The sequence below is a fragment of the Mesoplodon bidens genome (assembly GCF_964165515.1).
Source record: "Mesoplodon bidens genome assembly, chromosome: 11".
Classification (NCBI taxonomy): Eukaryota; Metazoa; Chordata; class Mammalia; order Artiodactyla; family Ziphiidae; genus Mesoplodon; species Mesoplodon bidens.
This window is the reverse complement of record NC_138167.1, coordinates 89,132,844-89,277,022: the sequence shown is the minus strand read 5'-3', so window position 1 is coordinate 89,277,022 and position 144,179 is coordinate 89,132,844. Positions and strand designations below refer to the sequence as shown.

The 144,179-nt window shown below is 38.6% G+C and overlaps 1 protein-coding gene across 3 annotated transcripts; it reads right to left on the bottom strand.

Moving 5' to 3' along the window:
* Nucleotides 1-42,729: 42,729 nt before the first annotated feature.
* Nucleotides 42,730-133,923, bottom strand: KITLG (KIT ligand). Of its 3 annotated transcripts, none has more exons than XM_081249476.1 (10): nt 133,710-133,923; nt 94,305-94,418; nt 82,961-83,023; nt 67,479-67,649; nt 66,047-66,206; nt 65,526-65,609; nt 56,813-56,922; nt 56,062-56,129; nt 54,722-54,798; nt 42,730-46,948 (listed from the first exon to the last, which is right to left on the bottom strand). In XM_081249476.1, exons 1-9 carry the CDS (start codon nt 133,722-133,724, stop codon nt 54,759-54,761), a joined length of 825 nt encoding a protein of 274 aa, XP_081105602.1. In that variant the 5' UTR covers nt 133,725-133,923; the 3' UTR covers nt 42,730-46,948; nt 54,722-54,758. The 3 variants fall into 3 exon arrangements, with proteins under 3 accessions (XP_081105602.1, XP_081105603.1, XP_081105604.1); XM_081249477.1 differs by having other exon boundaries at nt 42,730-46,351; XM_081249478.1 differs by lacking the exon at nt 82,961-83,023.
* Between the last annotated feature and the right edge of the window lie 10,256 nt (nt 133,924-144,179).

The following is a 144,179-nucleotide window of genomic DNA, read 5'->3' as shown; positions in this document are numbered from 1 at the left end:
ACACACTGTATTAGATTCCTACAGTTGCTGAATTAACTTACAACAAATTGGGTAGCTTAAAATTACATAAGTTTATTCTTTCACAGTTTTGGGGGCCACAGTTCTGAAATCAAGACATCAGCAGGGTTGGTTCCTTCTGGAGGTTCTGAGAGAGAATCCATTCCATGCTTCTTTCATAGATTCTGGTGGCTCCGGCAATCCTTGTCGTTCCTTGGCCCAGAGGTACATCACTCCAATCTCTACCTCCATCTTCACTTGGATTTCCCCTGTGTCTCTTCTTTGTATCTAAGTAGCTCAAATCTCCCCCCCTTTTTCTTATAATGATTCTAGTCACTGGATTTAGGTCTCACCCTAAATCCAGAATGATCTCATCTCAAGATCCTTTATTTAATTACATATGCAAAGACCCTATTTCTAAATAGGGCCATGTTCACAGGTACCAGCTGTTAGGACTTGGACAAATCTTTGTGTGTGTGTGTTTGGGGAGGGTGGTGCTCACTATTCAAACCGCTATACACATTAAAGTATTTGGGGGCTGAGCATCAGGGTATTATGTTGGCAACTTATTCCCAAATGTTTAGGAAAAAAGAGTTCTTTGTATTGTACTTGCATTTTTAAAAATAAGTTGAGACTGTCACAACTAGCAAAATTAGAAATAAAGTAGAGGAATAAGCTCTGTTGAATTCGTTTAGTGGTAAATAAGACAGACTCGAGTGAGATCATCTGGGTTTGAGCTCCACCACTTAACTCACTGTGTGAATTTAGGCAGGTCACTTTAACTCATTTCAACTTCAGTTCCTTTGTCTACAAAATGGGGATAGTGGTCCTTCATAGACTTATGAGGATAGAGACAGAGGTTGTAAAGAGATTGGCAAAATACCTAGCTTTTAGTAAACAGTTAATAAAAGTTAATGTCATTATCCTTTTAACATCATCAACATCATTAAAGTGACTAACATTTACTTTTACCCATTAACTGAGGGTCAGAGATGTTCTTTCAGCCTGATTAAAAATTCCTGAACTTAGTAAGCCAGTAAGACTTGTCCTTCCTACAGAAGTTTACCAAAACCAAACATTCTTGCTTTCTTCTTGCAGTTACAATTAACTGTGCTATGTTTTCAAGCACTGAATGTGTGGGGTTTTGACATTTAAATGTCTTAATCTAGCCATTCAAAACTATGGAGATTCTCAGAAATCCAACATTGTTATCATGATTAGGTAAGTATTTCTGTCCATGTTGGTAGTTGTATCATAGAGGAGTGCATTCAGCTACAAGTAATATAAAGCAAAACTAGAGTGGATAAAACAGATAGAGATTCATTTGTCTCACATAACAAGAAGTCAAGAAGTAGGCAGCCCAAGGCTGGTGAGACAGTTCACTGATGTCAGCAAGGACCATGTTAGCTTCTATTCTTTATTGCCTCATAGTCACAAGATGGTCACAGTATGTTGAGGTGTGATATCTACTCTACAGGCACAAAGAGAGAAGCACAAACAGATTAAAGAGTCTACCAACAAAGTCTGTCCTTTAATTTTTTTAATAGAGAAAAATTTCCCAGAAGCTTCTATCCATCGGAGCTTCTTTACATCACCTTGGTCAGAACTGGGTCATATAATGCCCAGAGATAAATTATTACAGGTCAGAGGAGGAAGGAAAGGAATGGCATTGCTATAATTAATTCAGATCATTTATGATTCACTTTCCAGAACTGGAACAGGGATCAAATTTCCCAGTAGGGAATCTGCATGTGCTCTGTAAATGGAACAACAAAGTCTCATGACAGCACATCTGTTTACAACATGTTTTCTTGTTTGGAGCTACTGCTCAGATAAAAAGATTCCTTTCAAAATATTACTGCTCATTGACAATGCACTGAGTCACCCAAGAGCTCTGATGGAGACGTACAACAAGATTTATGTTGTTTTCATGGCTGCTAACACAATATCCATTCTGCAGCCCATCAATCAAGGAATAATTTTGACTTTCAAGTCTTATTATTTAAGAAATACATTTCATAAGATTATAGCTGCCATAGATAGTGATTCCTCTGATAGATCTGAACAAAGTAAATTGAAACCTTTTGGAAAGGATTCACCATTCTATGTGTCATTATCAACATTAACAGGAGTTTGGAAGATGTTGATTTCAACTCTCATGAATAACTTTGAGGTGTTCAAGACTTCAGTGGAGGAAGTAACTACAGATGTGATGGAAATAGCAGGAGAACTAGAATTAGAAGTGAAGTCTGAAGATGGAACTGAATTGCTGCTATCTCATGATAAAATTTTAATAGATGAGTAGTTGCTTCTTATGGATGAACAAAAAAAAACTAGTTTCTTGAGATAGAATCTACTCCTGGTAAAAATGCTGTGAAGATTGTTGAAATGACAACAAAGGGTTTAGAATATGACAAAACTTAGTTGATAATGCAGCAGCAGGGTTTAAGACAATTGACTTCAATTTTGAAAGTTCTACTATGGATAAAATGCTGTCAAACAGCATTGCATACTACAGAGAAATCGTTCATGAAAGGAAGAGTCAACCAATGCAGCAAACTTCATTGTTGTCTTATTTTAAGAAATTGTCACAGTCATCCCAACCTTCAGCAACCACCACCTGATCAGTCAGTAGCCACCTACATCGGCAACTAGCTGAAGGCTCAGATGATGGTTAGCATCTTTTAGCAATCAAGTATTTTTAAATTAATGTATGTACATTGATTCTTTAGATATAATGCTATTACACACTTAAAACACTACAGTATAATGTAAATATAACTTTTATATGCACTGGGAAACTAAAAATTTATGCAGTTCACTTTATGGCGATATTTGCTTTATTGCAGTGGTATGGAAATGAATCCACAGTATCTCTGAGGTACCCCCGTATCAATATATCACAAGACCCTTCTGAAAAAAATCAACCCAAGATACACTGGTAAAATATGGTTCCAATTTGTTTCTTATCTCATAAGAAATTATGAGATATACAGAGAGGTTTTTTGGTATAGCATTAACATATTTTTCAGATATGAATATAAAATAGGAACACATAGAATCCTTTTTTATTGGAGATGGCCTAAAAACTTAAGTTAATCTCAGCTTGACATTGAAAACTCGCAATGTTGGAAGGAAGGAAAAGTTTTCAATTGTGGAGAGAGATGAAATGCCATCTAAAGTCCTTAAGGAGTGAAGGAGATGGTATCTGGGCAAGCTGAAATAAGTAGAATACAAATCCAAAAACTATTCATCAACATGACCTAATAGAGATAGTCTAGTCATGCTCCCTCTTTGCACATATGAAAGTACTGAGGCCCAGAGAGAGAAGACTAGGCATACTGTCAGACATTGCACAATTGTTTGGGGAGGTGGAATTAGATCTCAGACCTCCTGACTCCAATCTACTGTTCTTTCATCTGTATCTCTCTGAGGCTAAGGCAGTCCAACAGTCTGCAAAAAGTGATATGTAGTGAGTTGTCTTGATTCCTGTTGAGAAGAGAAGACACAGGAAGCTAGAGAAATTCCTTGGAAAGTTTAATGTTCCAGCTAGGAAGAGGGGACCAGAGCTGAAGAGTTCTGATATCATAAGCAGACAGAGAAATAATATAGATGTGAATGTTTGGTTTTTCTTTTTTAATTTTTTTTTCTTTTTTGAACTTTTCGATTTTATTTTTTTATACTGCAGGTTCTTATTAGTCATCAATTTTATACACATCACTGTATACATGTCATTCCCAATCGGCCAATTCATCACACCACCACCACCCCGCCACTTTCCCCGATTGGTGTCCATATGTTTGTTCTCTACATCTGTGTCTCAATTTCTGCCCTGAAAACCAGTTCATCTGTACCATTTTTCTAGGTTCCACATATATGTGTTAATATACGATATTTGATTTTCTCTTTATTACTTACTTCACTCTGTATGACAGTCTCTAGATCCATCCATATCTCAACAAATGACCCAATTTCATTCCTTTTTATGGCTGAGTAATATTCCATTGTGTATATGTACCACCACTTCTTTATCCATTCATCTGTCCATGGGTATTTAGGTTGCTTCCATGACCTGGCTATTGTAAATAGTGCTGCAATGAACATTGGGGTGCATGTGTATTTTTGAATTATGGTTTTCTCTGGGTATACGCCCAGTAGTGGGATTGCTGGGTCGTATCGTAGTTCTAATTTCAGTTTTTTAAGGAACCTCCACACTGTTCTCCATAGTGGCTGTATCAATTTACATTCCCACCAACAGTGCAAGAGGGTTCCCTTTTCTCCACACCCTCTCCAACATTTGTTGTTTGTAGATTTTCTGATGATGCCCATTCTAACTGGTGTGAGGTGATACCTCATTGTAGTTTTGATTTGCATTTCTCTAATAATTAGTGATGTTGACTAGTTTTTCACGTACTTCTTGGCCATCTGTATGTTTTCTTTGGAGAAATGTCTATTTAAGTCTTCTGCCCATCTTTGCATTGGGTTGTTTGTTTCTTTAATATTGAGCTGCATGAGCTGTTTATATATTTTGGAGATTAATCCTTTGTCCATTGATTCGTTTGCAAATATTTTCTCCCAATCTAAGAGTTGTCTTTCCGTCTTGTTTATGGTTTCCTTTGCTGTGCAAAACTTTGAAGTTTCATTAGGTCCCATTTGTTTATTTTTGTTTTTATTTCCATTTCTCTATGAGGTGGATCAAAAAAGATCTTGCTGTGATTTATGTTAAAGAGTGTTCTTCCTATGTTTTCCTCTAAGAGTTTTATAGTGTCCAGTCTTACATTTAGGTCTATAATCCATTTTGAGTTTATTTTTGTGTATGGTGTTAGGGAGTGTTCTAATTTCATTCTTTTCCATGTAGCTGTCCAGTTTTCCCAGCACCACTTATTGAAGAGACTGTCTTTTCTCCATTGTATATCTTTGCCTCCTTTGTCATAGATTAGTTGACCATAGGTGCGTGGGTTTATCTCTGGGCTTTCTATCTTGTTCCATTGATCTGTGTTTCTGTTTTTGTGCCTGTACCGTATTGTCTTGATTACTGTAGCTTGGTAGTATAGTCAGAAGTCAGGGAGTCTGATTCCTCCAGCTCCGTTTTTTTCCCTCAAGACTGCTTTGGCTATTCGGGGTCTTTTGTGTCTCCATACAAATTTTAAGATGATTTGTTCTAGTTCCATAAAACATGCCATTGGTAGTTTGATATGGATTGCATTTAATCTGTAGATTGCTCTGCACAGTGTAGTCATTTTCACAATATTGATTCTTCCAATTCAAGAACATGGTATATCTCTCCATCTGTGGGTATAATCTTTAATTTCTTTCATCAGTGTCTTATACTTTTCTGCATAGAGGTCTTTTTTCTCCCTAGGTAGGTTAATTCCTAGGTATTTTATTCTTTTTGTTGCAGTGGTAAATGGGAGTGTTCCCTTAATTTCTCTTTCAGATTTTTCATCATTAGTGTATAGGAATGCAAGAGATTTCTGTGCATTAATTTTGTATCCTGCAACTTTAGCAAATTCATTGATTAGCTCTAGTAGTTTTCAGGTGGCATTTTTAGGATCCTCTATGTATAGTATCATGTCATCTGAAAACAGTGACAGTTTTACTTCTTCTTTTCCAATTTGTATTCCTTTTATTTCTTTTTCTTCTGTGATTGCCATGGCTAGGACTTCCAAAACTATGTTGAATAATAGTGGTGAGAGTGGACGTCCTTGTCTTGTTCCTGATCTTAGAGGAAATGCTTTCAGTTTTTCACCATTGAGAATGATGTTTGCTGTGGGTTTGTCGTATATGGCCTTTATTATGTTGAGGTAGATTCCCTCGATGCCCACTTTCTGGAGAGTTTTTATCATAAATGGGTGTTGAATTTTGTCAAAAGCTTTTTCTGAATCTGTTGAGATGATCATATGGTTTTTATACTTCAATTAGTTAATATGGTATATCACATTGATTGATTTACATATATTGAAGAATCCTTGCATCCCTGGGATAAATCCCACCTGATCATGGTGTATGATCCTTTTAATGTGTTGTTGGATTCTGTTTGCTCGTATTTTGTTGAGGATTTTTGCATCTATATTCATCAGTGATATTGGTCTGTAATTTTCTTTTTTTTGTAGTATCTTTGTCTGGTTTTGATATCAGGGTGATGGTGGCCTCATAGAATGAGTTTGGGAGTATTCCTTCCTCTACAATTTTTTTGGAATAGTTTGAGAGGGATGGGTTTTAGCCCTTCTCTAAATGTTTGATAGAATTCCCATGTGAAGCCATCTGGTCCTGGACTTTTGCTTGTTAGAAGATTTTTAATCACAGTTTCAATTTCATTACTTGTGATTTGTCTGTGCATATTTTCTGTTTCTTCCTGGTTTGGTCATGGAAGGTTATACCTTTCTAAGATTTTGTCCATTTCTTCCAGGTTTCCCAGTTTATTGGCATAGAGTTACTTGTAGTAGTTTCTTAGGATGCTTTGTATTTCTGCGGTTTCTGTTGTACCTTCTCCTTTTTCATATCTAATTTTATTGATTTGAGTCCTCTCCCTCTTTTTCTTGATGGGTCTGGCTAATGGTTTATCAATTTTGTTTATCTTCTCAAAGAACCAGCTTTTAGTTTTATTGATCTTTGCAATTGTTTTCTTTGTTTCTATTTCATTGATTTCTGCTCTGATCTTTATGATTTCTTTCCTTCTACTAACTTTGGATTTTGTTTGTTCTTCTTTCTCTAGATCCTTTAGGTGTAAGGTTAGATTGTTTATTTGAGATTTTTCTTGTTTCTTGAGGTACGCTTGTATAGCTATAAACTTCCTTCTTAGAACTGCTTTTGCTGCATCTCATAGGTTTTGGATCGTGTGTGTTCACTGTCATTTTTCTCTAGGTATTTTTTGATTTCCTCTTTGATTTCTTCAGTGAGCTCTTGATTACTTAGTAACGTATTGTTTAGCCTCCATGTGTTTGTGTTTTTTACATTTTTTCCCCTGTAATTCATTTCTAATCTCATAACGTTGTGGTCAGAAAAGTATCTCTGTAGTCAGAGGTGATTACATCAAGAGGGAGGTGATTAGATCATGAGGGTAGAGCCCTCAAGAATGGGATAAGTGCTCTCATAAAAAGAGACTCCACAATTTTCTTAAACTTACTGAGTTTTATTTGTGACCCAAGATGTGATCTGTCCTGGAGAATGTTCTGTGCACACTTGAGGAGAGAGTGTAATCTGCTGATTTTTGATGGAATGTCCTGTAAATATCAATTAAATCTATCTGGTCTATTGTGTCATTAAAACTTCTGTTTCCTTATTTGTTTTCATTTTGGATGATCTGTCCATTCGTGTAAGTGAGGCATTAAAGTCCCCCACTATTATCGTGTTACACTCGATTTCCTCTTTTATAGCTGTTAACAGTTGTCTTATGTATTGAGGTGCTCCTATGCTGAGCGCCTATATGTTTCTAATTGTTGTATCTTCTTCTTGGATTGATCCCCTGATCATTATGTGGTGTCCTTCCTTGTCTCCTGTAACATTATTTATTTTAAAGTCTATTTTATCTGATATGAGTATTACTACTCCAGCTTTCTTTTGGTTTCCATTTGCATGGAATATCTTTTTCCATCCCCTCACTTTCAGTCTGAATGTGTCCCTAGGTCTGAAGTGGATCTCTTGTAGACAGAATATAGATGGGTCTTGTTTTTGTATCCATTCAGCAAGCCTGTGTCTTTTGGTTGGAGCATTTAATCCATTCACGTTTAAGGTAATTAGCGATATGAATGTTCCTATGACCACTTTCTGAATTATTTTGGGTTTGTTTTTGTAGGTCCTTTTCTTCTCTTGTGCTTCTCACTTTGAGAAGTTCCCTTAGCATTTGTTGTAGAGCTGGTTTGATGGTGCTGAATTCTCTTAGCCTTTGCTTGTCTGTAAAGCTTTGGATTTCTCCATGGAATCTAAATGAGATCCTTGCCTGGTAGAGTAATCTTGGTTGTAGGTTCTTCCCTTTCATCACTTTAAGTGTATCATGCCACTCCCTTCTGGCTTGTAGAGTTTCTGCTGAGAAATCAGCTGTTAACCTTATGGGAGTTCCCTTGTACGTTATTTGTCATTTTTCCCTTGCTGCTTTAAAAGATTTTTCTTTGTCTTTAATTTTTGCCAATTTGATTACCATGTTTCTCAACATGTTTCTCCTTTGGTTTATCTGGTATGGGACTCTCTGCTCTTCCTGGACTTGGGTGGCTATTTCCTTTCCCATGTCAGGGAAGTTTTTGACTATAATTTCTTCAGATATTTTCTCTGGTCTTTCTTTCTGTCTTCTCCTTCTGGGGCCCCTATAATGTGAATGTTGTTGCATTTAATATTGTCCCAGAGGTCTCTTAGGCTGTCTTCATTTCTTTTCATTCTTTTTTCTTTGTTCTGTCCCACAGCAGTGAATTCCACCATTCTGCCTTCCAGGTCACTTATCCGTTCTTCTTCCTCAGTTATTCTGCTATTGAGTCCTTCTAGTGTAGTTTTCATTTCAGTTATTGTATTGTTCATCTCTGTTTGGTCTTTAATTCTTCTAGGTCTTTGTTAAAACTCGAACTCTAAACTTGTCTCCCATCCTTCCTTCCCTCTCTCTCTCTTCTTTTCTCTCTCTCTCAGCATATAATTATTGAGCATCTACTTTCTATCTGTACAGGAGTGCTACCTTCTGTACAACCTAGGTTTTAAAATCTGCTTCTGTATTGTACTATGGTCACAAAGAATCAAACTTTCAGTTCACAGTCTGCTGGGAATCAACTGTCTCACTGTAACTCCAATATTTCCTCCAAAGTTTGAATGATCTCTCAGATTAACAGTTAAACGAAAAGTTGGCTTTGGTTAGGGGGCTGTGATTGTTGACAAATGTGTGTCTTTACATGCCAGAATCACACTCATTGTGAGACACACATTTGGGCAGATAGAAATCAAGGCAGAGTCAGAGGATTAAACAGTAGCGTTCAATCGCCCATCTCAAATTCAATCTGAGGCCTGTGTTTATTGAGCAGAATGGTGAGCCGAATTGCTCACACTTTTGAAAATCACTATTTTTTAGTCTTTTTTTATTTAAAAAAAATTTAAGTAAAATGTACATAAGTTAAATGTGTATACATGTCACACTGCTAAATATAAAGCAGTGCGTACATGAATATATGAACATAGAATTACAACCCAATAGTTTGTGAGTTGTTAAAAATTAACGTCAGTTTAGATGTGAGAGTAGAGAGGGGCAATAAGACATTTGCAAATAAAGGATTGCTTAGAGGTCTATGGTGAAAAATAATAATTATTAAGAGATGAGAACTAGCAAGGAGTATCTTCTCTCTGCCAAATGTCTTATGTCTTCTTCTAAGCCTCATAATCGCATGAGGTAATTTTCATTACCCTTTAAGAAAAATGAAACCAATTCAGAAACTTCTCCAAGGTCATACATTTGGCAAGTGGTAGAGCCAAGGTTTGAACCCAGTTTTGTATGACTCTGAAATCTGTGTTCTTGAGATGATGGAATCCTGTTCCCCCAAAAGACAGCACAGCTTAAGACCCAATGCACAGAATTCCCTTCTTTATGTGGAGGCCTGGGAGAAATCTCCTTCCTGGTCTTCAGCCTGGAATAACCTATTAAGGGCCTCCTGAGCAACTGATAAGTTTTAGATTGAGGACACTCTGAGTGTATATTATTCTAGCATTTCTGTTCCAGTTTAGTGACCAATTTGTGGCCCATCTCTAACAAGGTCAAGAATCTATTCTATGTGTTTTCTGTTCAAACATTGCTCTTACCTTTATGTTAACTTTTCTTTTATTCTGTGCTTTGTCCCATTTTCACATGCAATTTTTTTTTAGTTTATTTTATTGCATTGTTATGAAGTAATTGCTTTAAGTCTTGCCTATAACAAGGCATGATATAACGAACAAACCAAATATAAGATCATTCACAATCAGAACATGACTTTAAGAATGAGGGATTATAGTTACTGGAGGGAAAAGGGAGAGAGGGATAAATTGGGAGATTGGGATTGAAACATACATACTACTATACTACTATATATAAAATAGATAACTAATAAGGACCTACTGTATAGCACAGGGAACTCCACTCAATACGCTGTAATGACCCATATGGAAAAATGATCTAAAAAATAGTGGATATATGTATATGTATAACTGATTCACTTTGCTGTACACCCGAAACTAACACAACATTGTAAATCAACTATACTCCAATAAAAATTTTTTAAAAATCAGTTCCAAGTAGAGAATTTTAAAAATCTAAAAATGAAAATTACAGGTATCTTAATGATTTTTAAAAAAGAATGAGGGATTATAATATTTTAAATCAACTATACTCCAATAAAAATTAAAAACAAACAAAAAACCAAAAAAAATGAGGGATTAACTTTAAAGTAATAAACTCATAAACTATAGAAATATGTGTAACAACATAATTATACCCACTATTTTCTTCGTTGTTGTTGATATTAACCAAAGCATTTGCCTGTTATGTGTAAGGAATGGGAGAACTAGAAAGGGAGGAAAGATTTGTCTGTTTAAAACAATGGATATTTATTTATTTTTTTCATGACTGGTTAAATATGCAGTATATCAGCCTGGAGGTAAAAATGAATATTCTCTACCCTTAGTTACAGGTAATTGCCATAAAGCGTGACTAGTGATATGATAGGCACTTGCATAAGACCTTCTGAGATTATCACAGTAAAATGACTGAAAGGTTACCCTTTAAATCAGACCTGGATTCAAGATAGTTCTTTACCGTACTACTTTCCTCGGGTTGCTACCACAGATTACCACAAACTGCGTGACTTAAGACCCAGAAATTTATTCTCTCACAATTCTGGAGGCCCCAAATCAGAAATCAAAGTGTCAGCTGAGTTGGTTCCTTTGGGATGTTCTGAGGGAGTATGTGTTCTCTGCAATCCTTGAAGTTCCTTGGCTTGGAGATGCATGACTCCAATCCCTGCTTCTGTTTTCACATGGCTTTTTCCCCTGTGTGTCTCCATTTCTTCACATGGCCTTCTTATATTGCTACCTGTCATTGGAATTAGGGCCTACCTTAAAATTACACCTGCAAAAATCCTATTTTTAAATAAGGTCATATTCTGAAATTCTGAGTGGACATGAATTATGGGGGAACACTATTTCAACCCAGTACATTGACTTACTAGTTATATGAGTTTAAACAAGAACTTAATTTCCCTATTCCTCATCTGTAAAATGTAATGATGACAGTAGCTATCTCCTAAATTGTTAGGATATTTAAATAAAACTTATATAAAATACTCAGCATATGCCTGGGCACAAGATAACTGCTGAATACCTGCTAGCTAGTAGTAGTTTTGAGAACTGTTGAGTCCAGTTCTTTCTTGTAATGATAATGCTTTGGTAACTAGTATTGAGATAGTGGACCAATTTTCCAAAGGTTGTGATATTCATCCAGCTAAATAGATTCTTCCTAAAATTTTGCAGTGGAAAACCTTGTAGTGCTGTATGTTATCAAGAATTCTCTGAGGAGTACTGGTGTGCCAGGTATTTTACAGTCATAAGGATTGGAAATGGGGAAGTCATGTATCAAAAACATGTGCATTTGGAAATAGGTCACTTAAATTGATCTCTAGAAAGTGTATAACTATTTTCAACTTCTCCAGTGAACTTTACTTAAGCAGTGACTCTTTTAGTCAGTGTGATAGTGTTATAACTAAGAGAGTCATTCTGGGGCTTCCCTGGTGGCGCAGTGGTTGAGAGTCTGCCTGCCGATGCAGGGGACACGGGTTCGTGCCCTGGTCCGGGAAGATCCCACATGCCACGGAGCGGCTGGGCCCGTGAGCCATGGCCGCTGAGCCTGCACGTCCGGAGCCTGTGCTCCGCAGCGAGAGAGGCCACAGCAGTGAGAGGCCTGCGTACAGCAAAAAAAAAAAAAAGAGAGTCATTCTGATCTCCAAGATACAGTTTCTTATTAAATCAAGAAAATTATTTCCTGAATAGTTTAGTTGCTTTATTGGTTTGTTTGTTTTTAATAGACCTTACTTTTTTAGAGCAGTTTTAGGTGCACAGCAATATTAAACAGAAGGTACATAGATTTCCCACATACTCCCTGCCCCCACACATGCATTATCCCTCATTATCAACATCCCCCACCAGACTGGCACATTTGTTACAATTGATGAACCTATATTGCTACACCACTATTATCCCAAGTCCATAGCTTACATTAGGGCTTCCTATTGGTGTTTTACATTCTCTAGGTTTAGACAAATTTTTAAGAACATGTACCCACTATTATCACACAAAGTACTTTCACTGCCATAAATATCCTCTGCACTCTGCCTATTCATCCCTCCTCCAAACTCTGGCAACCACTGATCATTTTACTGTTTCCATAGTTTTGCCTTTTCCAGAATGTCATAGAGTTGGAATCATAATAGTATGTAGCCTTTTCGGATTGGCTTAACTTACTAATAGATGTTTATCTTTCCTCCATGTCTTTTCACAGCTTCATAGCTTATTTCTTTTCAGTGCTGAATACTATTCCATTGTCTGGATGTATCACAATTGATTTATCCATGCACCTACTGAAGGACATCTTTTAGCATTATGAATAAGCTGCTATAAAAATCAGTGTGAAGGTTTTTGTGTGGACACAAGTTTTCAACTCCTTTAGGCAGATACTAAGGGAACAGTTTCTTGATTGTATGGTAAAGGTATGTTAAGTTTTATATGAAACTGCCAAACCATCTTCCAAACTGCCTATATTATTTCACATTCCCACCAGCAATGAATGAGAGTTCCTGTTGCTCCACATATTCAACAGCATTTGGTGTTGTCAGTGTTCTGGATTTTGGTCATTCTAATAGTGTATAGTGATATCTCATTGTTGTTTTAACTTGCATTTCCCTGATGACATATGATTGGAGCATCTTTTCATTTACTTATTTGCCATCTATATATCTTCTTAAGTGAGATGTCCTGTTTTTTTTTCTTTCGATACGCGAGCCTCTCACTGTTGCGGCCTCTCCCGTTGTGGAGCACAGGCTCCAGACGCACAGGCTCAACAGCCATGGCTCACGGGCCCAGCGGCTCTGCGGCATGTGAGATCTTCCCGGACCAGGGCACAAATCCGTGTCCCCTGCATCGGCAGGCAGACTCTCAACCACTGCACCACCAGGGAAGCCCAAGTTGTCCATTTTTAAATCAATTTGTTTGTTTTCTTATTGTTGAGTTTCAAGAATTCTTTGTCTATCTTGAGTGTGTCTGTTGCATATATTTTCTCCCAGTGTAAGGCTTGTCTTCTCATTCTTTTGACATTGTCTTTTTAATTTTATTGAAACCTAGCTTATTAATGACTTCTTTCATGGATTGTGCCTTTGGTACTGTATTTAAAAAATAATTACGATACCCAAGATTATCTAGGTTTTCTTCTATGTTATCTTCTAGGAGTTTTATAGTTTTGCATTTTTCACACACACATACACTGTATTTTATTTTTACAAGAGATAAATAAACTGACACCAAGCATTGTAAATGGATGACCACAACAAAAGCAACAATGATTGCAATTACCAAACACGAAACACACTCATACTATGTCATAATATTGACATTCAGTCCAGTAATCCTCCACTGTAACAGCTACTTTACTTTGCAGTGAAAATTGATTTGTATATTTTTTGCCTCTGAGTCGTTGTGGGATTTTTTTTTATTCAAACAGAAAGTCACAAAAATTATAATCATCCTCATCAGTTCACTCACTCCCATGTAATTAATTATTTTTTTCATCTTGATCTTTTGTTAGCACTTTTATGAATTCATCAGTTGCCATTAGAGTTCTGAAAATGCTTATTTATTCAGTTCAGCAGTATAGTCAGTTACCAGAAACCTATATTGTCAGAGTATTTTCCATGAATTCCCTGAAGATGAAACCTTTTATAGGAACATATTTGCAAAAGCATCAGAGTACACCCAGAACTGTCTGTAAATGACAAAAGACTTAAAAAATGACCATGGTTAAAGATTTGATGGAAGTTCATAATAATGCAATTCACAAGGGAATTTAGTTATTTCTGAGATATACATTTTAAAGTAATAATTGGAATTATGACTTATAACATTATACCAGAACATATAAGATTTTTAGAAAATTTATGCAATGTCTGAAACATTTATATTAACAGTTCCATACAAATAACCCAAAGAAAGTTTAGTATTAGTTGTTTCTTTTGTTTGTTTGTTTGTTTGTTTATACTGCAGGTTCTTAATAGTGATCAATTTTATACACATCAGTGTATACATGTCAATCCCAATGGCCCAATACAGCGCATCACCATCCCCACCCCACCGCAGTTTCCCCCCCTTGGTGTCCATACGTTTGTTCTCCACCTTTGTGTCTCAACTATTGCCCTGCAAACCAGTTCATCTGTACCATTTTTCTAGGTTCCACCTACATGTGTTAATATACAATATTTGTTTTTCTCTTTCTGACTTACTTCACTCTGTATGACAGTCTCTACATCCATCCACGTCTCAACAAATGACCCAATTTCGTTCCGTTTTATGGCTGAGTAATATTCCATTGTATATATGTACCACCACTTCTTTATCCATTCATGTGTCGATGAGCATTTAGGTTGCTTCCATGACCTGGCTATTGAAAATAGTGCTGCAATGAAAATTAGGGTGCATGTATCTTTTTGAATTACGTTTTTTTCTGGGTATATGCCCAGTAGTGGGATTTCTGGATAATATGGTAATTCTATTTTTACTTTTTCAAGGAACCTTCATACTGTTCTCCATAGTGGCTGTATCAATTTACATTCCCGCCAACAGTGCAAGAGGGTTCCCTTTTCTCCACACCCTCCCCATCATTTGTTGTTTGTAAATTTTCTGATGATGCCCATTCTAACTGGTGTGAGGTGATACCTCATTGTAGTTTTGATTTGCATTTCTCTAATAATTAGTGATGTTGACTAGTTTTTCACGTACTTCTTGGCCATCTGTATATTTTCTTTGGAGAAATGTCTATTTAAGTCTTCTGCCCATTTTTGCATTGGGTTGTTTGTTTCTTTAATATTGAGCTGCATGAGCTGTTTATATATTTTGGAGATTAATCCTTTGTCCATTGATTTGTTTGCAAATATTTTCTCCCAATCTAAGAGTTGTCTTTCCGTCTTGTTTATGGTTTCCTTTGCTGTGCAAAACTTTGAAGTTTCATTAGGTCCCATTTGTTTATTTTTGTTTTTATTTCCATTTCTCTATGAGGTGGATCAAAAAAGATCTTGCTGTGATTTATGTTAAAGAGTGTTCTTCCTATGTTTTCCTCTAAGAGTTTTATAGTGTCCAGTCTTACATTTAGGTCTATAATCCATTTTGAGTTTATTTTTGTGTATGGTGTTAGGGAGTGTTCTAATTTCATTCTTTTCCATGTAGCTGTCCAGTTTTCCCAGCACCACTTATTGAAGAGACTGTCTTTTCTCCATTGTATATCTTTGCCTCCTTTGTCATAGATTAGTTGACCATAGGTGCGTGGGTTTATCTCTGGGCTTTCTATCTTGTTCCATTGATCTGTGTTTCTGTTTTTGTGCCTGTACCGTATTGTCTTGATTACTGTAGCTTGGTAGTATAGTCAGAAGTCAGGGAGTCTGATTCCTCCAGCTCCGTTTTTTTCCCTCAAGACTGCTTTGGCTATTCGGGGTCTTTTGTGTCTCCATACAAATTTTAAGATGATTTGTTCTTGTTCCATAAAAAATGCCATTGGTAATTTGATAGGGATTGCGTTGAATCTGTAGATTGCTTTGGGTAGTATAGTCATTTTCACAATATTAATTCTTCCAATTCAAGAACATGGTATATCTCTCCATCTGTTGGTATCATCTTTAATTTTTTTCATCAGTGTCTTATAGTTTTCTGCATAGAGGTCTTTTGTCTCCCTAGGTAGGTTTATTCCTAGGCATTTTATTCTTTTTGTTGCAGTGGTAAATGGGAGTGTTCCCTTAATTTCTCTTTCAGATTTTTCATCATTAGTGTATAGGAATAAGAGATTTCTGTGCATTAATTTTGTATTCTGCAACTTTAGCAAATTCATTGATTAGCTCTAGTAGTTTTCTGGTGACATTTTTAGGATTCTCTATGTATAGTATCATGTCATCTGCAAACAGTGACAGTTTTACTTCTTCTTTTCCAATTATATTCCTTTTATTTCTTTTTCTTCTCTGATTGCCATGGCTAGGACTTCCCCAAAACTATGTTGAATAATAGTGGTGAGAGTGGGTGTCCTTGTCTCATTCCTGATCTTAGAGGAAATGCTTTCAGTTTTTCACCCTTGAGAATGATGTTTGCTGTGGGTTTGTCATATATGGCCTTTATTATGTTGAGGTAGATTCCCTCGATGCCCACTTTCTGGAGAGTTTTTATCATAAATGGGTGTTGAATTTTGTCAAAAGCTTTTTCTGCATCTATGAAATGATCATATGGTTTTATTCTTCAGTTTGTTAATATGGTTTATCACATTGATTGATATGCATATATTGAAGAATCCTTGCATCCCTGGGATAAATCCCACCTGATCTGTATGATCCTTTTAATATGTTTAATATGTTGTTGGATTCTGTTTGCTGTTTGCTAGTATTTTGTGGAGGATTTTTGCATCTATATTCATCAGTGATATTGGTCTGTAATTTTCTTTTTTTTGTAGTATCATTGTCTGGTTTTGGTATCAGGGTGATGGTGGCCTCATAGAATGAGTTTGGGAGTGTTCTTTCCTCTGCAATTTTTTGGAAGAGTTTGAGAAGGATGGGTGTTAGCTCTTCTCTAAATGTTTGATAGAATTCACCTGTGAAGTCATCTGGTCCTGGACTTTTGTTTTTTGGAAGATTTTTAATCACAGTTTGAATTTCATTACTTGTGATTTTTCTGTGCATATTTTCTGTTTCCTCCTGGTTCAGTCTTGCGAGGTTATACCTTTCTAATAATTTGTCCATTTCTTCCAGGTTGTCCACTTTATTGGCATAGAGTTGCTTGTAGTAGTCTCTTAGGATGCTTTGTTTTTCTGCGGAGTCTGTTGTAACTTCTCCTTTTTCATATCTAATTTTATTGATTTGAATCCTCTCCCTCTTTTTCTTGATGAGTCTGGCCAATGGTTTATTAATTTTGTTTATTTTCTCAAAGAACCAGCTTTTTGTTTTATTGATCTTTGTGATTGTTTTCTTTGTTTCTATTTCATTTATTTCTGCTCTGATCTTTATGATATCTTTCCTTCTGCTAACTTTGGGTTTTGTTTGTTCTTCTTTAGTTCCTTTAGGTGTAAGGTTAGATTTTATATTTCAGATTTTTCTTGTTTCTTGAGGTAGGCTTGTATAGCTATAAACTTCCCTCTTAGAACTGCTTTTGCCGCATCCCATAGGTTTTGGATAGTCTTGTTTTCATTGTCATTTGTCTGTAGGTATTCTTTTATTTCCTCATGATTTCTTCAGTGATCTCTTCATTATTTAGTAATGTATTGTTTAGCCTCTGTGTCTTTGTGGTTTTTTACATTTTTTTCCCTGGAATTTATTTCTAATCTCATAGCATTGTGGTCAGAATAGATGCTTGATATGATTTCAGTTTTCTTAAATTTACTGAGGCTTGATTTGTGACCCAATATGTGATCTATCCTGGAGAATGTTCTCTGCGCACTGGAGAAGAAAGTGTAATCTGCTGTTTTTGTATGCAATGTCCTATAAATATCAATTAAATCTACCTTGTCTCTTGTGTCATTTAAAGCTTCTCCTTCCTTATTTAATTTCATTTTGGATGATCTGTCCATTGGTGTAAGTGAGGTTTTAATGTCCCCCACAATCATTGTGTTGCTGTTGATTTCCTCTTTTATAGCTGTTAGCAGTTGCCTTATGCATTGAGGTGCTCCTATGTTGGGTGCATATATATTTCTAATTGTTATATCTTCTTCTTGGATTGATCCCTTGATCATTATGTAGTGTACTTCCTTGTCTCTTGTAACATTCTTTATTTTAAAGTCTATTTTATCTGATTTGAGTATTGCTACTCCAGCTTTCACTTGATTTCCATTTGCATGGAATATATTTTTCCATTCCTCACTCTCAGTCTGTATGTGTCGCTAGGTTTGAAATGTGTCTTTTGTAGACAGCATATATACGGGTCTTTTTTTTTGTATCCATTCAGCAAGCCTGTGTCTTTTGGTTGGAGCATTTAATCCATTCACGTTTAAGGTAATTAGCAATATGAATGTTCCTATGACCATTTTCTTAATTGCTTTTTTTGTTTGTTTGTTTGTTTTGTGTTACGCGGGCCTCTCACTGTTGTGGCATCTCCCGTTGTGGAGCACAGGCTCTGGACATGCAGGCTCAGTGGCCATGGCTCACGGGCCTAGCCGCTCTGCGGCATGTTGGATCTTCCTGGACCGGGACAAGAACCTGTGTCCCCTGCATCTTCAGGCGGACTCTCAACCACTGCGCCACCTTTGAAGCCCTTCTTAATTGTTTTGGGTTTGTTTCTGTAGGTCCTTTTCTTCTCTTGTGTTTCCCACTTAGAGAAGTTCCTTTTGCATTTGTTGTAGAGCTGGATTGGTGGTGCTGAATTCTCTTAGCTTTTGCTTTTCTGTATAGCTTTTGATTTCTCCATCGAATCTGAATGAGATCCTTGCGGGGTAGAGTAATCTTGGTTGTAGGTTCTTCCCTTTCATCACTTTAAGTATATCACGCCAATCCCTTCTGGCTTGTAGAGTTTCTGCTGAGAAATCAGCTGTTAACCTTATGGGAGTTCCCTTGTATGTTATTTGTCGTTTTTCCCTTGCTGCTTTCAATAATTTTTCTTTGGCTTTAATTTTTGCCAATTTGATTACTATGTTTCTCAGTGTGTTTCTCCTTGGGTTTATCCTGTATGGGATTTGCTGTGCTTTCTGGACTTGGGTGGCTATTTCCTTTCCTATGTTATGGACGTTTTCTACTATAATCTCTTCAAATATTTTCTCTGGTCCTTTATCTCTCTCTCTTCTCCTTCTGGGACCCCTATAATGCAAATATTGTTGCGTTTAATGTTGTCCCAGTGGTCTCTTAGGCTGTCTTCATTTCTTTTCATTCTTTTTTCTTTAGTCCGTTCTGCAGCAGTGAATTCCACCATTCTGTCTTCCAGGTCATTGTTCCATTCTTCTTCCTCTGTTATTCTGCTATTGATTCCTTCTAGTGTAGTTTTCATTTCAGTTATTGTATTGTTCATCTCGTTTGTTTGTTCTTTAATTCTTCAAGGTCTTTGTTAAACATTTCTTGCATCTTCTCAATCTTTGCCTCCATTGTTTTTCCAAGGTCCTGGATCATCTTCATTATAATTATTCTGAATTCTTTTTCTGGAAGGGTGCCTATCTCCACTTCATTTAGTTGTGTTTCTGGTGTTTTACCTTGTTCCTTCATCTGGTATATAGCCCTCTGCCTTTTCATCTTGTCTGTCTTTCTGTGAATGTGGTTTTTGTTCCACGGGCTGCAGGACTGTAGTTCTTGCTTCTGCTGTCTGCCCTCTGGTGGATGAGACTATCTAAGAGGGTTGATGGGAGGCACTGGTGGTGGGTGGAGCTGACTGTTGTTCTGGTGGGCAGAGCTCAGTAAAACTTTTATCCACTTGACTGTTGATGGGTGGGGCTGTGTTCCCTCCCTGTTGGTTGTTTGGCCTGAGGCAACCCGACAGTGGAGCCTACCTGGGTTCTTTCATGGGGCTAATGACAGACTCTGGGAGGGCTCATGCCAAGGAGTACTTCCCAGAACTTCTCCTGCCAGTGTTCTTGTCCCCACGGTGAAACAGAGCCACCCCTGCCTCTGCAGGGGACCCTCCAACACTAGCAGGTAGGTCTGGTTCAGTCTTCCCTGGGGTCACTGCTCCTTCCCCTGGGTTCCGATGAGCACACTACTTGTGTGTGCCCTCCAAGAGTGGAGTCTCTGTGTCCCCCAGTCCTGTCGAAGTCCTGCAATCAATTCCCACTAGGCTTTAAAATCTGATTCTCTAGGAATTCCTCCTCCCGTTGCTGGACCCCCAGGTTGGGAAGCCTGATGTGGGGCTCAGAACCTTCATTCCAGTGGGTGGACTTCTGTGGTATAAGTATTCTCCAGTCTGTGAGTCACCCACCCAGCACTTATGGGATTTGATTTTACTGTGATTGCGCCCCTCCTACAATCTCATTGTGGTTTCTCCTTTCTCTTTGGATGTGGGGTATCTTTCTGGTGAGTTCCAGTGTCTTCCTGTCGATGACTGTCCAGCAGCTAGTTGTGGTTCTGGTGTTCTTGCAAGAGGGAGTGAGAGCACGTCCGTCTACTCTGCCATCTTGGTTCCTCCTCCCTATAGTTTTGTATTATAATTTAGCTCTGTGATCAATTTTGAGTTAATTTTTTGTGAATAGTATAAGATTTGTGTCTAGATTCATTATTTTTGCATGTGGATGTCCAGTTTTTCCAGCAGCGTTTGTTATAAAAACTACCTTTGATCTTATGTATTGACTTTGTTTCTTTGTCAAAAATCACGTGACTCTTTTTATGTGGGTCTATTTCTGAGCTTCCTATTCTATTCCATTGATCTATTTGCCTTTCCTTTCACTGATATCACATTGCTTCTATTACTGTAGCTTTATAGCAAGTCTTTTTTTTTTAAACTTCTTTATTGGAGTATAATTGCTTTACAATGGTGTGTTAGTTTCTGCTTTATAACAAAGTGAATCAGTTATACATATGTTCGCATATCTCTTCCCTCTTGCGTCTCCCTCCCTCCCACCCCTCTAGGTGGTCACAAAGCACTGAGCTGATCTCCCTGTGCCATGCGGCTGCTTCCCACTACCTATTTTACGTTTGGTAGTGTATATATGTCCATGCCACTCTCTCACTTTGTCACAGCTTACCCTTCCCCCTCCCCATATCCTCAAGTCCATTCACTAGTAGGTCTGTGTCTTTATTCCTGTCTTACCCCCAGGTTCTTCATGGCATTTTTCCCCCTTAGATTCCATATATATGTGTTAGCATACAGTATTTGTTTTTCTCTTTCTGACTTACTTCACACTGTATGACAGACTCTAGGTCCATCCACCTCACTACAAATAACTCAATTTCATTTCTTTTTATGGCTGAATAATATTCCACTGTATGTATGTGCCACACCTTCTTTATCCATTCATCCGATGATGGACACTTAGGTTGTTTCCATCTCCTGGCTATTGTAAATAGAGCTGCAGTGAACATTTTGGTACATGACTCCTTTTGAATTATGTTTTCAGGGTATATGCCCAGTAGTGGGATAGCTGGGTCATATGGTAGTTCTATTTGTAGTTTTTTAAGGAACCTCCATATTGTTTTCCATAGTGGCTGTATCAATTTACATTACCACCAGCAGTGCAAGAGTCTTCCCTTTTCTCCACACCCTCTCCAGCATTTATTGTTTCTAGATTTTTTGATGATGGCCATTCTGACCAGTGTGAGATGATATCTCATTGCAGTTTTGATTTGCATTTCTCTAAGGATTAATGATGTTGAGCATCCTTTCATGTGTTTGTTGGCAATCTGTATATCTTCTTTGGAGAAATGTCTATTTAGGTCTTCTGCCCATTTTTGGATTGGGTTGTTTGTTTTTTTGTTATTGAGCTGCATGAGCTGCTTGTAAAATTTGGAGATTAATCCTTTGTCAGTTGCTTCGTTTGCAAATATTTTCTCCCATTCTGAGGGTTGTCTTTTTGTCTTGGTTATGGTTTCTTTGCTGTGCAAAAGCTTTTTATTTTATTTATTTATTTATTTTTTTGCAGTACGCGGGCCTCTCACTGTTGTGGCCTCTCCCGTTGAGGAGCACAGGCTCTGGATGCGCAGGCCCAGCGGCCATGGCTCATGGAGCTAGCCGCTCTGCGGCATGTGGGATCTTCCTGGACCGGGGCATGAACCCGTGTCCCCTGCATCGGCGGTGGACTCTCAACCACTGTGCCACCAGGGAAGCCCTTATGTAGATCTTATATTTTGTTCGGTGTATACCAAAGTATTTCATTTTGGGGGATGCTAATGTAAATGTTATTGTGTTTTTTATTGTCAGATTCTACTTGATCACTGTTGGTACATAGAAAGGTGACTGACTTTTGTGTATCAATCTTGTGCAATAGACTGAATGTTTGTGTCCCTCAAAATTCATTTGTTGAAATCAAACTCCCAGTGTAAGAGAATTAGGAGGTGGAGCTGTGGGGAGGCAATTAGGTCATGAGGGTATAGCCCTCGTGTGTGGGATTGGTGCCCTTATAAAAGAGACCCCAGAGAGCTCTTATGCCCCTTTTTAAAATGCAAGAAGACGGCAATGTACAAATCAGGAAACAGTCCTCACCAGACACCAAATCTGCTGGTGCTTTGATCTTGGACTTTCCAGCCTCCAGGACTGTGAGAAGTAAATTCCTGTTGCGTATGAACCACCCAGTTTATGGCATTTTGTTATGGCAGACTTAATGGACTAAGACACTTTATATCCTGTAATTTTGTTATTAGTGATCACTTATTAGTTCCAGGAGGTTAGTTTATTTTGGATATTGACCTGATCTACCTAGGCCAACTAAGAAAAAAATAGTAAGTTAGAACTAATGTTTACTGAGTGTCTACTACGTGCATGGTGTAATCTAGGCACTTGGGAATGGATTATTAAAACTAGACCAATTCTCTACCCTCATGGTGTTTACCTTCTACTGAAGAAGATAGATAATATATAAATAATCCTGTAGTATCTGATAGTGATAAATGTCATGAGAAGAAAAAAGCAGGAAAGGGGTTGAATGAGGAGGCAGGTATGCTCCTTTAGACAGGTTGATCATAGAAGATTTTATGTGAGAATATGACATTTCAAGAGTTACAAATGAAGTGAGGGAGCTAGCTATCCAAATATCTGGGAAAGAGCATTCCAGGAAAAGGGAAGAACAACATCCAAAAATTGGAGAGAAGAATGTTTTTGGAATGTTCTAGAAACAGCAAGGGGCTGGAACAGAGTGAGCTAGGGCAGAGATAGGGGTGGGGTGGGATGAAGTGGACTAGAGGAAATTACATTAGTGATAGTCAGGGTCAGATGAAGGGAGTCTTATAGTACATGATACTTCCACCGTCATGCTTAATATGATGGGAAATCACTGGATGATTGAGAGTGATTTTATGTTTTCCTTTTTGAATTTCTACTCAATTCATAATAACCATTGAATTTACACTGTCAAGGAAAAAACTATGACTATAGTATACTATTTATACTATGACACAGATACTACAATACGAAACAAAATGACTGAAAATACGGCCATAGGTTGAATGGGTTAGGTTTTAAAAAAAGGAAAATAGGAACAAAGTAAATTAGAAGACATTTTGAAAAATAGGAGGTTAAGGCAGAAAAGAAATAGAAATTGGAAACCCAAAGATATGTAGATCCACTTGGTTAGATTTTTGTTTTAAGCTACCATTTTATGTGCACTGACTATGTGCTTAATGGCCCACTCACATCCTGGACACACCTAGTGAGGAAAAATTATTGGTCTTATTTTATATACATAGTTTAATTTCTGTAATGAGAAAGTATTATTAGCTATTTTAAAGATGATGAAACAGGCTCAGAGAGGTAAGGAACTTGATCAAGGTTACACAATTAAGTGGCAGAGCCAACACTTTAATCAAGATTTGTCTGATTTCAAAATCCATGCTCTTTATTACTATGAATCATCTTAAAAATTATGTTTTACAAAGATGCTTCCCCTATGAAGAATCTGAATTATGTTCTCAAGATGCTACTTATCCTTGTTCCAGGCATCACACCCAAGGCTCTTTTGCCCCTCAGGCAGCTGCTATGTCCAGCACCTTTGTTGCACCCATTATAAAGGCTTTTCTACCTCCTTGATGGCCATCTCGCAGGCCAGGGAACTCAACGTTCTCCCCACTATCTCCTAAGCCTGTGGGTGAAACTTTTGATGATGAAACCAAACCTGTAGAAGGAAGATGTCTGTATAAAGGAGGCCTGGTTCTCACAATAATGATATGGGTCTCATATGAGCAGGGGCATCATTTCATTTCAAGAAGGCTGAGCCAAAGGTCAAGGAAAGGTCATCTTGAAAGTCAGAGTGAGAATAGACACAGTTACTACAAAACCAGAGTTCTTCCTAGTATAGTTGGTTTGTAGTAGTCTATACTCTCTCCAGTTTCAATCATTTCCCCCTTGACTGTCATCTCTCAATCTGTCCCTTTATCATTGACTAGCCTGTCAGAAACTGTTGTCACCAAAGATGTTAACACTTTTTTCACACTTCCTTCTCATAACTTTCCAACAACGATAAATAATTTCCATGTTTATGACTTATTTAATACTGTAGGTCCATTGCCCTGATCTGTTTTACCTTAATAACTTTACCTCTAAGCACTCACTTGGCTGTCTATACCTCTAATATCTTGAACCCTGAGATTTCTCTCTCCAGATGAACCCTCCACCTCTTCTACTTCCTCAATTTTAGTAAGTTTACTTTTGCTTTCATTATTAGCTTCCCTTTCCCCAATTTATTTATTATTATCTTTCAGTTTATTAGGGTCTAAGCTTCATTTCTGCTTATTAGAAGCACTTTCAATAAGCAGGTATACCTCTGTGCCTTGCTGCTATAAACATTCTCCAAGTTTGTTGGATCACACCATACTCCCATAGATATCCAAATTTGTCACTAATTTTGACATTTATGGCATTTTATTAGTCTCTGGGCTTGCAGCATTTAGGATCATAATTATTTTCCCTCTTGGATCATAGACTGGGTTTTCCCTTGGTCTGTGCTGCCAATAGGCATCTGGATAAATATCCTTCCTGAAATTGTTTAGTCCTGAATCCTATCCTTGCCACAGCCTTATAGGTGAAGCTGTTACTGATTTTACCCACTTCCATATATATGATCTAAATAGCTTCCTACCCAGGCGGAATCCCAGGGTTCATCATGTCAAGTGTATATCAGCCACTCATTCTCTTACTCCCTTGACTGTTAACTGGAGAGTATAGTCCATTAATCTCTAAATCTGGATCACTCTACTGATTTGCATTCTTTAATTCCATTCTAGAATTTCTAAATACTATTAAATAAAACTGCATAGTTATGTTGGTTTGGCTCCATTAAAATTTTATGTTTTTCAGCCTCAGTAAGATAAGCAATCCTTTTAATCATTTAGTCCCTTTACACATTCCTTTCAGTAACAGTTAAAAAAAAGAAAAAAGAAAAAAAAAAAACCTTTATGGTTCTTCTCAAGCCCCTAATTCACAAAAATGATAGTCTAGTTTTTATGTGACCTAGAATTTGTTCATCTTACAAGAACATCCTCAATTTTGCTATTTACTCTAACATTATTCTTTCAGCATCTTTCTATCTCCCTTCTGTTTCAGCTAATGTTCTTTGACTAGGGTGACACAAATGGACTCTCCTTAAGAAAAAATGAATTTATCAGAAAGATATTGTGAGATCATAGTATTAAAAAGAAGCCTGGAGATGGGAACTTGGAAATTTACAGGAACCAAGGAAACCACAGAGGGAATTATAAAACAGTCTCTTTGACAGCAAAAACAGCTTGGTATTCCAGCCTAACCTCTGGGATGAATCCAGTTGTTTCTAGTCTCTTTTCACTCTGCCCATTACTAAGCCTTCAGGAAGAAAGCATCCAAGTGACTTAGGCTTGGTTTACAGATGTTACTTCTTGTCTAAGTGGAAGCCCTCCACTTACACCCCATCAGACTGTAATCAACAGGGAAGCAATACTTCCCCCAAAGGGAATTAGGGTGTTATGAACAAGGGAAAATGAATGTTAGTGAAGCAATCAAAACACAACAAAAATCCACTATACTTTCTGTCACTCAGAAATAATTGGTTCTACTGTTCCCAGTTCTCCCACAGTGTTCTTGATTCAATCTTGTGTAGAATTTCTTCATAACTTTCCTCTCCAATATACTCCTAATCCTGGGTCCTCTTTTTTTTTTTTTTTCTGTCGAGAGTCATTATACATACCAGTCCTCCAAATTATAGACCTCAGAGTCAGCTCTCTTTCCTCTTATTTATCATCTATTTTTGTATTGTTATTTTGCGAAAAATATCTCTCCAATTAAGTTTCTCTCCCTTTGTCTCACTTCAACCTGTGGTGGACTATTACGATAGCATCTTAGACGACTTTTCTTTCTGTAAATTTTTCCAATCTAGTTTTTAATATTGCTTGCAGAATTATTTTTCTAAAGTAGTTAAAATACCAAAGAAATAAACAACACTCTTATCATGACACTGTCTTGCTTTAAAAAACTTCAGTGGCTTTTTAGCAGCTCCATGATAAAGTCTAATCTTTATATCCAGTTCTACAGGGCCCTGACTCATCTCACCTCAACTTAACCTTTCTAGAATCAACTCCCTCCATTCTTTTTTTTTCTTTGATTTATTTATTATTTACTTTATTAATTGTTATTTATTTTTGGCTGTGTCAGGTCTTAGCTGAGGCACGCAGGATCTTCACTGAGGCATACGGGATCTTTCATTGCGGTGCACAGGCTCTTCATTGCAGTGTGTGGCCTTCTCTCTAGTTGTGGCATGTAGGTTTTCTCTTCTCTAATTGTGGTGTGCAGGCTCCAGGGTGCGTGGGCTCTGTAGATGTGTCGCGGGTTCCAGAGCATGTGAACTCTGCGGTTCACAGCATGCAGATTCTCTAGTTGAGGTGTGTGGGCTCAGTAATTGTGGTGTGCGGGCTTAGTTGCTCTGCGGCATGTTGGATCTTAGTTCCCTGACGAGGGATCGAACCCACATCCCCTGCATTGTAAGGCAGATTCTTTACCACTGGACCACCAGGGAAGTTCCTCAAATCCCTCTATTCTTTAAGCGTTCTTCTAAGAACACATAGTGTTATCCCAATATATTATGTTCGTATCTATTTATTATGGAAATTATGATGGTTCTCCCAACAACCCTCTCAGCCATTGGATAGTAATCATGGACTTGGAAGGAAAATGACTCCACCTCCAGATCCAAGGGTGGCTGTGATTAATTTAATCCAAACATGGGAATCCATTTCCACTTATCTTTGTGATTGATTCATATAAATTAGGTGTAAATCACTTGGTCTGTGGCGTATCCGTAGCCAAAGTGGTTGATTTAAGAATAGGCTTGGCATAAAAAGAAGTGAAATTGAGTTATTTGTAGTGAGGTGGATGGACCTAGAGTCTGTCATACAGAGTGAAGTAAGTCAGAAAGAGAAAAACAAATGCCCTATGCTAATACATATATATGGAATCTAAAACAAAGATGTCATGAAGAACCTAGGGGCAGGATGGGAATAACTCAGACATACTAGAGAATAGACTTGAAGACACGGGGAGGGGGAAGGGTAAGCTGGGACAAAGTGAGAGAGTGGCATGGACATATATACACTACCAAATGTAAAATAGATAGCTAGTGGGAAGCAGCCACATAGCACAGCGAGATCAGCTCTGTGCTTTGTGACCACATAGAGGGGTGGAATAGGGAGGGTGGGAGGGAGAGAGACACAAGAGGGAGGAGATATGGGGATATATGTATATGTATAGCTGATTCACTTTCTTATAAAGCAGAAACTAACACACCATTGTAAAGCAATTGTACTCCAATAAAGATGTTAAAAAAAAAAGGCTTCGGATCTGAGAAAGAAGGGTACCTACTGTTCTGAGAGCTTTCTCCTTTCCTTTGGGTACTGTAATGTGAGGGTTTGAATCTTGGAACCATTATAGCTGCTTTGCTCTGATGAGGGAAGCCAGCCTAAGACAAAGCCACTCCTGAGATGAGGTATCATAGAGAAAGAGAGCCAGAGCCCCTGGATGAAGCCAATCATGATGCCTACCTGACTTCAGGACCTCCAGTTACATGAGTCAATGCATTTTGTCATTGACTAGTCCATTCTGAGTCAGGTTTTCTGTTACTAGCTATTCAAAGCATCCTGTTACACTGTTCGCCATGATTACAATGTCCCCCCCACTCCATTTCTATCATTGGAAAATATTAATATCTACTCTTCTTTTAAAGCCAGCCTAAATTGTTACAACCTCTGTGAAGCTTTGTTTATCCCATGAGCAGAAATCATTTAGGTTTTTATTCTCTGTTCCATTGTACCTTGTTCTTACTTCAAATAGACATTCATGTATTCAACATATGTATTTATTGAGCAATTTGTATGTACCAGGTTCTTTTAGAGGCACTGGAAACATAGAAATTAGCAAGTTGACAAAAATCTCAGCCTTCATAGAACCTATATTCTAGAGGGCAAGACAGAAACTAACCACCAACAAAATGGTAAGATGTAAAGGGATATAAAATATTATGAAGATAAAAGTATTTGGGGGGCTTCCCTGGTGGTGCAGTGGTTAAGAATCTGCCTGCCAATACAAGAGACATGGGTTCAAACCCTGGCCCGGGAAGATCCCACATGCCACGGAGCAACTAAGCCCGTGCACCACAACTATGGAGCCTGTGCTCAAGAGCCCACAAGCCACAACTACTGAGCCCACGTGCCACAACTACTGAAGCCCATGCGCCTAGAGCCTGTGCTCCGCAACAAGAGATGCCACGACAATGAGAAGCAGGCACACAACAACGAAGAGTAGCTCCCACTCACCTCAACTAGAGAAAGCCCGCGCACAGCAACGAAGACCCAACACAGCCAAAAATAAAAAACAAACAAAAAATAAATTTATTAAAAATTTTTTTTAATATTTTGGAGATAAATTATGGATAAATAAATCTTGGAAAAGGAGGTAGAGTGTGCTGGGGAGAGACTGCAATAGGGTGGTCAGGGAAGATCTCACTAAAAAGGTGAAATTTGGGCTTCCCTGGTGGCACAGTGGTCAAGAATCCTCCTGCCAATGCAGGGGACACGGGTTCGAGTCCTGGTCTGGGAAGATCCCACATGCTGCAGAGCAACTAAGCCCATGCGCCACAACTACTGAGCCTGAGCTCTCGAGCCACAAGTACTGAACCTGCGTGCCACAACTACTGAAGCCCACACACCTAGAGCCCATCTCTGCAACGAGAGAAACCACTACAATGAGAAGCCCACGCTCCACAACAAAGAGTAGCCCCTGCTCGCCACAACTAGAGAAAGCCTCACACAGCAACAAAGAACTAAAGCAGCCAAAAAAATAAATAAATAGATAGATAGATAGATAGATAGATAAATAAATTTATTAGGAAAAAAGCGGTGGAATTTGAACAAAGATAAGAAAGTAAGTGGATGTCTGGGGGAAAAGTAAGGCAAGAGTATATGTAACATGTTCGATGTCAGTGTGCCACTGAAAAGCAGGTATATCAGAGCAGTAGAACAGGAGTGAGAGAGGTAGAAGAGTGGGCCAAACTGAAAATGGGGGCCAGATCATGTAGGAGTTGTAAACTGTTGGTTCTGAATAGAGAGCTTGAGCAGAGAACGGGCAGGATCTGACTTCTCTTTTTAAGGGCTCATTCTGGTTGCTGGATTGAGAATAGACTTTGGGAAACACTGTATGATTATTAGCTGTTTACTAATCTCTGGCATCTCTTCCCCCTTTGATTGAAAAAGCTGCAGCTTGTTTATCTAAATATCCTTGTGACTTACAAGTGTTTGAGAGACAATGGGAAATCATATATTTGTTGAATTCGTTTTATTCTCTTCATCAGGCATAAGAAAAATGTTTTACCAGGTGCAATCTGAAAAGATTACAGTAAGCTTAATTTCAAAGAAGAGCAACACTTAATTGATGAAAGGCAGTAGAGTGTAGGAAAAAAAAAAAAAGTTAGGGCTTCCCTGGTGGCACAGTGGTTGAGAGTCCGCCTGCCGATGCAGGGGACGTGGGTTCGTGCCCCGGTCCGGGAAGATCCCACATGCTGTGGAGCGGCTGGGCCCATGAGCCATGGCCGCTGAGCCTGCGCGTCCGGAGCCTGTGCTCCACAGCGGGAGAGGCCACAACAGTGAGAAGCCCGCAGTTAAACTTGCACATAGGTAAATAAATATAGGTTACAGTTTTAAAATAAAGAATAGGTTGTCCCTGGATTTTTAAATGAATTAAGATCTAATTCTAGCTTAATCAAGTGTGTCACACATCTAAAATGACACTAACTATACTATAATGCTGTATGCCTCCATTAAAATGAAAGTATTGGTGAAACATTGTAAAGTTAGTCGTTTTCCAAATGACTGAATAACAGCAGCATAGACAAATCATCAGATAAGTATCCCATAGTTAAATAAACTTGTCTCCTGAATCTAAATCAAATTATATATTTGAGGCATGTGTGTGACTTCCAAATACAAACTTGCAGCTTCACTGAATTTTCAGACAATTCATAATTTTCGCCAAACTTATTCCTTTGCACCATCATTTGTCTGGTATTTGAAAAGCTGTATTCACAAGTTCAGCTAGAAGATATTTAGAAGCCCTTTGGTGCCAGGCATTGGCAAAGGTCCTCCCTGGACATATGCTGAAGGGAACAAGCCACACAACCGCTTCCCTCCCACATAATCCCTCTGGCTCATTGAAATTGGATGACCTTCCTGGGAACTCTTTACTGTGGCCTCTGTGCGTGCCAAAAGCCCAAGAAAGCTTGCTGGGCTGTTCTCATTCAAACACTGAGCTTGCTGGGTTCTCATTCAGGAATCTTTAGACACACTTCCTTCTTGCTCAGTGAAACTGCTAATTGGCACAGGAAACATCCCAGCTTTGTCCATTTTCTGTAGAAGCTAGAAATGCTTCTACCTGACTGTACCGGCAGAATTATGTTCTCAGTTGTGTGAATGCCCCAGACATTTCAATGATAACCTTAGGGATAAAATAATACACATAATGCAGTTAGTTAAACAGTCTCTTATGTCACGGAATAAGTGGTTACAAACAAAGATCTTCTGAAATTGGGGGCTTAAAAAAATGGGTGCTTGGGATATAGTTATTTAAATTTGATAAAAACGGTACATAGTGCCTTTCTGTTCTTATGTTCTTTACCCTAACTGGTCCATTTGTACTATTATACATTGAATCTGTTTGTTACTAGTTACAAGGAAGAGGGGCTGTTGTGGTTGGTTTCCAAGGAAAATTTTTCCTTCAGCTCAGAAAAGCCTGTTACATTGGCAAGAATGAGGGATATTGTCTCTGTATTTGTCGTTGACCAAGAGCCCATGTCTCCCATATGTATGAAGGAAAAAAACCCTCTCTAATCTGTATTTTTAGGTCTTGTCTGCTTCTAATGGACTTATGTAGAGTGACAGGCAAAAAAGAAATAAAATTACTCATGAGAGCAGTTGGGCTGGGTGTTGAAATTGTTGAAATCTTTTTTAGCCTGTCTTGACGTTTTGAATGTTTATTTACGTCAAATTACCAAAAACTACCTTACTTTTTTACATATGTATATGCAAATGTGCATAAGTATCTCTTTTGAATTCAAGTAGATGCATAAAGGTTTTGTTGAGTCTTTAGAGGGTAATTATGCTCTTTAGCTGTTAGTTTCATGCTTTAGCAGTGATGTTTCTTGTCAAGTATATTGATATGAGCAAAGTCCATTCAAAAATATCATAAAAATAAGAGATTATTAATACTTTGCTTTGTGTTTCTAACTGCATATTGTGAGGTTTTGGAGTATTCACTGAGAGCAAGATAGAATTCATGAGATCACTGTCTTTGTGTTAAAAATTTCATAACAGCATAACTAGGTTGCTGGTTGTGTACAGAAAAATCCAGTCATTACTCATCTTTACTGTACTTCATGTATAAGAAATTCATTCATGCTGCCCTGTTTCCAGTGTTAGAAGGTATTTGATTCATTGAAATTCTATGTGCCCACAATATATCCGGAACTGTGATAAATGGTTGAATGGATAAAAAAGAAGTCTCCTAGAGAACTTTTGTTTAGGTCCTCTTTGAATTGTGATTTCTAATACTTGCCAAGTCGTTTTGTTGGAATTAACTTTTAAAGGATAGTTTCAAAGGGTAATATTCTATGCCTCCCAAATTAAAAATCCATTAGTCTGTGACACAAAACTAAACACAATTTTCAAGATCGTAGTAAGTCAAAGAGGTTAGTGCTGAGAAGGAACAAAATGACAGCTAAAACAGAATCGACAGTTCTAGAAATAGAGCCAGAATACACATGGGAGATTTAGTGTGTGGCAAAGCTGTTATTTCAAAGCAGCGGGGAAAGATCAATTATTTAATAGGCAGTGTTGAGACAGCTGGCTAGCCATTTGGATGAAGATCAAGCTGGATCTCTATCCTAGAGTCTAATAAATTCTTGGTAAAATAGTGGTTGAAAATAATAATAATAATAGAAAAACAAACCCTAAAAAAAGAAAAAAAAAATTTTAGAAAAAAAATTGGACACAGTTTTATTTATTTTTCTTTATTTAGGATCATCTAATGGGCAAAATCTGTTTAAACATAAAATATCACCTATAGGCTATAAAGAAAAGGAACTGGCAGAATTGACTCCATAAAAAGTTAAGGTATCTATGAAGCAAGAAGTATCATAAAAATGTCAAAAGCAAAAAGACAAACTGGGAAAATATTTGCTGAACATATAATCAGAAGGCTAATTTCCTAGATATACAAAAAATATTCACAGACCAATAAAAAGATAAACCTGAAAGAAAATTTGGCAAAAATATAAATAGAGAGTTCATAGACAAACATAAATGACCAATAATTATTTATGCTACAAATGTGCACTGAAAACCTACATATGCCAGGACTATTCACAGTGCTTGAAACATATCAGAGAACAAAATGGACACAAATTCTAGCGCTTCAGCACATTCTGTCATGAGGAGTGGTAGTGGAAAAGACTATAAATAATCCACCTAATAAATAATTATATAATAGGTCAGCACCAAGGTTCCCAAACTGTATGCCAAAGCATCTCTGTAACCCAGCAAAATGACAGGGACAGTGGAGGTTATCTAAATTTTCAAGGGGAGCACAGCACCATCTATCAGACAAGGTGCACATTACTACAGCTTAAAATTCATGAGTTCATGCCAAATTTCTTTTAGTGGCATCACATCTTCTCAGAGCCAGCATTTTAGTGGTTGCTAAAATAGCAAACTAACACTTAGCGAAAATCAAGGTGCATCAGGAAATGAGGGTGGTGTTGTCCATTATGTTTCCAAGTGTTGACAAGCCATTCAAGGCCCAACAGGTACACACATCATATTAGTAAGTAAGAATAGTTAATTAAGAACAAAATATAAATATTATTTTCTTTTAACTTATGTCTATTACTTTTTCAAATGGCTATTAAGTTGTTTGGACTTAACTATTTAATAAATGGAATTGTTAGCTATTTCTTCTGGCTAGAGGGACTGTGAAAACAAATTATGAAGAGACTAAGGGCACCATGAACTGATAAAGTTTGGGGACCTCTTTGTTGGAGTTTGATGAAAAAAATGCAGAACACAATAATTGTCCTGAGCACTGGCGGTAGAAAGGGGGAAGATTGCTATTTGAAATAGGGCTGATAGTTTGACCTTCGCTGAAACATTTGGGAAAAGCCTAGAAGAGATGAGGGAGTGAGCCACTGGGATCCATACCTGAAGGGAGACTGTTCCAAGCCGAGGGCACAGCCAGTGCAAAAGTTTTTAAGTTTTAAGATGGGAATGTGCTAGGAACATCCGAGGAGTTTAATATAACTAGAGCAGAGTGGGTCAAATGCAAAGTGGTAGGAGGTAAGGTCAAGTAAAGATCAAGGAGGAAAGTTACAGGGGCCATTAAAGAACTTTGCTCTGAGAGAAATACAGAATCATTGCATTTTTTTTTTTTTAGAATCATTGCATTTTAAAATAAGCTTTAAATGTACTTATATTCCAAAAGGAATGAATAGTTTAGTGAAAAAACAGTTACATTTGACTCTTTTGATATTTTAATAAGCTCTATAGCTGTTAAAGTTGAGATATAGAAAGTTTGAACAACTATTGTATGTATTTCAATATTCATTTTTTTAAATTAATAAATGTATCTACTTAGCTTTGTACCTTTGAAGGGAATCATTTAATGACATCATTGTTTAAAATGTAAAGCTGTCCTTGAGAGTATTACAGGCTACAAATCCTTCTTTCCCCACCCCATTTTCTCCTACAAAAGAAATCCTTCCAGTAAGTAGTTAAGCACAGCAGTGCCCAATTTTCTATTTAAAAACAATTGTGCATAAAGAGTAGAAGAAGATAATTTATTTTACAGTAGTTTTCACCATCAAATACCTAAAGAGAGTGAATTATTTTTAAACAGCAGTCTTTCAGGTTACATTATGTTCTGAAAGCTTTTAGAGGGAGTGTTATGCTGACACACTTGAAAATATTTTAGATGACAAATATTTTACATTATATGAAGATTACATGACTATGTTTAATTATACACATGATTTCCTTTTGCCTGAGATTAAAATCCTAGAGAGTCTTTATGACCCAATGTAAGTACCACACTTGAGTGAGTTCATCTCAGAATGAGAATTATTAGGGTTACTTACGGACAAATAGGTACTAAAATCACTGTTCATATACAAAAAAGAGCGATATACCTTTAGATGTACTTAAATCACAGCCAGATTGTTATTAGTATAAAATTTATCCTGTTGGATAAATAATTTTTAACTGTAGCAAACAACACTAGTCATAGAATAATTTTCAATTAATAGAAGTATAAACCTAGGGTATAATTTTAATATTTCCAAGACTTTATTTGGATAATAGAAACAAAGAACTCCTTTTAAAAACATCAAGTTGGGGCTTCCCTGATGGCGCAGTGGTTGAGAGTCTGCCTGCTGATGCAGGGGACACGGGTTTGTGCCAAGGTCCGGGAAGATCCCACATGCCATGGAGTGGCTGGGCCCGTGAGCCATGGCCACTGAGCCTGTGCATCTGGAGCCTGTGCTCCACAACAGGAGAGGCCACAACAGTGAGGGGCCCGTGTACCACCAAAAAACAAACAAACAAACAAAACAAAAAAACCCATCAAGTTAAGCAGGGGTTTCTGTGTTTTTTCTCTTGTTTCTGTTTTTGTGGTAAGATCAGAAGTTCAGTTTTGGACCTTAACTTTGAAATTACACTCAGATATCCAAGAGATGGATCTGGGCTGGATACATTAATTCGGTGTATTTGCTATATCTGTGTTACTTAAAGAAAGTAGATTAAATGAGATAATCAAGAAATGAGTGTATTCTGACAGAAGAGGGCCAAGGACTGAGCCATGGAGCACTCCAACACTGACAAGACAGGAAGAAGATGACGAAGGAAGAGGAGAAGGAGTGAATAGGAAAGAAGACAAAATAAGACTGAAAATATGTACCAGGGAATGTACAGCAAATGAGGATTCTGAACTGACCAATGGAATTCATTGAATAGAAATCTTGATAAGAACAGTTTCACTGGAGTAATGGAGATGAAAATCTGATTGGGTTTAACAAAGAATGGAGGATTTCTACTCTAGTAATCCTATAGGTAAATTGGATCAACCCTCCAGATAAGGCAAACAAACTAGACAAAATAGTAAAAAAAAAAAAAAAAAAACAAACCAACTAACCAACCAAACAAAAAAAACCAAAAAAGTTTTCCAGGGGACTGGTGAACTAAAAAAGAAAACTCAGAGAGATATGCAAAGCATTCAGTGGAGCCTTTTTCTCAGAGCTATCTACTGATAATGGAACTGCCAGCTAAAAGATTAAGAAGCAAAGTAGAACTTACAACAAATTTTCAGGGCTGGTGGACAAACATTGGACTCAGGGTTTGCCAGGGAGTATGAGCCCTGGTTTTAAAAAAAAAATCCTGGACATCGAGTTGGGATCCTGAAGATGATGGAGTGAATAGGAATAGATGGACCCTCCCAGGGATCCAAATTTAGTTTCAGAAGATCTCAGTTTCTCATTAAATTAAGGCAGGGGAGGGGGCTGACTTTGCCCCTCAGAGAGTATTTGGCCATATCTGAGACATCTAGTGAGTAGAGATCACAGATGCTGCTAAACATCCTAAAATACAACACAAAAGTATACAGTTAATGGCAACAGTGCTGAGTCGAGAAACTGGATTAAGGTGATCTGGAGTTGCTAGTGCCCCTAGCTGCCTCTGGACACTAATAAAATGTTCTTGGGATGAAAATAATGCTATCCTGGGACTCAGGCTATATGTACAATTGGTTGTATACAATGTCTAGTGAGAAGTCAGAAATAATCCGGTACATGAGGAGGTAAGACAATGAGATCATAATTAAAAGGAACATGTATGAAGACACAAAATGAAATTATCTCATGAATTTTATATTTTTAACTTTTTCATTATGGAACATTTCAAACATACACAAAAATAGAAAAAGTAGACATGAAAGAAAAATGAACACATGTATTTATCATCCAGGAATGACAATAAACATTAATTCATAAATACTCATCTCATCCATCTCCAGCAACACTGAATTATTCTAAGAAATTTTCATAACATTTCAATTTTATGTATTTCAGCATGTATTTCTCAAAGATAAAGAGTATTTTTTTTTTAATATATGTTATGGACTAAATGTTTGTGTCCCTGCCCAAATTCATGTGTTGAAGCACCAACCTTCAACCGGATGGTATTTGAAGATCTGGCCTTTGGGAGGTGTTTAGGGTTGTATGAGGCCACGAGGGCAGGGATTCATGATGGGATTATTGCCCTGAGAAGAAGAGACATCAGAGAGCTTATTCCCACTCTTACTTTCCCCCCATGCGCTTGCACAAGCACACACACAAAGAGGTTATGTGAACATACAGCAAGATGGCAGCTGTCTTCAAGCCAGAAAAAGAGCCTTCTCCAGAATCCAACCATGCTGGCACCCTGATCTCAGACTTCCAGCCTCCAGAAATGTGAGAAAATAAACTTCTGTCACTTAAGACACACAGTCTATGGAATTTTGTTATGGCAACTGAAGCTGAAGAATCCAATATATAACAATAGTACCATTATCACACCTTAAGAGAAAAAAAACCTTTTAATATAATTCATTATCCAGCAAGAGTTTTAATTTCCTGAATTGCTTCATAAACTCTTTCTAGTTGGATTGTGAGAATTAGGACCCAAACGTTGTTCTCAAGACAAATCTACAACAAATATTTGGAGAAGTTTAGCTTCTTGCTTTTTCCTTCCAGAGGAGGTAGTTATCTCCTTCTCCCACAGGTAATTGTTTAATTTGTTTTATGATTTAACATTCTATATTTTAAATATAAGCAAAGATACAATTATATTCATAATACCTTCCCATTTCTAAGATAAATAATAGTATATTTATATTTTCTTTAACTGCTTTTGATGTGATACATTTTTTTGTTACAGTTTGCTTCTTAACCTCATAGTAATTTAAATTTATTTCCTCAATCATCTTTATTCATTTCACATCTATTTAAGTAGTTTTTCAATTGTTTAATAAATAAATACAAAAATGACAGAAAGGGATCCTTTGTATCTATTTTACATGTTTGAATCAGGAGTTTATAATTTCTCAATAGTTTTTATGAACCATTCCAAAATATCTTTCCAAGTTGGAGTTAAATGATGTGTCTGAATTTTATCAATTTTTTTCTTCTCATGTGTTTTGACTTTTTGTTTTGAATCTTTAAAAAATATATGTTAGAAGTCTTTAAAATGTCATTATGTCCCAACAGGCTTACACTGGGGAGGACATCTTGTTACACAAAAACACATTAGAAGGTCCAAGTTTTCATGTGTTTAAAATACTCTATCAACAAGAGGACCCTGAAAAGAAAAAATATTAATAGTTGCAAAATACCAAAGTAATCAGCAATTTTAGGTACTGTGTAACTGCTTTTACTCTGATGAGATTAAGGGAATGAATTGAATAGGATACATACTCTATGTTCTTACATGTGCTTTTAAAAAAATCCTTGCAGCTGCTCTGTAAAAGACACTGTTAAGTGAATGATAAGACAAGCCACAGACTGGTAGAAAATATGTGCAGCAACACATATTTGACTGAGGTCTTGCATCTAAAATATGCGAAGAAGTCTTAAAATTCAACAATTAAAAAATAACCCAATTTTAAAATAGACAAAAGATTTGAACAGACATCTCACCAAAGAAGATATACAGATGGCAAATAAGCATATGAAAAGATGCTCATTTGTCATCAGGGAACCGCAAATTAAAACAACAATAATATACAATTACCTACCGATTAGGATAGCTAAAAAAAACCAAAACTGACAGTAACAATGGCTGGCAAGGACCTCTTACTCACAGCTGCTGGGAATGCTAAATGGTACAGCCACTTGAGAAGACAGTTTGCACTTTCTCACAATCCTAAACAGTCTTACCATACAGTCCAGCAATTGCACTCCTTAATATTTACCCAACTGATTTGAAAAGTTATGTCCACAAAAAATTGAATGTTTATAGCTGCTTTATTCATAATCACCAAAAACTGGAAACAACTAAGATGTCCTTAATAGGTGAATGGATAAACAAACTATAATACATTCATACAATGGAATATTATTCAGTGACAAAAAGAAATGAGCTGTCAAGCCATGAAAGACATAGATGAATCTTCAATGCATATTGCCAATTAAAGGAAGCCAGTCTGAAAAGGCTACATATTGTAGGATTTCAATTATATGACATTCTGGAAAAAGTAAAAACTATAAAGACAATAAAAAATCAGTGGTTTCCAGAGGTACAGGGGAAGGGGAAGGAAGACTGAATATGTAAAGCACAAGGGCTTTTTTTTTTGGCGGTATGCGGGCCTCTCACTGTTGTGGCCTCTCCCGTTGAGGAGCACAGGCTCCGGACGCGCAGGCCCAGCGGCCATGGCTCACAGGCCCAGCCGCTCCGCGGCATGTGGGATCTTCCCAGACCGGGGCACGAACCCGTGTCCCCTGCATCGGCAGGCGGACTCCCAACCACTGCACCACCAGGGAAGCCCAGCACAAGGAATTTTTTTAGGACAATGAAACAATTCTGTATAACAATATAAGGAATTTTTTTCGGACAATGAAACAATTCTGTATAATAATATAATGTTGGATTTACAATGCTATGCATTTGTCAGTGTCCTCACATACAGATTTTCTGGTTCTATAAACATGGCAATTTTGTTAAATTCTATTGTGTTTCCTCACCATTAAGAGAAAAAGAAAGTACGGTTTGTTTATAGATGTATACTCTGCCTTACTGAGTATTTTCTGGTAAGGAAAGCTGTTTTGGTGAGGCATTAATAAATCCTGATTCTTTCATTTACAATTTACAGGTGACTGTGATGATTGTGAGAATTTTCCAAAAACTGGCTTCTGGTTCCATTCATTTTAAACCTTGTTTCTCCTCCTTCACCCACATACTTCTGGGGCCAGGTTCATAGGACACATTCGCCAGGGCATCATGACACAGCCTCTGACCACACATCTTTGGGTCATGATGCCCTAGTGAATTGGTGCAGTGGTCAGTGGGACAGTTGCTGGAAGCCATTTGCCACACAGAACATCTACTAATACCTAAAAGATAAATGGAATGACTGTAAATTTTACAAAAATATATTTCTATGTGAATATATTGCTAGGCCCCCTGCTATGACTTATAAAAGACCTATGTAAGTGAGGACCAAGCATTTAAGCTTCTCCAGCTTCACAGGAAATCAGCCTCCAGGTGCTAGGAGTCTTTGGAAGTTCCTTTAATATTTTTCACTTTTCAAGGTGAATAGCAATCGGGATTGCTAACAGTGAGAATGGGGAATGAGGTGGGTGGTTTGGGAGAGAAAATAATATATGAAATAGCTATGAGAATGGAAATAGACTAGGGAAATATAATTATTGAGCAGCATTAGGACCCACCTGAAGTTCATGGGAAGGAATTTATAGAGAAACCAGTAGGCATGATGGTATACTGTACTGCAGCCATGTTTAGCCACACAAGTATAGACAAAGAGTGGGTGGAGAACTGGAGTTGAGCAGGGGCATCATTTACCAAGCAAATATTAGGAAGTGAGGGGGATCAGGGGAGAAGAAGCTGTAAGCAAGAGAATGATTCTAACGCTGGATATGAATTTTAACCTGCATTAAGAGAGGAGAGGGGATATCAAAGGTTGACAGTTAGTGGATAATGGTAGAATCAATAGATTGACAGGCCTTGTGGATCAAAGGATCGTTGGAATTGAATCCATGAGAGAGTAAACTGGAAAGATACAAAGTGGTGGCAAGAAATGGGATACATGGAATTGAGATATGGATGAGTTGCTGTTATTGGAAGTGACAAAGCCTACAGGGTGCATCAGACTAAGTGGCTAGGGTGGTGTTGAGGACTGGCTCACTAAGAGAGACATTTCAAGGACCAGAAAGGACAGGGTGTTGAAAGGCTCATTTATATGTGTATCACAATCCCAAGAAATAAGACAAGAGTACAGATGAGTTGAGTGACAGTGACGTAGGTGCTCATACCATCAAGAAATGAAGGAGAAGAACCTGAGAGTTAGTACATGAAAGCCACAGTGAATAGCAGTGGGTGTGTAATCTGATAACATGAGATTCAAACCTGGGAGGGATTAGGGAGGGATGACCCAGAAGCAGCAATGAGGACCAGAGAACCCACTGCCAGACCCAGTGACAGTTATGGAGGAAACACAGCCACCAACTGAGAGGGCTGAAGAGGCAGATATATCCTCAAAAGAGAGCCTCATTTTCATTTTGAAGGAAGAGTTCTAAAAGTACATTGGATTTTGCTAAGTATGGACTGGAATTCCAAAAGGCACACATTATAGTACAATTTCAATGTCCATCTATAATTTCCTGGCTATGGTAGTGGATAAAGGTTTATCTGGGCTGATGCAGAGTGTTACACATTCTTCTAATAAATGGGAAAAGTAAGGTTAGAGAATAGTATTACATAAATATGTATGTACACATAGTTTTTCTGAGGGTTAACAAGAAATACCTGTTTTCCTCTGGAGGAACGAACTTAAATGTTGGAGGGAGAATTTTACCTTTATTTTATACTCTGCTGTAGTACAATATTGCAATGCACGATGATGTGAGACAAAATATGAATACTTATTGGGTCTTTGATATTAAGGAATTATTTTTAATTTTTCTTAGGTGTGACAAAGGTATTATGTTTTAAAATTTATAATTTAGAGATACGCATATAAATATTTATAGATCAAATATTTGTAGGTACTAGCCTAAAAATAATATGAAAGGGGTGGTGGGTAAGGGGTATAATAGGTGACTTAGATAAAATAAGATCATTCAGCAGTTAAGTAAGATTGAAGCTAGGTTATGGTTACATGGAAGTTCATTACACTACTCTACTTTTGCATATATTTCAAATTGCCTATGATAAAACGTTTTAGAAAATAACTTTTAACTTATTGAACATTGCAATAGGTAATATCTATTCAGATCAAATTTTGTTTCAATTCCATGCTTTATTATTGCATTAAATTTGGGGAATGCAATGATATAAGTCTTCACGGTCCTAGTCCCCATGTTGTTTATAACTTAAAGGGGAAAACAAACAATTAGCAACCCCCTGCCCCTCTCCCCCCAAAAAATTATGAGATGTGTCGAGGAGGGCCTTATAAACCATGTTGAGTTTGGGTTTGGTACTGAAAAATAATGAGAAGCCATTTCAGTGTTTTAATCAGAGAAAAGTATTATCAGTTGTCTCCATATTATTCACTCTAACATGAGGAACTGATTGAAAAAGGGCTAAATAGTGGAGGAGTGCGATCAGTTACAAGGCTTTTATCGTCTAGGCTTATATTGATGGAAGTTTGTAATATAAGGCGTGAGCAGAGGAGGAAAAATCAGCAAAGAAACGGAAAAGAAATGGTGGGTGAATAAGTGTGATGTCATAAAGCTAGAGGTTGTGGTCTCAGGAGTCCAATACCAACCAGGGGTTAGGTGGGATGATTATTTATTGCCTAAACCACAAAAGCCATAATGGTGTATGATCTTGCCATTCCATCCCTCTTCTCAGAAACACGCAATGGCTTCCCATGGCCCCTAAGAATAATCTGCCCTCCTTGTGGCATTCAAGGCTCTGGTCTCATCTCACTGTGTATCTCTTTACGCACTGTATGCTCAGGATTGGATTTGATGGGATAAGTTGAGAAATTTTAAAACTTCTTGCTTTGGAAAACACTGCTCAGGCTGGGCATAATTATCCTTCTTTATCAAAATTTCTCTTCCTTGTAAATCTTAGCCCAAACACCAACTCCCCCATGATCATCCCTAGTCTATCCATTTCTTCTTCCTGTGTGCCCCAAGCACATTAACTAGACCGCAGTTTTGCACTTAGATAATTACCTCACTGGCTTTATGCAGTTGACAGTGGTTTTCCTATCTTCTCCCCAACTAAGTGAGAAACCCCTTGAGATCCAACAGTGTATTAATTCAACTTTACCTTCTTTGATTACTTTACCTATCTTCCTTGATTACTTAACCAATACATATTTATTGGAATAAAATGATTTATCTCCTTTTGTGCATATGACAACAAAATCTAGATTAATGATGTTTTCCATAGAAAACTTTGAGTTTAGCTTAAATGCTCAACCATGTTATGAACATGTGTGATAACTTTAAGATAATGACAGGGCAAATTTGAGTGCATAAAATTCTTTATTTAGAACAATAAAGTATGTGTATATATAATGTAATTTCAAATTCAAACCTGTATAAAAAAGGGTCAGGACATAAACCTATTTTAAAAAGTACACATACAGTACATACACATACACATCACATTTTACAACCTTTTTTATTTAACTTCAGTCATAATAAAACTATAGAATAATGTAGACGTACATTTACATTACAATATGCAAACTCCAATCTATGACTGAACTAGCAATATATCTGTGCATCCATCTAAATGTCTGAATACTTTAAGTCCATTGATTTAAAAAATAGTGGCAAGTGGACACTATAATCACACATTAATCCTTAGAATATAGGAGAATAGGGTATTTTGATTGGAAATTTTTATTTAGTGAGTCATAGCTCAGCAATCAAGTAACTGAAAATACTGTGTTTTTTAGTTTAAACAATTTTATTTTAAAAAACAACATAAGATGTAATTGGAGACGGCGGTTATAAATACATGTACAATGCTTAGGAAACATTTTAGGATCAAGAATATCCATTTTAATATGGATTATTTCTAAAACAGTATCTTGTTAGGAAATGAAAGTACCATTATTTTATCTTTACAAACAAAGGCATTTCCAGCAACACCATAAACTGTGATCAAACACCACAAATGAACTGGTTGGAATTTCAATCTGAATGTTTATATTTTAGTGTCAATTTCAGAATAATACTGTTTCAAAACAAGCTGGCTTTCTTTAAAATTCTTATCCCACTTTCCAATTCTGAAATATAATTTATGGTTTACCCAGCTCCAAATGGATTCTAAAGTATCTTTTTGCACTTAAAAACTTTATGAGCATCTTACATCTGCTCTTAGCTTTTAAGAAAATGAGAGCATTTAAATGCTTAATTTGGTACACTTCCAAATGTTACACACATCTCATCTTTTCCTGGGTAAAATGTACTCTTGGTTTTCATTCCTCAGAAGTGATCCAAAAATGTTTACTTAAGCAAAGGAAAAAGCCATCTCTTGTGTAAGTGGTTATCGGACTCACCCTACAGGAGACTGATTTTCACTTTTACGAATGGACCCTATTTACATTACAAACAAGAACAGCCATAGCTTTTTATGTTCAAATTGCTTATTCACAGAGATCAGAGTTGGATATTTTATATGCGATAGTTTCAGCTCTATTTTATCATCTTTGTCAGTCACATATCAATAGGTTTCTCTCATACCTATGGTATGACCTGACTTCACCATATAGATAAATAAAAATTGAGAGCCAAAGGGCAGTGATTTACCAATACCTGTTAATGGCAGAGTGGAAGCTCCTGACAATTTTTCCTAACATCCATCCCACTATGTCAAACTGCCTTCTTGAAAAATATATTTCTTAGTTAAATTAGAATAGGTAGGGAATGGCTAAAAGCCCCATACTGGAATTACATTTTGAAACCAGAACCTAGCTTCAGAAAAACATCAAGACATATCCATGAATTCTGAGTGGATTTTTCTATTAATTTAAAACTTCATTTGAATTAGAATACCAAAATATGCCACAAAGTTTCTCCAAAGTACTTTCTTACTAAAAGCAGATATTTCATTGTGAACATACTTTATCATACACTGTCATTTTTCACATAGTTAATCCTTTTCAAAGAGAATAGGGTACTTGTTCTATTAAAGTATTGAAAAAAATAACTTGTTTCTGACTCATTAGAAAGTGGCTGTGTGGTAAGCACATCAGATTATAATACAAAATCAAGCAATGCTTTGATATCACAGGGCAGGCACCGTTTATCAGTGCCAGTTTCTCTATAGATTTGGGTTCTACCACAGAGGTACAAAGCTTAATTATACTTTACACTAAAGTATAATTTAGAATCGGCAGACTTCTGAAACCATTTTAAAAGACAATTTTGAAACATTACGAAAGAGAACTATCAGATACATGGCACCAATTTAAAAGGTGATTTCACAGTTTAAGATGTCAGTTGTGAGTTTTCCATGATTTATAAAGGATGTTCAGAACACATATTGGATAAAATAAAGCAAAGACTATTTTAATCTCCAAGTAGATATGATAGTTCATTCCCAAGCAACTACCAACCAAAGTAATGTTCAGCGTTTTTCTATTGTTCGTGTATTTTACTGAATTTTAGTGTTTTAAAAATTGGTAATCCACACAACTCTCAATGAACCAATACACTTAATTAGGCAGAATACAGCTCCCCTCACCTACCATGCCAGATTTCATAACTTGCTGAATTTATTTATTTAACCCTATCAGTTAGGATCATGTCCTTGTGTGTTAAAACCCAGCTACCAGCTTTGAGAACAGAAGTACATCTATTATACTCTAAAGCCCATTAAGCAGCATTTTTACATACTTACAAAAACTGAAACCATTGCTGAAACTATTAGATTGAGAAGTATCAATCTTCTCAATCGACACATGACCTACACACATACTCATGTTCATCTATGTCTATTTTCTTCAAAACAATCAATATCACACACTGAGACAGGTCCTTTCAGCCATTAAATTGATCTCTGGTTTTATTATATATAATCGGCTGTACCATGGGATGTTTGAGGGACTGAATAAATTAATGCAGCTTCCCAAAGCATCTGGGTTGTATCTTAGAGACATGACTAGTGTTTGAGGAACCACAGCACTTTAGAGGACGGATCGTAGAAATCATCTGAGCTCTTTGGTATAAGAAAGAGCAAAGGCCACTTACTAGAGTTGTATTTGAATTAGCCTTGAACACCAGCTAAAATCCAACTCTACTAGAAATTCTTGGACTTTTGAAAACAAAGGAAAGAGAGCAGTGTTTCATGCCCTTCTCTATCACTGCATTGAAAACAGTCATGTGACGGTGATAGACACGGCAATGATGTTATCACAAGGATCAAGTTAGAATGGAAAGCTTTGGATTCCTTTATGTATACGTTTGTGATATAGTAAAAGAATCTTCATCAAAATAAACCAAAAGAAATCATTCTTTGACCTTAGATGTTCCTTTGAAATAAAAAAAAAAAAATGGCAAGGGAAATTCACTTAATGTCTTACAAGTTCTGGTTTAAAAATGCAATGTCCATCTTGGGAATTCCTGCCAAGTTCACTCAATATGACAAAAACGCTGTCGCATATTTTAATAGCAAACTGACATGCGTAACTATATAAAGCTTTCTTTTTATTTTTAATTCATAAACCTTAATGAATACAGAGTGCCTGATTTTAAATAAATGGATCCTTTAAACAGATAATGGTGATTATACTATAAATAACTAAAGTTTCCTGATCCCCTGCATTCTTGTAAAAGCCAAGTCACCTAGTTTTCAACACCCATATTAGCATGTGAGTGTGGTATCTAACCATAGATACTAAATATCATAATTTATATTTACTCTCTCCCACAGCAGAAATTAAAAATGCGGCCTCCATACATTCAGTGATTTCACCTAAGTCCCTTTACATAACTCTGTAATAGTTTTAGAATATAAACATTTTGTAATATAATTTGCAAGCACAATTTGTACAGGTCATAGTGGTCAAGGGCAAAGGCTGACTTCACCAGGGGTGCCAGGTGCCCTCCTGGGCAGACTGTTCTGCTGGGCAGTGTCCACAGCTTCTTCGTGTGATGACTCTTTCGGAGTCTCTCCTCTGCAAAGGCATCGCTGTTGTAATTCAGTACTGGCTCCCCTGCATGACTAGAGTCAGACAACCATGTCCATTTGTCTAGTGGGATACGGGTGAGCACACTCTGTGTCAGAAAGAGACCAAGCTCAGACCCACATCATTCATTGATCAGTAGCTCTAAGGCTGACCTGCCCCTACCCCCACCCTCTTTTCCCACTGCTTTCTAAATGAACAGTGGCTGATGCTACTGAGTTTTTGTTTTTTGAATTTTTTCTAGATCCCTTTGATAAAAATGATGACCCCCCCCCCCCCACTATCCAGGCTGAAATCTACTTGCAGAGACCAAGATAACTATGAACTGCAGGTTGTAACTGTAAAATAAAGCTATGTGGTTTTTCAACAATTAGACGTTTCTGGAGGCATGCAAAATGGTACGTGCAGTCTGGGACACGTGCTTTCTCTCCCAACATCAGCTGCAAGTTCTAATTGAGACCACAGATCCCCCAGGTCCTTAAAATAGAGTCCTGCTCGGTGCAAGTTCTTCTTTACAGATGATTAATTCAGCGCCAGTTTCACAGTAAAACACTTTGTTCCAATTTCTGAATCATCCACATAGTCATGGGTAGCAAGAACAGATAAAGATGCGGTCTGTCACTCCAGACAGAATAGAAATTTTTTTAAAGCTGCTTCATTTATGAAGCAAACATGAACTGTTACCCGCCTAGAGAAGAGAAGAAAAAAGAGAGATGATATAGCATATCTGCTTTCTGCCTTCTTTTCATTCTCAGTAGCTGAATGCATATGACTACGGAATGAGTAATAGATTTACAATGTATGCTTCACTTACACAGCCTAAAATAACTTGACAAATGTTTCCTAGATGCAGTGATCAGGCACTTGCTGATCTCCCCAGTAACATTTTACATAATCTGAAATGATCTTACTGTTTACTGAGTGTCTCTTCCCATTAGAATGTAAGCCCCATGAGGAACATAGAGCTTTTGTTTATCTTTTTCACTGCTGTACTCCAACACCTAGAACAGTGCCTGGTACAAAATAGATACGGGTGTCCCCTGCTTTTCAAAGTTCCCTTTATACCACTTTGCTTTTACAAAAGACCTACTTCAGTACCTGTTTTCGACAAATGAAGGAAATCCAAAGAGGATTTTTGCTTTTATGAAAAAAGGCAAAAAGAGACCGTGGCATTCAGGGTTTGTTCTGCAGTGAGCCTACAGAGGCAGCGTGCACCGCCAGCAGTGAGAGTGGCACCGCCAAGTTCCTTCCCCGGAACTACACTTAGCCTCTCAGCATAAAGCCACCATAGCTCTGAATTGTGTCTGTGAGCATCTGTGCTTTACATCGATTTATTTTATGCGTCCCATTAGCAAGATGTATCCTAAGGTGATTGCTTCTTTGCTTTAAGCCATTTTGGTTTAAGACAGGTTTCATTGGAATGCTCTACTTTTGCATAGCGCTGGAGGAGGCCACTTGTACTCAGTAAGTATTTCTGGAACATAGAGTGATGAATGAATACCCTGTGGCTTTCACAGCCCCAAACACACCACAGATTATCTCCAATTCTGATAAGAGGGTTATCAATCTATGTAGCCTTGAATTTCTCTAACAAGGCTGCGAAGAGCTTGTAAACAGGTGGTGAGGGGAGAGGGTCTGAAGAACAGTGGCGGTGTTCAGAGTGGAGAAGTGGAGACTGATGGAGTGGCATGAAAGAGATATCTGGGACAGGTGGAGAGGCTGATCAGAGGCCACCCACAAATGACAGCCTCCTAGCCACAGATCAGTGCCAGTATCTTGACTGCCTAGCTAGGTTCTAGCAATCCCTTCTCCCAACTGAGGAAATAGCAGCAGTAAGATCTCCTTCAGTAGTGTCAGCCAAAAAAACAGAAAGACAGAAATCCTGGCACCACATCCTGACAAAGCCTCTGGGGAAGTTCATTTGGCCTCAGCACAGCTTACTGTACTTGCTGAAGCATGAAAGCCAGACTCTGTTTTAGCTTTTCAGTGCTGGTGTTAAACCACTGAGCTTTGGACTCAGCTTTCAGATTTTTCAACTTTCAAGTGAAGTATTTGTACTGCCTTGTCTTTTTTTTTTTTTTAATTATAGGCATCATTTGCATGCTATCTTCAATCACAACCCCTAAATAAATGTGTATTTTGCATTTAGTTTCTTCCCTACTCTTTTCCTATTTTGTCCTTATCTATCAATCCGAGAACCAGAGATCACTGGTTTTAAAATGTTTGGGATCATTACATAGGCTATATATAAAACTTTATAGTATGAGTGATAAGAAGCACAGTGTTTTCTTCCCAGTAATATGCTAAATGTATATTATATGCTAAATGTATCTTCGTATATATACAAAACGTATGCAATCGTTAAATGTAATATATTGAAAATGTAAATATATAAAATGCAATAATATACTAAAAACCGTATTACATGACAATTTACCAAACAGAGAACTCTAAAAAATAGAAAACCTGTATTTAGGAAAGCAGAATTAAATACTGAAGGAAAAATTAACAGGCATTAAGAGCAAATTTCAGAAATGCAAATTACCTAGCAGATATTTTAAAAATAAAACTTTGTTAGAAAAGCAGAAAGAAATCACAAAAAAGCAAATATATATATATATATATATATATATATATATATATATATATATATTTTTTTTTTTTTTTTGGAAAAAGCTACAAATAACTTGAAACTCTAAACGTAAGCACAGACAAGCAAGATGGGAAATCTATTCTGATTATGTCTTTGGATCATCTAGCAAAGAAAACAAACTTAAAAACCAACAAGTGGTTTCCCATAGAACGAAACTACCATTTTTATAATAATACCGTGGATTCTGGCAACAGCCTCATGAAATAAATAGGGTGAGTATTATTATCCTCCCCCATTACATTTGAAGAATCAGGGGTTAAAAGACAACTGACTCATCCAGGAACCTACATCTAGTTAAGGTGCAGATTAGACCCAAGTCTAATCCCTTCTAATCCTCTGCATCACAATGTATCTAGAGAGAGTGAGCTCCAAACCAAAACCTTCAAAGTTCTAGAAATTCTTAGGAAATATGTGGTAAAGAGTCAAAGATCTGGCCATTGGTAACCAACCATTATTGAGTCCTGTGCAATAAATATCCCAGCATAACTTGCCCTCATCCCTATTCCAATTCTAGGATCGACTTTCTTCTGTCTTAGATCTACTGTAAACTTCCAGGTTGTGTTTCTTTTATGAATCTCTCCACCAACCTAATTATAATAAGAGTTACTTTCTAGGGATTTCCCTGGTGGCCCAGGGGTTAAGAATCCGCCTGCCAATGCAGGGGACATGGTTTCGAGCCCTAGTCTGGGAAGACCCCACATGCCGTGGAGCAACTAAGCCCGTGTGCCACAACTACTGAGCCTGTGCTCTAGAGCCCACGAGCCACAACTACTGAGGCTGCATGCCACAACTACTGAAGCCCACATGCCTAGAGCCCGTGCTCTGCAACAAGAGAAGCCACTGCAATGAGAAGCCCGTGCACCACAACGAAGACCCAACACAGCCAAAAAAAAAAAAAAAAAATTACTTTCTACACTTACCATGCTGGCATAAGTCCCTAAACACAGCCATCTCAGTATCTACAAACTCATGCTATTTACCGTCAACCAAACTGGGCCTTCTCCGTGATTACACGGTCCTTCTCCCAAGGTCTCAGTTAAAATTCTTTGTGGGTGGCTTCCCAATCCCCAATCTATTATTTCCAGCCCTTACTGCACTCTGAATTTCCAGTGAAGCATATTTGGCCACTGGTTAATAATTACTAATGGCTCCTTCTCCCATTTTTTTCTATTGGCACTGCCATCTGGTTAGTCCCATAGGCTCCAAATCATCCCTGATTACTGTCTGTGATGTCAAGCCTCACATCCCATCAGGAACTAGGACTTATTCTTTTATTGCAGTGACTCCAAAATGGCCTATGCTTTCCTATTTCCATGGCTGTGACCCTAGTTCAGGTTGTCATTCTCTCACATCTGTTTTGAAGATTGGCCTCCTAAGTGGACTTCTTGACTCCAGGTCACCACTCCCGTCCATCTGGCCACGCCAACGTCTGATTACTTTCCTAAACTTCTGCTTTGATTGTATTACTCACGTCTTTTCTAAACCCTCCAACAACTCCTTATATTACTCAATAGAGTGTAAGCCCTGTACTTGGAATTCAGACCCTGTTTCAAACGGATGCCCATCCTTTCTCAGCATTTTAACCCTTTATGTGTACTTCTACTGGAGTCCAGCTGTACAAACTCTTGAATACAGGCTGTACTTTTGGCTCCCTGATTTAACTTATGCCATTTGCAGTATCTGGATTTACCCCTTCCCTATTGCCAGTAAAATTTTAGCAACCATCCAAGATCCAGTTCCATACAAATGTCACCTCCGTCACCCATACAATAAAGCCTTTCTCCGAGTGATTTCTCTCCCCTGTTAAATAAGACAATTGTATATGGGTGGTACAATTCTATGGGATGCCACCTGTACCATTCATTATCTAGAGCTATGTTCAGGGCACATCCTGTACAACCATATGCAGTGGCTTTGCCTTTGACTCCTTATTGCATTTCTTTGTCAGCTCCTTTTGTTGTTTTTTAACCAAAAGCTCCTTTAGTCTGTTTTAAAATAGGTTATTATGCATACGTCTTATCTCCTTTTGTAGGCCATAAGCAATTTGAGGACAGAACTGGGTTATATTAAGCTTTGCATCCAACAATGCACGTACTAGAGCTTGTTGGTGTCACATTTGTGGTTAGAATGAAGAGTAAAATTGGGCTATGATCTACTCTATTTCTTTCTCTTAAACTGTGCTACACGCAACCCAATAAATGAAAAATTCTCCTGGGATGCCACATACGTATACTTGTCATCAGCTAGTTGACTAAATACATTTTTAACTTTTTGCAGAGGTAATTTCACGTTTGATGTCAAATAAACACAGCTTTTGTATATTTTCTCTTAGAGGCAACTTCTTTTGTTTCTGGTTCATTATCTACATTCCTTCCTTGTATTTAAAATATCAAATCCTCCTCTTCGTTTTCCAATTATAGGTTGGAGAACTATTCCATATGTTTTCTATTCTAGTGTTCCAATATTTGTCCTGGTTTAATTTGTTTTAGTTCGTGAAACTTCTATTTCAGGGAGAAATCCTTGCCACAAACCTGAGTCATTCCTTATATTTTCCCCTTTTTTTTTTGTTAAGCAAGAAAATGACTATAATCCAAATTATATCCAATTTTTAAAATATATAATTACAACTCCACATTTCATTTCTATCTTGGTACTTTTTACTACTGTTCTTCTTATTTCTTGGCATATTTCCTCTCCTACCATGTCATAGTCTGTTCTCCCAAGCCTTTCCCTCCATCACATCTCTTTCCCCAAATTATACTCAAATTTCCTTGGCAGGTTTTGCCAAACCTCTGTTGGTACAAGGAACAGGCTTTCTCTATACAGTGGGTACTCAGTAAATGGTTACAAATGATACATATATATTTTGACTTCGGGGTTTGCAGATTCATGATAATGAACTGCTTCTCTTTTCCTCCTTTTATCTATCTTGCCCTCAGTATTTGAATTCTTATTTACTTCTACCTACACACGTCTATTTTTGTTTTTACTCCATAAATTTTATTCTCACGTTACTGCAATTCTCTGAGCTATTCATCCATCTCTCCATTCATTTATTCAACAGATACATTCATCACTTGCATGTGCAAAGTGTAAGCTATATAGTTTAATGGGATTCCAAAATGAAATTCAGAAACCAATCCTGTCCTCTAAGAGCTTATGGTTTAGAAGAGGACACAAAACGTCTATGTAAGTGGCTGTAAGTAATGTCTATGTAAGTAATGGTAACTAATACCATATTAATACTGTATGAAATGTAATACAAAATATAATTAGAGGGCCATAAAAGAGAGATTACTCTCATTTGGGAAGTTAGCTTTTTGGAGGTGGTGGTTCTGAGCTGAGCCTTGAGAGAGCCTTGCAGAGATGGTGAGAAGTAAGGTCACCTATTTTACGCCAGCTCCTCAATGATATGTGAAGAGTTTATTTCTAAAGAATTTGGGGCTTCTTTAACCTGTCTAATTTCATTTGTTTAATTATATGAGTAATATTTCAGATTTTAAGAAAAATAATTTAGCCATTTCCCATATGACTATATTCCCCCTTGCTGTACATACTTTGCTGTCCTACTGACCAAAATCAGCAAATTAAACACACACATACACGTACAAGATAAAAATAAACCTTACTGCACTTTTTAAAAGATTGTTTTAAAACATCTTATTTTATTGCAGTAAGAACACTTAACACAAGACCTACCCTCTGAACACAGTTTTAAATACACAATGTAGCTTTTTTTAACTCTAAGCATTATGTTGTATAGCAGGTGTCTATAACGTATTCGTCTTGCAAAACAAAAAGAACCTTAAAAAAAAAGGCCACTTCAGCAGAGCTATCTTCCTTACCACTTGGTAAGATTTTCATTTAGGGTTTACTTATTCACTCAGTCACTTCAACAGACATTTATTGAGCTCCTACAGTGCTTAGGCAACAAGTGAGGTACTTGTAGCAAGGACCAGACAGACTCACTTCCTGTCCTGGTATATTCCCTGACTAGTATGTGTAAGTTGCTTGACTATAGCTGCTTTAAAATGCCATCTTTCTTTCTCCTAGACAAGTGCCCTGGGCTTTTCCATCATAATCCATTTCCCAAATGTCGCAGGACAAATGCCACAATTAAACACCACATCACCTACGTGCCAAAACAGGATTCCAGTGATGCCATCCAAAAGCAAACCACAGAGAACATTATTTGAGCCTTTCAGGTTCAATTAACCATTTAATGTGTAGTTGGTGGATGTCTGGCTTAAGGGAAGTGAAGCAGCAGATGGGGAAAAAACAGTAGGTTTGTACTGGGATTGGAGTCAAAGAAATATGTTTCTTGGAATAACAATGATTTCAGCTTGGGGAATATTGCACCTGAAAATAAAAAGGGTCAAGTGAAGGGTTTATTCCTTTACAGTGTTTGACAGGAAACATCAGCCTAGAGAGAGGTAGGATGGGAGCAGAAGAAAGAGAGGGTGCTATTCGTGCTCCAGACATGGTGATCAAGGGCATGATTCAAGGCAAAAATGAAGTCTGGGTAATAGCAGGGTTAAAGTGTTAGAGGCATATGCGACATAATTACTATTATTATAGGATGTTATTTTGGGCTGTTGAAAAATGATGTTTGATAAAAGTGAGTTCCTGGAGGAGACAAGAGGCTCTGTGACCCAGTTTCCCTGGGGATGTTTCAATCTAGAGAGAAATCTCTGAATCTGGGACAGAAGGGAAAGCTGGAAGGACAGTGACCTGTAAGGAAGAGGTGAAGCTCACCAGAGACCATGTCTATAATAATCGGGCGAGTAAATGATCCTCTAACCACGAGGGAGTGCAGGGGAAGAACTGAAGATTTAGGAAAATGAAAGAACACGTACACACCACTGTAATAAATGGGGGTTCGTGAGCAGAAGAGAATTAACAGTGAGTTGGCGGAAGTACAAATGGGAAGAGCATGCATGACGTTGGATCAAGTGAGCGCCACGCAGGGTGCTCCCTGCACCGCGTCTGCAGCTTGGGCGTTGAGAAAGTAGACAGGAGAGGAGAGAGGAGGTATAAACACCAGCGCCCTCTGGTCATGTTGTCCTAGTCTCCCTTCTCCCCAGGCCCTTCACAGACCCACACAATCACAACAGGTTATCTGTCCCCGGTTTATAGTCAGTGTGTTCTGGGCTCTGGACTGTGATGAGGCACGAGTATTACCAGTCATGTGGCAGGTGGCACTTTACCTTGACAATGTCCCTCTCCTACTGTATGGGATTTTGACCTTTTCTACTTTTCCTTAAAATAGCAGGGCAATGTTTTTGATTTTCGCTTGTTTCAGCATTTAACAAATGAGATACTTTCCCTATCGTGTTACAGTAATCACACCTAATTGAAATTGGTTTTATTTATTCTTCCTCTATTAATAATATTTTATTTTAGTCCTACTTTGCCCCTTGTCTAATTTACTTTCTGGCCTCAAAAATAGGAAACACTCAGAAATTCCCTGGTGGCCCAGTGGTTAGGACTCCATGCTTTCATTGAAGGCATAGGTTCAACCCCTGGTTGGGGAACTAAGATCCCCCAAGTCCCAGTGGCACAGCCAAAAAAGAAAAAAAATAGGAAACACTCAACTGTTAATGCTTTGTATATCTCCCATACAAGATGAATCCACTAAACTGGAATAATATTGCTTGCCTTTCAAAACTTGAGAATGCACAATTCAATTATGTAACAGCTTCAGCTGACATACTGACCCCAGCTTGATAGAAGACTTAATAAATTTTGGTGTCTAGGATGCTGTATAGTTCTTGGTTATATCTTTTCGCTTGAATTCTTAAAACTTACCAATGTACGAAAGTAACAGTGTTGATACAAGCCACAATTACACTTCTTGAAACTCTCTCTCTTTTTCTTGCAACATACTGAAAAAGAATAAGAAACATGCTTATTTGCATTTAGACAGAGATTCTGAAGTAACCATGATCTGGGCATTGTAAAGGGCAGTTTTTATTTTTCTGTAAATACAGTAGCAAAAGATTGCAAAATTGAGTGGGAAGCTTACCTTCATACTATTACTATAGGGAAGAGGGAAGACTTCATCTGCTTCCACATAGTCTCCCCAAGTAGTTAAAAACTTCTCTACGCATATGCAGATACACATACGGAAAATGCTTATGTGCACTTAATTTGTGAATATGTACACATGCAGCATGATAGAAGAGAAAATAACATGCCAAATGAAAACTATAACTGAATGTAAAATCAAAGCATTGGTCCTGGAGCGGTATGGGATAGGGTAGAAAAGTGATCAGCGCCAGCCACCATAAGTGGCAAGGTCTCACAAAACAGTTTTTGTATTTGGCTTTGAAGAAAATACTGAGTCGGTTGAGAAAAATTAAGGGCTCTGAAAGCCAGAGTGAGGTCAAATATATGAATATGCAAGAGAAAAATCACTGGAAGTATCTTGACTTGGAAGTGATATTAAGAATGGGGTTTACAGGGCTTCCCTGGTGGCGCAGTGGTTGAGAGTCCGCCTGCTGATGCAGGGGACACGGGTTCGTGCCCTGGTCTGGGAGGATCCCACATGCCACGGAGAGGCTGGGCCCGTGAGCCATGGCCGCTGAGCCTGCGCGTCTGGAGCCTGTGCTCCGCAACGGGAGAGGCCACAACAGTGAGAGGCCCGCGTACTGCAAAAAAGAATGGGGTTTACAGAAGAATGAGACAAAGGTGGAGTTTAGAAAGGCCGAGGAAAAGAAAGATTCTGTGGTAGCAACTCAGTCAAGACATAATAAAGATATGGATGAAGATAATGACTATTGCCAAAGAAAGAGCTAAGCATGTCTTGGCTATAGTGTGGAAAAGAGGAGAATAAGCAAACGTGCGTCCCGAGCTCCATGACCAGGAACGTGAGCAAGATTCTGCTGTTTATAGAAGTAAAGAGAGCAGAGATGATACCGTAAGAAGGGTTATGAAGACAATTATATGAAGGTATTTCCCAAGTAAATGGAGATGTAGGATTGAAGAGACAATGAGAGATCAGAAATGTGGATAAAACTTGGAAGACATCAGTTGGCAGCTGCCATCATGAGAGTGAAACACTTCTTAAAGATGTTATGAGCACATGCACGGTAGGTGAAGTGGCAAGGCCAAGCTTACTTATGCACACATTTAGTAAAACAAAATACCTTATCTCATTATCCTCTTCATTAATCTGTATATTTTCAACTGCCCTTGTAAGATTTGGTTGTTTCTTCTGGGAAAAGAACAGTGATATATACATATATTGTAAAAATATCAATATATCATGTACTATTTAAGAGGTAAACAGTCTCCACCTCTATGTTTTCATCAGCATGCAGCATATAAAAATACTTTTGCAATAAGAAATTATGAAAAATGCACGGTTTTATCAACTCAGCATTTTTAGGATGTTGAAAGAATAATAAAGAAACTGAAAGATTTAAATAGTAATCAAAAAGACATTTCAAAAAGCTGAGTTGCAATCATTTCGCACATTTAAAAATTTTAGACAGGCTTCAAGACAAAGAGAAGAAAAGAGTAGAAATACAGAATAGCAGATCATACAAATGGCTGGTTTTAATCAAATCATCGTATGATTTTTCAGCATATTTCTTCCTTTTTGTATTTAGTTCAGGCTAATAAAACCAGTTTGCATTTTCTTATGTATGCATTCTCAGCTAGAGGGGTGGTCTTCAAAGCATAATGAGGAACGGGGGAACCTTTCTAAGATGCACGATCTGTGGAGGTTATGAATTAAATCATATCCCATCTTATTGTTTTCTTGGTAGGATCCTTTCTTAGAAAAGGGCAGTTTGTTAGCTAATCATTGATGTAATATAGTATGAACAAATAAATATATAAAGTTCAGAAATTTTGTGATCAAAGGGAAAAAAAAAAAAGAATAGCAACACTTACCTTCCAGTATAAGGCTCCAAAAGCAAACCCAATTACAAGAGAAAAGAATGCTGGCAATGCTATGGCTGCCCATTGTAGGCTGGAGTCTTCAATGGGATTTGAGGCCTTCCCTGTAATTTAAACAGTACAGTGGTGAACACAGTATATCCATGCCAGAGGTTTTGCTCTTATCCTGTGGTTGTTCCCAACTGTTTCCGAAATGTACTCTTGACCTATCTGTTTAAAATATTTAAAACGCTGATTTTCCTGCTTGCAATACAAGTCCATGTAGTCTCCAAAAGATACAAGTTGAAAAAAGAAAGAAACCCCACAGACAGAGGGCTATTTGACTTGGTTAATACAGACCCATATGGAACACAGATGACATATACCTGCAAATGATTTATATCATCAAGCAAATCCATCTTCCATGCCTTTATCTTCTAATATCTTCTCACTTTCTCACACTTCACATCTTGCCAAGAAATTTTAAAGAAGACATTTTGCAGCCTGGATCAAGGTCTGGATGCATGCATCAGGCTGTGTTTGGCCTGCCTCAAATATTAAGTTAATACCCGTACATTGTGGTTAGAGTACTTTTAGGGACCTCAAGTTTAGAATTATGGTGTCTCCTCATCACATCTTCAGCTGACATTTATTGGATGCCAGGTAGGGCCCAGAACTGTACCATGGAGTAAAGGTTTGAATTTTCAGACTTCCTGTGTTCGAAAGTCTGAGACTACTGAACATGAAAGAATGGCTGGAAGTACCAGTGTCCCCTTAAGCTGACTCTAAATATGTAATTTAGTGAGAGAGAAGACACACACATGAGTTTAACTTGGGACACCTCCCTTCACCCTGCTTTGCTCTTCCGTGAGAAGCAGAATGATTCAGGAATTAAACAACACATCTCCCCCAAGTGTCTCTTACTCCCAACACAAAACTTAACATTTTGACAGATTTTTCTGTCTATCTCCTTACAAGGAACAGCTTAGTTGTTTGAAAACATTGACACATATGTGTCAACTTATAAGAGCTAAACTTTCAGTTTTCTTTTGAAGATGTAATACAGTTAGAAATTGTACACTTTCAACAATCATATGATCAAAATGTAAGCCAATCCAAGGGAAAGTGACTGTTTTGGGCTATGATATTTTGTAATGATACTTGGGTACTGTGTCAGCCTATAGTCACCTATTTAACATATAAAGTACCTAAAGTACATAATATAAAAGAACCAAACCACTGTATGTGTATCAGCATTTAAGATGGAAAAATAAACTCACAGATTTAACCAAAGAGGCAAGAAACAAATGTTATCTATAGCTCTCAAAACAGTAAGTCTGTGTGTGTGTGCTGGGGTGGAGAATGTGGGGGGGATGTAGTGAGTCATGGGTGTCCCTTATACTAAGGGACATTGGGTAAAGTGGAATCTTCCATTCACGTAACCATGAACCACTTCCTTAAGACTAGAGTGACAGGGCTTCCCTGGTGGCGCAATGGTTGAGAGTCCGCCTGCCGATGCAGGGGATACGGGTTCGTGCCCCGGTCTGGGAGGATCCCACGTGCCGCGGAGCGGCTGGGCCTGTGAGCCATGGCCGCTGAGCCTGCGCGTCCGGAGCCTGTGCTCTGCAACGGGAGAGGCCACAACAGTGAGAGGCCCGCGTACCGAAAAAAAGAAAAAGAAAAAGAAAAGACTAGAGTGACAGCTCTTTTGGCCCACCTCACATCCTATAGCCCCATGGGAAATATGTTTTAGGCATCTTAAATTAAAGCTCAACATGAATTCTATCACCAAATTGAGCCTTAGTTATAAAATGGGATTTGGTATAACTGAAGTAATACTGTTATTCCAATAATATAGCTATTTTAAGGGTTATATAAGATTATGTGTACTTGTCAGGGATTTTACTACCATTTATAAAGGTGTTTTCTATGACGAAATGGATTTGGAGTTAACACCCAATTCCGACCATTTTAGAAATGCTTATATCATTATCTGTAAATAATTTGGCTGTTTGTGTTTATATTCCAGTGACATGTTTGAATTCTCCTTGATGGCCAACCCACGATGGCCCACACTGTCTATTGGGATTGCTGGCATGTGATTATGATTTGGCCAGGTGACATACATAGACATATACAGAGAGAACAAAGAAAGCTATTAATATTTTGTCCCCAGCTCCAATGGAAAACTAATGAGCTAAGATGGTGCTATGGAGAACTCCATTACCTATGTTTGGGCAGCCAGATGCCCCAGAATCAAGGCAGCTAAAACCCTGCTCTTCTTGTTCTATCCAAAAGCCAAATCTTGAATTGCATCGATCAGACCAGAGGAAAGACCACACCCACCAGCAATAAGCAAAAGGAGCTTACTACAGAGTGAGGTGTTCTGGGATCCCCACTCAAAATCTCAGGTAGGAGGACAGCCCCTGAGGGAGGTGTTTCTTTAGAGGCTAAAGAAAGCTCACCTCCCTCTACCAGAGCACTGTGACTTTTTAACCACTTTAAACTTCCACCCCTAGGACTATGGCCCTGAATAAAGTTCTGGAATCTGACTAACACACAGCAGCAGTCCTCCGGCAGGAGAGAGGGAGGGAGAAGGGAGGGGGTCAGACCCACAGGGACTGAGCCTCCCTCCCACAGAGGTGTCACCTCGCTTTCCTTATTTCTCTTGTTAATGCAAATGCAAAATTTCTCTTGTTTCCTTATTTCTCTTCACAGCCAGGCCTTGGGTTCTCTTCAGTGATCCTGCCATTCCTCTTCCAGGGAGAGAAAAATTGATGTTATCAGAAAAGGCCTGCTTACGCCTCCAGGGCATGACTCCCAGTACTTACTGCTGCGGCTATCAGCCAGGGATCAATGAGATCTGAATTATGTGCCTCAAGGCCCATATGAAGGGTATTAGGGCCAAAGCTTTTCTTTTATGAAAAGATCGCCCCAGAAAGTGTATGGGGTGGTGGAGCTCATCTGGACAGGATTTGAGTAATCCCAAATTCCTGGGTTGTTTTCATGTTAATTGTATCTCATTATTATGAAAGCTGTCCACAGTTCAAAATTTGTGGGAACTGATTTGTGTGGTTTGACTAATAACATCAGACATCGGTACAAACACAGAACACAAAAAACTGTGCAACAATTTTGCTGAACTCCTTTGTAGAGTGAGTCTGCTTATGGGGACCATGTCTATGAACATGGCTCTCTCCTTGGTCCTTAAAAAGTACGCAACTCAGTATTCTCCCTTGATTCAGATTCAAAGCTCACCACAGGCTTGCCGGCACTTCAAAGCTCATCACTGACCCAGCCTCGGTGCTAGATCTCATTGTTCTAATAATTAATGATGAACATATACTATACATCAAGTATACATGTGCTAACTAATTTAAAACTCACAGAAAACCTGTGAAGGACAGATTATCAACCTCCATTTGATTGAGGAGTCCAGAGAGATTAAGACAGTTGCCCAAGGTCACATAGCTAGCCAAGGTCTAGAGCTGGGATATAAACCCAGGCAGTCTGACTCAAGACAGTCTAGAAGATGAGTAAGTTAATGCCAAAGTAAGGATTTTCTTCCCTATCATTTAAATATACTCTCTGTAAGAATCTCAATCATTTTAAAAACATCCTTTTAGCTTGGTACAAAGGATATTACTGTAACTTTGAAAACACAGTTCCCTTTGGATAACTTATACACTTTTACATTATCCCATGATTTTCCCTTATAAGCTACAGAGAGGGCACTTAACACCTCTGAATTCCTCCTCCATATGCACTGGTCCTCTGGCCAGCCTGGCCACATTTGGGGTCTGTCTTATCCCTGAAAACTAGCATGCTTTCTTCAAATTTCCCTGACCCTACTCCTGAAAAAGTCTTACCTCCTTTATGCTACAACTAAAAGCTTTTACATACTTCTAGTATACATATTATATTATAATATAAATAATATATATTATAAAATACTATGACTATTTTTATTTGTGTCTGTTTCTCCTATGTGAATATACACTACATAAGAGCTAGTCTTGTGCATGGGTATCTAAGTGCCATATTCATTCATGAGTGACAACACCTGGCCAAAAACTGATTATGCAAGACCCATATTTTTTACAAAAAGGAAGAAAAAAGAAAGGAAAACAAAAAAGAAGACTGGTCATTCATGTTGCAATTTAAAAAGTACCTATAAACTCAGAGGTACAGGACCAAATAGGTGTTTTATATTCAGTTTGTCTTTTAAAGCAAGTAGAAAAGATTTTTTCTTCCAACCATGATTATAGCAGATTAGCCTTCCCAACTTAAATAATTATTATACTAAACAAATTATACGAGGCAGCTATTTTCAGACATCAGCCAAAAGGCAGTCCAAGAGTGTAATCCCTGAGAAAGGAAAAAAACACACGTGGTAAGGCTCACGATCGTCCTGATTTTCTGGCTGGGAGGCACCTTCAGACTTAGTAGTCTCACTGAGGGAATTAGAGAATGAAGTTCAGGGTTGCTGCCCTAGCTGGAGTTTGTGAGGCAGGGTTACTTGTGGGAAAGGAGCTGTGCAGAACAGGAGTGGTATAAGTCTCTGGAGGAGTCTCGTTAAGTCATTGGTTGACTAATAAGCTGTACAGACACAGGGAAAGACTTCACAAAACCTGGCAATAAACAATGCCCAGGAAGCTATGACTTTAACAGAGACCCTAGCAGTCAATTCAGAGACAAAGGAGTTCTGACAAGCAAGAATGGAGAGATTTTCCAGGTACTCAAGAAACATCTCAGAAACTCCATGCCTTAGAAATACAGCTACTCTCTCGCTTCCCTCTAAGAAAGCTTAAAAACATGACTGGGAAGGAAAATAAAGCTGATCTGCTAGGAATTGAACTGCCTACCAGAAAAAAACTCCAAAGTCTCTGAAGGAATGCTACAAAATCCAGATATTCAACAACATAATATCCATAATATCCAGCATATGTTCAAAAATTACTAGCCAGGGGGCTTCCCTGGTGGCGCAGTGGTTGAGAATCCACCTGCCGATGCAGGGAACACGGGTTCGTGCCCCGGTCTGGGAAGATCCCACATGCCGCAGAGCGGCTAGGCCCGTGAGCCATGGCCGCTGAGCCTGTGCGTCCGGAGCCTGTGCTCCGCAACGGGAGAGGCCACAACAGTGAGAGGCCCGCGTACCGCAAAAAAAAAAAAAAATTACTAGCCATCTAAAGAGAAATGTGACCCATAATCAGGGAGAAAAAAAATCAGTTAATAGAAACCAAGCTGGGATGACCTACATGTTGAAATTAGGAGACAAGAACTTTAGAGCAGCTGTTATAACTATATCCAAGGGCCAAAGAACAAAATACTGTTATAATGAATATGCAGGTGAAAAATCCCAGCAGAAAAGTGTAAAATATAAAAAGAATCAAATGGAAATTCTAGAATACAAAGTACAAACTTAGAAATGAAAAGATACACTGGAATCAAACCTGCAGACTGTATACCACCAAGAGTAAACCCTATGTAAACTATGGATTTGGGGTGATTATGATGTGTCCATGTAGATTCATCGACTGTAACAACTGGACCACTCTAGTGGAGGATGTTGATAATGGAGGAGGCTATGGGTGTGTGGTGGTAGGGGGTATGTAAGAAAATCTCTGCACCTTCCCCTCAATTTTGCTGTGAACCTTAAACTGCTCTAAAACAGTAAGGTCTTAATTAAAAAAAAACTTTAATGGCAAAATGAAAATTTACTGGAAGAAAAATTTAGCAGATTAGAGATGCCAGAAAAGCCGGGGAACTTGAAAACAGATAGGTTGAAATTATTCACTTTGAAGACTAGAGGGAAGAGAGGTTGGAAAAAAAAAAAAACTGAACAAAACCTCCATGATCTGTGAGACTGATATTATCAAATTGCCTAACATATGTGCGATTGGTACATGTGTGATTATACGTGTGTGTGATTCCTCTCAAAAGGAGCTGAGAATGAAGAAAAAAATGTTTGGAAAAATTATGGCCAAATTTCCCCCAAATTTGAGGAAAATAAGCTTGCTTGACAAGCAACAAGAAAACCACTCCTAGGTGCATCTTTTTTAAGCTCCTAAACAGAAAAAAATTTTGAAAGGCAGAGGGGAAAAATGATCCAGTACATACAAGGAAAAACATCAAAGAAATGCTGCCTGCCTTTTTGTCAGAAACAACAGAAGCACGAAGACAATGGAGTGACATCTTTAAAGGACTCAGAAAAAAAAATTCTTTTAACCCAGAACTCCATGTCTAGTAAAAATTACCTGTAATACTGAAGACAAAGACATTTTTCAATTAAAAGAAAAAAAAAATTGTTTTGGTGGCAACAGATCTGCACTACAAGAAATGCTAAAGGAAGCTCTTCAGCCAGAAAGGAATTAACACTAGACAGAAATTTGGATTTACAAGAGAGAATGAGGAGTAACAAGAAATAATAAATATGTGGGTAAATATAAAAGATTTTTTTCCCTTCTTTTACTTCTTTAAAAGACATATGATGGTTTAAAGTAATAATTTTAAGACTGCATTGTGGGGCTTATAACCTATGTAGATATATATGTCAACACAGCACAAAAGATGGTTGTGGGCAAGTGGAACTATCCTGCTTCAAGGTTCTTCTATTGTTTCTGGATGTGCTACAACATTAACTCTAAGTAGAATGTTACAAGTGAAGGTGTATGTAGTAATTCCTAAAGCAACCACAAAATGACGTCAAGAGGTGCTGTTGAAAAGCCAACAGAGTAATTAAAATAGAACACTAAAAAAAAAAAAAAAAAAAAAAGAACACAAAAGAGGTCTGTAAAGGAGGAACAGAGTATCAATAAACAAATGGGGCCAATAACAAAACGGTAGACCCACATCCAACCATACCAATAACTGTACTAAATACAAATAGATGAAACACTGTAATTAAAAGTAAAGTACTAGATAAAATAGCAAGGCCCAACTATATCCTGTGTACACGAGATGTACTTTTAAAATAAAGACAATATGTTGAAAATGAAAGGAAGAAAAACGATATACATGAAAACAGTAACCAGAAGAAAGGCTGGCTCTACTAATGTCCGACAAAATCCACTTCAAGACAAGAGCTCTACCAGAGTTAGTATGGGATATTGCAATAATATATAAAGGTCAATTAATCAGGGAAGACATAACAATAATAAATGTATAAGCACCTAATAGTAGACCTGCAAAACAGAAGAAGCAAAAAACTCAGAACCAAAAGGAGAAATAACCAAATCCACAACCAAAAGGAAAGATTTTTAATGTCCCCCTCTCAGTAGGTAATAAAAAATTAGACAAAAAACTTAATAAGGATATAGAATATCTAAATAACACTATCAACTACTTGGATTAAATTTGAGAATACTACACCCAAAACTTGAATAATACTCATAAAATGTCTCAATAAATTTCGAAAGATTACAGTGTATGTTCTCTGACAATAGTGGAGTTAATAATAAGATATCTAGAAAAAACACATATTTTTAGACAACAACCCACTTTTATATTACCCATGAATCAAAGAAGAAATCACAAGGAGAATTACACATTAATATTTCCTAGTGAAATGCATAGATATTCACCTTTAGAAAGATAAATATTATAAATAGCCTCATCACAATTCAGGTCAGGTTTTGTTGGCAAAAATTCCAAAACAAATTGGATTTTAGAGCTTTTTCTTTTAATTTCTGAATTGTAGCATTGCTATTGTGGATTTGTATTAAATTGATTACTCCTTTTTACAGATAGGTCTTTGATGTCCTTGAACATATGAGAGTGCCCCATTACTAAGTCTTAAGGGATGACTTTCTTAGCTAAGATCAAAGGATGAATTTTTTCCTCCTACAGTTGCCATGAGGCTAGAGGGATCAGGATATTTAGTAAATCCAATGACCTTTATAGTGACCTTTGCCTACATTTGAAAGAAAGACATTAGACTTCCAGGTAACTGGGTTCTTCTTCACCACCGAGGACAGAAATCTCAGAGAAAGAATATTCTCCCCCAACATGTAATTTTATAGTAAAATAACAAAAATCATCAAATTTCCAAACACACAATAGTAAATAGTGATATACACAACAAAACAGAAAATATCCTTGGAATTTTATAAAACCAGCACTTGTATTTTCCATTTTAAAAGTCCATTTTTGTCAGGCAAATTCCATGTGAAATATATTTTAAGTCAACAATGAAAAAAGTTCATAAATCATACATCTCAAAGTAATTTTGGGCTTCCCTGGTGGCCCAGTGGTTGAGAGTCCGCCTGCTGATGCATGGGACACGGGTTCGTGCCCCGGTCCGGGAAGATCCCACATGCCGTGGATCGGCTGGGCCCGTGAGCCATGGCCGAAGAGCCTGCGCGTCTGGAGGCTGTGCTCCACAACGGGAGAGGCCACCACAGTGAGAGGCCCGTGTACCGCAAAAATAAATAAATAAATACATAAAATAAACATTAGAAAAAAAATAAATAAATAAAAGTAATTTTATGCCTTATTTAAAATAATCTTAGCAGAAAATTTATTGCCCCGATTAAACATTATCTCTAGCTATAGGGAAATCCAATTGCACAAACCTAATATTTAATTCTCAGGAAGATCATAACAGGAAGAATAGCAACAGAACAGCGTTAATAGTAATGATTGTAAAAATTTCCTTTAAAGCCCATGCAATACTCCTACAGATGCTAATTGGAGCCATGCATGCATTAAATCAGATACAGGTACTTACTATTACTGCTACTGCTGTCATTCCTAAGGGAACTGGCTGCAACAGGGGGTAACATAAATGGTTTTGTGACACTGACTCTGGAATCTAAATAGAAAGCAATAAGGTGTCAGTGTTGCATGGTGATTTACATAAAGTACAGAGTCCTCAAAAGGTGAAGTGCAATATCAGAGTACTTTCCAGGTCTGCTTCCCAAATCTAGATTATTCAGATTTGAGAAGGGGACATTAAGAAGACTGGAGGTGAAGAATAATATAATTGTACATTACTAGCAAATATCAGATAAAAATATGACTATCTCATATATTGTTTACTCATGCACAATAAGTGTTGTTTTGGCTTGAACACCAACAAATCTACAACTGTTTGTTTCTTTCATGCCACTGATATTTGCTTTTATATTAGACATACACACATCTTTCCCTAGCTACACATATATTTGAGTCAAAGGTAGATTCTTACCTATGCATATAAGATTCAAACTTGCTTTTTATACTTGTATTAGAAATGCTTATATGTCTTACCTTTTTCAGGACTTGATGTTGAAGACATCACACATTCACTAGTTTTAGAAGCCACCATCTTCAAGTCCTTGAAGGCATCAATGGATTTATTAAAAATTCCAAAGAATTTTTCAGGAGTAAACAGCCTAGGTTCTGGGCTTTTAGATGATTTTTTTACATTCTAGAAGAAGAAAAAAAATAGGATTATATTTTTCAAATAGTCTATAGATTTAACTGATGTCAAGGTAATAGACTATAAATGTGTCCTTGAGAGATTCAAGTGAAACGGACACTTTTAGACAACTGTTTTAACACATATAATTCAAATTGGTACTGCAGGGTAAATGATCCCATCCAGGTCAGTCTGGGGCTCAACTCTGGATAAAAGGAAGAGGGTGGTGGTGAGGGTGAGAAAGGTGAATACAACATCATAACAATGAAATAATCCTAACAACAAATTACAGACACTTTTCTTTAGAGATGCTCATTAAAATTATTACTCCTCATTAAAAAAAAATACCCCTTCATTAATACATGCTCCAAATAGCCAATAATTTAAAAGTCTGATGATAATAAGTACTGGCGAGGACATGGAGCCGAGGGGTCTCTTATAAATCACTGGAATGCCATAAATTGGCACATTTGCTATTATCTAGTAAAGTTGGACATGTGCCCATCCTGTGACCCAGAAACTCCACTTCTAGGTAAATACTCTGAGGAAGCTCTTGCACAACTGCACCAAGAGGCATATAAGAAAGTTATTCCCAGCAGTGTTTATAAACCCTTACACAGATAAACAGGAGAGTGGTTTAATAAACAGTGGTATATTGAATCAATGGAATGCTCTATAAACAGTTTAAAAAAAGAAAAAAAACTACAGCTTTATGCATCAGTGTGGACATATCTTATAAACATAACACAGAGTGAAAGAAGCAAGTCTCAAAAGAATAAAAAGAGTATGATTTTCTATAAAATCCTCCAAACAAGTCAAAGCTCTATTTTAGAAATTCATAATCACATGATTATCTATAAATAAAAGCAGGTAATGATAAGAGTTAACACCTATGTAGCACTTACTATGTACTACTCTATGATTAGTAAATGGACATTCTCTGGTATTTGGAATGCTCTTCCAGACATTGCCATTTACTGACCACCTAACTCATCTTTCAGGCCCCAATGCGTATGTTATTTCCTTCATGATACCTCGTCTAATATACCCTACTTTTTGTGACCTCTACTTCTTATCAATGCCATTAGCACACTATTTGTACTGATATGATTGATATAAAAAGAGATGTTAACTCTAAGAGATGTGCTCATCTTAAAAATTTTTTAATTAAAAATTTATAAATTAGAAATCTCACAAATATGCCCCCATCCCAGCCATGACCAATCAGCACAAGTTTTAGAGAAGAGTAATAAAAAGCAATCCCAATGAATACAAAGTTACCTCAAATGAGTGTTCTTCCATGCACTCCACAAGGTCATCGACTATTTTCACAAGTTTGTCTATGATAGAGTAATTACTCAAGCCTTCAGAAATATTTGAAAACTTGTCCAGAAGATCAGTCAAGCTGACTGACAATTGTTCCACCATCTCGCTTATCCAACAATGACTAGGCTGTAAGAAATTGAAAGAAAAGAAGATAAAGCACCTATTTTAAGTACAGGTGGATTACCTGTGGATTACCCTTCAAAGCCATCAATGTTTCAGTCATGGACTCTCGGACAAAGGATTTCCTTATATCAGAACAGGTTAGTTCTTATGTTTTGTTTAACTCATACCTAACATCTGTTTCAAAATTTACAAATGCATAAAGATCAGTGGAAACTGTTGATGGTAAAGATTTTGCTCTTCCATGGAAGTAAAATTAAGACAAGAAGAGCCAAGACAGAGCCCTTGACAAGGTTCAGATACTAATGGAATTTAAAAGAACTTCAGGCCCAGAGGAAACTACAAAAAAACTATTGTGGGAGAGAGTCCTAGTCTTCAAGGAACTTCCAGTCTTTTGGTGAATTGGAAAATGAATCAGTGGATTAATAATAGCTTATTTTTCTAAAGACCTTGATAGGTTTCAAGGCTTCTTCATAGATAAATTCCCGTGCGTGTGGTTTTTTTTTTTTTTTTTTTTGGCAGTACGCGGGCCTCCCACTGTTGTGGCCTCTCCCGTTGCAGAGCACAGGCTCCGGACGTGCAGGCTCAGCGGCCATGGCTCATGGACCCAGCCGCTCTGCGGCATGTGGGATCTTCCCGGACTGGGGCACGAACCCGTGTCCCCTGCATCGGCAAGAGAACTCTCAACCACTGTGCCACCAGGGAAGCCCCCCGTGCGTGTTTAAAAAAAAAAAAAAATGTAGCCCTGGCAGAATGTGGTCTGAGAGAGAAGTACATTTGCCTTAGTGGCAGGACCTGCTACATAATTTGTGGGGCCAATGGAAATGTATTTATTGCTTAAAAACATGTTCAAAAAAATGATTAAGAGTTTCAAGATGGCGACAGCAGAGAATGAAACCAAGCATGGAACCCCCTGCCCATGAAGCCAGACCTGCCCACTGGTTAGAAGCTCAAGCCTTGGAGTCAGGCATAACTGGGTTCAGTTCTGGCTGAGAGACTCCAGACAAGCTACATAAATTCTCTGAACCTCACTTTGCCTCTCTACAGAATGAGAATAATGGAAACAAGGTAGTTTTGAGGAGATGAGGTACATAATTTGAATGTAAGTTTCATAAAAGCAGTATTTTTATAAAATCTTGTTCCCTACAGTGTCTCCTGGGGCCTAGAACAGTGTCTATCATATGGGAGTTGCTCAGAAACTACTTGCTGAACTGATGTAGGTGTGATTTAAAAATGAATGAGAGGGGCTTACCTGGTGGCGCAGTGGTTAAGAATCCACCTGCCAATGCAGGGGACATGGGTTTGAGCCCTGGTCCAGGAAGATCCCACCGGCCGCGGAACAACTAAGCCCGTGAGCCACAACTACTGAGCCTGTGCTCTAGAGCCCGTGAGCCACAACTACTGAGCTTGTGTGCCACAACTACTGAAGCCCACGTGCCTAGAGCCTGTGCTCTGCAAGAAGAGAAGCCACTGCAATGAGAAGCCCACACAATGAAGAGTAGCCGCCGCTCACGGCAACTAGAGAAAGCCCGCGCACAGCAACAAAGACCCAAAACAGCCAAAAATAAAAATGAATGAGAAAAAATACTCCATCATAGGGGTCCATGTTTTTCTGGAAAGGGCTAGATGGTAAATATTTTAGGCTTTCTATGCCAAGAGGCAAAAATCAAGGATATTGTGTAGGTCCATTTATACAAGAGAAAATAAATTTCCACAAATTTTTTTATTACAAAGTTTAAAAGGTAATGATTATACTTGAATCTAATTTCTTTTGCATAATAATTGAATTTAGGTCTTCCCTGGTGGCGCAGTGGTTAAGAATTCGCCTGCCAATGCAGGGGACATGGGTTCGAGCCCTGGTCCAGGAAGATCCCACATGCCGTGGAGCAACTAAGCCCGTGCACCACAACTACTGAGCCTGAGCTCTAGAGCCCGCGATCCACAACTACTGAAGCCTGCGTGCCTAGAGCCCGTACCCTGCAACAAGAGAAGCCACCTCAATGAGAAGGCTGTACACTGCAACAAAGAGTAGCCCCCGCTCTCAGCAACTAGAGAAAACCCTTTTTGCATGTAGCAGCAAAGACCCAGTGCAGCCAAAAAGTAAATAAATGAATAAATAAATTTAAATTTTTTAAATTTAATTTCTTTTGTAATACAGGTCTACCAGTAAGAAGAATGGAATGCTTTATTTTGGGTCAACATTTTGCTTGGGGTTAAAAGCATTCTCTATCACCAAATAGACCGTAAATGTTTATCTGTAAAAAACAAACTCAGCTGCCTGTCCATATAAAAGTAGGCAGCAGACTGGATCTGGCCTATAGGGTATAGTTTGCCAACCCCCTGCTATAAATGGCTGTGGCTCAATAAAGGTTTAGATTATTAGGAAAAACTTCTTAGTATGTTAGAATGGATTATAATTTTTTTAATTAATGTGACATCACTTAAAATATAATAATTGGTCATAAATTCACATACTTGGCATACTGTAACGTTATCTTCTCTCTTATAAAGATCTTTTAAGTAAAGGTCCTGATTTATTTTTTTAACTCTGTTAAAATGTTATAGTGAGAAAAATAAGATAATTATTGGCAAAGATAAAATGGTCTTGGCTTATTAAGATCCTAAATAATTTTAAATGACTCCTATTGCAATAAAAATGTTGTAATCAGAGAGAGTAACTGATGCCATGTAAAACGAATAAAACCACTAAACTTTATTTCTTTACCTACCAGCAGAATATCTCTGTGGGGGAAGGTGGAGTAATTTATGTATTCTAAATTATACAAGAGGGCCATTTTATATTTATTTAACAGAACAGTTTTAATTAATATGATTCAGCTGAAAGGGAAACTGGCTTATCTACAGATAGGTAAGCTGCAATTTCTGGAAGCATTAAATGCCATTCAAAACTTTTAGGGAGTGTTGGCTCTGGCTTCAGATAAGTAGAATAAACAAACCCCTAAATGGGAATTAGTTCAATTAGGCCATTTCATTTGACTCATCAACCAAGTTCTCAAAGACTGTGTTTCCAAAACATGTTGAGAATGAACTCTTTGTTTTGTAAAATTAACGCTTATCTCAAGCATATGCAAGTTCATATTTGCATCATTAACAAGTCTCTTTACAAGCTGTCAGTCTTTCTTTTGGGGCTGACTGCTCTCCAAGTTTCCGTCTGTTTAGACAGTGATAATTCCCTTTAGATAGTCAGCCCTATCAGCAAGGGGCAGATTTCCTAGGATATAGGAAACAGCACATTCTGTAAATACTGCCTTAATTGTACTTATTCGGTAGAACGGCCTTCACCAATACGTTCATTCCGTTGAAACTGTGCAAATTTTTCCATGGCAAGCAGATCTCATGTATTAATCTTTTCAAACTCTGTCCTTGCTGCACTTTGTGAATAAGCTTGCCTGTCCTCTCAGATCCTCTGATGTGTAGGAACCAAAATCAAATTCCCTTGTTCTGAACTAAGGTACTCCTTTTGTTTCTGTGGTCTCTGCCTTAAATGAACAGGTTGGTTTTTTTGTTGTTGTTGTTTCTTTTTGGTTTTGTTTGTTTTCTGTTGCGTTTTTGTGGTTAAAGCAGAAAAGAGTTTGTTTATATGTTTCTTATTTTTAACTGGGAACGCTGGGGTACTTACTGCCACTTCTGTTTGTCTCTATTTTCAAATGAACTCTATGTTTACATTCCATATTCAAGTTCTTATTTAACTATGACTACTCGCCCCATGGCCACCCACCCTTGTTTTCACATACCTAATCAACAGTCCAAGCAATCAACTTTTCCGAGTAACATTTTCAATCCTACACCTCTAATTTCTTAGTTAAATCCTGGAAATCCCACAGTCTAATCCTAGCCCAATATCTGCCCTTTTAGGACATTGAGTCAATGTCCAATTGACTCAAAAAAACGGAGTCAATTTTTATGAAAAATTCGTTGATATTTGATATAAACTTCTGGACTACACTGCTGAAAAATATATTTCTAAACGTCTTTTTTTTTTTTTTTTTTTTTTTGCGGTATGCGGGCCTCTCACTGTTGTGACCTCTCCCGTTGCGGAGCACAGGCTCCGGACGCGCAGGCTCAGCAGCCATGGCTCACGGGCCCAGCCGCTCTGCGACATGTGGGATCTTCTCGGACCAGGGCACGAACCCGTGTCCCCTGCATCGCCAGGCGGACTCTCAACCACTGCACCACCAGGGAAGCCCTCTGTACCACCAGGGAAGCCCTCTAAACGTCTTTAACTGTATTTCATTCATTATTCATTCTTGGAAAAGACTAATCAATTCAAAGTTCTTTCTTGTCACTAAATTTGTTTAAACAGTTATATTTTAGCTTTTAAAGATTATTGAATTTATTAAAGATAAAATTGAGGTAAACAATATTAAATATTAGCCAGTTTTAACTTGTCTGCCTGCAAGAAAGGAAACCAGTTTTGACAAGACTATCAAGCAGTTTTGCATTTTCTTTTTAATTAAATATAGTCAATGATTTGCAGAGAGAACAAAACTCAGTGAACTAAATATTTCATTTCTGAGATGATAGGAAGTCTCTGTTTTTCACCTCTTCCTAGATTATGATTAGGAAATAGATAATTAAAAGTTTGAGGGTCACAAATTTAATTTTTTCCTTTACCTTAATAACAGGCATTATTGTCACTCTTTATCTTTCAGAGACCATTTTAAACAAATAGTTTTATATACATATTAACTCACAACATATATCAGAAGAATGTAAGATATACATAATGTTCTTTATTTCACTAGAAGAATGTGAAGAATTAATAAAGTTGATAAAGTCACACAAGATGCCAAAGAGATGATGTAAGGAGTACCTTTCAAATCCCTGAAGTACACATAATTTAATGTTTTATCCACCCCTATACATACAAAAAGAAATATAGTTTTTGCTTTGAAAAACTCCAAACTCCTTAACTCCATACTCTTAATTTCTTACCTTCTTTCTTGGTAGCCTCTGTCTTACATTTTATGGGTCAATTATAGCAGCTCTATTTAGGACTACGGGAGCAACACATGCTTTCTATTCATCTTTGTATGTGTGTGTGTATATATATATTATGTATATGTGTATATATGTATATAATATATATATATATACACGCACACACATATAACATGCATCATTCTAGAATGCTAACTGAATCAATGATATTGACTCATTGTCCTTCACCTGCTAGCGTGCTACCACAGAAGATCTGGGTAAAAACTGTGCACTTCCTGAGGGATTTTAAAATACCATAAGCACCAAATTAACGATTTAACTCAACAATTAAAGATATAAAAACTACTACAATTGAAAGCATTCTAAACATAACCAGGAGTATGACTGCTTCCAAAAACCAACAATGAAAATTTAAAATAGATGATATATGAATTTCATAAGATGTATGACATAATACCTCTGTGGACCCAGAACTGGTAAATTTGAGTCACTGGCTGAAATAAAAACATCCTGGGGACTTGCTAAATCTGGCCTGCTTTCTCCTCTCCATCCCCTGCTTCATTTTAGAAACTGTTCCAGTTTAATAGTTGAAAACATTTGCCACACTCTTCCACATGAGTCTTAGATGAAAAGAGAGTCTCTAAGAGCAGTCACCAAAAGCCTTTTGGAATTAGAATCTGAAAGTGGACAAAACATACTGTAACGTTTCTTCATGGATGCACTTGGCACTACTTTTCCATTTGGTAGCTGTCTTAGATACGTGTCTGCTTCCTTAGTGGGCCTCATGTAGTTGTCTGCACTGTGAGGGATTTCTCCACAACGGAGCTGGGGTAAAATATCCATTAGAGACTCAGAGGGAGGAAAGCCTGGCTCATAAACTATGAGGCTTCTGAGGAATAGTCACAGTGAGTCTTCACCCCATCTTCTAATCCAACCAACCTAATTACCAGGATTACCACCCAGTTTGATTGCTTTTGTTTTGTTTTCTTTAATGAGTGTCAATTCTCAATCTTGCCAGAATTAGAGGTATGGGTGCCCAGGGCACAAAAGCATTCCCTTCTTTCTTCTGTACTTCTAACATTTACCTCCTGGCTGGGCAGACAACAGAATCTAGAGCCATGCCACTGGAATCACAATGGTTTAGATCTGGAAGAAATGCTGAAGACCATCTGGTCCAGTCCCACCAATTTTATAAATGAGAAAACCAAGGCCTAAAGCAGTGAAGTGGCTTGCCAAGATTACACAACAAACTTAAAACAAATATTAGAAACCAAGATTCCCAGGCACTCGTCTAGTTCTTTTATCAGTGAATACAGTCAATGCACATACAGCTGCAGTATTTTCTTCTGCTGGGTTCTCCATGACTCATGTGGTCTCACATGTGGACGAGGCACACTCGTCCTTAACCTCAATTAAGAGATTTCTTAAGAACTGGAAATGGCTCTTTCTCATTTCAGTGAATCCAGAGCTATACTACGGAATGCAAATTTCTCCCAGCGATCCTTGCAACCAAAGAGCAAATGCTAATCGCCTTTAGCGAACTCTCTCTGGTTTTTACTCTTGGGGCTAGAAAGCTGACACTCCCTGCCACTCTCAAACATTCCATGGGCAGGCAGATTTAAAACATTCCTACAATAACACTTTGTAAAATATTGTGCACTCACATTACTACTGTAGAGTCTCCAAAATCTTAACTCCCTTTTAGATGAGCTGGGTTTTGTCGTTATTTTAGTCTTCTGTCTAAACAATTAATTTGGGTTTTCAGTGTTCACTGTAGACATCTAACTTTGCATTTTCTTGTTTCTATTAAAGTGATGTAGAAACCTCAATCTGATTAAGATGGTAATCAGTCCAAACACTATAAATATGTGATGTTTCCCGGGGCAGGCCTATAAATGGCCTCTGAACCAGACACAAAATAGCACCATGAGGAAAGATCAGCGTGGGGAGGTGAGGGCAGCAATGATGAACTAGAGGCTGTGTCTAATTCTAACTCTGTTAACACACTTTGTGATTTTAAGCAAGTCACTTATTCAGAACTTCAGTTTCTCTATAAAATACAGGGGTCTGTCTAATCTGTGCTAGCTGATAGGGGGTCGGTTAGCCACCTTCAGCTACTTATCACTCAAAATGTGGCCATTGTGACCAAGGAACTAAAATATTAGTTTTGCTTAACTAATTCAGTCTGTTGAAAGTTAAAAAATCAATACTTGATTTGGTGACTGGAAAACTTTTAAGTATGTTTGGAAAAGCTTAGGTATGGGAATATGCATTTTCAATTGTAAATTTTATAAAAAGCTAAATGAATCAATATTCCTGATGAAAATTTAATGTCTAACTGGAGTGTACTGTAGGTATGAAATACACAGTGGATTCTGAATAAATATAAAAAAATGAAAACTATCCCATTGATAATTTTATATTGATTGTAAGGTACAATGATAACATTTTGAATATACTGGACTAAATAAAACTTAATATACTTAATTTTTCCTGTTCCTTTTTAGTTTTTAAAATGTAGCTACTGGACAATTTAACATTACATATGCGGCTTCTATCAGATAGTAATGGTCTAGATGTTCTGAAAGTATCTTAATATAATCACTTATTTATGAAGATGGGCCCTATAGTTTGAGAATACAAAAGAGCCACTTAAAAATCGTATTTAATCTTATATTTTATTCATTTACCTAACATATTACACTTACTCCTTTGAAATACATACTCTATTATATGAGAGATAGAAGTAGTTAAGTACAGTGTCTACTTGACTGACGTCTATTTCTATAGGGAGCACATCAAATCATAGGGGTGGATTCTGAGGATCCACACTTACAAATAGCGAACTTGCCCTGCGGCCACAGCTGACTGAACAATAGTGCCCTCCTGAGCCAGGTGGGTCAATCAGAAAGTCCCTCCCCCAAACTGGTAGTAATGATAGGAACTGACAACGAGTCTCTGAGCAGGGTCAAAACTAATATGTAAATGTGGGAGCTCTGGGGCAGCAATATGCCCCCCAGGTGACTGGAACAGAGATAAATTCTGCACAGGCAAAACAGAATGAGGCAGAGATGCAGAGAAGGGGAAAGGAAAACCTGGTAGCTTTCCAATCCTGGCTCCAGTCCCTTCATGAGGCCTGGCTACATCCCTATCCTTGACTGGAATGCTATTCTTCAGTCTCCTTAAAATAATGGGACTTTTTTGTTTTGCTGGTAAAGCTTGAGTTCATTACTGTTAGTGAGAACCAAAGGAATATAAACAAATAAGATGGGCTCCTCAAGATTTGGAAATCACGCATTTTTTGCCAACAGTTAAATGTTTACTGGTAAGTAGTTTTTGAGTAGCTACTACCTGCTTAAATGGTAAGGAAATACAAAGGAGTAAAAGATTTGATCCCTAATCTTTAGATAAATACAGCAAAAAGAGAAAATATAACAACAAAATAATTGTGATGACATAGGACAATCATTGTATGTATACTATATATTGGGTTTTTCATATCTTAATTATTTCTCACAACAGTACTTTGAGACAAGTCCCTAACACATACGATTTTAAACAGCTATGTAAGCAATATATGATCAAGTACCCCAAATGATTTGTTTCTGGACAAATTCTATAGAAATTCAGAGATAATAAACTAAAAGGTAAGGTCCAGAGCAGATACCACATCAGTGTTGCTGACTACTTGTCCCCCACAAGCACCAAGCAGAAGCACAAAATAGGGGTGATGTCAATTTTTAATGGCCAAATGATACGGGGAAGAAAGCATGGTCTGGAACACTAGGAAATGGTCTTATGAGAAACAAGGATCTTAAGTTGACCTTGGAGGCAGATGACCTCTAAGATGCTTTTAGCCGCAGGGTATTGTGTAATTCTGTGGGTAGAATTTGGATGAGAGGATGGGAGAAAAGAACATTCCTAGCAAAGGGAAGTAGTACTAGGCAGCCTTGGAATTGAGAATAAGCAAGGTGATTCTAGGAGGCAGGGATGCATCTGGCTGGAGGGGCGAGTTTGTGTTGGGGAAGAACGGGTATTAAGATGAGGTGGTTTTGGTGGGGCAAGATTAGGGAAGGTCAAGAACATCAGATTCAGGAATTTGGCTTTCAGCCTTCAATCGCTGAGAACAATGAGAAGGTTCTTGATTAAGGAAATGACTCAATAAAAGTAGCATAACAGAAGGCTCACAGAAACCATGATTCCTCAAAATTGCATGATACAGCTCTTAGACCTAAGAGTTTTTACAAAATGCACACATATCTAAAAGAAGATAACAGGATGACATTGAGGTGCAGATAATGTGTGATGAGTTACAGTTATTTGCCTCATCAACAAAATCTTGTCGATTCTATTCAATTGGTGCCTCAGGGAAATTACAAGTGATTACACATTAGGGTACCTTCCTCCTTCCTTCCTTCCTTCTTCATTTTCTTTCAGCAGATAATTTATTAAGTGCCTATCATATGTTGGACATTGAGGATAGAAGAGCAAAATTATACAATTCCTGCCCTCAGGAAGTTTACAGGTGAATAGAAGATTATCAACTAAATAATTCCACAAATAAACTAAAGCACTACTACTCTGAGGAGTGCTAAGAAAAGAGTCTCTAATAGGAGGATATGGCTTCCTCAAGGAGAGGGAAGGCTTCCTTAAAGAGGTGAAATTGAAAATGAAAGAGTCAGACAAATAACAAATGCTGGAGAGGGTGTGGAGAAAAGGGAACCCTCCTACACTCTTGGTGGGAGTGTAAGTTGGTGCAGCCTCTAGGGAGAACAGCATGGAGGTTCCTCAGAAAACTAAAAATAGAGCTACCATAGGATCCAGCAATCCCATTCCTAGGCATATACCCAGACAAAACTACAATTCAAAAAGATACATGTACCCTTTTGTTCAGAGCAGCACTATTCACAATAGCCAAGACATGGAAACAACTTAAATGTCCATTGACAGATGAATGGATAAAGAAGAAGTGGTACATATATACAATGGAATATTACTCAGCCAGAAAAAGGAATGAAATAATGCCATTTGCAGCAACATGGATACAGCTAGAGATTATCATACTAAGTGATGTAAGTCAGAAAGAGAAAGAAAAATACCATATGATATCCTTATATGTGGAATCTAAAATATGGCACAAATGAACCTATCTACAAAACAGAAAGAGACTCACAGACATAGAGATCAGACTTGTGGTTGCCAAGGGGGAGGGGGGGAGGGAATTTGGGGTTGGTAGATGCAAACTATTACACTTAGAATGGATAAACAATAATGTCCTACTGTATAGCACAGGGAGCTGTATCCAATCTCCTGGGATAAACCATAATGGAAAAGAATATAAAAAAATTATGTCTATATATGTATAACTGAGTCACTTTGCTGTACAGCAGAGATTGGCACAGCACTGTAAATCAACTATACTTCAATTAAAAAAGAAAAAAAAAAAAGAAAACCATAGAAGGAAAAAAAAAAAAAGAAAATGAAAGATTCAGGAGTTACCTAAACAAAAGGATTGACCAGCACTCTAGGTACAGAGAAAGACATGCAGGAAAGGAACAGTGGCAGCAAAGAACATGTGAGGTTGAGGGACTGAACACGAATTTGGAAAGGTGTCAGATCATGAGAGCCTTGGAGGCCTTGTTTAAGGAGCTCCTTTTCCTAAGAACCATTCAAAGCCTATGAAGAGGAGGGGTAAAATGATCCGGTGTATTTGTTTTGTTGTTTTTAAAGAAGAACCACCCCGTCTTCTAAAGAAGAGTTGAAACCTCACATAATAAATCCTGGAATGGCGAGGGAGATGAGAAGAGCCCAGAGGGAGCAGACCAGGCAAAAGAAGGTGGGGAGAGTTGAGATAGTGAAATCGTGCAGATGGGAGGAAGGGTGCTACAGAGGAAAGATGGCTGGGAGGCATATTGTTAGAACAACGTTACGTATGGCCAATGGCTTATTTGTTTAATCTTGTCTTTAAAAGAATAATGATTAAAAACTGACATGACAGTGAAGACTGGTTCAGGTAAAAATCATCAATAGATGCTAAATCCATGAGAGAAATTTTGATGAAGAACTGTACATGGTCTTCAAGTATCTCCCCAAAGGTTGCTTCTTAGTTGTTAATGAGTAAATACACAGAAATGGTGGAACACCTGAACCAGGAGATCAAAACGTGCAGCAAGAGAAGATGGACATTGTGTGCCTTTGGATGTGATGACCTGAGGACACGTCATCACTTAATGTAGCATCACAGCTAGGAATGCTTCTTCTGAATATAATCATTAAAAACATCAATTGTTTCAAAGAGAACTATTTTATCGAAAGGGGAGGGCTGTATAACTCAAAATTTTCATTGTCATAAAGACAAAGAAAGGCTGGGAAGTCTTAAAGTACGATCAAAGAGACACGATGCATTAGTTTCCATGAACTTAGTGGGCTTAAAACAGCACAAATTTATTATTTTATAGTTCTTGAGGTCAAAGTCCAAAATGGGTCTTCCTAGGCTCAAATCAAGGTGATCACAGGGGCTGTTTCTTCTAGTGGCTCTACAGAAGAATCCCTTTCCTCGCCTTTTCTAGCTTTTAGAGATTTCCTGCATTCCTTGGCTTGTGGCCCCTTCATCTTCAAAGCCAGTAGTGTAACATCTTCTCTCTGGTCCCTAAACTCCTGCCTCCCTCTCATAAGGATTCATGTGATCAGTCTGGGCCCACCTGGAAACTCCAGAATACTCTCCCCACCCCCAAATCCTTAATTACATCTGCAAAGACCCTTTTGCCATGGAAGGTAATATAGTCACAGCATGAGACATCTTTGGGGGACCATTATTCTGCCAATCATGGATGATATTAAAATGCAAATCTTGATCCTAGATTAGATCTTGTACTAGAGGGAAAAATTGCAAAAAAAAATTGACAAAATTGAAATACAGCCAATAGATTGAAGTATTTTAGTTACTGCTAAATTTATTGAAGTGGACAACCATACTGTGGTTATGTAAGAGAAAATCCTCAGGAAACACACACTGAAGTATTTTAGGGGTTAAACAGCCATTTTGTATACAACTTACTCAATGGGTTTAGAAAAATAACACATGTGCACACAGAAAGCAAGCATTTAGTAAAGCAAATGAGGCAAAATGTTAAAAATAGATGAATCTGTATTAAAAGGTATATGGGTGTTCTTTAAATATTCTTACAACTTTTCTGGAAATTTGAAAGTATTTTCAAATAAAAAGAAGAAAACTGATAAATATGTAATTTAACTAAAAAGGGATGAATTTTTTTACTCAAATACCACAAGCAACTCATAGTTTATATCATTTTAGAGGGGTCAGAATGACAGCAGATGTGTGGCCCAAATTCAGCTACTCAGTTTTTGTTCTTTCTATAATAACATTACTAGTAAGTGGAAAGGGTCAGAAACGTTTAGGATTTTTTAGTTTAGGAACTTAAAGGAAATCCTAACAGTCTGACAGTATAATAGTTTCAAAGAGTTTAAAATAAAATTGGTAATTATTGTTAGATTTAAATACCAACCAGTGGATCACACCCTGCTATTTGTGAGAGACAATCTGCTGGGTAATTTTCTTAAAAGGCCCTTAGAAAAGTAACCTCCCCTTTTCAGGAGTATTTAGCTTATTTTTAAAACAAAAGCAAAAAATAAAGTGTATACTACCCTATTACTTTCTTCTGCCTAGTGCCTCTGGCAGAATTTTACTGCTCTGGCCCCAGAGAATCTTTCTGGTACCCATACTGGCTCCCACTCTACCCTCTGTTGTTTAAAGACAAAAGATACAGCAGCTGGGGCTCTGACCACTGACAAATAATCAGGGGCCTCTCCACTGGGAAACTCCTCTGGTCTTGGCAGAAACTAACATTTTAAAATGAAGGTAAAACAAAGCGTAAGACCCCTTATTTCTACCCAAAGGCCTGTGCACGGGCTTGTTTTTCTTGCCAACTGTGGTAGCCAAGAACAGAGTTTCTCCAGTTGTGCCAGGACAGTGTGCCAAGCCCAAATAATATCGGACTTTTCTCATTTACAGAAACAAGAAAAAAAAAATAGGTGGCAATGAATCAGCTTTATTTTTACAAGTTTAGCTCTTGTTATCACTAACCGATACTGAAATCTATGATTTATACCAGCACAAAATAATCTATTTCGCTATTTTCAGTTTAACATATTGTTTTTCAAAGAGTTGCATGATTTCTTTGAGAGAGTTTGGCAATCCCAGGCCTAAGTGCTTCTACAGTCAGGAGCAGGGTGCATCTTTATTACTTAGATGCTTCACTTAGAACACTTTCCCTTGTTATTATAATTATTTAGATATCCACATTTAGGGTTAAGAGTCAGATGACCTAGGGTTTCTTTTTAAGGCTCTATCACTTTCTAGTTGTTTAACTTTGGGCAAAATGCTTCTGGGTTGTAAAGCTCAGGGTGTCATTTGTAAAATAGGAATCACAGTAGCTATCCTGCTTTCCTCACAGGGTTTTTCTGATCATCCAAAGAGATTAAAAACATGAAATCATTTTGAGAATAGAAAAGCATTATGAAAAGCCCAGCTACTCCCCCCGCCCATTATTATTAAAGTTTTTGAACATAAGGCTCATTGATGTATATTTGTTTATTAAAGTGTCTCACAAAGTGCTAGCTCCATAGTGTTTCCTAAACAGACACTTGCTGAGTGAGTAAGCAAATGATTAATAAGTTTCAGGCTGCTACAATGTTACATTATTATTTCCAGAGAACTCTCCTAATTCAATAGGACAGACATTGACCTAGACTTGCTAGGTCAACAAAGAGGATAACTTGTTCAACAAGAAGGTACATGTTCTAAGGAATTCTAAGGAACGTAGTAGATAGTAAATATTTTAGCATAAACTAATGAAAAGAAATATGCCTTTCAAGAGAATGCTCTTGAAATGACAACCTTATAGTCTTTGAAAGACGTTTTAAACACAGCACTGAGTGACGCGCTTAACATATTTGAACTGGTAATAATTTTGATGGACTCGTCCACAGAAAGGACTCAAAGTTTAAGACAGGGGCTTCCCTGGTGGCGCAGTGGTTGAGAGTCCGCCTGCCGATGCGTGGGACACGGGTTCGTGCCCTGGTCTGGGAAGATCCCACATGCCGCGGAGCGGCTGGGCCCGTGAGCCATGGCCGTTGAGCCTGCGCGTCCGGAGCCTGTGCTCCACAACGGGAGAGGCCACAACAGTGAGAGGCCCGCGTACCGCAAAAAAAAAAAAAAAAAAAAAAAAAGACAACTTGCACAAAGTCTATGTGTAATAAGTACTTTTGGTAAGTTATGGAAAGATGTCAAGTTGCAGAGCAGAGAGTAACCCAAATGATTTTAAATTAACTCAAAGGAACAATACAGTAGTTAAAATGAATCAACATGGAACATGTTATACATCAAAGGCATGTTGCAAAATATAAGCAAGTTGCAAAGTGATACATGCAGTATAATGGCATTAACATAAAATATGCAAAAAAATTGGTATCTTATGAATGGATGTACAGTTTGCAATCAAAGTATTAGAGCAGGGCTACTGTGGGCTGTTGCACTCAACACAGCTCCAAGGGGATGGTATCTTCAGGTCAAGCCTTGAAAACATGCATTGGAATGAAAAATTCCAGCTCAGAATACTTATTCCCAAGAGACAAAGTGAGCACTAATGGGTATAGGAAAGGGGCATATATGGGGCTTTAGTTATATTTATCATAATTCACTATTAAAAATACATTTGAAGCAAATACTGCACAATGGTACCATTTGACAAGCTATGTGATGAGTACACAGGCATTACATTATTCCCTATGCTCAAAATATTTCTTCATGTATGAATACTGATACTATATAATGAGAAAAATTGCTTAGTTACAGTAATAAAGGAGTACCTATAATCATAGCCACATATTTTTATTGTAAGGTTTTAAGAATCAATCACATTGCAAATAAATTCAGAGATAAAACATTTTGGGTTCTCAAATTAACTCAAATTAAATAGGAGACTTATATAGGACCTTTTCAGGTATGAAAGTAATTTAAATAATTTTACACTCAAGCCTTTTTTGGGGGAAGACTGAAGGAAAGAGAGAAATCAATGGCTAGCTCTAAGGAAGGTGATCTTATTTACTTTGGGAGTACAGGTGTAAGACACATGTGCTGAAATGCTCATCCAAAACTAAAGTTTAGCAGTTGCCTGAGGAAAAAAAATATGTAAGTCAAACTCCAAAGATAACTTCTTCAAATTCTGACAATTAGCAAACTCCTAAATGGCAGATAATTTCCTATCTCAATATGAATGATCCCATCTCTTTTGTCAGCTACCAAAATGAAATCCAGAAATGTACGGTTTACATACCAAAACGTCCATCCCGGGGACATATTTGAGGGTTATCTTATAGTCTTTTGGAAGATTTGCCACCTACAGAGACCAAAAAAAAAAAAAAAAAAAAAAAAAGGAAAAAATATCTGTAAGAAAATCCATACATATCAGTCATATTGTTTTTAGTGGTTTGGAGAAAAACACCTACAAACCTATTATGCTTTTAGTTACTACTGAATTTCAATATTTACATATATAGTGATTTTTCATTCTTGATTTCCCTTTGCAATCAAAGGCACTCTCCAGAAATAAAGTGATAATACAAATCTTTTTTCCTCCAAATTCAGTTATGGGTGGCTAAGGATAATCTACTGAGTTTTGGAAATATGATTTGAATTTCAATTTCCATCTGTGGTCTTGAAATTTCCCTCTAGGATTATATTCCTATTTGTCCCTCCAAAGGATCAGTAACACAGTACATTTTTCTTTTAAGTGGTTTACCAAGTGATATGTCAACGTCACCAGGGAATCTGTAGAAACGCAGTCGTGGGCCACACCAGACCTACTGAATCTTATGTAACAAGTCCTCCAGGTGACTCTGATGTACGCTCAAGTTGGAGAACTACTGTTCTACGTTGATCCTAGAAAGAAATGTCTGCAAAATTTCAAAAGATCAATGATACTTATGAGTGGCAGATGCTTTATCACTTAATTATAATTTAGAAAGATTCAGTTCTGTGATATAACTTAATCCACTCAGTGGGTGCTGAACGTTTGAGATGGCTCAAGTGTTTACCTAGCTTCTGTTAAAGGCTTTCAAAGACTATCTAACCCATTTCCACCAGTCACTGTGGCATAAGTTGAACAAGCACCTGATTTAGAACCAGGGAATTTGGAACAAATCTAAACTGTACTTTGGTTTCTCTCATCTGTAAAGTGGGGATAAAAGTACCCATGTCTGAGAGTCCATTTATGAGCTGAGATGAGTGAATGTGCCAATCAATCCATATTCTTCACTGAGAGCTATACTGGCAGCTGACTTCCAAGGCACACAGCCTGGTAACTTACAGAGTTCTAGGTTCACTTGTCTCCTTTTCTACATATAGTACCACCTCTTACATCTCACCCTTCTAGCACAGATAAAATTTCCATCTGTATCATATGGCCCGTTTATAATACATATAAACTGAGTTAGCCCATTGAGTCTTAAAACAATATACAATATAAAAAAAGTGGTTTTGCTTTATTATATCCTCAATGGGTCTATCTTGCCTTGGTGGACTCATTTTCCCCTTTAGCCTGTCTCTAAAATCATTACTATTCCCCATAGTAAGCTGGGATGTTGTGCATGTTTGCCAGACTAGGTCATCTCTGACAAGTCTCCCAAAACACAATCCATGTGGTTTCTTCTTGGCTTTGCCGATAGCTTCTGGAATCTGAGAACAATTTGGTGAGAAAAGAATCTAGTTAAAGGCATAGGCAGTCAGAGGGGAGCCAAGGAAGTAGCTGACCCCACTGTGCATGCTACCATTCTACTTCCAATGGTACCATCTCCTACTCATCTGAGCCTCCAGCCTAACACTTACCAAATATTTATGATGTACTGGCACTGTGCTTATCAAGGGCTTATGTTGCATGATCACATCCAAGCCTCAGAATCCCTTTCACATAGTATCTCTATTTAATGAATGAAGAACTTAAGGCTCAAAGAGGTCAAGAAACTTGACTAAGGTCACACGACTACTACGTGTTAAGTCTGGACTAGAACTCAGGTCTCTGACAGCAGAGCCTCCCTTGCCTCTTAGCTCAACTACATATTTTCATCGATCTACTCTCTGCACACTTGTCCTAGATATTTTCCACTTGTGAGGCTCACCATCAACCCTCCTCATGCCACCCCCAATAAAACAGTAAAGTCCTTGCTGCTTACTGAAAACACATCTGGGCTGCCACAGAAGGTGGCATTTTTTTACCTTTAATTTCGGGGTGACTCTCTTACTCTTTACATTTAACTTTCTTCCTCTTGGTCAAACTTCCCACCATGTTTCCCTAATATCTTTTGTCTTGTGGATCTTCATCCCCATTTTTGAAAAGCAAAAGGACCTTGTTATTTTATGTAAGCCCCAGTGGAAGACATAGCTGACCTAAAAGCTGGAATCAGAATGAGCAGCAACATTCTGTTTTGTTATGAACAAACCATGTAAATGAAAGTCATTCCAGATGGAGAAACATGGCAAGAAGTGGCAGGTGTTCTGAACACAAGCTGCTTGACAATCTAGCCGTCCTTAAGCACAATTTACATTATCAGAAAATAAATATAGAATTGACCGAACTGGTATTCAGATAACTTAGGATCTGAGTATGTGCTGAAAGTCCAGAAAAAATGTAAGCAATATGCTGGCCAATTCTGTCTTACTAGTAATCTATATGTAAAAATTGGTGCAAAGAAGTCAAAGAAACCTTACAAGAAGTTCTCTGACCAACACACTGAAATCTCCACACCTTACCACTTGGGGGGTATATAATAATAACTTCTGCATTAAACTGATTTACTGATATTTCTGGTGGAACTGAAAAGTAATACTAGTTTTGGAAAATGCTTTACAATTTAAGTTTTCATACACAGTCTCTATCACGACCCCAGAGATATGTGTTATTAAGCCTATTTCACAGAAGAAAACACAGAGAGGTTAACTGGCATCCCAAGGTCACCGTCATCAGGAGTACCTATTGGAGGTAAGGATACAAATCTTGGCTTTGTGTGCTGGTCTCAGCACAGTTTTCTACAGATCAGTCTCCGCATTATTACTTTCTTGGCTTGCATTGGTTTGTTTCCAATTACATTTGGAAGAGAAATTAGGAAGTCAAGTTGTATATTTTTATGGCTGCTTCATGAATTATTATATGACTTTCCAAGCATTTATAGTATGTTAAATAGCATTCAGAAAGCACAGATAACCTTGTGATAAATTCGGTTTCTCTTATGTATATTGAGCACTGTGGAAATTTGATAAGAGTAGAGGGAGCCTCTGACCTAGAACTAGGAAGATAAGCTGTTCCTTCGAGGCAGTTAGTTTGATGTAGGGCTCACAGCACAGGTCCCGGGGACACACTGCTCAGGTTGGATCCATGTCCTGCCACGTGCTAACTCAGAGATCTTGGGCAAACTACTTAATCTTCTTTAGCCTCAATTTCCACGTGTGTAAAATGGGAATCATAGAATCGAGCTAGTGGATTTATTAAGACTAAACAAGGATTACATAACTTGTTTAAAATACTCAGTGCTTGAGCATGGTGTGTGAATGAGTACGAGTGTTTATTATTAATTGCAAGGGAGTGGGACATTCTATGTATAGGATTATATGCAAAGACAAAGACATGGGAGACCAGGGACAGATCATTCAGGCTCTAGCAGGTAGGAGGTAAGAAATACCCCGGGAAAGCCATGATCAGTGAGGGACCTGAATGTCGGGCCAAGGAGGTCAAGAGGGAGGCAGTGAGGTTCAGCGGGACCAGTGGGTCCATCTCTAAGATGAAGAGGGTGAAGTAGATAACTATGAAAAATTCCGTCTGATTTACCTTTCTCCTGGAATTCAGCAGTGGTGCTACACTGCAGGTGTTTAAGCCGGAAGGGAACATAACCGTCAGTTTAGGAAGGTGGGGGCTTCCCTGGTGGTCAGTGGTTGAGAATCTGCCTGCTAATGCAGGGGACACGGGTTCGAGCCCTGGCCTGGAAGGATCCCACATGCCGTGGAGCAACTAGACCCGTGAGCCACAACTACTGAGGCTGCGCATCTGGAGCCTGTGCTCCGCAACAAGAGAGGCCGCAATAGTGAGAGGCCCACGCAGCGCGATGAAGAGTGGCCCCCGCTTGCCACAACTAGGGAAAGCCCTCACACAGAAACGAAGATGCAACACAGCAAAAAATAAATTAATTAATATACTCTTACCCCCAACGTCTTCTTAAAAAAAAAAAAATTTAGGAAAGTGAGTTTGGAGGGATGGATTGGAGCAAGGAGAGAATAGAGACTGGGGCCAGTTTAGAACACCACTAGGAAAGTACTGAATATGCATTAAATATTTATACAGAGACCGGAAGCTGAAAAAGCAGAGACGTGGTTTAGATTCCAGGGAAGCATACTGTTGATAGGGTGAAATGGATACATAACCAAGGCTACAGATTTTGAAAAAAACCGATCTATTCTCGTAAAATATGTTCAGGGCAAAAAATAAAATAAAATAGAACCTAACTGGTGGAAAATTTACCAAAGGTCCAATTATTCTAAAGGTCCAATGAACTTTGTGGTGTGGAGTGTGAGGATTAAGTACTGTGCCAGATCATGAAATGCATAAAACTGCAAAAACAAGTCACTTTGTGATGGGCTGACTCTACTACTAGATGGGCCCATTTGTTATCTTTTTTTGGATGTCTTAAGGACTGACCATACTCAGTGACATGAGGAGGTAAAATGTATATGAGAATGGCATGTAGAAATGCTGGAAACTCAGCCAAGAAAAAGTCTTTGCAAGCCAAACAGGCACTGGCTGCCTACCATACCCTGCAGGTATTTGGACTCAGGAGAAAAAGAACTCAGAGTCAGATCATTTAACTCCCTCTCTAGATCACTTAATCTAAAATCTTTGGATTTCATGATTCAAATAGCATTGAGGTCTCTAAGTCTCATGAAATCAGTGGCTTCTTGGACATCTTTAGTGAGACACACTTGTCTCAGTTGTTTCTCCCAAGTTCCAGATAAGAATCAAAATACAGTAGTAATAACTCATGATTCCCTTGACACTACATAAAATGTTGCACATATGTGAACCTTTCTGAGGAAAGAGTCCAGTTTTCAGAGTGTTGGGAGACCCAGAGAAGTTTAAGAATCACTGCTGTAGAGCAAAAAACCTAACCTTCTACGCTTATATTTTAAATATCCCAGTTCACTCCTGCAGCAGCTTAGTGTAATGCTGGTGGTTCAGTCTTCAGAAATAACACAGGACAAAGATTTTTGCCTTTTAAAAAAAAATTAATTTATTTATTTGGCTGCATTGGGTCTTCATTGCTCCACGCATGCTTTCTCTAGTTGTGGCGAGCAGGGGCTACTCTTCATTGCGGTGTGGGGGCTTCTCATTGCGGTGGCTTCTCTTGCTGCGGAGCATGGGCTGGAGGCACGCGGGCTTCAGTAGTTGTGGCTCACGGGCTCTAGAGCACAGGCTCAGTAGTTGTGGCGCACGGGCTTAGTTGCTCTGCAGCGTGTGGGATCTTCCCCGGGAAGTCCCAGCTTTTTGTCTTTTTATTTCTCCTTATAAGCCATCTCTTGTTAATATTGACTAAAAATCTAACTAACCAGGTTAATTACCCTTTTTTTCCCTTTAATAACAACTCAATTAGTGATTTAGAAAATATTAACATGACAACTCGAAGACTTTTCTGGGTCATATTTTCTCAGTGAAGAATATCTAAATGAAGTTAGATGACCCTCATTCTCCTTTCAGATAGAAGAGATTAAAAACATTTTTGGTTTATTTCATAGACACACCTTATAATGTGGATTCCAGTTAAGTAGTACTAATTGAACTTCTATAATATGACTGTTTCCTAATCATAAGATAAGGTGACTACTACCTAGGAAATAAAATTCAAGAGGATAGAATGCTAATTCTTAAATTGCAGTTGATATTGACATCTTAAGTTAAAATATCATAAATTATGAACTGGGTTCTTATGCTCTAGAGATGGGCAGTTAGGGGTTCAAACCTCTATTCAGCTCCCTATTTCCAGGTGAGGATTGTCAGGTTACTAACCATCACCAGGCCTCAGCTTCCTAATCAATAAGCTGTTGGTAAAAATAATTACCTCCTAGGGCTGTGATGACTAAAAGAGAGAATCCATACAAAGTGCTTTGCATGGTACCTGGATACTCACACAATAATGATTACTTTAAAAAGTCAAGGAGCAGGAGACTATTATTTCTAATACGCTGCTGTCCTTTCTTTGCATACTATAAGTCCTAAATTTAGCTTAAAACAGAGAAAAAAATTTTCTACTGACCACAGAAGCAGAAATTTAAATGCTAAATATTGCAAACTAATTAAAATAAACTTTAAAAACTCTCCAGCTATCAAACCATTGTTCTTCAAGGGTCAAACAAAATTATGTGAGACCTCTGCTTTTAAAGAGAAGGTATGCTTAATAAAACTCAGAGTTCACCTAGAAATGGGAAGTCTCAGAGACTCCAATCTTCCATTTTAAGGCAGTGGTAATTCTATCCAAAGAACATCGTATCTGAAGAAGAATAAAAATTCCACATCATTCAAAACTGTCCATTCAAAGTGTGAAATTTGTTATCTAACTATATTTTTATAATCTTCTATTATTTTAAACTCTAAGAATCATGTATTAATATAATCTACTTAAAATAAGTGCCTACTTCAAGACCCAGAAAACCATGAATTCTTGACTTTTAATTCTACTCTACTGATTTGTAGACTGACCTTGAAAAGACAGAGTAATTACACCTTTACAAGATGGGGCTGGGACAGCAACCTGCCTTAAACATTTTGAGGAAGACAAATAATTACTCAATAGATAGTTAAAGATAAAAAGGTTTTTAAAAAAGCAACAAAGTCATATTCAATTAAATTCCCCCAAATGAAGGAAAAAATATCACAAATGAAAGGAAAGCAGGAAGAACAAAAGGAAAAATTAATTTGAACTATTTCAATATGTGGATTCCTCCTTATATTAACACTTAACAATCATTAAAAGCTACAGCTGAACCATCCCATAGATACAAGTTTTTAGAGTTTCATTCATCCCCTTCCCAGATACTTGACCCTTTCTTTAGGTAGGTCTGAGTTTGCCATTTAAAACAAGTCCTGCAACATTTTTTGGAAACAAAGCAAAATGTTCTGTAAATAGATGAACTATTATGCTGAGTAAACATGCCAGAAGGATTTCAAATGAAAACCATGGGGACTGCAGGCGCAGTACAAAGTGTCCAATAAGAAATTTAAAAGAAAATGACAATAAAGTCATAAATCGTGTGCTTCTGTGACATGAGAATCACCCCAAGCAAACAAAGTTAATGTTTGTGGGCACAGTGCAAGATGCCACCTAAAGCAAAGGAGGAACTGGTAGAATGGGCAAAGGAATGATTTCAGCTGAAGAAATTACTATGAAAAACAAGGCCAAAGGGTACTCTCAACCCACTTTCTTTTTCTCTAATAAAAGGTACCAAAGTTATGTCTGCAAAGAAACCAGATCCTCTTGCTCGATATAACCTCCTTTTGTCAAGGCATAACTGAATCTTTCCAAAAGGTACAACCTAAAAAAGTATCTCTGTGGAATAAAAGAATCTCAGAGCTAAAAAGGGTCTCCCAAGTTATCGGATTTAGTAGTTATGTTTTTGGGTGTCACAGACGTCCCTGGGAAGCAGATGAAAGTTATACATGCTCTTCTTAGAAACACACATAAGGCACACGTAGGCATAACTAAGAGTTCCATTTGCAAGAATGTCAAAGTTTATGAATCCTAGATTAAGAACTAAGTATTGATCATGTACTAGTTCCTCATTTTCAAAACCAGAAGTTGAATCCCAGAAAGGTCCAGGGACTTATTTGTCCAAGGTCACACAGCTGGGTAATAGCAGAGCTGGTATTCAAACATCCCGGTAAGCCTGACCTACTCTTGAAGATGCTTTTTTGCCCCACTGTTCTCTGGAGAGAGGCTGTGATGATCTATATCCATAAAACTCAAAAGTCACTCATGTTGCTGCTTGAATTAGTGAAATTAATGAGTTTTAGGCTAAGGATGGGAACACAGCTTCTTTTCAGACATGGAAACAACCCAATATTGTAAGTATTATAGCCTAAGCGGTCCTGCCACTTCTATGCAAATAACTATCACCGGGCATATTAGTCAGAAACATTAACATTCCTACATCTCATCTCCACAAGCTGTGATTCCGTATTTCCGAGGCAGGGCCCTGATAGCTGTACTTTTAACACGTACCCTAAGAGATTGTGACTGGATGGTTCTCAAATGATATCCCACAAATTCTGATTTAAAGCAGTGGCTTGCAAACATTTTTTCATAAGCTCAATTGTTTTTTCAAGCCAAGTCTTATTTAGAAACCCAGACACGTAAATAATAAAAGCAGGGAGGCAAGGTGGGCTCTTGAAGCCAGTTTGAAAACCACTGTCCTAGAAGATACAGCACAGGTAATGGGACCAGGAGCTGGGCTTCACCACTCTTGGGTCTCAGTTTTCCTCTTTCTGAAGTACTTTGTCTAGATTGTTTCTAAATTCCCTTCCAACTCCAGTATCCTATGACCCCACAAATGCCACCACTACCATTACTGACAGACAGTATTTAGCAGGCACTTGCTATGTTCCTAGCACTGTTCTATTCACTTATTTAATCTTTAAAGTTACTCTATGAGGTTAAGCACAGTTGACCCTTGAACAACATGGGTTTGAACTACATGGGTCTACTCATACCCATTTTTTTTTTTTTTTTAGCAGTTAAGTATGGCAGTACTACATGATCCATGGTCGGTGGGATCTGCAGATGCAGAACCACAGCTAGGCAGGAAGCTTGTATAGAGAGGGCCAACTACAAGCTGTGAGAATGATATTCCACTGCTAACCCCCGTGCTGTTCAAAGGTCAACTGTACTGTTAATCTATTACACTGATGAGGAAACTGAGGCACAGAGACGTTATGTGATAATAACTGTGGTAAAAAATTTATATATACATTCTCTTATTTAATCTACACTAAAAAATGGTAAGTAAGAACTGAGATTTAGAAACATAGTTACTTATCTAAGGTCAAAGAGCAGGTGTGCCAGCTTCTAAAATCCATTCTTTGAAGCAATAAATTAGCATAGGTTGGGTCCCACGCTATACCAGAAAATCTTTCAAATGGTATCCATTTATGTGTGGTTATTGCAGACTGAGTGATATGCACTCATATATTCATAGAGATGGGTTAGCTCCCAAACTAGATTTTAAACACTCTGAGACCAGGGATTATTTTATATCTTTCAGTGTCCTACTCTATGAAATACTGGCTGGGCATTAAGTAGGTCTTTATTCAGTTAGAAGTGATCTTCTAAGTCCTTTTTTGTTACTAACTTGATTTTTCCCCCCGATAATCGAAAGTAAACACACTAATTTCATTTAGATCAACTCTTGAAATTAAAAAGTTCCCCTCTGAGTCAGGTGCTCGAGGGTTGACAGAAAGACTTTTTTCAGTTTAATGATTTTTTACATTTGCCCTTGGGGGAAGGAATTATATTTTAGTGTTAATAAGTATCTCTTCCCAGGCACTTCTTTCTCCATGCTTCCTGCCATTTTTCACTGTATCAACTGATAGGTAACAGACTGAAAATATGCAGATGGTCAAAGACAAGAGTGGAAAATCTTGGAAGGTGCTTATAATACCTACTTATGCCACTTGAAAATATCGGCTTGACATTTCACAGGAAGTGGTGCTCATTAAGTAGCATTCCTCAAACAGTAAAAAATAATGACTATAAGTAATTTTTCTTAAATAGCATTTTAATTTTGGACATGCTCAGCGTGTGGTCAGATACACCATCACCTTCCATCTATGACTCCTTGCCCACATATTTGAAACTGGACACCTAGGACCACTTCAGACCTCCCCTGCTCATCTTAGCTCCATGGTTCAACCAGCAGCCCCATGAGAGCTGTAATTTCCCAGTTGTGGCCTACTTTAAGCCTTGTATTAATCTAACATTTATATAAATCCATACAACATAGATAAAACTACTCATAATAAGAAATGAGATTAAATCAAGGTCACAATATTTTGGTCTCTAAACTGTGACAGAATAGACCATCTAGAGCACTGGTTCTTAAACCTCCTTTAAGGAATGTCTATAAATGTAGATGCCTTCAGACCTGCTGAATCAGTGGAGCCCAGACACCTATGATTTTCGTAAGCCCCACAGATGATTATGATGCTGCACAGTGGTACACATCCTTACTTCATCGAACAAACATTTCATGAGTGCCTTCTATTGATACCAAATTTCGAATCTAAACATTTTCTTTTTAATATAGTTTCTTGGTTCACAAACTAACATGCAGCTTGAGGGAAAAGATCATGATACATGTTTTGAAAAAAGTACTTCATCACCCCACCCCCATCCTTATACCTAGCTGGGCATATAGTAGGCAAATGTTGCATTGCTTTGGTCACCAGCTCCTCAAATAAAACATGGTGATACATCTTCAGGCACTGCACCAGAGAATTTTTTTAAACCTGGACTTTGTAAGTATCCAAAGAAATCTGCATGGGTGTGTGTGTGTGTGTGTGTGTGTGTGTGTGTGTGTGTGTGTATTCTTCATTCTGCATTGAGACTAAGCCAGCAAGACTCAGATCGTAGCATTAAACTCTGTTTTGGAGTTTGGCTATGAACCCAAAATAAAACATATAAACCAGGAAATGCATATCAAAATAGGGAAGATAAATATCTCAAAAAATATACTTTTCTTTCTTTCTACATACTACATTCCTCATTTCTCTCCTATTCTCACATCACATCCGTTCCCTAGACAATATTCAAATAACTGAGGGCCATTTGGCTCTTTTGAACCAGGAACTTAGAAAACTGCTTCTCAAACTTTGTTCATCTTGAAAGCACGCATTATAGCTCAAGTGAGCATGTACAATCACCGCTAGATCGTGAGAGTTGGGAGGAAGGCATTTCAGATGCTGTGTTATGCTCTCCGTCTCTGTGGTTTGCATCTTAAGAGAAGCATGGCACGAAGCCGGCAGTGACCAAGGGGCACCGGTGTAAAACGGCTTTTCCTGAGGGAAGAGTTCCAATGTGATGGATGTGGGAGATGAATCTGGTCAACATTTGGCCAAAAATGACTCCAACTGTGTTTACTGAGGGAACAAACACCCACCCGCATGTGACAGGGTCTTCAAGCTGTTGGAAAGGGGAGAAAGACCATCTCAGATCTTTTGTTAGGCTCGTTAGAGAAGAGGAGGAAGGCATGTGGAAGGGAAATAAGACACTTTTAAGAGATAATGGGGAACAAGCTAGTGCTGGTACATCAGCACACAGAGAACTCGCCAGTGTCCTTCACTGCCTGTGAAGGAGATGAAAAGACCAGCAAAGAAACAAAGCCACTTCCGTGGGGTGTAACAGGCCAACTTTACCAACAAGATGCTCCATGACCTTAAATATCTCCCTACCTGCTCTCTACAAACTCTTTAGAATAACTCAGTGACTTCTCTCCTGGTCTTCGAAAAATACCAATTGGGGGCAAGAAAAAAGGAAATATTTTTCAAAAAGTACAAGAAAGAGTCACAGCAATTGAAAGCGTGCCTTACTTACCAATTTGGTAACGTCTTTCACATCATCAGTCACACGGTTCCTGCAGATCCCTTGAGTTGTGACGAGAGGATTAAACAGTAGCAGTTGAAGATAAATGCAAGTGATAATCCAAGTCTAAATGAAAACAGAAAAAAGGCTGGTGACCATCAGTGAAAATCTGTAGTCACTGAAACTATTAACAATTAACATCTTCTGCCTTAATGTGGAAAAGGGAATCTACTTTTTTTTTTTTTTAACGCTACTGGCTTAAATACAATTAGATGCAATTCGATGCTGAGCATTCAAACTATGCTGACCAAATTTTTAAAAAATTTTCTGTTAAAATATGGTTTGGATTTTTCATTTCAGTGACAGTATTGTTAACTTTTGTCAAAAGCTTTCTACGGGCAATTCCCCAATGGCAATTAGGAATGAACTTGTAGCAACATGTGAAGGATTTATCACTTAAGGTGTTTTCTAAAAACTAGGGAATGCATAAAATTCATACCTGAAGGCACCAAAAGAAACTTTCTCTACTTTAAATGTAGACTGTTTGGCAAGTAGCAGCAAAACCCTGAGCAGTGCTTTAATCCAATAATCTAATAGTACACCCAGTTAAAGTGAGGGGGAGAGAGAGAGATTTAGATATAGAACAGAATTTAACCTAATTTGTGAGACATCAAAAGAATCGTTGTTTTGAATCACAGCTTTTCAGCCATTTAATAAGGAAAAATATTTTCTTAGTCAATGGGAAGACATTCTTGAATCCTAGCGTGAACCCACACTCACACGCCCCCCAAGACACCTCTCTTTGAAAATAACTCTTTCAAATATGTAAAATAGTTACCTTTGTGCATGGCTTATTTTTTCTTTTACACTATATTTTATGTTTTTAAAAACCTGGGCATCTATTTATTTTCTTCAGTATCTTTACAACACATAGCAGAACCTTGAATATAAAAAGCTCTTAATAAATATTTGCTGGATGAATCAGTGACCAAGGTAAAAAAAAAAAGAGTGTAATGCTTCAAATCTGATACCTGTTTATTGAGCCTGAATTATGAGACAGGGACTGAGCCAGTCACTAGAGAAACAAAGGTGATAAGACACCCTTGAAATGCAGATGCAGGTAAGTAAGTGACACCCACACCCTGTGATAAATGCTTTGGGAACTCAGAGGAGGAAAAAATTAATCCGTTGACCTTAAGGGAGAGAATTCGTGGCAGAAAGACAATGCCAAGAAAAGCCAGAGCGAAAATGTGATTCTGGCTGGATTTGAGGACAAAAGAAGAGTTTGCCTATATATGGCAAAAACTATTCTTTTGTCCTCAAATCCAGCCAGAGTCACTTTTTTTTTTTTTTTTTTTTTTTTGTGGTACGCGGGCGTCTCACTGTTGTGGCCTCTCCCGTTGTGGAGCACAGACTCTGGACGCGCAGGCCCAGCGGCCATGGCTCACGGGCCTAGCCACTACCAAACGTAAGGTAGATAGCTAGTGGGAAGCAGCCACATAGCACAGGGAGATCAGCTCGGTGCTTTGTGACCACCTAGCGGGGTGGGATAGGGAGGGTGGGAGGGAGGGAGACGCAAGAGGGAAGAGATATGGGAACATATGTATATGTATAACTGATTCACTTTGTTATAAAGCAGAAACTAACACACCACTGTAAAGCAATTATACTCCAATAAAGATGTTAAAAAAAAAAAAGAGTTTGCAAGAGTTGACAAGGAAGGGACAAGTATTCCAGGAAAAATAAACAGCATGAGCAAAACATGGAGATGTGAAGATATTTTAAAATGTGAGAGTTCTTTTAAGAGTTAACATTCATCTATGGCATCTTAAAATTACACAAAGGCCCATCTGCACATGGCTAGAGATCTTTCCTATTTATTATGTAACCATCCATGTATTATATGGAACTGGATTATTATTTTCAATTAATATCTGCAAGCTAAATAGATATTACACTGGACCAAATTATAATTATCATTTACTAAAATTTCTAAGACTACAATGCTACCTACATAGATAATAGTGGCTTCGAAACAAAACTAAAACCCTTTTATTGTTTTACCACTGTAATCTATGTATTTTAGCAGTAATCTTGCTTAATTTTGTTTAAGGCTACTTTGAGCATGGTGGGGTCCCACTCTTCATAGCATCATCTCCCTTGGATCCAAATGAAGACTGAATTGTGTAAATGATTTGTTTGGGGGATTCTTCTTTTTGGACAACCCCAACACATAAAATATCCTCTAATATCCCTTCATGTATGTAAGTATAATTGCTTAAACTCAAGCTTTCTTTCATACTGTCATTGCTAAGACCTAACCCTCCCTTGAAATATATTTCTCCAAGATCCTCTTCCATGATATGATTTTGGAATCTTCCCTAAGGACCTCTGTAAATGGCCAATCTCACTAATAACCATATTCATATTCTAGGCTCTAAGAAATATAAAGGCATGGGGTGGGGGAGGGGGAACTGGAGGAAGGTGGTCAAAAGGTACAAACTTCCAGTCATAAGATAAATAAGTACTAGGGACGTAATGTACAACATGATCAATATAATTCACACTGCTGTATGTTACATAAGAAAGTTAAGAGAGTATATTCTAAGAGTTCTCATCACAAGGAAAAACATTTCTATTTCTTTTGGATTTATATAGATTTTGTATCTATATGAGATGGCAGATGTTCTTAATATGGTAATCTTAATATGGTAGTCACTGAATGATGTATATAAGTCAAATAATTATGCTGTACACCTTAAACTTATACAGTGTATATGTCAATTATATCTCAATAAGACTAGACGAAAGAAAAGAAATATAAGGGCAGAAATTCTGTTGACTTCTCTTTGCCATGTCTTATGCCTGACACTGAAGAACTACACAAATATTTGTTCACTCATTCATTCATTCAGCAAATATTTATTAAGCACCTAGTGCTACTGTGTGCCAGGCACTGTTCTAGATGCTGGGGATATATTAGTTAAAAAAAAAAAAAAGAATTCCTGCCATCATAAACTTAAACTTAACTTCTAGTGAGGGAAGGCAGACCATAACCAATAAACATAATAAATAACCAGATTATATAGTAGGTCAAAGGTGTGCTGTGAAAAAAGAAAAATTAGATCACACTAAAGGGGATCAGGATTATAATGCCTACTCTGCTCTACTAGCAGCATGGTCTAAGGTTCAAGGTGACAATCACACTCACGATGCATCAGAGGCTTCACGCAGCACCAAGTGTACTACTGAGCTGGTATCTGATGGGGCCGCATTGGGAAGGCAATGTTTTATCAAAGATTAGATGGAGCTAAGGGAATTATCCAAGCAGATGTCTGTGGGAGAGTATTATAGACAGAGAAGCTAGTGCAAAGGCCCTAAGGTCTATTTTGTGTCGTTTTCAATTGAATCTTTCAAGATATTTTATTATAAAAGTAATATATTATCACTATCAAACATTTGGAGAAGAAAAAAAACTTAGTTGGAATGTCACTACCCTGACAACTTTTAGAAAGTATATCTTTTTTCCCCATTATTATAAAATAAATGCATACTCGTTAATTTAAGGAATCTGCTTTATTTAAGGAACAGCAAGAAGAAACCAGGGGGGCAGTGAAGATGATGATGTCAGAGAGAATGGAGAGGCCAGATCATGTAGGGTCTTGTATACCCACCTGGACTTTTGACTTTTACGGTGAATGAAAAGGGATTCATTGCAGGATTTTGAGCATAGGAGAGATACGACATATTTAAAACTTTTTTAAAGAGACTGTCTAGAAGTTTCTTACAAAACTGAACATATTCTTACCATATGATCCAGCAATCATGCTCCTTGGTTCTATCCCAAAGAGGTGAAAATGTGTGTCTATACAAAAACTTGCACACTGATTTTTATAGCAGCTTATTCAAAATTGCCAAAATTTGGAAGCAACCAGGATGTCCTTCAGCAGGTGAATAGTTAAAAAAACTGTGGTATATCTGGGGAATGGACTTTTACTCAGCACTAAAAAGAAATGAGCTATGAAGCCATAAAAAGACATAGAGGGAAAAAATGCATATTACTAAGTGAAGAAGCCAATCTGAAAAGGCTATACACTGTTTTGATTCCAACTACTATGACATTCTAGAAAAGGCAAAACTATGGAAACAGTAAAAAGATCAGTGGTTGCCAGGGGTTGGAGGGGAAGGGATGAATAGAGCACAGAGGATTTTCAGGGCAGTGAAAGTACTCTATATGATACTATAATTCTGAATACATGTAATTATACATTTGTCTAAACTCATAGAATGTTCAACACCAAGAGTAAACACTAGTGTAGACTATGGGCTCTGGGTGATTAAGATGCGTCAGGGTAGGTTCCTCAGTTGCAACAAATGCACCACCCTGGTGGGGATGTTGATAACGGAGGAGGCCATGCATGTGGGGGGGGCAGGGGGCACTGGGGAAATCTCTGTACCTTTCTCTCAATTTTGCTATGAACTGCTCTAAAAATATAAATTATTTCCAAAAAAAAAAAGAGATCACTTTAATTGCTGTGACTTTAGGCTAACAATAGGTAGAAACAGAGTGACCAATTTGGGGCTATTGCTATAATCCAAGCAAGAAAGGGTCGTAGCAGCGCATTGCCCAGAGGTGGTTAGATTCTGGATGCCTCCTGAAGATTGAGCCGATAGGATTTCCTGACAGTTGGAGAGTGTTTTGAGAGAGAGTCAAAGACAACTCCAAGGATTCTGGTCTGAGCAACTGGAAGGATGGTGTTGCCATCAAGTGATATGGGGAAGGCTGAGGGGTAGAGAAGGTTTGGGGGGCAGATCTGGAGTTAAGTTTTGAGTGTGCTCAGTTTGAGATGTGTTTTGAGACATCCTAGTGTTGAAACTAGGTCAGGATATTTCGATCTGGATTGAGGAGGGAAGTTTGGGTTGGATATATAAATATGACAGCTTTTGATATATAAATGGAATTTTAAGCAAAAGAGTGGATGAGACGATCAAGGGAGTGAGTACAATCAGAAAAAAGAACAAAGAACTGGGTCCTATGGTGCTCTAACCTTAAGAGGTCTGGCAAAAGATTTAGAACACACAAAGGAGCCTGAGAAAGGAGCCAGAGGAGGAGGAAGAACCCAAGTTAAAAAAAAAAGAAAAAAAGAAAAAGTAAAAGTACCTCAAGGAGAAGGTTAAACTATGAAACTACATCAAATACTCACAATAGGTCAAGTAAGATGAGGACTGAGAACTGATCATTGGATTTAGCAGCATAGTCACTGGTGACATTAACGAGCATTTTTATTGAAGCAGTTTCGGGAAAGGCCAGGCAGGAGTGGATTTAATAGAGCATGAGAGGTGAGTGATTAAAACCAGTGCATACAGAAATCTCTGGCATTCCTATACACTAATGATGAAAAATCTGAAAGTGAAATCAAGAAAACACTCCCATTTACCATTGCAACAAAAAGAATAAAATATCTAGGAATAAACCTACCTAAGGAGACAAAAGACCTGTATGCAGAAAATTATAAGACACTGATGAAAGAAATTAAAGATGATACAAATAGATGGAGAGATATACCATGTTCTTGGATTCGAAGAATCAACATTGTGAAAATGACCCAAAGCAATCTACAGATTCAATGCAATCCCTATTACACTACCACTGGCATTTTTCACAGAATTAGAACAAAAAACTTCACAATTTGTATGGAAACGCAAAAGACCCCGAATAGCCAAAGCAATCTTGAGAACGAAAAATGGAGCTGGAGGAATCAGGCTCCCTGACTTCAGACTATACTACAAAGCTACAGTAATTAACACAGTACGGTACTGGCACAAAAACAGAAATATAGATCAATGGAAGAGGACAGAAAGCCCAGAGATAAGCCCACACATATATGGTCACCTTATCTTTGATAAAGGAGGCAGGAATGTACAGTGGAGAAAGGACAGCCTCTTCAATAAGTGGTGCTGGGAAGACTGGACAGGTACATGTAAAAGTATGAGATTAGATCACTCCCTAACACCATACACAAAAATAAGCTCAAAATGGATTAAAGACCTAAATGTAAGGCCAGAAACTATCAAACTCTTAGAGGAAAACATAGGCAGAACACTCTATGACATAAATCACAGCAAGATCCTTTTGGACCCACCTCCTAGAGGAATGGAAATAAAAACAAAAATAAACAAATGGGACCTAATGAAACTTCAAAGCTTCTGCACAGCAAAGGAAACCATAAGCAAGACAAAAAGACAACCCTCAGAATGGGAGAAAATATTTGCAAATGAAGTAACTGACAAAGGATTAATCTCCAAAATTTACAAGCAGCTCATGCAGCTCAATAACAAAAAAACAAACAACCCAATCCAAAAATGGACAGAAGACCTAAATAGACATTTCTCCAAAGAAGATATACAGATTGCCAACAAACACATGAGAGAATGCTCAACATCATTAATCATTAGAGAAATGCACATCAAAACTACAATGAGGGGGCTTCCCTGGTGGCGCAGTGGGTTGAGAGTCCACCTGCCGATGCAGGGGACACGGGTTTGTGCCCCGGTCCGGGAAGATCCCACATGCCATGGAGTGGCTAGGCCCGTGAGCCATGGCCACTCAGCTTGCGCGTCTGGAGCCTGTGCTCCGCAATGGGAGAGGCCACAAGAGTAAGAGGCCCGCGTACCGCAAAAACAAAAAACAAACAAACAAAAAAAAACTACAATGAGATATCATCTCACACCAGTCAGAATGGCCATCATCAAAAAATCTAGAAACAATAAATGCTGGAGAGGGTGTGGAGAAAAGGGAACCCTCTTGCACTGCTGGTGGGAATGTGAATTGGTACAGTCACTATGGAGAACAGTATGGAGGTTCCTTAAAAAACTACAAATAGAACTACCATATGACCCAGCAATCCCACTACTGGGCATATACCCTGAGAAAACCATAATTCTAAAAGAGACATGTACGAAAATGTTCATTGCAGCTCTATTTACAATAGCCAGGAGATGGAAACAACCTAAGTGTCCATCATCGGATGAATGGATAAAGAAGATGTGGCACATATATACAATGGAATATTACTCAGCCATAAAAAGAAACGAAATTGATCTATTTGTAATGAGGTGGATGGACCTAGAGTCTGTCATACAGAGTGAAGAAGTCAGAAAGAGAAAGACAAATACCGTATGCTAACACATATATATGGAATTTAAGAAAAAAAAATGTCATGAAGAACCTAGGGGTAAGACAGGAATAAAGACACAGACCTACTAGAGAACGGACTTGAGGATATGGGGAGGGGGAAGGGTAAGCTGTGACAAAGCGAGAGAGTGGCATGGACATTATACACTACCAAACGTAAAATAGATAGCTAGTGGGAAGTAGCCACATAGCACAGGGAGATCAGCTCGGTGCTTTGTGACCACCTAGAGGGGTGGGATAGGAAGGGTGGGAGGGAGGTAGATGCAAGAGGGAAGAGATATGGGAACATATGTATATGTATAACTGATTCACTTTGTTATAAAGCAGAAACTAACACACCATTGTAAAGCAATTATACTCCAATAAAGATGTAAAAAAAATTTTAAAAATAAATAAAAAATTAAAAAAACAGTGCATATGGACAGCTCTTTTAAAGAGGTGTCCTTCAAAGGAGAGCAAATAAATAAATGAACAAAGAAATAAGTAAAAACAAAGTGAGATGGGAGTTGGTGAGGAATTAGGTTGGGGGGAGGTGAAGGTCTTATTTATAAGATGGTAAAAATACCAGGATGTCTGTATGCCTATGGGGATGATCCAGTAGGAGGTGCAATTGGCACTGTGGGTCAGAACAGAGAGACATCAGATGTCCTTGAGAAGACAGGAAAGGGTGAGATCCTGTCTCAAGCATAGGGCCTGGCTTTAAATAGAGTACATACTGTAGTTCATCAGCACCATCAGGCAGGACGTCTGAATGTGTATGCAGATGCTTGTGCTTTCTGAACAATACAGTGAATAACAGCTTCCACTTACTGAACATTTACTATGTACCAAACATTTTGTCTAGCTTACCACAAACAAAATTTAAGTTTCATCTATCCTAATTCTGAAGATGAAGAAACTGAGGTAGAGAGAGATTCAGTGACTTCTAAGTGGTGAGATCAGGACGAAAACTCAGGTTTGTCCAATTCGAAATCCTGTCGTCTTCACCACCTCATACGGTCACAGCACTTCAAGAAAGCTGTTACATCACTGGTGAGGACTCTGACGCCATCTCTCCAACACTTTAATAATTTTTCAAATATCACGCATATGGAGGTAAGTTTGTTCCCTATTCCAAGCCAAAGCTGAATATTGTACACTTTTCAGAACTTTTAATTTTATAATTTTTATATATGTTCTTTGATAGTTTAAAAATATATATTAATACAGACTTCTATAATAATTGCAAAATAATTTCACCAGGGCAGTATTTTTTTTTGGATCAGTTATATACAAACATCTGTACAGATGATTTTGCTCAATTTATTGGAGTCTATTTGGTTAGGACTAAACTTAAATCTGTTAATACGTTCAAATATCCCTGAGAGAATATAAATTGGTGCAGTCACTATGGCAAACAGTATGGAGTTCCTCAAAAAACTAAAGATAGAGTTGCCATATGATCCTGCAATCCCACCCCTGGAGATATATCAGGAGAAAACTGTAATTCAAAAAGATACATGCACCCCAATGTTCACTGCAGCACTATTTACAATAGCCAAGACATGAAAACAACCTAAATGTCCATCAACAGATGAATGGATAAAGAAGATGTGACACATATATACAATGGAATACTACTCAGCCATAAAATAAAATAATGCCATTTGCAGCAACATGGATAGACGTAGAGATTACCATACTAAGTGAAGTCAGACAGAGAAAGACAAACAATATGATATCACTTATATCTGGTATCTAAAATATGACACATGAACTTATCAACGAAACAGAAACAGACTCACAGACATAGAGAACAGACTTGTGGTTGCCAAGGGGGAGGGAGGTGGGAGTGGGATGGAGTGGGAGTTTGGGATTAGCAGATGCAAACTGCTATGTATAGAATGGATTAAACAATAAGGTCCTACTGTATAGCACAGAGAATTATATTCAATATCCTGTGATAAACCATAATGGAAAAGAATATGAAAAAGAATGTATGTGTGTGTATGTGTGTGTGTATATATATGTATGTATAACTGAATCACTTTGCTGTACACCTGAAATTAACACAATGTAAATCAACTATACTTCAATAAAATAAATTAAAAATAAAAACCAAATATCCCTGAGAAACTTATATTTCAAGAGGCATTTTATTTTAAAGCTATTAAGTAAACTGATAATTTAACTTTGTATATACAGTTGACCCTTGAGCAACGCAGGAGTCATCTGTGTATAATTTATAGTCAGTCTTCCCTATCCCTGGTTCCTCAGCATCTGGGGATTCAACCAACCTGGGACCATGTAGTACCGCAAGTATTTACTATTGAAAAATACCCACATATAAGTGGACCCATGCAGTTTCAAATGCATGTTGTTCAAGGATCAAGTACTTTGCTACTGATGAGTATTCACCTTTCATAAAATTCAATCATTCACTCAGGCATAACTCAACATTAGGATGGGGGAGCAGTCAAGGCAGAAATGTACTGAGAATTCTGCACAGCAGTAGTAACACCTCCCTATCAGTATTCTTGGGAGAGGGCCGAAATGAGGAGCTTACTTCTTTAAATGGAAAAGTATTTTTTCCATATTATTCTATGGAGAAATTTTTCTAATATATAGTACACACATTTCCCTGATTTCCTAAACAGTGGCTAGAAATATTAAACTTTGCTTCTCTTTGATGATTCATTTTCCTCAAATAAAGTGAAGACTAAATGAAATAAGCCAGACACAGAAAGTCAAATATCGTATGATCTCACTTATATGTGGAATCCAAGAAAAAGAAACGTCGAACTCATAGTAACAAAGAGTAGAACAGACAGGTGGGTGCCAGAGGCTAGGGGGTAGAGGAAAATGGGGAGATATTGATTACAGGGTACAAACTTTCAGTTATAAGATGAGTAAGTTCTGAAGACCTAATGTACAGTATTTTGACTACAGCTAATAATGCTATATTGTTTCCTTGAAATTTCCTAAGAGAGTAGATCTCAAGTGTGTTCACCACACACAGAATAAAGGGTAACGGGACAGTTTGACTGTGGTCATCATTTCACAATGTATCCATATATCAAAACATCCCATTGTGCACCTTAAATGTATACAATTTTATTTGTCAGTCACACGTCAATAAAGCTGGGGGGAGAAAGCATTTTGGTTATGTAGTTGTGACTGCCCACCTCCAAGGAGCTCCAAATTACTGTACTTGTCTGAACAACTGTTTTTACAATTTTATTTTCATTTTTGTTGGTTTGTTTCTTAGTTTACCTATTTCTCCCATACTGTCAGGTAATTATTTGCAACGTATTTTTACTGCTAACATGACCATCTCTAGCCTCCTGTAGTCCCGGCGGCAAACACAACACATGGCCCATAGTGGGTGCTTATAGTAGGCAGAATAATAGCAAAAAGACAGCCACGTCTTAATTTTCTTGGAATTTGTGACTATATTGACTTATATGGCAAAACGGACTTTGCAGATGTGATTAAGCGAAGGACCTTGACGTGGAGAGATTATACTGGATTCTCTGAGTCCCATCTAATCACACAGGTCCTTACAAACTGAGAACATTTCCAGCTCTGGTCAGAGAGATGCAGTGATGGGAAAAGGGTCAGAAAGATGTGACACGGTAAGGACTTGACTTGCCATTGCTGGCACTGAAGATGGAGGAAAGGGGCCAGGAGTCAAGAAATGCAAGTGGCTTCTAGAAGCTGCAATAAGCAAGGAAACAGTCTCCCTTAGAGCCTTCAAGAAGGCACAGTGTCATCGACACCTTGCTTTTAGCCCAGTAAGCCCCATTTTGGACTTCTGAATCTCCAAAACCATAATATCATAAATCTGTATTGTTTTAGGTCACTAAATTGGTGGTGATTTATTCCAACAGCAATAGAAAAATAAATCAGAGCTCAAAAAACTTACTTTCTGGGTGAATTACTGAATGAATGGAGCAGTGTGCGATGTTCAAGCTGCTCGTGGTAAGGAAAACACACTGCCCCGCCAGTATTCTGGGCCCCCAACACCTGCTTTAAGCAAAGCAGCTCCGTTTTTTTTCTTTTCTATTTGTTCATGCTTCTGGGTAAAATTTTGTTCAAACAAAGGTTTCCAAGGGCAAAAAAGAAAAAAAGTTCACACTTTTGAAAACCGGTAGTGTGATGGCAGGGTATAGAAGATGGATCCAGAAAACCTCTGAGCTCCACCATGTGACCTCAAACAAGCCAGTGAATCCTTCTGAGTCTCTGTTTATCAGTCTCTAAAATGAGAATCGTTTTTGCCTTACCCGTTCACTGAGTGGTGGTGAGAATCTTCTCAAACCACAGGTGTTGTGCAATGATCTGCTGTGTGGATTATAGGTTTTGGATTGTCTAGGAAATCAGGGAAACAAGTGCTTAAAAACCATACAAATAAGAGTCTGGGAAAGGACTTTATCAAATCTTGCATGAACCAAGAGTCTGACCTTTAGTACACGGGTATGTTGATGCTGATTTGGGGGTCAGATGCATTTTTCAATTTATTTCTTAGTTCTCAACTGTGTTGAGAGTAGCTTCGGTTAATAGACAATTGACTTCCAATGGAATTTTCTCTCTCTTCCTCTTTCTCTAACTTCTGGAAACTCCAACAAGGGTATTCGGATGCCTGAACGTGTGCGCAGGTGCGCACACACACACCCTATTAGATAGAAAGCTGAAGCAAAATGTCCCTGCGTTTGTGACTTCTGCTCTAAAACGTATTGTTTCCATTTGGGTAATCATCTCTTGCTGTTTTTTCTGTAACACTCTCTGCTTCTGCATATGACATTTTTCTTTGGCTACTTTGTTTTTAGCATCGTACAACTCTTCTCTAGGTCACGCTTGTTGTGTGATAACCTCTCATTTCACGATAACCTCTCACTGCACAGTCACATTAAACTAATCTTATTGTCGGCAGTTCTAGATTTTTTTTCAATTTAGAGGCATGCGTCAAAAGTGTCCCCCATGTACTCTGCACAACACACAAAATTCCAATAACCCTTTCATTGCTAAAAGTTGCCTTCAATTTATTTACATGATGAAAAAACGAATGAGAAATCCTTATGCACTGTTAGAACTAAAATATGCAGTAGAAACAGTCATGGTGGAGGGAAGTAATAGTGACTAAAATACACACTCAATTGTGAATGACAGATATAGCAGCTCTCTTTCTGGGAGCAGGTTTTAACAGTGGCAGATGGTACTGAAAAGGAACTTTAAAAGGGAAAACTTACAGGAAGACAAGGCTGGACACTTTGAAGGCAAAGGTCTTACTTAAATCTCATTTTTGTTGAGAACCAATCTCAACAGACCCCAGTGGAATATTCACCCATTCATCAATTCTTCCTGAACATAACAGCCTTCCGTACAATAAAAAGCCACATTCCAGAGAAAGGAACTGCAAAGCCCCCCTAAAGCAAACTATTTACTTGATCTGAACATGCGTTATTACACAGAAGTCAGGTTGCAGACTCCTTTCCTTTAGTAGAAACTAACATGCATGCAGGCCAAGAACATCAGGGCAACATATGCTGTTCAGGAAACCAGAAGATTCCAATCTTCTAAACTTGGGGAAAAAACCAAACTTTTCTATGACCAGGAAAAGTGGTTTTAAAATATTCATTGCCAGGATCCACGTTACAGACTTTTCAAAGTCGAAAAGGTAAGTGGGGCATCTGTGTAGCTCGTTTTCTTTATGCAGAGAACTACAAAATAGTATTAGGACTGCCCCGAACAAAACAGCAGCTGCTGCCAGAAACAACATTCATCTCTTCTTTAATCTCGCCTGCCAGCTAGCCAAGCAGGCAGTTCCCTTGCAGCCCAAATGTGCTTTGGAAGAGAGCCAACTGGCTCAGCTACCCAGAGCCAGGAAAGCAAGTTACCAAGATACAGGTATAGGAATTAGTCCTGAGTTCAGATTTTCTGCGGTCATAGGAACCATACCCTCCCCAAATAATCTTAACCTAAAGCAACAACGGACCATCGGTCAGTGAATAACGGTTTAATTCTATATGACTTCCTCCTTAAGATTTTTTATTGCTCAACAAGATTTCACCATTTAACATTATGAAGGAAATACCTAAGCAACCTACACTGACACAAATTCTTCCTACTGATTGTCCAGTAATCTCGAAGGGTCAAAGGAAACCGCAGATTGGTCGTTTTTAGTGCTACGAGGAAAGGAGACATTAACAGGCCAATTAAGTGAAACTCAAACCAGCTGGAAGTCCAAGTTGGTCCACTAAAATCCTGTAAAGTTACTCTTCTGCCTCTATCAATGCAGATCTTTTTGTGAAGCAGGATATTTGGAAATATGGGTAAGTATGCTCTTATAACAAAATCTGAACTTCCTAGAAGTGAATTGCTTAATAGAAAGGCAGACAATGGCTTTAAGGTAAAAGGAGGACTTAAGGATTTCAAGGTATTAAATCTATAGGAAGAAATGGGGAGATGGGGAGAATCACCCTGTGACAGTTCATCCTTACTCTATATTTAAATGCTACTTATAGGGGGAAATGACTCACATATATTGACTCCTACTAAGGGCCACACATAGCAGTTTGCAGACATTATTTAGTATGATCTTCCCATCAACAGATAGATTATTTTTATCCCATTTTGTAGGTAACACATGATTCAATGAGATTAAGTAACTTGTTCATGGCTACTCTGCTAGTAAATCCCTGGACCAAGTTTATTCTTTTAATTTAATTTTATTGAAGTATAGTTGGTTTACAGTGTTTTAGGTGTACAGCAAAGTAATTCAGTTGAATATATATATTCTTTTCCATTCTTAGGTTATTACTAGATATTGAATATAGTTCCCTGTGCTATACAGTAGGTCCTTGTAGTTTATCTATTTTATATATAGTAATGCACATCTGTTAATCCCAAATTCCTAATTTATCCCTCCCTCTCTTTCCCCTTTGGTAACCATAAGTTTGTTTTCTATGTCTGTGAGTCTATTTCTGTTTTGTAAATAAGTTCCCTTGTTTCTTTTTTTTTTTTTTTTTAAGATTCCACATATCAGTGATCTCATATGATATTTGTCTTTCTCTGTCTGACTTACTTCACTTAGTAAGATAATCTTTAGGTCCATCCATGATGCTTCAAATGGCATTATTTCATTCTTTTTTATGGCTGAGTGACATTGCATTGTATATATGTATCACATCTTCTTTATCCATTCATCTGTTGATGGACATTTAGGTTGTTTCCATGTCTGGGCTCTTGTAAATAGTGCTATAATGAACATTGGGGTGCATGTATCTTTTTGAATTACAGTTTTCTCTGGATATATGATGAGGAGTGGGATTGCAGGATCACATGGCAACTCTATCTTTGGTTTTTTAAGGAACCTACATACTGTTCTCCATAGTGGCTGTACCAATTCACATTCCCACCAAGAGTGTAGGAGGGTTCCCTTTTCTCCACACCCTCTCCAGCATTTATTATTTGTTGACTTTTTGATGATGGCCATTCTGACTGGTGTGAGGTGATACCTCATTGTAGTTTTGATTTGCATTTCCCTAATAGTTAGCGACGTGGAGCATCTTTTCATGTGCCCATTGGCCATCTGTATGTCTGGACTAAGTTTAAATCAAGACTAGAAAGGGGCTTCCCTGGTGGTGCAGTGATTGAGAGTCTGCCTGCCAAGGCAGGGGACACGGGTTCGTGCCCCGGTCTGGGAAGATCTGACATGCCGCGGAGCGGCTGGGCCCGTGAGCCATGGCCGTTGAGCCTACGCGTCCGGAGCCTGTGCTCCGCAATGGGAGAGGCCACAACAGTGAGAGGCCCACATAAAAAGACTAGAAAGAGGGGCTTCCCTGGTGGCGCAGTGGTTGAGAGTCCGCCTGCCGATGCAGGGGACACGGGTTCGTGCCCCGGTCTGGGAAGATCCCACATGCCGCAGAGCGGCTAGGCCCGTGAGCCATGGCTGCTGAGCCTGCGCATCCGGAGCCTGTGCTCTGCAAGGGGAGAGGCCACAACAGTGAGAGGCCCGCCTACCGCAAAAAAAAAAAAAAAAAAAAAAAAAGACTAGAAAGAAAAACACTGGGCCAATCAGATAATAAAACTGACTTCATTTATATCTAATGAACAGTTAAGTTTCATTTACAATGCCTATGCTGTGGACAGCATATAGGTCTCTTTAACTGCATCTGTTTCTAATTGAAACAACAATGTCAAATTATGACTAGGCTGGATAAACAAGCAGTGCATGTAAATCAGGTTATACTTGCGGTAGCTTAAAAAAATTGCATAGCTAGAGGGAGAGGAGAGCTCAAAAAAAAGTGATAAGTTGTTCTTTCTGATAAAAACAAAATTGAGTGCTTTCAGACTTCTAAGAAGAGCTATTTATGCTACTTATTCATTCAACAGACACATATAGAGTACCTAAAAATTACAGAAGGTAAAGATACAGAGGATATGGTCATGGCCTCAGGAAGCTCAAGCTGTTGGCGAACACAGCAGGTAGAGTATCTAAGAAGGGAAGGGCCCAGAGGGACAGCTAAACCTGACTTTGAGGTGGGGAAGGGAGACGGAGGGCGGGGCTCAGAGATAGCTTCTGGGAGGAGACATCTTTTCCAAATGTGAGTGGAAGGTAGCCAGGTCAAAGGGAGCTGGGGCGAAGACCGCTGACAGAGAAAGTAAAGAAGCAGGTGCCCACAGAAGTGAGGGAAGGAGACAAAAATGAAAAATTAGTTTCAAGGAATAAGCAACCATAGATGAGGCTAGAAAGATATGCAGAGGTCCTCCCAATTTTGCTAATTGATTTGGATTTTATCTTAAAGGCACTGGGGAGCTCCTGGCAGACTTTAAGTAGAGGAGTATCAAGATCTGATTTATTTTTGAAAAGTTTATCAGTCATCAGAATGCAGGATACATGGGGTGGAGGGGGGCAGCCAAAACGCCTGGGGGCAGGAGGTCAGTTAGGAGGTCAATAAAGTTATCCAGAGGCCACATGAGGAGGGCCTTAACTAGCAAATGGCAGTGGGAATGAAGAGAGGCCAGTTTAAGAGGCTGTAGAAGAAAAAAGGAAGAACTTGGGTGATTGATAGAAAGCGTGTAGGGTGTCGGGGGGGGGGAATCACAAATGACTTCCGTGCTCCAGTTTGGGTGACTGAGGCAGAAGTGGTGCTATTCCCTAAGCCAGGATGTGTAGCAGAAGTGGCAGCTGGGGATTGATAGTTATCACCCCAAACCCTGGAGAATACCATTATATAAGAAGAAGAAAGAATTATCTGCATAGGAGACAAGAGAATGAGAAGCCAAATACATGAGAGGCAAATCAGTTGATTTGGGGGTACTGTGGCCAATAGGAAAAAAAAGTACCAAAGGGAGAGTATAATCAATAAGATAAGCACTAAAAAGATGTCAGCCTGTTGGTTGTTGAAGAGGACCTAATGGAGCTGACCTTGATGAGGACAGCTTCCATGGAGCGAGACCATGGAGGATGAACCATAGGGGTCAGTGCGAGTGAGGGAATTTCAAGGGCATACTACAACAGAGGGGTAATGTCTGGGAGGGCTAGAAAGTTCAGTTCAGTCTTGGTAGATAAGAAGAGACATCTCTGAAAGAATGGGGCTAAAATGATAAACCAAGCCTTCTTCCTCCTTAAATAGCCTGTGCATGGGGGAACTCACCTGTGGTTAAGGAGAACCAGGTTAGCTCAGAGACTTTGCCCCTGTGTGAAAACACCTACAAAGGACTTCTACCTCAGGCTAGAATCTAGGGTCTAGGTATTCAAGTTCTATTATTTTTAATAGAGACATATGTGATAGAATAAGTATTTGTGCCAGCAGTATAGATTTCATCAGAAACAATGGTAATAGATAGGTCATTAGCTATGCATAAATATAGGTCTTCAGCAGTGTTATAAACGCAGAGGGAAAGGACGTATTTTACAGAGATGATAGTTGATGACTAATTCTAATCAATATTTTGAGGAAGATGACATGTAACAAACCAAACTGGTCTAGAAAACTGGTGGGTGCAAGTTCACCATTGAACCACATCTGTTGCCAATTCTTTTTGCTATAAGTGTTTATTTTCAAAAAAATAAGAGCGACAGGCCCTCAACATTGGCAAGTACAGGAATATCGCAAGAAAAAAAAATGACAGTTCTGAAATCCACATACCCAAATTCAGCACTTCGTGGGCACTGATTCTTTGGGGATGGCATTGTTCACTATTATGTCAATTAGTTGCTCTTAAAATTGAACCATGATGACATGCAATCCGAGGGTTGTAGCTACAAAAACCTAAATCAGGGCTTCCCTGGTGGCGCAGTGGTTGAGGGTCCGCCTGCCGATGCAGGGGACACAAGTTCGTGCCCTGGTCCGGGAGGATCTCACATGCCGCGGAACAGCTAGGCCCGTGAGCCATGGCCGCAGAGCCTGAGCGTCCAGAGCCTGTGCTCCGCAACGGGAGAGGCCACAACAGTGAGAGGCCCGCGTACCGCAAAACAAAACAAAACAAAACAAAACCCTAAATCACAATTTGTAGTCTTCCAACTATGTGACTCACTTCTGAAACTGTGATCCCCTGTAAATCAAAAGTTCTGCAAAATCTGTACAATCTTTTGAACACCAAACAACTGAGAGATGGAGAGCGTGGGCTCCACTTGCTATCTGATTCCATGCACTGAATTTGGACCGAATGCCTAAACTTCCTAGAACTTCTTGTGTTTTTTTCCCCTATGGCTGTAATTAAATGTGCTCAGATGTTGTGTTAGATCAGCTCCTGGGAGTCTGACAAGTTGGGTCTCACAGGCCCTTTTAATTTTTAAGAAGACTCAATCTGAGGAGGCAGCTCAGGAAATCTCCGACAAAAGTTTTTGTTTGTTTCCCACCTGGGTTTTTGGACTACAAATAAACTAAATCTTTATACTCTGCTGGAACTGTTCCAAGTAGCATCAAAACGAGGGGGTCAAAGGCCTGAGCTCAAAGAACACTCACAATCTTGATCGTTTTCTCCATCACATCAGATGACAAGCCAGATTTGCAAAGGTCACTGTATGAGCTTCCCTGATTATGCGATGTGTGCTGGACATACCAAGTACCTCTGGTTGAATGGAAAAAACTGTTGAGATGTAACCCTTTATGGAAGGTGCTCCAACTGAAACAAGGGGAGTTGCTGTCTTATGTTTAGATCAAAGTGTAATCATCTGGGGGTGTTTATTTAGAATGCAGATTCCTGGGCATCATGTGGAATCCAAAATTCTGAGGGTCCATCTCAGGAATGTGTACTTTTAACAAGATTCTTAGGTACTCTCTGAAGTCTTAGACATACTATTTTAGGCTGTACTAGTTCATGGGTGCTATATCATTAGAGAAAACAAAAATGTCTGAAAAGGTAAATGAGGTTGCATTTGGTTCAAGGGCTACATATTAGATACTCCTGATTTAGAGGAACTTGGAGAAAGAAAAGTTAAGTAGTGCATGTAGAGGATACTGTGAGTTGACTCAATTCCCAGTCCCGCTCTCTGAGCATATTCTTCTATACTGTAGTGGCTGCAAAATTAAAATCTCCATATCTTGGACTCCATTGAAGTTAGCTAAAGTTGCGGGTATGACTTAGGTTTCAGCAGTCAGGCACAACTCTGCAAGATTTGATATGGAAAGAAAATCCTGGAGAAGAGAAGCTTGATGGATGCCGGGCAGGCATTTTGCTGGGTGGTAGTGAGGCAGTGAGACCCTGGTTGTACAGCACTTGCTGTTATGTAGCTGCTTTACATACTGCCTTGGGCTTAACTGTGTTCAGGGTGATGGGAGTGTTCTGAAATCTCAACCTGTTCTTCTAGCCTTTCCAGTGGTTTTATAACCCATCAAATAAACTTCAATATATCCCTTTATGTTTAAACTAGCTAGAGTAGATTATATTGTCTGCAACTAAACCCTAATCACTAGGAGAGAAAAATCCAAGTTACTGAGGATTTATTTCTCATAAAGGTCAGTCTAAACTTTCCTTAGGAATTTTCCGTTAGTATTTCAAAATTCGAATTGTAAAATAACAATCATTTAAATTTTATCTTTAAAAGGCAGTTTTAAAAAAATGTATTTATTTATTTATGGCTGCATTGGGTCTTTGTTGCTGCGTGTGGGCCTTCTCTAGTTGCGGCGAGCAGGGGCTACTCTTCATCGTGGTACGTGGGCTTCTCATTGCAGTGGCTTCTCTTGTTGCTGAGCATGGGCTCTAGGTGCGTGGGCTTCAGTAGTTGTGGCTCACGGGCTCTAGAGGGCAGGCTCAGTAGTTGTGGCGCACAGGCTTAGTTGCTCTGCGGCCTGTGGGATCTCCCTGGACCAGGGCTCAAACCCATGTCCCCTGCATTGGCAGGTGGATTCTTAACCACTGCGCCACTGGGGAAGTCCTAAAAAGGCAGTTTTTGATTGGCAATCCATGAGAATGTTAATGCAATTCTACCACCTGAAGCCCAGCAAAGCATCTACCTTTGACGTGCTCAGGACATGTTCCTCTGATAACAATACACTTGAACTGCAGGTTCATTGCTTACGAAAGAGATGAGATGATGTTTAGAAAAGAAGAACATCAGCAAAATAAGATGTAGATTCAAATCCTGATTCTGTCACTTACATGCTGCAACCTTCAACAAATTATGGAACCTCTCTGAGACTCGGTTTTCTCATGGTGATAACATTTCTTTGGATTTTTGAAAAGGTTAATAAATAAGACAATGTTATAGTAGACCATGACATGACTGTTAATGCTATACTGGTATACCTTGGAGATATTGAGGGTTCAGTTCTAGACCACCGCAATAAAGAGAATATTGCAATAAAGCAAGTCACACTAATTTTTTGGTTTCCCCTTGCGTATAAAAGTTGTATTTACACTATGCCATCATCTATTAAGTGTGCAATAGCATTACAACTTAAACAATGTACATACCTTAATTAGAAAATACTTTATTGTTAAAAAATGCTGACTATCAACTGAGCTTCAGCAAGTCATAGTAGTCACATCAAACATCACTGATCACAAATCACCGTATTATAATAATGAAAAAGTTTGAAATACTGTGAAAATTTGTGATACAGAGACACAAAGTGAGCAAATGCTGTTGGAAAAGTGGCACTGATAGACTTGGTCCAGGCAGGGTTGCCACAAACCTTCAATTTGTTAAAAAAACAAAACAAAACCGTAATATCTGGGAAGTGCAATAAAGTGAAGCACAATAAAACAAGGTAGGCCTGTAGTTATTATTTTATCACTACTACTAATTTTTTAAATGTTGACTTTTCAATTAAAAGCTATGCTAACAGTGGATGTCACAATCCCATTTATGTTCTGCTTCCCCCATAGATTAAAGATCAGCACAGCAAGGTGATAAAAAGAGGTTGTGAAACTGACCCTTGGGCTTGGATTTGGAATCAGCTCTCCCAAAGAGGGCAGGCTCATCTCTACCTGGAGCAAAAATGAGACTGAATTGTTTGGGCAATGGGTGAATGTTAACCTGAATAGTAGAGTTTCAAAAGTCAACTTTAGCTTCAGTAATAATCCAAGATGGCTTGAGAAAACAAAGTGTGTTTATTCAAGCACAGAGAACGGTATAGAGTGGGGGGCTGGGAGGCGGTGATTCTAGAATCAGGCTGCCCTAGCTTTTTTTTTTTTTTTTTGTGATACACAGGCCTCTCACTGTTGTGGCCTCTCCCATTGCAGAGCACAGGCTCCGGATGCGCAGGCTCAGCGGCCATGGTTCACGGGCCCAGCCGCTCCGTGGCATGTGGGATCTTCCTGGACTGGGGCACGAACCCGTGTCCCCTGCATCAGCAGGCGGACTCTCAACCACTGCACCACCAGGGAAGCCCCCGGGCTACCCTAGCTTTAATATCTATTCTGCCACTGACTAACCTTGTGGCCTTTGGAAAGTTATTCATCTTTCTGTGCTTCAGCTTCCTCACCTGTATTATGGGCCTAATAATAGAACTTACTTCACAAACTTCACACAAAGTTACATAGACACTCGGTATATAGTATCTCACAGGCAGTTCACCCTCATAAATGTCCATGATGGTTATTATCACGGCTGTCTTTTCAACCACACCTAGAACAAGCATCCCCAGTAATGTCATTTCCAAAATTGAAGCCTGGTGGTTCAAGCCGCAACTCTGAGCACCATCCTTGATCCTTCCCATTTCCCTAGTTCCATATCCACTCTGTCAAATGCTATTAGTTCTACCAGCAAAATAAATCCTGAAACAGTCACTTCCCTCCGTCTCATCTGTACCACTACAGCTTGTGCCGAAATTCCCTACTCCTGCCTGGAAGACAGCAAGGACCCTCTAAATAGCCTTCTTTGCTTCCATGCTTGCTTCTCACAAGACTGTGGTCTTCAGGGAATGCAAAACATCACCACCTGCTTACAACCTCTGAATGCTTTTCCATTACATTTACGATAAAATACAAACTCCTGCTCGAGGTATACAAGGCCCTATTTAACGCAGACTTGCCCACCTCCATGCTCACTCTCACCATGCCCTCTTCCCTCACCATACTCCAGCTACACTGGCCTCCTTTCTGTTCCTGAAACACCGGGAATGTATTCCTGCCTTAAGCCTTTGGCACTTAGTTACAAGCTTTCTCCCTCCTGGGCTCTGAAAGAGGCAAGTCGTTCTGATCATTCAGGCTTCCGTTCAGATATCACCTTCTAGGAGAAACCTTCTCAGGTGACCTGCCTTAAGCTCCAGCATTCTCAGATCAGTTTTATTTCCACCGAAGCACTTTTCATCAGAAATAAGAAACTGATGATAACCCAATTCATTTACTCTCATCACCTGTTCCTTCTGACAAGTGTGCAAATGGGGTGAGGATGAGAATTACACTATTCTAGTTCATCATTCTTATCTCTAGCGCCTTGAACTGCTCAAATACTCCTACCATCAAATTCTCTTTCATGTAGTACAGACCATTGTGGTAGCACTCTCTAAACTGTCTGAATAGAGAATAAATTCAGGTATGTGAAATGGGGCACAGATGAAGTCAGGACAGTGTGTGATTCGCCGCTTAGCAGATGGTGGCCCTACCACACAATGGAATTGCAACATTACCCACCAGTTGTGCTTGTTACCTGTCTCCTGCTCAAGTTTGAGTCCCATAAGGCAAGTACTTTCCGTCCCTCACTGTTTTGTCCAAAGTGGGTAGAGCAGTGCTGAGTATAGACAAGCCTTTCATAAATATTTGTTGAATGAATGAATGAATGAAGGATAAACAGAAGAGTTTTGCTCATCCATTAGGCATAAACCATTGTCCTCCTTCCTACTCTTGGGTCCAATAACTGCTAAACCTTAATGATAACAAGGGTGAGTAATGTTGCAACATTCTCTTAATTATCCAAAATGTGACATTAGCTAAATGCTTCTCAGTTTGAATGTTTAAACTTTTTCTTTGCACCTTTAAATACTTCTCTAGCCCATGAAAATGGAAAATTAGGATATAAAACCAGGGATAGACTGTAAGCCCCATGAAGTGCAGGAATAATGTGTTTTGCTCACTGCTGTAGCTTTAGCCTCTAGCACAGTGCTCGGCTTGTAGTAAATGCTAAATAAACTTTTTTTTTTAAATAAACTATTTTTAATGAACAACCAGTGGAAAATGCCTTCACTGGCAGATGTGGCCAAAATGTGATAATGACCCAAAGTGCAGACCCGCCTGTAAAATCCCCAGATTCCCTTTCTAAAGGAACTAGATGAGTATCACGTGTAGTTACTTTCCTTTACTGACTCAACGGGGGCAAAACAAAACAAAACAGAAAAACAGAAAAAAAAACCCCACAGACCTGGAATGCAGACACTTTCCTACAGTAAGTTCAGTGGAAGACTCTGAGAGGTCTACAATTCTGCAATTTAGAATTCAGTATAAGATGCATCTATAAATTTCTTCCTCTCTCCCAATGAGCTGCAATCCATCAAAATTTCTAAAGCAGCCACGCATAAAAAATTATTCATGGTGATTCTGCACTGGGAAACACATGCAAGGAATATGATTTCACTTGGGAGCAGGCGTGTTCAGAAGTGATGACATAGGTTAAGCTTTTAAATGCTAATCTTATCTCTTCTCAAAGCACTGGATGACTCTTATATGTCATCCCTACCAGAGAAGGCAAAAGAGAAAAAGAAAAGCTCACACTCACAGAACTAAATTATTTTTTTTACGTCATTCAGATCCATTCCTAGTTTGACTAAAGAGTAAAATCAACTACCTTTTCTTCAGAGTAACACAGGCATAATATCACTGTTCCCCTCTGACAAGACTTGTTTGCAAGAAACAGAAAGTTGCATGCCAGACTACTCAGGAGTGGACTCAAATGACACTCCCCCTCACCACCACCCCTCCAAAATAGGCTTATTATTGCATTTTCATGCTAATAAGCATGATTAAGTGGCAAACTCTTTTATTCCGATTTTTCACCATGACATCATGGAGTTGTGCTGAGCATTCTCCATAATATCACTATGTAGGAAGAGACTCCAAATTCAGCAGAGAAAGGAAGATGTAGGACAGAAATAAAAAAAGACTTTTTACAATGTATCAGGATGTGAGTAGTGGCATCACACAGTTTATTATTACTATATTTTAAAAATGTTCTGAGTTAACAATCTTCAAAGTAAATGTCAACTATTTTGTCTTATGAAATTCTTCCTCTAAGACGACCTGGGAAGATTATCAATTAAGCTTTCTTGTTTAATAAAACAAAAGAAGAATATGGAAAAAGTACTTTAAACCCTCAAGTCCTAACTCTAAATAATGCTAGGGGAAAATAAAAAGGAACTTTCTCCTTGGGTCAGGAAAGAAGATGAGTGAGTATCCATTCCAAAATTATCCTTTGGGCTTTTTTCAAAGCAGCTGCTTTGCTGCGGAATCAAAAGTGGCTGGAGGAATACATGTAAACAGGAAGACTGCTTGGAAAGCAAAGAGTTCTCTCACCGTATAGGAGAGAATGGGAATCTCAGGAAATGAAGACAGGGCCGTGTATCCAGCTAAATGAAATTTAAAAGATATGCTTCAGCTGCTGTATGATTCAAGTGCCAAATCTGCACAAGCCATTTTGCACATCCACTTCATTGTTTAATTTTTGTGTGTCATCTCCTCTTCTCATTTATGGTCCTTTTTGGAGATTTTGTTTGTAAATTGAGACAGGAGGTAGATTTTGCTCCTTGTTATGTGATTATTATCCAAAACTTGAAAAAGTTTTATGGGTTTCAGAAATGATAACCTTTCAGTTTACACACAAAACCAAGCAGCTTACCTGATTTAAAAAACAGAAAAAAAGAAAAGGTAAAATAGGCCATGCTGTAAGGTTGCATAACTTTAACAACTTCAGAACGGGTTGGCCAAAAAGTTCATCTGGGTTTTTCCGTAAGATGTTATGAAAAAACCCAAACGAACTTTTTGGCCAACCCAATAGTTTTGTGGATTTTTTAAAGTACACAAATCTAAAAAATGTTAACTTTAGAGCACTGAATTGTAAAGCAGTTGTATCATTGCCTTGGGTCACTAAGATGGTGGCTTCTAATCACAGATGAAATTGGAAAACATCGCTTATTAAATCCTTCTCCAACTTTCCTCCTCCACACTTAAATATGTCTTTGATCTTGAGTAATGAAACATCATTTTTGCTAAGTTCCTTAACCACATCAGTCTTAAATCCACAAATATCATTTAAAATGAACCATATAAAATTCTCATATTGTCTATTGTCTCATATTTCTTTCATCAATTTCTTGCTAGAGATTATACACATCAGAATCTAAAACTACACAACATCCTCTCCTTGTCTATTGCACTGGCTAACCATTAACCAACACAAACTGTGGAAAGAAAATATGAAAGGAAGCTTCTTGAACGTGGGTGAGCTGGAAAGAAGAATTCATTTACTCTATTTATAACAGTCTTATTCATTATTATGTATCAAGAAAAACATCTTACCTAGGCAAAAAGAGAAGATGTCAGCAGTACTAATAGTAAGCAAACAGACTGGGTTTAAGACTAACTAGTTGTAAGATGCTGAGCGACTTGCACAACCTTCCTAAGCCCACGTTCCTCTTCTGTAAATGGAAGGATGATATAACCACCCTCATAGGTGGAGAGAATCAGGGGAGATAAAAGTATGCAACACACAGGTCCAGCTCAGGACCTGGCACATGGAATGAGCATCACAATCAGCATTTTCTTCATCATCAGCAGCAGCAGTATTATGTACTAAAATCCTTTCTGGCTCGTATACCCTCTATAATCTTGAATTAGCAAGCACCATCTGGCACCTGCTATTCAACCTATTGTGTTATTTCGTTAAAAATGGCCAGCAACTTGTCCCACCTTCCTCTTTTTTTAATCCATGGCCTCTACCCTCTTCTACAACCCCAAGTGGCCCACTTCTCTCTCCAAACAGAATTATGTTTGAACAACGTATGTTTGGGCCAGGTGGTACTGAGTACATTTATATGCGTTTCCTACACCTGACATCAATGCATGATGGTAATGTTCCTCCCATCTTCCAAATCAGCCTCCTTGGTGCCAACCCATGTGTCAATTGAGGTCAGCAGGCATAAAACTGGTAAGTACTCAGATCCATGCTTGGAATGCTATAGTCAAAGATTCAGTCAAAGATACATAGGACGTGATTCATTAACTCATAGCTTGGTTCCAAAAACCTTTACTAAGATTTTGGTGTTGTACCACTAGCTGGGGATAACAACATGAGGCAATTTAGCCAGGTAGACAGGTAAGTAAGAATATAATTTCATTATATTGTTTTCAATATATGATTTTTTTTTTTTTTTTTTTTTTTTGCCATACGCGGGCTTCTCACTGTTGTGGCCTCTCCCGTTGCGGAGCACAGGCTCCGGACGCACAGGCTCAGTGGCCATGGCTCACAGGCCCAGCCGCTCTGCGGCATGTGGGATCTTCCCGGACCGGGGCACGAACCCATGTCCCCTGCATCGGCAAGCGGACTCTCAACCACTGAGCCACCAGGGAAGCCCTATATGATTTTTTTTTAATGCTATAGAAGCACGGGGTAAGATCACTAAACACAAGGAAAGTGGGGGCAGGGAGGAAGGGCAAACAGACTTCAGGGAGGACTTCCAAGAGGAGGAACCATCTCAGCTAGACCAGCTGGAGGGTGGAGAGGGGCTATCAGGGCTTTCAAGACCAAATGCAGTGTGGAATATGTCAGTATTTCACTGTACTTCGTTAAGTGATGCCAGCATGAAATTTACCACTCAGGGAGCAGTAGAGATAAGCAACAGCCAATCACAGAGAATCTTGTACAGTGTGTTGAGGGTTTGGACTTTATCCTGCAGGTAATGCAAAGTCAATGGAGGATTTTAACCAGGGTAGTCACATGGTCAGAATTCCATTAATAATCTAGATTGTGTGCCTTAGAGAGAATCTTTAAAATTACAGAATTCACTCTTCGTTTTGTTGGATGGATGGATACAAAATGGATGCCCTCGGAGGGATGAACCCCATATCAACACCACATAGTTGAATTTAGGCTGTGGATCTCCTATACAGTCAGCAAGTGCTTGTTCTGACTTTCCTGCCTTACCCCATCCAAGTGCCAGGACACACATTTTCAAGGAAAGATGCAAAACTAAGCCCCTTTATAATCCAGCTCTCCTCTTAAGTGACATAAAAACCAATGATTCTGTCCCATTCTCCTTTGGGCCTTAAAAGAATGGACATAGACTTTTTCCTTTTTCAACATTTAAAAGAGATTTTTGCTTTTTGGTTTCACTTGAGTCTTGGCTCAAATTGTTGTGTTAGATCCTACTCTAAACTGAACCCAAAGTTACTTCACACTTGTCTGGGTTGATAACTTAATTTTTGAGGTAGTGATAGTCAAAGATTCAGTCAAGAAACCTCTAGAAAGAGCGTTCAGATTATACAATGTTAGAAAACAGCAGCTGTTTTCTGTCTTTCACAAGTGCTTTGAACAAGCTCATCAAGAGGAACATAACAGTTTAATGTTCTGTACAAGAATGGAATGCTTGTTTACCTGAAGTAATGGACAGATAAAAGTAACGTGCGTCTGTCTTGATTGATACAAAACTTACTTGAAGATTAACCTGGACAATCAAACCCTTAAACTCTAAATACCATCACCCACAAGAAAATAAAACCTGAATTCATAATGCAAACATTCCCAAACTGTTGATCCTACACCCTTACTAAATTCAACACATGCAAAGAAAAAAAAAACAAAAACAAGAGCAAAAAAAAAAAAAAACCCACAACCAACTTTGAATGCAAAAATGAATTTTTCTTGAAAGCAGCTAGCATTTACCTGGGTTTTCTGGGTACCTGGCATGAAATAGCCCTTCTCATATACTGGCTCATTTAATCCTCAAAACCATGTGAGAAGTTAAACACTCTTATAAATGTCATTTTAGAAATGAGAAAATCAGAATGTTAGAAGAATTAAATGATTCAAAGTCATCCAATTTGAAGAGGTGACGCCAGATCTATGCGTCTCCAAAGCTATTAATACATACTATATAAAGTAGTGTGAGGCTCATTTTGGAAGACATTAATAAACTCAAAGCTTTCATGTATTTAGAAAGTTTGAATTTTTCATTACTCAAGGCTTAGAATAATAAGTATGACCGTAGGCCTCTGAATGGAACAACACACACAATAACTGGTGACGTAGCCAAGTCATGTATCAGCATTCTCGGTTACAAAGGGGGATGCTGACCCAGATCCAGACCCTTACTAATCTCAGTTCACGGTCACACAATCCAATTTCGCATAATCACCCATAATCTCTCTCTGCTTTTCAATGACAACAGGCTTAAATAAATTATAGCCATCACACAAGTGGAGCAAACGGACAGAGTAGACTGATCCATACTGATCTGTTAGCTGGCATAATCCAGTCCCTAAAGATTAGAGATACTACCTACTGAACATCAGTTCTGGGTCAGCCAATTTCCATATATTATCTCATTTAATCTTTGTATTCTTCCAACCATGTAATATTATCCTTACCACCCCATTATACATATGAGGACATTGAGAAAGAAAGTAAATACCATGCACGTGGGTCTTGGTGAATAACAGAGCTAAGGACTTAAGCCTCATTCTAACTCCAAAGTCCATGCTCCTTTGAGTGTCTACATGAGGCCAATGAGTCAAACATTTGTACAAACACAACTTAGTTCTTAATAGTATAGCAGGAAAACGTGTTAAGTCTGAAAAGTACTTTTTTATATAATAGTACAATTCTGTGAGTGACAATCACAAAGGAGGTATGCAACATCCTATTTCCAGGTTAAAAAGCTACAAAGTATTATTATTCCATTTTACAGAAGAGGAAATTCAGTTTAAGAGAAGGTTAAGCAAAGTTAAATAATTTGCTTAAGATCCCTTGGCAAGCTAGAGCCAGACGTAAAACCTTGGTGCTTTTGACACAAAAGCCATGCTCTTTCCTTTCTCCCTTGACAAGTGGCTATATTTCTGTTGATGCAGAAAATGACTTCTCCTCCCAGATGGTGAGGGATCTACTTTTCCCTAATTTATGGGAAGGACTCATGTTCTGTCCCCCCAGTTCCAAGCATAACATAGAGTTCAGGAATGTAGGCTCTAGTTCCAGACCGCCTGGTTCATAAGTCAGCTCCACCACGTATTAGCTCTGTGGCCTTGGGCACAGGATAGAAAGAAGTAGCTTTGCTCTAGGTAAACTATCTTGTGATTATAATTATACACATTTAGCTCTTTTTCAGTTTTTGGTTAAAGTAGGGAATGAAAACAATTATTCAGGGTTAAAGTGAATTCCAAGCCTGAGGTATTTGGATAAATTGCTTGAACTTTCTCTTTCATTCTGACAAAGGAGACTTTGTAATTAAAGTCACTTTCTTAAGAAAGGAGTCACCACTGTTGATAGGCTTACCATTTGTTTAATGCTGAAGATCAGAGTGAATATTTATTTAGGATTTCCTAGGTGCCTGGCACTGGACTAAGGGCTTTTTGTGGATTATTTCATTTAATCTTCACAACCACCTTTGAGAAATGTACTCCTGCTCTCTCTCTTTGGCAGATGGGGAAACCGAGGCTCAGAGGATTAGCCAGCCAAAGTGGGTCATCTGACTGCAGTCTATTGGGTTCATCACACCTCTGTTCTGTTGTTTCCTTCACCTGCGTTCAAATGATTCCAGGACCTTTTAGCGAACAACTTCATTTCCATTAAACTGATAAATGACATAGCGATGCTGCCGCTAAGGGTGCTCCAACAGTCAATTGTTTCCAAAATCGTAACATCAATGCAGAAAATGAATTTTTACTATTCATGCAGTTGGATTGACAAGGAATTACAAAGCAAAGGTCACAACTTTAATGGCTGGTAGCTTTAACAAACAGACATAAGCATAAAGACATCATTAAGTAGTTTTCTAAAAATGATCACTGCCACTTACAATTGCGTTTGGAAACAGCATGAAAATAGAGCAAACTGATTAAAGGAATCCCCGAAGCATCTTTTATCCCCCAAGAAGTTATTCTGCAACACATTTTTCAAATATTTAAAAACCTCCCCTCTGCCAAGAAAAGTACCATTTTATTTGAAAGACACTAAGGTTTCGGCAGTGATTCTTAATTCCACAAATTAATACGGCATTTTTCCAGTTTATAAGGACCTCCCACACAACAGGGCAGCTGAGGCAGGCATTCAATGGTTAAGGAGACTGAGGTGGGAGAGGCTGGGGACCAAGCCCTGGATCCCTGACTTGTGGGACTGCTGCGGCTCTTCACAGCCATTTACCCTCCTGGGTGGTCCTGACGCGCTGAATCAGAAGCAACCCCTCGCTCTCCCCGGAAACCCTGCTTTGCCTGCTCTCAGCCTTCCCCTTATAAGATTAAAAAACCATCATCTTCACACGCAAATTTTTTTTTAAAAAGGTTGAGTCTTACAGATTGTATGTATACATATATTTAAATATGGGTTCGTTCCATTGACGTGGTTCAATGGAATCTAGTTTTTAGAATTAAACAGGCTTGGCTCCAAATCCAAGCTCTTCCACTTACTTGCAATTTTTTTTCCTTTTAATCTTGGGCAAGTGTTCTTAATCTCTCTGAACTTTAGTTTCCTTATTTGTTAAAAAAAATGATATCAATAATAATATCTACTTCATAACATTTTTTTGTTTTTTTGCTAGAATCAAATGAGATATTCCTGTGCAGTTTGTGGCCTGGTGCCTCATCTATAGTGAGTAATCAACGAATATTAACTTATTAGCTAGTCTTATTACTTCATTCTTTCTCTTATTTTTTTTTTGGCCGTGCCCCGTGGCATGTGGGATCTTAGTTCCTGGACCAGGGATCAAACCCATGCCCCGTGCATTGGAAGTGTGGAGTCTTAGCCACTGGACTGCCAGGGAAGTCCCCTATCCTTTCTCTTCTTAAGCAGCTTGTCTTTTGGCCTATTTTGTATAACTGTTGCCTTTCGTAGAAAGGGGAGAAAGATAAAGGGGGTAAAATTGGAGGAAAATTTTGTTTAATTTGCTAAGAGTGCTTGCGAGTGTTAAAGAAGGTAGATTGTGTATAAATAAGGCAGTTAAGGTATTAAGCTCTATTATTTTAATTCATTTATTCATGCAAGCCCTATAGCCAAAGGCAGGAACTGTGAACAATGAATTTATGTCTTACAGCACGTGGATTTGCTGAAAGCTTCCATGATTCACTGTTCTTGCAGAGAAGGAACTGATTATTTACTAAGAGCAAGTCCCTGTGCCCTTACACAGCCTATCTCACTTGATCATGACATCAGTACTACAAATAGATCAGTTATTTCTGCACCCATTTTAAAGATTGGGAGAGAAAAGTTAAGAGAGAAACACTTACTGAAGGGCACACTGCTAGTAAGCAGCCGAACCACTACTACATTTGATTCAGTCCAGTGTTTTCTGTATTCTCACATGCCCACCAGTTTCACTTAGTAAATAATAGTGCACATTCACTGAAAATTAATACTGTAAATGGGGAACAAAGTAGCCTTTCTAATCATCAACCAGACACATCTGTGTATAACAGAGCCAGGACAGTAGTTAAAATTTGCCTTCTGTTAAAAAAAAAAAAAAAAAGAAAAAGGCTTCTAAAAAAGGTTATTGGCACTTAACAACCTGAAATCAGGCATTTATTTATTCAACAACATTCCATCTGTGTTCACTGAACCTCTAGTATGAGCCACTCTGCTAGGTAACTGGAATCACAAAATTTTTGTTGCCAACTCTTACAGGCAAGTGTTTTTAATATCTGAATTGTGTTTGTTTTTGATTTAATGTTCCTATAGGCAGAACGTGTATCTTTGAGGTTCTGAATAGGCCGCACTAATACACTGTGGTAGTGCCAGCTAAATCTCTTTGGGTGTTAATCATGACCATAAAACACTTGGAGTTGGCAGGTTAAAGACCTTTTCCTCATCTGTGAATTGGGGTTTAAAAAAACAGTACCTAACTCCCTGAAGACAAGTTCTTTGATTCATCTTGGAACTGTTTTCTCAGTGCCATTTTGGCATGATCTTATTATCAGGGTGATTTGATTTTACAAAACAATCATGAAAGTATTTTAAATGGATACACATTTAAATGTCAAATGCTTGACACAGACTGTAGTAAATTTCATTCCTTCAAGCTGAATCGTTTATGTGTGACATTTATACAGAAATGCAAACAATAAATGGTCAAATCGATAAAAGTCTATGGAATTGTTTAAGAATAAGAAAGATCCAAATTTCAAACGGGGAACTATTTTTTATAGTCCACTATTTTCTAGTACTAAGATGTAGAGTACCATTATGACCATAGTACATTATAAACAAATGTGTCCTAAACTTTTAAAGTATTTTCCTGGGCAGGGGTTAAGAATTAGAAAAAACAAAACTGTTACAATTTGTTGCGTAACAATGGAAAGATTATACAAACCCTATTTTGTCGTTGGATGCTTTTCTACATAGAATTAATTTCATTCAGTACTAAAAACATTATACTAATATCCTCCTTTTAATTCTTCATGAACGTTTTCTAACTACTTTATTATCCCTGCATTTTAGCAACCCCCTTGCAACACCTGGAAGCAGAAAGCACCAGCCCAGCTCCTTTTACTGTGATAATTTATCTTTCTAACAAACAGTAGAATGACCTGTGTTAGCTCTCCACCTAACAGAACACATCAGAGATCTCTGGGTAGGGCCGGCTGAAGATAGCAGCTTTCTAAACTCGCCAGAGATCCAAACTAAAGCAATCACAGAGGTTTCAGTCGGTCATCAAAAATGGAAATCCCTAACGTGTTGACTATTTCAGAAGTGTTAAACTGTAGGTTTAACACAGAACCATAAATAACAATGTGTGACTGCCAGGGTTTGTTTTGCAATCCTTGGGTTTTCTAGATCACATTAGAAACCATTTTATATGAAGCACCTCTACCTTGCCTCCCTCCCCCCATCCAAAGTTCTGCAGTGAATGTAAATTTTAACAGGCATCCATATGGACAACGCATACCAGGAAGGGTGCAAGGCCTTTATAAACACAACCTACTTTCTTTGCAACACTCTTCTTGGAAATCAAGGAATCTGTGTTTTCACAAGGTAGCTGTCTAGGAAGGCTTTGCGAAAGGGACCCCAAGTAAACAGTGGAAAACTCAGCACAACGGGGTTCCTCACAATAGACAACCACTATTAAGCTGTAATTTTTAGAGGCAACCTGGTTTACTACCACTCAAACACTGGCACTTAGAAGAAACAGGCCAATTACAAGATGTGATTCAGCCCTGGACTTTAGTAAAGGCACTTAAATGGAAAGGTCCTTGGCTTCAGAGATTTCAAATCCAGGGGAAAAAGAGGCAAAAGTGCTAAGCACCCACAGGGCTTTTAAACAAAAGATGAACTGCTCCTGAAAGGCCAACAGAGTATGTGTATGCAAGACAAACAACGGCCCCCTTCAGGCCGTGCTCCACCCTCCCTGGCTTCCAGTGGGGGCACAGTATGCAGTCAGGGTACATTATCCAGTGGGGATGCCCTTGCTGCAAAGGTGAAGGAGGCTGGGGCTTACTTTTTCAAGTGAGCACTGACGATGGCTTTGCTCTTGCTCTCGTCTCGTGCGCCCTTTTGCATGGTCACCCTAGAGAGAGGAAAGGCATTCTTTGCAAGGCCACTGTCAGGTTTTTGAGCTGCTGTCTGTGCACCAGGAACACAGAAAAGGCACCCTAACTGCCCCCTTAGAGACTACATTCTAATCAGCAGCACTCCAAGCCCCAAGGCAACAGCTACACCTGCAAAGTCAAGTGCTGAATTTCTTCATCCAGATAAACGAAAGATAGCTACTGCTACTTTTTTTAAGTGTCTGTATCATTGCCTCAATGCTGCACATGGTTTTAGCAGGAAGTTCACTAGATGTTGCTAGTGCTTAGAACAAAAGAGCATTATCGTCATTGTCACGGCTCTATTTTCTGCGGAAATCGTGGTCTCTTGCCTGGAGGAGGGGGTCCAGACCTGCAAAAAGTCAGGGCAAGGAGAGACTGAGACTCGGCAACGTGCCATCCACAGAAACTGTCTTTCTCGGAAGCAGAAGGGCTGCTCCCTCCTTTCTCAGCCTCTGTGTCTCCAGCTGCAGACCTCTCTCCTTCACTCTTCTTCTCAGGATTAACTCTAGGGCACAATACTACTGAGGCTCAGTGACTTGCCCAAGACTACGAAGATCCAGTGACCGGCCCTGGAGCCAGAGCCAAGTGCAGGGTCCGTACCTCTGATTCCCTCCACGAAAGTTGTTTCCACTACAGGATCGAATTCTCTCCATTTCTACTTCACGCACACAGATATCGGAGACCACAGGGGTAGAAACAATAAGCAAATATGGGGAGGCAGACATTCATTAGTTATGTAAGATGACCTCCTCTGGCTGTCTGACTTTGCCTTATGATCCTTCTTCACTTAGAGGATTTAAAGATTGGAAGAGAGAAAGTAAAGATCGCCTTCAACTATGGTTATTGCCAAAATAGCAAGTGCAGATACCATTCTTGTTATAGAGAAATATAAAGTAGCAGGTGAAAAGGCTAAAAGTAGAACAGTCTAAGTTGAAATCTCCTTCATTTCTCCCCATTGGCTGCTTTATTATCATAAAACAATGGTTAAAATTTCTATTGACACCAAAGCAATGACTACATGAATCTCAGAACCAAAGGAAGCTAAAATGCCATGTGGTTCAAACATCTATTTTACTAGTACCTTAAACATAGAGAATTTGAGAACTGGAAGGCACTTAGAAATCACCTAGCCCTACTCTCTCATTTTACAGTGGAGGAAACTGAGGTCAAATGCCTTCCCGAAGTCATACAACATAGTATCTGCGCTAATAAATGAACTCCATCCCCTAATACCCAAGTCAATGTGGCAGCCTAGAAAAAATAGTAAAACGTAGTCAAAAGACAAAGAGAGTTACGTAACAGACAGTCTTCCTTTAGGTGACACACACTGCAATTTTAGAAAAAGATCCATGAGGCCTAATTATAAGAAAATCACTTCCTATCACCTCCATTTTTCTGGACAGAAGGAAATAGGTAGAGATGGGATAATGACAATTCTCTCCAACTCCCAGCCCCTGTAAACAGTTTTTAGCATGCCCATAATTAAGTGAAAAGACAAAAACATCTCACTGCATCTATAAATCAGTAAGGCTATAGTCAATGGTTTCTATGAGACAAAGTCTAAACAAAATAACCCTGAAAACAGCATATATTATAAAAGCATCCTGGTGTTCCTTCAATTTGTTTTATAAATTGTTCTGACTACACAGGTGACTAACACCAAAAAGACAGTCTCCTGCAGCTGCTCATGATTCATGTACTAGAAAACAAAGATAAAAGATCACTCCTCACAGATTTATATCCAAATGCCTTACCCTAATTTACGAAAGGGAACATTAAGGTAACTAAGAAAAAAAAAATCTCCCAAACTTGCATAATGAAAAAAATTAAAATGTCACCACATGTTGCCTGGTAAAGACAATAAAGACACCCTGCAGACATGAATGCTTGTCCTCACTCTGAAGAGCAAGTTCAAGAACACCAAGGACAGGAAACTGACCCAGTCTCTTTAGTCTAAAATGAAATAAAATAAACCCTCAGAATCAGACAAGGGGAACTTAGAAAGCAAAAGTATGGAAATATGAAAGTGAATCAGAGATGGTGATTATATTCCCATTTTCTATTCCTATTTTCAATTTTAACTCTCTTATTTTCACTTTTTAAGAAAAACTTTAAAGCATTTATCATCTCTCCTGCCACAGGTAGCCTTTCTTTTCACACATTCCTGTTATGATAGTACAAACAGGTATCCGTTTATAAGGCTCAATGCAGAGATCCAGATTTACGAAAATTGGGTCTCTGTGCTTTGATGGTTAAGCAACAACTACCTGCAAAAGCTAGCTTTTTTCTGGCTTTTAAGTTAGTGGGCAGGCAATTCTCTTCTCAGGGATAATAAATTCAGACTGTAACTACAGTAAGCCACTGTGCTGGGATACAGACATATATAAAATCTCATTTAATCCTTACAGATCTTTATAATTATTTTATAATCATTGTACAGATTGCAAAATGGAAATCCCAAGAAGTTAAACCATGTGCCTAAAGTCATTTGTCTTACCAGTGGTAAAACAGGAATTAGAATCAAAGTCTTGAAAAGCTAGAACCTAAGATCTCTCCACTATATCTCAGGTGTTCCCTAGACATGGTTGGGGAAGGGCACATGCAGTGGGGCTCGCCGGACCATGCAAGAAACCTCCAGTTTCAGACTAGCTATTTGGGGAGAATTTTTTTTAATGTTATTGATGTTGATGGAAAGATTTCAATAACCCTATCATTATAGAATAAATGTGATTCATAACTTGCTGTCTCCAAATCAGCAGTTAAATATAAATAAAATTTGGCGATTTTAATTGGTTTGGCTCAGGCCTTCAGACTTCCATATGGTTATTTTCCTTGTTTTATGTTGCATGTAATCGACTTAGCACTTGAGTTTTAAAGTCTTGGCAGAATCTATCAATTAAAAGCTACAAAAATTAGGATTGTTCAAAGCACACATTCCAAATGGAGTGATTTCAAGGACAAAATTTAAAAATGCTCTTTTCATAAATGTTACATTTTTCTGTAAACTTGCTTCATCACCCAGAAGACAAACTTCATACAGACAAAAGAGGGATATTTTCTCTGGAAAAACAAAAGCTAATAAACATTCTATTTGCCTCTTCTGAGAACTAATGTGTGCCTAAAATGGCCTTTTCTACACCGTTTGCCAGATGAATTTTTCCTATCTTCATATTTCTAAAACTGACAGCAGTCATGAAAACTCTCACAGACCAGACCATCTCAAAACTAAAATGTAAGTACAACATCAATAAACATGGAGCCAGCCCCGTTAAACTGATAACACTTCTCTAATTGGTCTTGCAAATTAATGTCCAATTGTTATTTAATATATCAGTTTATCAGAGTATTACATTGAAAAAAATGATTATACATTGAAATAGGTGTTCTTTCTAAGCCAGAGACACAATTCCCTTCAGAAAACGTAAAACCACACAATATGGATAAAATACATTCAGAAATCTGAAAAATGCAAAATGTTTTCATTTCTGTAGACTTGTGACTAAACTTATTGTTAAAATTGCTGCTCACGACTATTGCCCGTGTAATTATTTCCCATATGCTAAAAGTTCATCACACGTGCTAAATAAATTAAAGAATCATTTATCAAACCTCAAGTGGTTGTTGGTGAATTTCTGCATTTATTTAGCTTGACTGAAAGTCCAGAATGCCTGGTGTCCCTGTGATTCTTGGAGAGCTGCACAATTCAAGTGTATTTTTAAAATTATCATTAAATTCTCATTTTATATCTTGGGTAATGGAAGGGTACACAACTGTTTGTTTTAGAACAGAACTCTGGAATTGATGCCATCTTTATAAATGATTATTTAAACTATTGAATGTTAATAGATATTCCTCCCTGGCAAGTATAACATTAGATTCAGTAGAACAATCTTACATCTTAATGTCAGATTTCCTTATGCTACTCTCCATCCATACAGAGGTGCACAGGAAATTCCTTTGTAACTTTTGGATTAGAAAATTTAACAATATGAATGAGGATCTAAGCACCCTCCTCCATTTCCACTGATTATTTCATTGATTTCATGCTATTTCCAGGGTCCCCTTTTTCTGTGGCAAGAATGTGGAATTGCTAGAAGTATCTTTAAAGGAAACCTTGAAGGTCATTAGATCCCAGGCAATGAATGCCTTCATTCACCAAGGGCACTGCCCTCCTTTGCCTTCAGTCCTTTAACAGCAGCAAGTTCCCCCAAAGGGCTTGCACTTTTACTCGGCCTGAGCAGGTCACATTTCTAAAATACTTAGCTGTCTGCAGTGTCTCTGGTCAGCAGTACTGAGTCACTAACACCAAGGAGTTTCAGGCTAGTTTGACCTCTTTCTAGTTTTCAATGGAATTATCCCATGTAATCCAATTTACACAGCCACTTAATCAAAGTGAGAAAGGAGATTACAGAGCTCACATTTGTTTTGCAAAACAAGGGTGCAAGGATCATCAATCCTACTGACCCTCAAAGCAACTTGATAGTACATCGCCCCCCTTTGGATTGTTGGTCATTAACCTGATCTGTCTCCAGTGATCTTGTTTAAATAGGAAGGTTTAGGCTCTTTTCCTGGACTACAAGGTAGCGGTTTCTCCACCCACATCTCACCACTACCATTCACGTGAGCAGATGCTACTATAACAAAGAATTGGTTCCCCTTCCGCCCATGCTTATTATTCCACAAAGCAGAAAGCAGGTACGAATCAAGTAATTAGGTTAAAACTTCTCTTCTGTTGCCAGTCTTTAACATTTGCATTTCAACCACCCACTGTAGTGATCCCAGGTGCTTTGCCTATAAACTAATCTGCTTGCAGGAGAGGAACTTGCGCTCCTCTCCTCTCTTCGGTCTTGGGCAGCTGCCCTAGAGACTACACAAACCTTTCTGCCAGGCGACGTCCCTCCCTCCTGCCCTTTTCCACACAGGTGCAATGGGCTCGAGTCTTCCTACTCCCCTCTGAATGTGTACCCTTCCCAGGTCTAGACACCTATTTAAAATATGACACTAAGTATGTCATTAAATAAAGCATTTTCAGCACATTCTAAACTGAAGATCTGGACAAACCTTCCCCCACCACCACCACCACTTCCACCCCTTCGACACACTTCAGGAACTGCAATCTCCGACAGCACCTCTGGGGGGTGAAAGGGCAGCCTTACCCAACCCGCGGCAGATAACAGAAAAATTCCTAAGGGGAGAAGTAAGTAGAGGTAAGACCTGCAGTGGCAAAAAGAACTGTGCATGGGAGTACAGTGGCGGCCCTTTCTAAACGACAATACAGATATCTGCTGCAAGAAAAAAAAAAAAAAACACTAATTGTACCCCTGGACGGTGCTTTACCACTATGCTTCTGTATAACGCACAATTTTGCAGCACTGGGAATTACCTCAATAACTACCATCAGAGGTGCCCACTAACACACACAAACAACTTTTTCTCTTCTGAAATGGAAGAAAGTGGGTGCAATGTGGAGGTATTACCCCCTCTAGGGCTCTCTTGCCTAGAGCCGCAAACCTGGCAGACGCCGCGGGAGTCAAGTTTCCCGGGGCTGGCCGGGCAGGTTCTCCGCCCAGCCGAACGCGGCCACTAAGGAACTCTGGGTTGGCTAAGTTCCAGCGGCTGCACCCGCGTCCGCACGAGCCAGGTACCCACCCAGGGGCTGCACAAAAATCTGGGCGCGCGAGCGAGCGTGGCGCGTGGGGAGCTGTTGTAATGTCCCCGAAATCCACGGGAAAATGTCTCCGGTGCAAAGACATGCCTTTCAGTAATCACTTAAACTCTCCGGCCAAAGAACAGATCCTTCCATCTTACAGGAACTGCGGCTCCCGACTGACAGCTCCCAACTTAAGGGCTGCAGCTCCAAACTTGACACGGGCTCCCTCTCATCACTCCCACTCCTCTCCCAGGCTCACCCGGGCCGGGCGGCTGGGGCTCGCACGCCACGCCCGCCTCCCCAGCGCCCTCCAGGCTCTTCCGGCAGGCACAGCCCCGAACGCCCCGGCACTTGGGGCCGGGACGCGCCGGCCTCCAGGCGCGATTTTCTTGGAGAGCCGGCGAGCTCCCGGGCGCGCCCTACTCACTTGTGTCTTCTTCATAAGGAAAGGCAGCGCTGTGATCCAGCCCAGGCAGCGGTGTGGCAACTCCGTTTAGCTGTTCTGGAGCTCCAGCATATTGCATGAGCAGCGGTTGCAGATAGTCCACGCATTGGGTAGCCCGAGCGCAGCGCCCTCTCCACTGCCCGTGCTTCGCGCAGCGCTCCCAGTCCCGGCGAGAGGCGGCGAGTGAAGCCCGGGCTGGGGAGCCGCCAGCACTTTTATACAGCTCCCTCCCGCCTACTCCGGACACGCCTCCTTCCCTTCCGGAGCTCCGGGGAAGCAAGACTGGGCTGGGGCACGGGAGGGAGACCCGGGAGGGCGGCCGGAGCCCCGCGAATACACCAGAGTTGGACAAATCAAGCCAAGCGCGTCCCCTCGCCGGGGGGCCCGTGTGCACACGGCCGGGCGGCCACCAGGGCGCGGGGGTGCCGAGGGTGAAGCTGGACACCATGCAGCCGCCGCTCGCGCTGCACGCGGGTAGTGGAGAATCCCTGCTGGGCCTGTCAGCCCCGCCGGGGCTCACCTGGCACCGCCGGGGGACGGAAGAAGTACCTCGCGCGCTGGCGAGGGCCCGGAGCTCCCTCTTTTCTGTAGAGGCGGTGCGGGAGAGGTCACTGGGGGCCTAGCAAACAATTCGCCCCGTCCTGCTTTATGGAAATGTTTTTAAAGCTTAATTAGGATCTATATAGTTAGGCCATTGTCTTACCCTTGTTTTTTTTAAACAATTACTTTAGTGAATGAATACTCATTGAAATAACTGTTGACTCAGGATTGAATACTGCTAAGGGAGATGCTGTTTCCAGAATGGTTTACTGCTGCTTCTTTAGAAATGAAGATTGAAAGAGAAGCGATAGGTTATTAAACGTGGAGATCACCAACCCAGCCAGAGTTTTGAAAACTGTACTTTTTTGCTGGAGAAGGTTTTGGAGTCGGAAAGATAATGCAACAACAATAATAGTAGATAAAACCATTATATGATGCACTTAATTACATACCAGGCGCCGTGCTAAGTACTTTACAGAGATTATCTCATCAAATCTTTTCCATAAATCTATTGTATAGGTCCTGTCATTTTTATTCCCAGTTTATAGTTGATGAAACAGTCTTAGGTCAATTTTCCCATACCACAGCTAGGAAATGGCAGAACTTAATTTGAATCCAGAGCCCTGGCTATACAGCTTTTTGTTGTTTCTTTGTCTGGGGCTTCGTTGAGTCTTTGCTGCTGCGTGTGGGCTTTCTCTACTTGCCGGATCTGGGGGCTACTCTTAGTTGCGGTGCTCGGGCTTCACATTGCGGTGGCTTCTCTTGTTGTGCAGCATGGGCTCTAGGCCTGCGGGGCTTCGATAGTTGTGCCTCGAGGGCTCTAGAGCGCAGGCTCAGCGAGCCATGTGAGATCTTCCCTGACCAGAGATCAAACACGTGTCCCCTGCATTGGCAGGCGGATTCTTAGCCACTGCGCCACCAGGGAAGTCCCCTATAGAGCTTTTTAAAAATACTTAAAACAAATATTAACTCTCCAAACCCCGCCCCCTGCCCTCCCACCCCCCGCTTTTTTTTTAGTCTGCGCTGTGTCTTCATTGCCGCAGGCGGGCTCCAAAACCCTTTTATATTTGTTCTTATAACTGGAGAACACTAAAAAGCATTTTATTAATTTTTTAAAAGAAAATATTTACTAGACATTAACATCAATAGTCTATGAAATAAGGATAATGTGTAAATTTAGGAATTAGGTATTTTAATAAGAGAGTAGGATTCCAAATTTGCCTTAATTAGTTCAGTGTGCCTTTTTAAAAAAAGAATATGCCAAACCTATAACCATGAGAAACAAGAAACTAGGTAAAATTTGAAGCTCACTGTGTTAATTTTCTATCACTGCTGTAACAAATAACCAAAACTTAATCGCTTTAAACAACACAAATTCATTATCTTACAGTTTGCAGGTGAGAAGTCCAAAATGGATCTCCCTGGGCTAAATGTTGGCAGGGCTGTGTTCCCTATAGAAGCTCTAGAGAGTTCCTTTTCTTGCCTTTCCAGGCTTCTAGAAGCTATCCAGATTGTTTGGCTCATAGCCTCCTTCCTCTTCAAAGTCAGTTGTGAGTTGGGTCCTCACATCACCCACTCAGCCCTTCCTTTCTGCCTCCTTCCACTTCTAAGGACCTTGTGATTACCTTGGGCCCACCTGGATAATCCAGGCTATACTCCCTAAATCAGCTGATTAGCATCATTAATGCCATCTGCAATCTTAATTCCCCTCTGCTATTAAGCATAGCCTATTGACAGGTTCTGGGGATTAGGATATTGACATCTTCGGGCGTGGCAGGTGTGCATTATTCTCTCCACCACACTCAATAGCGAACAAATTCAGGGAGAACATGGAGTGGAAATGTGGGCTTGTTATGTCAATATGCATCCTCCATCAAGTGCTTCACTCCAAGTGGCTACAGAGCTCTGACTAGGAGACTACCTCCCCCTCCATGGTTACGAAAATAAATGTTTGAAAAACCCGAAAGTTCACAGTATTAAATAATTACTTTTACTTTCAATCAAAACAGTGCTACAAACCATTTTAAGCAGAAGTGAAAAGAAGTCCGGAAACAGAAGCAAATGCGGCGGTATAGGAAAATCATCTAACTAATGACTCCTCTCTGCCAATCCCAATCTTAACACAGCCAGCCTTAAGGAATAATTTTGGTCTGCCAGAATCTTCCAAAGAGTTGCATATATATTATGCACAAAGGAGTTACACTCCTGAAATGTATCATTATGGTCTAATGGAAAGGGAAAGGAGTTTGAGAAAGGTTGATTCTATTTCAGGCTCTGTTGCAGGCTCTATGACCTTGCCACCAATCAGGGGTTTAGCAGCGTGGCATGCATAACTGCAAAGGCTCCCCAGGTGACTGTAGGTGCTGCACTGATGAACATCTTTGTTTATTTTACCAAATGAGTATAAATTAAAATGTGTATTTTTAAAATGTATATAATATATACATGTATAACACACATATATCAAACAGATGATTCCAAGTTGATTATTGCTTAGAAAGAAGAAATTTGAAGGGTCAGTTTAAAAGCAGTTTAATGTATAACCTTAAATAAATATAACTGGTAGTAAAGGAAGGTGTATATCGACAAAAATCATGACATTGGTAGAATGGCTGAAGCTTGGCAAACATCAATCTAACTGTGCTGATTTTATGAAACCAATAAGAAGGAATAGCCTAATAGGTTAGAACAGGTTTAAAGAAACCGGGGAGTAGACCTAGCAGAAATTCAACCCAATTTCTTTTCAATCAACTGGATAATTCATCTCAGGACTCAATATACTAATCTAGAGTGACTCGCTCTCTTTGCTTCCCTCCCTCCTTCCTTCCCTTCTTCTCCCTCTCAGTTCTTTCTCCTCCTCCCACCTCCACAGCTCAATGGCTTTCTAGCTACACTAATACCATCACTGACTTTCTCATCCATAACTCTGTATCTGTTGTGTCCTTCATACTGATGCGCTACAGTTATGCTGTATAATCATGATACTTGAAATCAAAATGAAGAGAATATGAAAGCAGGTACCAAAGAGGTTAGAAGAGCTAGCATGCAAATCAAAGACTGTGGGCAACCTCATCAGGAGGTCAGAAGTGGGTCAGAAAGACAAAGATCTTTCTTCGGTGTAGGCCTTTGAGAGGAGACAAAGGCCAGCATCTAGTCCCTTAGCAGAAGAAAACCAGGAGCTACTTGAAAGTGAACAAGAGGTAGGGCTATGCCCCAAATGGATAGGAAGCATCAGGAATTTTTTCTCGTAGAAAAGTAGGCTGCTGTTATAGGGTGCAGGGAGTTCAACATTTGATACATTGGGAAGAAAGTCTATCCATGATTATCTAGTCTACTTGCATACTTTCAGTGCTAGTTGGTCCACCATGCTGTTTTTTTTTTTTTTTTTTTTTGCGGTACGTGGGCCTCTCACTGTTGTGGCCTCTCCCGTTGCGGAGCACAGGCTCCGGATGCACAGGCTCAGCGGCCATGGCTCACGGGCCCAGCTGCTCCGCGGCATATGGGATCCTCCCGGACCGGGGCACGAACCCGTATCCCCTGCATCGGCAGGCGGACTCTCAACCACTGCGCCACCAGGGAGGCCCACCACCATGCTGTTTTTGATTAATCTAATTGTTGGAAAGATTTTTCTCTTTTGAGCCTTAACATTTGTTGTTGTTTATGTTAAGAGATAGGTTTAATTTAGTAAGTAAATCTAGTAAGTCTTGTGCGTGTGAAACATCTCTTGTTTGTTCACCCATCCTGGCTGCCCTCTGTTAGACGCATCACTCTTTGATCACAAAACTTCCTCTGCTGAGAACTCTGGTTGCTTGCCACTGTTCTTGGAATAAAGAAAAGCAAAGAATTTCAGGCTTCCCGGGTCTGGCCCCTCCCTGCCTCTCCAAAGTCAATTTGTGCTGTGCTCCCGGCTCCAGAGGCAAGAAACCTTTTCTGTTCCTCAGAGTTCCCTCCCATTTCAGAGCTTTTGGTTATACTCTTCCTTCTGCTTCTGCAGAGACCACTTTGTTCAAATCTCCTCTTTACCCAGTAAATATTTTCTTATTCTTTAGATCTCAACTCAATATTCCCTATATTCTCTTCCTCAGGCAGGTTTTCCCTAACCTCTGATTTGATCAACTCCCCTCTTATTATAAACTCAAGTATGAATTCCCTCTTTCGTAGCATTCATGAAACATTTGTTTGTGTGATTATTTGATTAAAGTCACTGACTATGACTGTCCTCACTCATTAGTTTATCACCAGTGTTTAGTACAGTAAGCAGAACACAGTGAATCTCTTAAATACTTTTCGAATTAGTTTACTGATGCCAGGCAGGAGGCAGGAATTGGATAAGGCCCAGAGCTTATACAACGTCAACAATTTCTCACAACAATCATGTAAGGGAGATAATTTTTCTGTTTGATAAATAAGAAAACTAAGGACCAATAAGGTTAAATAATTTATTCAAGATCCCTCGGTTGGTAGGTGGAAAAGGCATGATATAATCCAGGCATGTGGACAACGGTTAGGACTTTTTCTCTGCTCTACACATCTCCTATTCTTCTTCCTCTGCTACCAGCGTCCCACTTTCTTTTGTAGAAATCACACAAGATGATCCCATGTCTCTCAGAAGGGATTGTCATTCACAAGGCTTTGCCTCCTCTTCCCCCTTCACTGTAAGGATGGGTCTAGGATCCAGGTCTGGCCTATTCCCTGATTGGTGAGGTATGGGTACATCACCTGAGGTGGGCTGATCAGAATCTACTGAGGTATTTTCCTGCTAAAGTCAATTGGAAAGATTACCTCCTTCCTATGGAGTTGCCACAAGCTACAAAAATGTGAAGCTTCCTTTATCCTGTTGGTGTCTGGTTTGACCAGCCTTAAAAATGATGAAAGATATCCATTCACAGACTATTCTTTGAAAAACTCCAAATTTCTTATATTCAGGGAATACCATCAAACTCATTTGTTTAGTTTTTCCTTGATTATAGAATAAAGATTAGAAAATATTGCCAAGGATAGTAAATACTTAAATTATTGATAGTCGGCCTTCTTTTCCCTTTACACTGTGCTTAAAAATTAATCACAGGTCCAATTTAAAAACAACAGCAAATAATTACATTCCTGAAAAAAAGTTGAGCCTGTATGATATCAAATCAGAGATATTTTTTAACTCTTTTATGAAATCTAGAGATGTTTACAATATTAACTCAGAATGTTCAATTTAGTGTTGTTAATAAATATTGATCACGTATCAAAAGGAATTTGGTTGACAAAAAGAAAGGAGTGCTTCCTGAAGATAATTATAATATACAAAGATCATTATCCTCCATGGATATCAAATAATCTAGAAGTTATTAGACATCATGACCTACTGAAAAAGTGAGATTATCAAGAAATTCTAAAGGAATAAACTTATTTAAACATTCCAGTAGAAACCTGAGTAAAAAGGAATCCAACGGATCTTAGAGAAAGAATTTCCTGGTACACTTAAAACTATTAATTCAACTTTGCAGAAATAACTCATTATTTATTCATTAATTAATTCATTTGACAAAATTTTAATACTTCCAGTAATTATAACAAATAATTTTAAATTACTTCCAATAATCTCCTCTAAAATGTATCATTCATTTCTGTTATCACTGCCTCACTTCAGAGCTGAGGAATCTCATTTAAACTATTGCAGTATATTCACCAAATGTCATCCTGTCCCGTCCACTTCACCAAATATCTTCTTCCCATCCACTTCATCATCACTGCCAACATTACTGTAGCATCTATAAAAATCTAGGCACAGCACCTCACTGTCTATAAATGTATTCTGATTCTCCATACCTAGAGAATAAAATCCGAAGCTCCCCACAATTTGGCCACAACATTTGTAGCTCCCTAGACTCATCAACTGCACTAGCCACTTCCTTCCAACTAGCCATATTGGACTTCTCAACATTTTCTCTTTGACACCTTTGTTCCTGTGTTCACACTGTTCTTTTAGCATGGAGTAGTAGCTTCCTCTCTATTTCCTGCCTGAAATCTCCTTTTCATCATTCAAATCCTGGTTCAAATAACACTTCCTCTTTGAAGCAGAGTGGTTGCTCATTCCTTACAAACTTCATTAGGCTTACAATGAATGGGAAAATTATTTTGTAATCCATGAGCCCTCATTCAGTGAAGGAGAGAAGGATACTTCTCAAAATGTGCTGAGTGAAAGAATAAAATGAGCTGTGGAAATTTGATGGGAACATTCTAGGGAGAGAATATGCATATGGGGGCTTGGTAAACGTTCACTATGTCTTCGTGTTATTTTTTTGCTACTAAAAGTTTAACAAGTATTTTTTGACTCCAAATTTATTTTTTAATAAGTATAATTATTTCATTTAACTTATATAAATGTTTCTGTTTATGTCTTTTTCTAATCCTTAAAGATTTTGGAAACTGAGTTATTTCACAAACACGTAGCTTTTAAAACTAGAAGGAAATTTTGATAAAATGTGGTTTACACAGTTAATCTACATATGAAGAATTGATGCTACAGACAGGCTTATTTGAACAAGGAGTACAACACTTTTCTCCAGAATTGACTAATGAAACACTTTCTGGCTGGTCTGGAAACACTACTTCCGAGGAATCATGATCAAAGAGTAAATATTCTACCCTTGTTTATAGTAAAGAGTGATTATTAATAAGACAGTGATTTTAAGGTTATTTAGAGGAGAATTTCTAGAGAAGAGAAAAAGGTAGAAATGATATTCTAAATAATATGTATATTCTGGGAATATGCTTTTCTATAGTCTATATTCCCAGAATATAGGAGAATGTTGAGTATATATATATATTCGACAATCAAATACCATGAACTGTTACAACTTTTATATATTTTACTACAGGTCCCTCTTCTCCATGACATTTAAAAATATATTATTTAACTCTATGTTTTTGCATAATTTTCCTGGATAGTAAGACTTTCATATATGTCTCATAACTTTTATGTGTATTAGATAAATTAATTTAGGTTGATGTTTTTGTCAGTGATGTTATCCTCTCCACTTATCTGATTTTAAAAGAGATTTGTGACTTCAACTGTGGCAGTGTTCTTTTGTACATTGTACTTTTTTGAAATGTGTTCTCTAATGAATCATTTAAATGAGAAGTTTCTAGAGTATGGCTTATTTCCTAATTGACAAGTTTGTTCTATACAACTCTTGAATGGCACAGTTAATAAAGAATATAGAGACATAGACAAATGCACTAGTACTTTGTAAAGCTCTAATGATATGACTCCCCTAGTTATCTCTTCCTTTAAAAATTATAAACAGGCAATAACAGAGAAGCTGTCATGTATTTGGAAACTTCTTTCTTTCTTCTTCTGCAAGGTGGTGGGTGAAAAGAATTTGACATTTAAGGCAGCTAGGGAACAGATAAACTTTACCATTGTGGGTTCCAAAGTCTGAAATAAGCATTGTGGATACTTTTTTTTTTTTTTTTAGTGGATATTCAACTTGCTTGGGGACAAGTAGCAGATTTTTCATGTCTCCCTCCAGCGTCATTAGACCACTTATCAAGTTTGTATGAAAGACATTTGTTAACAATGTACCTTATTGTCTATGTTTTCCCTCAGCTAGAAACTATTTGCAATGACCCTATCTTCAGAGGTTATGGGGATCTTGACCAGTTTTCAACCTAGTCTAAAGAGGCCTTGAAGGAAGAGATGGCTTTCAGAATTGAGATCCAAGCTTAGCATGGCGAGTAAGCCCTAGACATTGTCATCTTAGCCACATACACTGGCCACCCTCACCCACCTTCCTTTAAAAAAATTTGTTTTCCTTTCAAATCTGTCATTCCGTACTATGGAGGCTCCCACGGCAAATCCCCGTTACCAGCTTTCTTATTCTGAAGACTATACCCGAGGTGAGACAGTGGATTGAAAATAAGGTGAGCTGATGATTCTTATAATCATTGATGTTTAAATACATGTTTTGTTTCTCACTGATAAAGAACGCATGCTTAAATTGGATTGATTATTGCTTAAAATATGCAGTGTGGTGGTGTGCGTGTGTTATGTGACTGAGGGTACATCCCAGGTGCTGGAAACATTCTATTCAAGAATTTCAGTCCAGGGCTGTCCAGCTAGCTTTCAAACTAGAAGTTCCATGCTCTAGAGGTGACTAATGCAAGCACTTCTATTATTCATATCTATGCTATCAAAATTTAGCTTATTTCAGCATAGATTTTGGAAATAAGTTAGAAATAAGAATGTTCGCTATTATTCATAAACAGCATACTATATGGCAAATAATTTTTCAGAGGTGAAAATTGTGCCTTATTGACCAGCATCATTAATGTAAGAAGACCATCTCATCGGCAAAAATTAAAGCTCTTCAGGATACCTGTACTGGCTAAAATTGTTCTAGAAGCAGTCATGAACAGGGTATAATAATTCAAGGAGGCCTGAAGCTTTTAGCAGTAGAAATAATGCTTTTAAGACCTGAGCCCTAAACAGACTGGTTCCAGCCATTGGTGTGAGAGGATTTCTAGTGATGTGTTCGTTTTGAGAAAATATTTCAGGTAAGATGCTAATGGAACACTTAACTGTGTCAAGAGCTGGTACTCTATCAAGCTATAAAGAATATTTTGTGTCACCTGATTCATGTCTATTTGTCAATATATTGGTCTATATGTGTTGCAGAAATGGGTCTGTGATTTGCTTTCAAAAATGATCTGGTGGCCACATAATCTACCATAAAGAACCTAAGACTTTTGCATATTGAATTGGCTTGAGGTCTGTTCATAATTGTCTATGGAACACTTCCCAAGTGATAAGCACTTTGCAAATATTATTTAACCTTTATAGTAATCTATACAATAATCCTCACAATACTCCTAGCAAAACCGTATTTTTTGTTTGGTTTTGGTAAACCATCTATGCATAGGGTGATGCTAATCATTGTCATTATCTAGAGAAAGAGAAGCAAGATGATCAAATCCACCTATGAGGTGGGCACAGTTACCTGTTTTACAGATGCGAAAACTGTAGCCACAGGGTAGTTAAGTGACTACTCAAGGTCACACAGATGGAAAGTGCCCAATCTTGGATTTAACCTGTACCTGAATGACTCTAAAAGCCCATCCTTCTAACCATGACATTTTACTGCATCCCTTAATGATTTTTTCTTATTAATAGAAGAATTTATGGGCTAAGAAGTGAGTTAAATATTTCTGATAGTACAGTATTTACATTGCAGAGTTTTCTCATGGGGTCCAATGATAGAAAATAATTTGTCAAGTCTAGGGCATGCTGGGTAGCTATCAGGACTATAAGATAATTAGACACTTTTCAAAGCAGGACTCTCAGCGTGGAAAATGTCCTTAAGGATTTTGATTCAAATGACTGATTTCATGACAATGAACAGCTCCAAAAGCAAAGAAATGTTCTTTTATGTAGAGCAAAGGAAATAGGCTAGCACTGAGTCTTTTCAGGGCAAACTTTGGAAGCTTAAGATTATCTGTGCTGATTTTTCCCCTAATCCACCTTATTGGGTTTCTGGTTACCCGACCTTAATATAGCTTGTACAATATCATCTCTGTAACCTTTGTGTTTGTCGGCTTATCTTGATCAACTATCAGTGCAAAGTGAGAAGCTGCCTTTCATCTGGTTTCCAATGGTGCTAACTAGGAAAAGAGAAACCAAAAAGTTTGCACTGAGCAGAAATAAAGTAGTAAAGGTATTAAAGCACTGAGAGCGAACCTAAAGAAGGTATTTGAAGAAGGAAGGCTTCCTAGGGAGAAGGCTCACTAAAGAATATCAACACCATAGGATGTTGTGAACAAAGAGGGTTGGCTAAAATCTTGATTATTTGCAGTGGTACAAAGTTTTCCTATTTGAACTTCAATAAAGAGTTTTTGTCAATTCATCCTTACGCTGAAGCTGTT

Coding starts and splice junctions, on each gene's coding strand:
- KITLG (XM_081249476.1), bottom strand. Junction 67,650..82,960: donor TCCCCGGGATGGACGTTTTG/GTATGTAAACCG, acceptor AATTTCTTACAG/CCTAGTCATTGTTGGATAAG. Junction 66,207..67,478: donor TGGAAGAACACTCATTTGAG/GTAACTTTGTAT, acceptor TTCTTCTTCTAG/AATGTAAAAAAATCATCTAA.